Source organism: Hypomesus nipponensis, chromosome 10, assembly GCF_054491055.1.
Source record: "Hypomesus nipponensis isolate SF chromosome 10, ASM5449105v1, whole genome shotgun sequence".
NCBI classification, from domain to species: domain Eukaryota; kingdom Metazoa; phylum Chordata; class Actinopteri; order Osmeriformes; family Osmeridae; genus Hypomesus; species Hypomesus nipponensis.
In genome coordinates this window covers 3,309,219-3,453,397 of record NC_140370.1, presented here as the reverse complement: position 1 = coordinate 3,453,397, position 144,179 = coordinate 3,309,219, and the positions used below count along the sequence as shown (strand labels likewise).

At 46.4% G+C, this 144,179-nt stretch overlaps 1 protein-coding gene across 1 annotated transcript; it reads left to right on the top strand.

Annotated features, from left to right (window-relative positions):
* Positions 1-61,754: 61,754 nt before the first annotated feature.
* LOC146270841 (cadherin-2-like) lies at positions 61,755-118,492 on the top strand. Its single transcript, XM_084706660.1, has 16 exons — positions 61,755-61,969; positions 63,910-64,018; positions 97,031-97,251; positions 100,803-100,988; positions 102,020-102,175; positions 103,034-103,178; positions 104,090-104,262; positions 105,514-105,651; positions 106,106-106,291; positions 106,541-106,794; positions 106,888-107,030; positions 108,216-108,449; positions 109,657-109,890; positions 110,094-110,233; positions 114,000-114,164; positions 116,988-118,492. Exons 1-16 carry the CDS (start codon positions 61,913-61,915, stop codon positions 117,192-117,194), a joined length of 2,748 nt encoding a protein of 915 aa, XP_084562786.1. The 5' UTR covers positions 61,755-61,912; the 3' UTR covers positions 117,195-118,492.
* The last annotated feature ends 25,687 nt before the right edge of the window (positions 118,493-144,179 follow it).

The following is a 144,179-nucleotide window of genomic DNA, read 5'->3' as shown; positions in this document are numbered from 1 at the left end:
TGCAGGTAAAAAATCGGCAAATTACTTTGGATTACAGCATCTGCAAAGTGAACATTCTTACAGTGTTGTTACCAGGCTGTAAGTTATTAACAGTTATCGTGTATGTGTGATTTGAATCTGACAATGCACATACACAGTAATGTTGGCTGTATCTCCAACTGGATTTGTAACTTTGTCTTATTACTGTATGACTAGCGACAATATAAACTGCACTCTGTCACCGACTGTCTACTCACCCTCCACTTCTAGGATGTGTGTGATGTAGGAACTGATGTGAAATCCGACGTGCATTACAGGATAAACCTTCAAGCGCCAGTGTCTTAAATGTCTGTGGTAAAGCGTGAAACCATCTTTAACACAAAGGGATGAGATTTTTCGACTATAACCATCCGCTTGTTATCTTCAGTTGAGACCTTCGATGGTGAAAGAAACATGAAAGTAAAGTGTACCCTCAACAAAGCACAAAGGAGCTTTGCCTCATGTTTGAAAGCCTGGTAAATACAGAACATTGTATTATAACGTGAGTCTTACAAACAAATGTTGAGGATACCATCAATCTTTCCATTAATCTCAGGGTCAACACTATTGATGTTGAACAGACTGCTGGAAGATGGAAGTTGGCAATGCAACTCCATACAATACAGAACAAGCAGAGCAAACCATCTATGATATAGAGCCTTCCTTTTGTGACAAATGCCATTCCTACAGGCTTCACAAGTTTAGCCCTCAGAGATGCATAGTTGGCCTTCAGATCATTAGTTGGCTTGGTACAACTGGATGAATTGATCCAATGGCGTACAGAAGAGATTCAAGTAAAACCTCTAGGATCAGTTTATCAAAGTGCTGATTAAATGGTGGGATGGGGTGGGGGTTTATCACAGGACAGCCGCATGGCAACATTACCACTAGACCAAGAAGGAATTTCTAAAAGATCTTTTAAGTTACAGGTAGACCTATTCATCGCACAAATGTGGTTCCAATCCCTTTATCCAAACAGGTGCCCGACAGTACAAACAAGGGTTGTGTAAAAATAAGTGCGTGAACATGCAGAGATCAAGACAACCTAAACCCAGCCATAAATAAGGTCTGGTTGTCTGCCTCCCTGCCCTACTGCCTCATCCTTGCCTGCCTGTCTGCTTGCCTGCCTTATCTGTCTGTCTGTCTACCCAGGACACACAGGTCTCTTTGACTGAGGTCGATCTGAGACTGACCCCAGTGGTTAATGAGAGTTGAGGGCGAGAGCTGAATCCAAGTGATCTAGCCAGACAACACTCCCTTGGCCCTGGGCCTGCCTGTCACTGTGATTTACCCACAACTATCGCAGCCCAGAACACAGACCAGACTCAATAGACTGGGTGTGAGGGGGTTCGCTTCACAGTTTGCAGTTGTGGGACTCACCTATCGGTTTCATTGAACTGGTTGACTTAATTGAAGCTCAAGCTCAAGCCAAGAAGTTTATAGTATTTTTTGTATCAGCCAGGTTTGATCATTGTTTACCTGCCCTCGCAGACAGAAGTGTGGAGAATATTTGGACTCAGCTGTGACTGATGGAGCTACGCATGTCAACTGGTCTCTAGATGGTGAACTCCCACAGCCTGTGTGCTAGGCTGTATATGCCTTTTCCTGTTTGGGGACCACTCCATCTGTGACACCTGAGGTAAAAGAGATTCTCCCAATTATGCTTCCCCCTTTCCATCTGGAGGAGGAATGGTATTTACATGCCCCCCGCCCTCCTCTCATCTGCAGAAGCCTGCATGGTGCCTGAACCCAGGCTGCAGAACCTGACCCAAATCTGGCAACCCGCTTCTCACTGCTGCAGCAAACAGTGTCTCGTAAACTTAGAAGTCAGACACTCTCGCTGGAGGTATAAAGACCTAGATAACCAAACATTCTTTTTTTCTCTCTCTTTCTCTCTCTTTCTCTCTGTCTTTCCTCTCAATTTATACTCTTTGTTACTCGCTCATTTTAATAGTGTGAAGTGGGTGGGTGGGATGTGTGTGGTGGGGCAGGGAGGTAAATGAGAGAGGAGGAGCTAGTCTCTAAAACCTAATAAGAGAGAGAACCACAAGTTGGCAATCATGGCAATTATGATAATGCTAACTGAAACTTCTGGGAGATCAGCTAAAATGCTCATTTGCATTTATAACAAAGGGCTCAAATATTTACATCCTCTTAGCTCAAATGAACAGCAAATTGTACAGTATTCTCTAGCTCTGACTTGACTGTGTTTAATCGAGCGAAACAACTGTCTAATTGCGCCGTTTGAATTCAGTTAACAGTTGACTGCTCTGCAGTGTGGATGGCTCTGTCGTCATGGGAGCAGTACCTCCACAAGGGTGAACTTTATGTCAATGACAGAACCTCGTGTCCAGTTACTCTGTTTTAGGTGTTTCTAAATCTTTGGTAGATCTTTGTTTTCTGGCTGTGTTTATTAGGACTTCAGACACAGCCCTGTTTGAGAGCATTGCTGGTATGCAACCCCTGTGTCCTTGACGACTATTTGTAAAAGAGAGATACAGAGTAAAGGATGGGGAGGTTTTAAGACCCTGGGGTTGAATTGTAACAGATTCACTTCTCTAAGAGTGACAGTTTGGTTTAAGGGTGGTGAGGGGACAGGGTAAGAACAGATTCATTTATCAACATTAAGTCCAAAAAGGAGAGCGGGGGTCTGGGTGGGGGGTGCGAGGGTTTGTATATGGATGAGTGGGGACTGCAGAGTCTAAATGAAACAACAGAGGATGATGACTCCATCTCTCTCGTCCTCACCGAGTGTGCAGGATTTGCCACTGCGTGCAGGGTGGAAAGGAGAGAAAAGGGAAAATGAGGTTCATCAATTACCCTTGGAAATCTTTTGGGTCACTGCGTTCTTGGTATTTTGGCAGCTTGGCCCATGGTAGCTTAACTCTATCGGCAACCGCATACTGTAAGTGTATCATTATGATTTATGTAAAGAAGAACTGACAGCCAGACTGACAACTGACATGGGATTACCTCCTAAGATTATGAAACTTGTTAAAGTATGCCTTACCCTCTCATCCGCTTCCATTTGTCAACTCATTTCCAACTGTCACCTCGATCCACCTCTCTCTCCCTCTTTCTCTCTCTCTCTCTCTCTCTCTCTCTCTCTCTCTCTCTCTCTCTCTCTCTCTCTCTCTCTCTCTCTCTCTCTCTCTCTCCCTCTTTCTCTCTCTCTCTCTCTCTCTCTCTCTCTCTCTCTCTCTCTCTCTCTCTCTTTCTCTCTCTCTCTCTCTCTCTCTCTCTCGCTCTCGCTCTCTCTCTCTGTCAACACACACATACACTTCACAGTCACACCATGGCAAAGAAGTGCCTGTCATTGATAGCGGCAGTGACAGATTTGCAGGTGGGCGTTGGGCGTGGGCGGGCTGATAGAGTGTGCGGGAGGCCAGGATTCAGCACACCCACTTCAAGTTCACAGCAGTGAGACACGATGGCACTGCCGGCACTGCAAACCTGTCCTCTTGACATCAAGAAACCCAGTCAGAGGAAGGCACGGCACCTAGGCTCAACGTTCACAGGGCTCTCTTATTGTTGACACAGCTGCCCGTGAACACATTCCGAGCACAAAGCAACAGAGAGAAAAGTGTATGCTTTTTCAAGCAGGATGTGTGGAAGGTTATGTCAGACTGGTGTGTTGGTGGTGCGATCACACAGATAGCAGAGCCCCCTCCGTTAGTACTTACCCTGGCAGGTCCCCCCCCCACCCTCCTCCTCCTCCTCCTCCCGACTAGGGTTCATCATGTCTGTGTTTACCCTCAGCCCCTCCACCTCCTCACCCTCCTCGCCCTCCTCGCCCTCAGCCAGACCTCCACTCAGAGGAACCGAGGTAAATCAATCAAGCGCTCCCCATCAAACGCCTCGGGGACAGAGATGGTCTGGCTGGGGGAAGACATGGGGTCAACAGTCAGAGACAAACCACAAACACAGGCTGGTCTACACAGTCCATGCAGTACTGGACATTAGACAATTCTGTATCTTGCTCTGGTTCAAGTGAGCATAATATGTAAAATGTATGTATGTTGGGTTGAGAATGTTGCTGAAAGCTAGCTAAGGAAATATAAATGCTTGGATGGATTGTTTGGAAACGTATTTGGTTTGTTAGTAAATATATTTGGTTTTTGCTTCTTCTGACAGGTATAGAAATACAGTTTATCATTAGGATGAAACAAATGCTGGAGCAAATGCTGCTGTTATTGGGGTTACTATTACATAATGGGATGTTTTGACTTAGCAGTAGCTTGAAAGGTTCCAGAGATAACCACAAATTTCCTGCAGCATTCCAATACTAGCAATTTCCTCTTCTTTTAGTTTCCTACGGTCCAGTCTACGAGGTTTAAGTCAGCTACAAGAACAACAGAACAAACACAAAGAACTAAATGATTTCAGACCAACAGAAAGGCACACGTCCAGTTTTTCAATCCGAGAAAACGTTTCTGCCAGAGGCCTAGTTGAGAGTTGTCGTGAAAATGTAAAGTAAGATGTTCATTTTCTCTCATGTTGCTGAACATAATTAGCAGGTCTGACACCGACCTCCCAGATCAGTATGAGACTGTGGCAGATAATAAACAATCCGTGGGACCCAACTTTCCTGAAAAACACCTTTTCTCAAATCAATATCTGTTTTGTTTTGGTAATGAGAAAAACATGACCCAGAGCAGTGATGTGTTGTCTGGTTATCATCGCGGGTGGACTGGAATCCATTTCCAAACATTAACAAACACAGATCGCAACATCAATTCAAATCACATGGTTGGGATCGGGCGAAGCTTCCAGCACAGAAAGTCATTCCCTAACTGTGACGTCTTTCAGAAGTCATCCTCTCTTAGTTGCATAAACTAAGGGGGATCTGGGAGGCAATAACAAATGGCTTTCACTCCATTTGCATGTTTATTTCATTTAGAATTTGATTAAAGCAAAGTATTTGAAAACATTTGGAGGATGTTACCCAGGATTGGATGTTATTTTTCCAGTTCAGACCAGAATCAGTTCATGTGTATGCCATTTCATATCACAGTAAGAACGATTCATAGAATATACTCTAAGTTGCATGACGAGTAAGACATCATGGGGGATATCTCTGCTTTTTCGCTGGTGTTGCTGTTTGACCTCCTGTCTCTGCTATTCATTCCTCCTCCCCAGAGTCACCCAGTAAATCTCTGTAAATCTAAACACACGCCTCTCCATCCGCTGAAGTGTAGTTTGATCACACGCCATGTTTGTTATCGCTTAGTGAGTTACTGTGGGATTAGAGTCTCTGAAGCAGGCTAACATACTGGCAAGTGGTGTCCTTCTTCATGCAAGGTCGTGTCAAGTGAAATAAACTTGTGTTCATTAAGTGTTCACAAAGCGGTCCATGGCTGTGCTGCATGTCTTTGAGCGTATCGGTGCTATCATGGATAAACGACGCATTGCCGAGCAGAAGAATATTCCGTTTTTTTTTTTCAATTTCTCCATTGAAACCTTCTGTAACCACAAAACCAATTAACACCCAGGGTTGGACTCTTTTTCTGTTCAATAACACTGCCATTTTAATCATTACAAGAGTTGTCACCCACACAACTCAAAGCTTCAAGGCCTTAAACATATTCAATGTCTTTTCCACCGAAGCTCTATTTGAATAGCATTTCCATCCTGTACCTCAACCTCAGAAGAGAACTGAAAGAGATTATAGATATACAATCACCAAATCTACCAAATATAGATTTTTTTTAAGTGCCTGCTGTTTTCCAAACAGTTTCCAAGGACGACTTCCCAGATGGGTATGTGTAACAAACTATCTGACGAGTCAGGTTACGCCAATTTATGCAGTACAATCTATGCATATCCCTGAGAAGTGGATGTCTATAGTAACACTGTTACAAATTACCCCACCGAAAGAAGAAGGGGCCATTCCCCAGCAGGGACCCGCACAGCCAGGGCTTTCTACACACAAGCAGACAGCAATCTGAGACCTTTACACCACCAGACGCCCCCCCCCCCCCCACACACACACACACACTCAGACATGTTCAGTAAACATCTTCTGCTGATCCACCTCACCCAGTGCAAACTAGATGGAATCTCTGTAGGAGGCATCCAAACCACACACACACACATTTGCCCAGATGCCCACTGATTATTAGCCTGGTCCTAACCAGACTCTCTTACATTGCATTTGTACAGAGAGTCTGGGCTCAATCCATTGACAAGCGTTAACTTCCTTGAAGGCGGGTACTCTGTTAAAGTTTACAACTATTGGATCTGCCCAGAGCCACTCTGGATCTGGCATAACCAATCACTAGTGTTCGCCTTAGCTGGAAAATCAAACGAACCCCATGGGGATCAAAGATTGTTCTTGCTCCGGCTTTAACTTCTGAATATTCGGCAGCGTTGCCACAAAGGACCGAATGGCTTTGCTCGCATCTTTCTCCGCCGCCATTACAAAACAACAACTCAAACTAGCGCACGACATCAACGTTATCGTTCACAGCCACTCCCTCTGTTCGCTGATTGGACCGGTAAAATGTTTACCGGAGACATCTGACCAATATACCTCAAGCCCAGACACAGTACAGAAGCACAATGAAAATTGAGCGGAAGTACGTAGGAGGGCAGAGCCAGGCTAACTGATTATGTAAGATGGAAAGGATTTCAGAGGGAGAGAAAGGGACGTGTCGATTTTTCCCTTTTCGCAATGTGTTCTCAATTATTCAATCTTGCTCAGAATAATATCAAGCAGAAGCAGGTCATCTAAGGGGATGTCTGACATGAAAGGAGAGATGTATTCCAGCTGCTCCAGGCTTCTCTCCACAGGACACCCACCTCTGCAAAAAAGTTTTCACTGCGTCTAAGTCTGATTAATACTGGGATACATTTAAAAAAGTAGCCTACAGTATGTGATGATAAAATATACTTAAAAACCTAACTACTTAAAACACCCATGCTTGTACAAATGACTGAGGTACATTTAACATCAGTTACAAATGGAATAGAACTGCTGATTTGATGTCAGATAAACCTTGACGTTTCTCAGGAGGATGATAAAAATGATGTATTGAGCACAGTGTATGAAGACAAGCAGCAGCAGCAGACAGGCAGACAGGTTTTTCTTTGACAGTGCATATTAAGTCTAACATCTGTGTGTGACAGGTGATGTGTCAAATCACTAAGTGACTAAAGCTGTCTCTCAGTCCTTGTTTGCCAAGAAACAAGTTTGCCTGTCACTGTGGAATAGTGGAACCGACTGCTCACACACCAGAGACCTCCAAAACCCGGGAAGAAATAGTCAAGGGGTTGAAACCCTTTTCTTGTAAACAGAACAAAACAAAATCTGCAAAACTGCTTCAATCTGGAAAACGGGGCTAGCATCCAGAACAACCTTGGTTGGGCGAAACCATTAACATAAACATTGATAATGAGTTCTAACAGTGAAAAGGGGCCCCCTCAACATGTTTTCCACAATAGCTACAATATCCAATTATGTGCAGATGTTAACTTCACAGAGCACTGGCTCCATCACATCTGGTGGTTGGGGGAGAGCTCATTAGAACAAGGCAGTCGGAGCCCCCCCATCATCAAACACGACTTGGCACTCACTTTACAACTGTGTGTTGTACATTTATAACAACCATTCCTGACTCCTGTAAACGTCTGGGGGTCTGGGAGTTGATGACAAGGCACGGAACTCCGTGAAGCTTGTCTTCTTCTCTGCCTTTGCGCCGACCCCTCTGAGATCCATGCGGCCCAGTGTGTACTTCCACTGAGATCTTCCCCTAAGAGGCTGGCCTGTGGAGCAGCTTGGTTTGGTGGCATCTTCCAATTAATGGTCAGATTCATTGCTAACATCAGTGGTCACCCATAGGTGACACTTTATCCAAAGTGAAGAAAGTAGGAAGGCAAATATTACCATATGAAATACACCACATGCATAGTGACTGTGGTGATGGGACAACAGCTTCGAAGAACACAATACTTGTTTGTTTACCTCACTGGTTAGTGACTGGTGCCCCAAACCTGGATCGCATCTTGAGATTGGCTGCCTAAAATCTCCCCCCTGTGGAGTTCAGTCCACACTGTGGTATCTCTGTACCCCCCCCCCCCCTTCCTCACCAAAATTACAGAAATTGCAAAGTAGACATTTCAAAGTGTCAAGGACACAGCAGGAGTGTGTGAGAAACCTTCTTTATTCCATTAGGCCATCAGGACATGCGATGTCAAGCGTAGGTCCCATGCTGACAATATAATTGGCTTCTTGTATTGCAGAGTCAGAAGTATGATACCGGGCTCTCCAGGAGAATGATGAACATATTGAGAGGGGGAGTGAAGTAAAGTTTGTTGCCTTGCATATATTGCACATATTGTTCAAAATTCACCACTGTGGCAACTACAGTATGTATCTATCGATAAAGACATGAGGTGACCAGAGGGGTCTGCAGACTGCGCTTCTTTATTCCAAGCCCAATCAATTTGTTGATTCGAGAGACATTCTGAACTACTTCTTCAGTTGCTGAATCTATAAATAGGCCATGTGGGGATTTAGCCACACCACAGTTTTCCCACAGTCCCAGCTTGCGCCGTCAAAACTTGCTGCTCCCAACTTAACAACATTAATCACTCCAGACTTGAATGGCTTTGATGAATTCACACCGTGTGTTGGTAAACCGTGCCCCTCTGTAAGGGTCTTCTGGGCACAGACGCAGCGAAAACATGACCTTTAAAAGCTGCTTTGTCGAGCGTTCCGTTCCTGCACACATTGCAGTACCCTGTCTCCGTGTCCCCCGTAGAATTAGGTTGATTGAGCGTGGCCCAAATTGGATCGGCCGTATCTTGCACGCTTGGAGCCAGACGCCCGTTAAATGGGATGGACCGTGAGGCAAAACAAGCTCTCTGACTAGGCTGGCAGACAGGGCCCGTCTCCCATCAAATGATGAGGCCCTGGATTTGATGTTATTAGGGCATGCTGGGATTGACTGCTGTCGTGATGCTCATTTGGAGGGTCTTTTTGGCCCGTCGTGCCTGAGCGCCGGTATAACAACGGCCGCGGTTCTGCTCGTGCTTCTGCTCAGCATGCACATGTCCTCTCCTGTCTGAGCCCAGCACAACCTATCATCATTTCACGGAACATTGTGAATCAATCACTCGTCGAAGTTTCATGTTAACATGTACATTATCATGAGTGATGGAATATACGCAGTCGAAATTGGCCTTCCATTTCTCACTTTGCTTGCATAGCATGTGCTCCATTTGTCTGTTTGTTGGGTTGTGCACCGTTGGCTGCCAACAGACACATGCATATGTTGTCACAATCTCCGAAGCATCCGTCACAAGCCCTCTCATATCTACCCTGTCTAAGAGAAGTATGTGGGAAAACAAACTTCAAACTCACATTCTCGCTTGATATCGCACTAACAAGTCGGCCATCTTCCCCTGCATGCTTCTGTAAAAGCCTTTCATCCACCCAAATGTCTCCACTGCGGCGGCCATTAGCATCAACCAGATCACAGCGGAGAGAGCTGTTTGAGACAAAATTAGGAGCAAATCAGCCCAGCAAAGTAGAACTGATGTGAGATATTGAGACAGATTTGGAGAGATCTCTGCTTCTCTCTCTCTCTCTCTCTCTCTCTCTCTCTCTCTCTCTCTCTCTCTCTCTCTCTCTCTCTCTTTCTCTCTCTCTCTCTCTCTTCTCTCTCTCTCTCTCTCTCTCTCTCTCTCTCTTTCTCTCTCTCTCTTTCTTCACTCTATCTCTGCGAGGAAGGGGGAAGGGGCTGGGATGGAGCTGGGATGGAGCTGGGATGGAGCTGGGATGGGGCTGGGATGGGGCTGGGGCTGGGATGGGGCTGGGATGGGGCTGGGGCTGGGGCTGGGGCTGGGGCTGGGGCTGGGGCTGGGGCTGGGGCTGGGGCTGGGGCTGGGGCTGGGATGGGGCTGGGATGGGCGGTAAGAACATGAATCGGTTTAGGAACAGGGCTTGGAAATGGGGACACGGCTGCTGGGTGAAGGGTCTGGGCATAGGACCGGTAGGACTAGGGACAAAGCAGTTTGATAGCTCATGAAGGGGGCTAAAGTTTGAGGGAGAAGAAAGGAAAGGAGCTTGGAATGAGGATGGTGTTCTGCCAGGCTGGGGCGGGGGGCCGGCAGACAGTTTACACAGCTGGGCTCTAATGCAGAGAAGGACGTGTGACTGGTCCACAGATGGAGATGTGCCAGGGGACATTCATTTGGAGCACAGTCACAAGGCTCCCAGGGTTTTAATTACGCCCCTCAAAACGATGGAGAGGGGGAAAAAAAGGACGAAATCGAAAGAAAAAAAAAGCTAAGACAAGGCTGAACCACTCTCACATAAATCATTTATGACTGAGAGCAGGGAGCTTTTCCAGACAAGGGACTGTCTGCCGTGTCACTGTACGGACTTTATTAGACTTGGGGGGGGGGGGGGGTCGGGTGTGTCTCGGGACATATGGGAGGACGGCGGGGTGCTGGGGAGTCTCCACGAGGGGTAGGGGGGGGGATGATGAGGGGAAAGGGCGGGGGGGGGGGGGTGCAGGACTTCATGATTTGTGATCAGTGATGGATTTCGACAGGGGGGACGATGTGGTGAGAGGCTGGTGTGGGCGTGGGATACGGCCCTGGCAGAGGACCCTCATTGATTAGCGAGAGGGATTTATCTCAGGAGCTCTTGGCTGCCATGGCGATGTTGTGAGCAGCCATGTCCACGCTCCAGCTTTTAAAGAGCCAGCAGAACATAATCATTATGCACATACGAATTCAACTGTTATGTTTTAATGAATCATCAATGAAAGAATCATGATGCAAAACTGCAATTTGTGCATTTAGAAAGCATTTGCCTGAGTTATCACATAATTATATAAGAAACCTTTTAGGCTCACCCTATATTTGCCCTGATGATTTTACACTTTTAATCGTTTTTGCATAGACTGTATAGTCATTATATAGATAGATACAAATAGCAGAATAGTGTCTTAGAATGCATGGTGCAAACAATACAAAACAAATTCTCATTATTGAGAATGTGCATAATCTTCATCCCCATTGTGGATTCCCGTTTTGAGAACGCTTTCTGAAAAGTATGGCCCAATTTAACAATATAACACATAACAATCCCACGTGGGTAAAAGCATAAACAGCAGCTTTGTTGTACATTAGTAATTTATGACTCTTGAAAAAAAAGCTTTCAAGTACAAATGAGCTCATTTATTTTCCCCAAGAAGAATCAACAGTTTTGTTTGCAGTCAACAGTCAGTGAAACAGCTCCATCTTAAATACAGGCTGCTTTCTGTCAGACTGGCTGATGTGTTTCAGTCAAATATGTTTCATCTTGTAAATTGCCAATAACGATTACCCTGATTATCTTAATAATCTGGGAATCTGTCTACATCTTGTCTTGACATGTCGGATTGAAGATGAAGGGGGTTAATCGCTTTTCCAGCCTTCATCGTGTTTCTAAAGGGCCATCACTGTAATCATTCAAAAACGGCTGGGGAACAAATCGCCAATTAATGAGACAAAAAATCGATGTGTGAGAAATGCTAATACAAACAGAATGAAAGAAATGTTCACCCACGTGCTCAAGCATCCGCTTCCTCCCCCCCCCCCCCCACACACACACACACTCCAAAACCCCTCCCTTTGCCGGACAAGCAGGTCATCCAGCCCCACACATCCAGCATTGGTGTGACATGCACACTGACTATGCCTAACAAAGAGCAGCTGTTTGCCTGACTCATGCGGTTACACATCCCTGCCTGAAGGGGGCGTCCATTGTCCTCCACTGTGAAAGGAGGGCGACGCATGGGATGTTAAACTCAGGTCAGAAAACAGCTCGCCTAGTCATGGCCTTGGTTTATGTCTGACAGGATCTGAAACAGAACGTGAGGGGGTTTAGATTTGACTCACTGTGTATCTAGGATTTAGCAAACATCTCAATCATGTGTTGTTCATGTCTCTGTCAGACACCTTGGAGAATTCAGAGATCTCGGGAGTGGATGATCTGAACAAACGGTTTTCTACACTTCAGAATATCAATTTAAGGTTATCTCCTTGGTTGTGAGAAAATCCTTAAAATAGCACCTGTCTGGTACCGGCTAAAAGGGCTTGTGGTGGCAGCTGGAAGCGAAACAGATTTTCCAGAAAGTTCTCCAACATGGATGTTGTTTCTGAGAGCGGATCAGTAAGGTGACACCACCCTCCAGTGCTCTACCTCTAAAATGCCATTCATCCATGAGGAGCATCTGCCCTGAAGAACCATGACAACGCTCTGTGAAAGCCCATGGGAACCCACAGTCTGTCTGCACCAGCGATGGAGCTCTCGTGACCCATCCGTCCCAATGACCTTTGGAAGCCCTCTGGTCTCAGCCCACCAACACCTAAACTAACTAGCCTGCGAACAGCAACCCCCCCCCATAACCATGAGCGCCCTCCTAGCCTCGTGGGCCCACTAGCCTTCTGGCTCCCTGGCAGCTGAACCCAGGTTGATGGAGAGAACCATTACTCAGCCTGATTTGAACCCAGGACCAGGGGGACAACTGCAGAGCAGAGGAGCCACGAGCCGGGGAGAGCCCGGGAGAGTGACTGGATTGATAGAGTGCAGGGAGGCTGGGACAGGATCAAAGCCTACAGGCTGAGATGGAGTCTGTCGGTCAGAGGCTGAAGCTATATGGTCGCTGACAGCCGTTAGGAACACTGTGGAATAGACCAGAGGGAGAAGAAAGCACAAGGGATCTTTTGTGTATGAATTATCTATTGAGCGGCTGAAATTTTCATGCAGGTCTTCATCCTCCGAATAGGGTTGAGACATGGAGGGATGGAAACTGATAGGTTAGCTCGTTGGGGCGATGAAATCAAGTCCGAGCGAATGGGCTCTGTTGATTGGGGGATGTGAGAGCTGATTGGCTAAAAGGATTAAATGGCCAAGGGAGCTGATTGGTCCGGGGCTGTGGCAACCATTGTCAGCCGTGATGGAGCGTTGTGTTCACTGCGATGGGGCGATGTGTCACCTGCCTCTGGCTTCAGTCGCCACAGGGGGAAGCCATTACTATGATCGATCCCTTCCCTGGTAGGGCTCCTGGTGTCTCCAGGGTGGAGGAGGAGGAGGAGGGAGGTATACTGCTGTCTGTTAAACAGGGGCCTGGCAGGAGAGCGCTCTTTAGCATAGAATGGAGCCAGAGGATCATTTGTCAAAGGGAGAGTCATTGTATTACCCTTTCTCTGTCATCGGCACCATCGCTGGTGCCATCACCGCCGCATCTTCCGCCATCAACCACACTGATACCATCACCATCAAGGTCATTGTCAATGCCGTTACCGTCATTGTGGCCATTGTCGTTTACGAGCTTTCCGAACGCAATGGAATGATGATGTTTTCACTGATGTCAATCTGATAACCATGTACAGAACAGTGAATGTAGGTGGGAAGGCTCAAGGACTGGTATAACTTGTGACCGAGATTAGAGTCTTTAGCCTCAGCCTTTGGAGATGACACTTTGGAGCTCACAGGAAAGTCAGAGAAAACTCATAATAAAAGCCAAAGAGAAAAAGGACAAAGGTGGAGAAAGAAAAATAAAGGAAAGAAAACTAAAATCAATAACAGTAGAGGAGAACTTACAGTAGGATCGACAAACTCCCACTGCAACAGCGCCTTCATATATTTCCTGTAATATCACAGTGAAGGACAGCACACATCATAGCCTGGAGTAAACACGAGGAAGAACATCGTCTCTATTGAAAGGCTAAGGTAAAAGTGAAACCAGAACAGTTTTTTGTTGGCCTCTCAGAAAACATTAATATGCTGCATTAGAATTTACCAGGGGAAAAATATACAGATTGACTGTACTCAGATATACAGAACAATAGTCTGTGTACTTTCACAAATACATCCTGTGATGTCTGTTTTGTGAATTTGGCCTTGCAGAGCACCCAAATCCTACGTGCCACCTGAATACAGGTTCTTTTCAAGAACTACGTCAACACATATTTGGCTCTTCATATCCTGCTGCCATTGTTCCACAATGCCTCAAACGGTATCAAATTAAATTAATTTAGATGGTGGGCTTGACTTGTTGTCGCTCCCCTCTCCTGCAGCATGCATGGGAGCATCAAACGAGACGTGCGGGGAGCTCTCCCAGCAGACCCAGAGGAGAGCCAGCTCAACTCCCTGCGTCTGGGCTCCGTGGCACGATAGGCCAGTCACAATCCACCCTCTCCACCCCATACCACCTGGGTCTCTGCCGAGTGGGAAAAAGCAATCTGTGCAAGAAGCCTGGAGCCTTCAGTACATGGGGTTTGAACAATACGCTGCACCACACCTTTCTCTCTCTCTCTCTCTCTCTCTCTCTCTCTCTCTCTCTCTCTCTCTCTCTCTCTCTCTCTCTCTCTCTCTCTCTCCTCTCCCTGCCCCCCCTTTCCCCCCACCCACCCCCCTCCATACCCCACTCCACCGAGTGCCAGTAGAAAAAACATGATGTGTACAGCCCCAATAGCTGCAGAAATTCCCTTGAAACAGGGACTTGTGCAAGGAGGTTGTAGAACCTTTGAGTGGATGTGAGTGTGTGTCTGCCTTGGTGCGTGTGTGTGCATGGGTGTGTGTGTGTGAGAGAGAGAGATGTGCTGACGTTAATTCCCTGCGTTAAGGATACATTGCTTCCGTTTCTCTGCATTTGGTGAACGTGCATGAAAGAGTGGGACATGCGTGCGTGTGGCTTGTGTACAACATTTGTCTCCAGGATGTCTCCCACTGTCTTGGTGGGCAGGCAGATATTCTACGCCCTGTGTAGGTATGTGTGTGTGTGTGTGTTCACATGCTTCAAGAACAGCATGCAAATTCCTGTGGCCCCCAACGTTTTATTTTCCTTGGATGAAAACACAGGTTTGCTGTTTATCCGGGCTATCAGCATCTGGCACCTATTACAGAGGAATGAGAACGCAAGCTTGGATTATTAGGATTACTGGAGGATTGGTGGGGAAAGGATCCATAGCCTGCTTAGTATAGCAAAACCTCCCCTTACCCAGCAAACAGGAGACAGACAAAAAGCTGCAGGCCATTCCTACACAATAACAGTTGGATTCTACCCCCTTTCCTGTAGAACGGTACATGAGAAAAAATCCCCTCAGCAATCCCCTCCCAAGCGGCTTTTACCGATTCCCCAAGCACACAAATACACGCACGCACGCACCCAGACGCACACACACAACACAAGGGAGAGCAAGAGCGAGAGGGAGGAAGAGAGACTGATAGGGGGAGAGAGGGAGATAGAGGAAAATAAATGCAGGGAGAAAATGAGAAATAGAGAAAGAAAGACAGACACACAAAGAAACACAATAAACTTCACATAATCGGATTTGGAGCGGACTGTAAACATCATCTCTTCTAAGGAATATCGGATGATTCATGTGAAACATAATTACTGTTTTATAAAAGATGTTCCTATACTAAGACATCGTCTCTTCTAACACTGGCCTTGAGATTTTGTTTAACATCTTGTTATGATGGGGGTTTTTTTTACGTGCTTGCCATCGAAATGCTGATGGAATTATCTTTGGAACAATCTGAATAATCCGTCAAAGACATTTCCTTGAGGAAAAGCTACTATTGTGAGATTTTGAATGAAACACAACAAAACATAGATTTAGTTGCATTTTTTTCTTCTTCTTCTCTTTCTAAATACTGTTTACTCCTACCGGTTTGAGAGAGTGTGTTTGCAGGCACATGCCTGTCTGTCTGTGTGTGTGTGTGTGTGTGTGAGTGAGAGAGAGTTTGTTTGCAGGCACATGTCTGTGTGTGTACGTCTTTGCTCAAAGCAGACCAATAATTTAAACTGACAGAAAAATAAACACAAGATCTGATCTAATTCATCCCGCACAATATCATTCAATTACAGTTGCTGACTACCTAGAACTACACACACACACACACGCGCGCACACACACACAGCAGGGAAGAGAGTCTGCCATGCTGCTTTGTGACAGAGAACATGGCAGCTCTTCACCAGCAGCATCTTCTCTCCCCAGCGGTGTGGGGCTCCACATGGTGTCAGAGGACAGGAATGTAGTTGGGGTTGGGTGGGGACAAAATGCTCCATGCTGGTGGGGCTCTGCTGGTTGGTATGTAGTAGAGGAGGAGGCCAGCTGTGGATACAGATACTGGATGACCCAGATTGACAGCCTGTGTGTGTGTGTGTAGTCTGTGTGTAGTGTGTGTGTGTGTAGTCTCTGTGTGAAGTGTGTGTGTAGTCTGTGTGTAGTCTGTGTGTAGTGTGTGTGTGTGTAGTCTCTGTGTGTAGTCTGTGTGTGTGGACTGTGTGTGTGTGGACTGTGTGTGTAGACTGTGTGTGTAGTCTGTGTGTGTGTAGTCTGTGTGTGTGTAGTCTGTGTGTGTGGACTGTGTGTGTGTAGACTGTGTGTAGACTGTGTGTAGACTGTGTGTGTGTAGACTGTGTGTAGACTGTCTGTAGACTGTGCGTGTAGACTGTGTATGTGTAGTCTGTGTGTGTGTAGACTGTGTGTGTAGACTGTGTGCTGCCGGGCTGTGATCAGGAACAGGCCGGCTCTTCCTCTCAGCATGGAGATCTTGTCCATGCCGTTGTGACAGCTAGCGCCTGCAGGCCTCTCATTGGCTACAGGGCTGGTGGTAGACTGTTCATTGGAGCCTGCGGAGGGTCCTGGAGGGGTAGCAACAACTTCCCTGGTCATCTCATCCTCATCGACTGGACCAAATGAGTGTGTGTGTGTGTGTGTGTCTGTGTAGTATGTGAGTGTATTTGCGTGATTGTTGAACACAAACAGAGGGCGGGGGGAGGGGGGGTCTGAAACTTGCCTGCACCAGGAATGCCGCCCAACATTCCCCCCCTGTCACAAGGAAGGAGGTGGATGTTGAGGGAGGGATCTTGTTCAGGCCTGGTCGGATAAACTGGTTCTGGGACTCGGAACCCAGAAGCCTCCAGCTAGCTTCTGCTCCTTTTCTCACGTTACCCTTTCAAGCAAATGTTAGTTTTAGGAGAAGCTAGTTTGATAAGGCAACATGAGAGAGGGACATGGAGGAGCTGGTTTGATGTATGGTGCCAGATGCCCAGTGCCAGATGTTCTAGGAATTGACGTGTGGCTTTGGCGTGCCGCTTGGCTTCAGAGCCGGCCATGAACTAATTAATCTACCCCCTCCCTACTTCCCCAGAAGGTCACTGCTCAAATATGTGGTGCTGGTCTGAAAAAATCAGAGTAGGTGTGACTGTGCGTGTGTGTGTGTGGGAGGGCGGGGGGGGGGGGGCATGTGTATGTGTATAGTTAGCGTGAGAGTGTATTTTTACACGGCCCCTTCTATAGCAGCGTGCGTGTTTCTCAGGTTCATGTGTGTGTGTTGTATCTTCTCCTTTGCGGGAGTATATTAAGCCAAGAGAACTATTTGAAGAGGAGTGTTGTCCTGGTTACGAGGTAAATGAACACAAGATGTTCTGGCCCCACGCTCCTTTGAAGGTGTTCCACATCATACCTTGGAATCTGCGAGAGGGCTTGAGCACCTCCATAAAAGGCCTGGCTGTTTACCTTAACCTGCCTGGGTCTGCTGGCCAGATGTTCCACCGTTTTCCTTTCATCTCCCTCTCAAATGTTATTTTTTATTTTTACAGCAAGGTTGGTTATTTTAGAATTTTGTGCTGATGGGGGGAAAAAAGAAAAGTCAACCTTTTTTTTGGTTCGTCCTCGAGGGGAGTAAGGAGGGAGAACGGGGGGTAGGACAGGTCGACTCAAATTGAACATTGTTTTATTTGCTTTGGATAGCTTGCGGAGATTGAGGGGATTCTGGAGGTGGGGGGGGGGGGCATGGGGTGTGTGTGTGTGGGGAGGGGGGGGGGGTCTGCAGTGAGCTGGTGCTGCCAGGCATCCAGGCAGACATTGATACCGTGTGGAGACCAGTGCCTGGAGCCCACAAACCTGGCCTCCATTATGTCCTCAGCTTCCACAACCCTGTCTGCTCAGGTCAGACTTTCTCTCAGCAAGCAGATCACAAGAGACTCTTTCAGAGTGCTTGTCCTGCTGTAGACAACTGGGTGTTGAAAAGGTGTCACAATTCAAAAGAGGTAAAGACACAAATTAAAACTTGAATATCACATAAGTGGCTCATTTTCTGATCACCGGGGGTGATCTTGTAAAATTTGCAGTTACATCCAGGAAACAAAAAGTAAAGCAACTGGAATCAAACAATGTGCCATATGATCAAAAGTGATCAAATACAAACAATGATATCCACAGAATGACTTGTTATTGTACTGTTGTATTTATGTTGTCAGTATCTCTTTCTTTCTAAAGTTAGTTTCTCTCTAACGTAGATGATCTATCTTCCAAGTACTGCTGAATAAAAAGAGCATTGTGGGCGAAAGACATAGCACACATGTGCATTCACGAGGAGAATGGAGAATTTGACCTTTGCCTTCACAATGAGATATTGTAGTCCGACTCCGAGACTTATGGGTAATGAAGGGGGGGTTGCCCTGGCGACCCAGCCCCCTGCCAAGGGACTTGGGGTCATCACATGTTGGAGAAAGGACTAGAACAGGAAGACAACATGCTGCCCCCTGCTTCACCCTTTGTCCACCCTCGTACCAGCTCTGCTTCTCAGAAACTCTCCCCTTGCTTGTTGACATGAATGACTTGTACAAATGGAGAATGTTGTTCGCTTTATCTTCTACTGCTGGGAAACAAAATCAAGTACATGAACATAAATACAACATGTTTTATAGTAAACTTAACCGGATAGAGCATTACACAATCTGTACCCCCCACACACACACACAGACAAACACACGCACGCATACCACAGCCACACTCCAAAAGCAAGTCAAACAAAAGCATGTTTTTTAGAGTCAAAATATAAAAGGATATACACCTACACATCCGGTATAAAGGATGTGCACTACAAGAACAAAAACAAGCTTCGGGAAAGATTGGACGGGAAAAATGTATTCTATCCTTTTTGACTTTTCATTAATCAGTTCCCCATTTCAGACTGAAAGCATTACAAGGTTTTAAGGAAATGGAAGGACTCAATGAGACCATTTAAAAGCGTGATGTTTTGAAACAAAATCCTTTGACTAAGAAGTTGCTTTTAAGTTGTCGAGAGAGCTGCCGAGAGGCTATTGGACAGCTTTTCAAAGCTGTTTTGATCGCCGTTGATTGCGCCGAGCATGTTTAGAGAACTCTCGAGGTAATGAAAATGAGTTTGGAGAGGAGGCCACCGATGGGGGGGGGGGGGGGAAGGTGGGGGGGGGGCATTAGATGAGAGCCGTGATGGCGATGATGAGCCCTTTTTTCAGCAACAGCCCTTCTCTTTCGTGTTTCATCTCCAGGTGAAAGAGACTGTAGCCGTGTACGACACAGATACATATCCTTCGCGGTCTCCGGTGCCGCAGTAATGCTCTTTTCCAAGTGATGTTGCCTGTGAAGCTTTAGATGAGGCCTTAAACATCAAAACAACAGCTGGGCCTACAGCACATCTCTCCTTGTTGGCCGCCGAGCTTCATTAGCGTACATGTATCTGATCATCTGCACGAGTAGATGAAAAGCCAAGGAAATGACCCCTCAGCACTGCTCAGAATCCAACCTGTATATTAGTCAGCCCTTCAGACCGCTCAGAGGATAACAATTATCATCTTGACCGCACTTCTCGCTGGAGTGTACTTAATCTACAGAGGGAGAGAGAGAGAGGTCACCGTGGAGAGCATCTCCAGGGGGAGCTAGTTGATGCATATACCGATGTACCGTGGCACGGAGAATCTCAGCACACATCCGGTGGAAAAGTTGAACAAAGACCTACAGTTGGGTAGTTTGGCTTGGCTGAGTTTTTTGTTATTGTGATAACGTTCATACAGACACTCAAATATCCAAGAAATGGAGAGTTTGTCATTTGTTTGCGCAACACGCGCTGCGCGTGGCCGACACAAATAACACCTGTCAGCTCCAGTGAAGAAAACAAAGAAAAAATGATAACAAAACCTTCTTTTCCATTATTTCAGACCACTACCCCCCCCCCCCCCCACACCATGACACGCACACCCTCTCTGCCTGGATGAAAGTAACCCATGGTTTTAAGAAGGCTGTCTGATTAGGGAGAGAGACGTCCGGGGATGGGCCTACGGCTGCTATCTTGCTTCTCTCCGCTCCGCTGCCTCTGCTGGTGAGATTGATCCTGTTTGTTTTGGTACACCAGCACCGTGTTTTCTACCTCCAAACTGATACGCACCTTCACTCCCTCGACAGAAAAAATAACATTTTCACAGAGAGTAGAGAGGCAGGTTTACGCTCACACACCGCATAAAAAACACACATACACATTTGGCCTCCAGGTACGATTTTAAGTGGGCTGAGACATGTTCTTTGGTGTTCCCTCCTTGTGCCGTGCTGTCCTTTGAAGAAATGTACACAGCAACATCTGGTGGAGACGGATTCATACTGTACATGGGATTATACAGCGTGAGCACAAACACCTTGAAACGATCTGTGATCATCTTGCATGGTTGTGGATTGCTGTGTGTGCTTTGTGGCTGAAACACAACCGTTGCGCCATCCTAGTCAGTGTGCACCTCTAGATTCCAGCCATTTCATTAAGCAGAAAGTACAGATGGACTTAACTAATGGAGACAGACAATCGGGGGGAGACTGGCAGTGAGCAGTTGATTGGCGCCCTCAGGGAACCAGCAACACGACACAGCATCCCATAATCACCAGCCCCCCAATCCCCTTTTGGAGGCCTAAATCTATAAATCACAAATGGATAGACAGATACCGGCTTTAATCAGCCGATAGAAAAACAGCGGAACTTCGACTACAATTTTGTCGTTACCTTACAGTCAGAGGGGCTGTTGAGAAAGGAAATGCATTATTTCAGGTAGATGGTCTTCACTGGTGACAGCTGCATCCTAATAGGGAATCCCTCCAGAGAGACCATCTGCCCAGCTCTCTCCCTGACTCTCCTAATAATCATGACGGTGGTGGGAGTCCAGCGCCGTGGCCAGTTAAAGCACTTCTCTGTGATTCACATCACACACACGGCCACTAGTCCTCATCAGAGGTGGCCCGGTGTCACCGAGGTAGTGCTGGCCAGGGTCACCTGGGGGCCACTGCCTGTCTTTTCTCCACAGGGGGGGTCAACAAGCCATTTGGACTGAGGGTGGTGGGAGCTGGTGTGTGTGTGTGTGTGTGCGCGTTGGCGGAGGCAGTCATTCCCCTTTCCGTGCAAGGTTGAAGACCAATGAATGACTTAGGTGTCTGGACCTTTGAGTGGTTGGTATCAATGGATGGCGAATGACGTTTGTCTGTGTCCTCCTGTACGTATGAGTGTATTTACTTTGCACAACAGAGCAGGCAGATATGGAAATAGGACAAGCAGAAGGGACAGGGATGCCTTATTCTCTGGGTGTTTGATATCAGGAGCTGACAGGCCGTGTCCATGGCGTGTTGAGTTGCCGCGGCGCAGAAAGCACAACATCTGCTCAACGCTAATTGTAGGCCCCAGGTGAGCTGGCAGTTGACGTCGTTACCTGAGCAGTGTGCTTCTATCAGACCCGGAAACAGACTCCTCTCAAATGAAACAATCTGTCGCTCGGAGGAATGAGAGCGAAGCTGCACTATTGTGGTATTGTAAATAACATCAGGGAGGACCTTGTGAATGACCTTGGAGGTGTGTGTGAAGTTCGTGTGGAATCCGTGTCACACATGCACACAAAAGCACACACACAGACAGACAACCAGTAGAGTGACCGTTTCGTCGAACAGATTTTTGCAGGCCCCCCAAAAAATTGAATACGACAGGGCTGTGTGCGTGGCATGCAGACATGGATCATTGCAAATTTTTTTCAAATGACATCAAGTCAAATAAATGGCGCGCACTAAGGTCCTTAATAGCTTTCTGATCAAGTTGAACCTCTTTTCGCTCGTGTGTGTGCATGTGTGTGTGTGTGCGCGCGCGTGTGTGTTTGTGAGTGCGTATGTGTGCGCGTGTGTGTTTGTGAGTGCGTATGTGTGCGCGTGTGTGTTTGTGTGTGAGAGGGAGTACAGGGATTCTGTATCCGCCGCCCCTGTAGCCCTGTGGCACTGACAGGGTGTGCCGGACTGTCTCCATTAGAAGGCACTGACCTAATGTAATAACCATCCAGGGTTGATTCTTGCCAGACTGTCGGTGCTTTATCACAGATGATAAAACCCGCTTCGCTGCAACAGAGAGGGAGGAGAGGAAAGAGAGGGAGCGGATGGAGAGAGGAGGCCAGGTTAGAGAGAGCGGGGTCACGTCGGAGAAGCTCGACGGTCTGGCGCAACTCTTCAACAGCCCCCTGACTCCTTTTTTTTCCCTCCGTCTGTAAATTCAGCTTCGCCTGTCAGGAAAATTGGCAGGCAGTGGGGGAGAGAGGAGAAAGTAGAGCGAGAGAGCTCCCAACTCACAGGCCCGACGCAGGCAGCAAGCAGAGGCCTTCCCCCACCGAGCAAAAGAGGAGAGGCCAGAAGAAGAGGGGGAACGAAAATAACAATAGAATCAAATCAAAGACTGCTCTTTTTTCCGAGGACCAAAAAAGGGCTAGACGACCTGTGACATGACCTGTGACATGTATGAAAGGTGATTGTGAGCAACGTTCATTTGCAGGATCTGCGACTGAGATGTCAAGGTGAAACAACCCCGGGAACGAAAGGATGCAGACACGAGTTATCTCGCCGTAACAAGTTCGAAGTCTTTTTAACACTCAGATAGGAAGGAGTTCCTCTAAAGCGGTTGAACAGTGGGTGATGAGCTGCCTGAACCATCCCAGAGGCTATTCAATCTCTAAGTTACAAGTCGCTCGCAGGAATGCCAAATGGGCTGTTAAATACATTCCCCCTCCTCATCTTTCCTGAGTGGGAGTTCTCACTTGGACAGCAGGAAAGATGCAAAGTGTGTTCGGTGTCAGGAAGTGTAGCATTTATCTTCCCAGGGATTCTGCTGTGAGGCCCGGAGACAAAGAAAGAGACATGTCTGGAAGAACAAGCACAAAAAACAAAGCGCACACAAAAGCACACACATACGGTATGCACACGTTCACGCTCGTTAAACACACACGGTAGCGGAGTAGTGTTGTTTTACAAGGGGCCTAACTTTTTGCTCCTCCTTTTCAAGGTAAGCAGGAGGGCTCAGTAACAGCAACAAGGGCTCTGGGACTCTGTGGTTCAGTACAGCTAGGGAAACCTGGAGCTATGGGGATTCATCTACCTCCCACAGTGGCTACTCGTTTATCAAGGAACACAGGAGAACCGTGAGAAGCGCTTACCGTGGGTCAGGAACCGACCTCCCACGACTGTGTACTCACTCCCTCTCTCTCTCTCTCTTTCTCTCTCTCTTTCTTTAAATGAATCGATCCACAAAGAGGCGCTTGTAGAATTTCTTGAGGTGTGGAGTCTGTGGTTGAAGGCAAACAATTTATCCTCCTGGTTTTAAGTTCATTGATCTTGAATGGTTTTTTTTCTGTTTTGAGAACAGTACCTTTGAAAACATGACAGTGGAAATCCTTTACTTGGTTTTTACAAATAAGAAGTCTAAAGTCCTGAGAACATGTAAAGATGGTTAAACAGACGACAACCACTGATCCACTGTACATCTGCTATGTATTAGACCCTTGAATGGTGGACATGGGTTGATGTGAAACAAAACATGTAGAAATATGAAAACACATGACATGGTTCGACAAGATGTTATAAATCCCTCAAACGAGGACCAGATATTCTGACTTTGACCTGAGGCTGGATTTTACCGCTCTCGTCTCCTCCCAGAACATCGAATGATGAAGAACAAAACACAGGGTGGTTCCTTATTCTATTCAGACTCCTACAGTTCTGGTATGACTTGAAAAGAAACCAGTGCGGTTTATGCCAGGTGATTCATTAGGTTAAATCCATTAGGGGGAGTCATTGATATCTAATTGTCTGATAGGGGTCCGTGCCTCCTGCAGGTTTTGAACCCTAATGGGATTGGCTAGGTTGGCAGAGAGAGCGCTAAATCCCTCCTCCTCCTCTGCTGCCAGGCCGGCTAAACATAGACACCACCGGCCCGCCCACCGCCACGCTCACTTCCTGTCGGCGTGGCTGGAGGGGTGCTGTAATTCAGTTTGATTGATTTAGAGGGAGAAACCGGAGAGAGAAAAAATGACTGTTTGGGTTTGCTGTGTCTATATGTGTGTGTGTCTTGGTGTGAATAACTGAGTGAACTGATGCGTTCTTGTTTGCTTGTCGGCCCAAAGATGACCCATCCTTTGCCAGACACTCACTATGTGTGAGTGTATGTGTGTGTGCGCGAGTGTGCTGCTCTGTTTGTGAGTATTGTGTGTGTGTGGGGGGGTGTAAGTGTGCATGTGAAGTGTGCGTCTGTGTGTGTGCGTGTTTGTGTGTGCGAGTGTGGTGCTGGGTGAGAGAGTATTGTGTTGTGTGGGGTGAGTGTGTGTGTGCGTGTGTGTGTGTGCAGACCTTGAATTATCAGAGTCCCTGAGGGGAATATGCAAGGCAGAATGCTAATCAGTGATTAAAAACTGTCCTTTGAAAATGTGTTTACGTACATGCATTTAAAGGGATGACAAAGAATTTCTCAGTTTTATCTACAGAAGTGCCCAAGCCCAAATAATAAAGGCTTATGCTGTATTCTCTCTCAGCCTATCATTGTTTTATCATGAAAAAGACTGCACTGCTTATTGAATCGGAGATAAGTAAACTCCCACAGATTACACCAGCAGGTCCTAATCAATGGACTTCATTATACCATAACAATTCAACAAAAAAAAAGAAAGAAAAAATTGCCACAAGGTCAATACGGTTTGGCTAGCTGCAAACAAACCTCCCTGAAACAGATTGTAAAGATGAACAGAACCTTGCGTACATGAAAGTAAATCAGCTTTCATGTGAATTTGACAATGTTCTTTCACAGACACAGAGAAAACGTTGTTGAGTACTGTATGACTCAAACCAGGATTTACAGTGCCTACACAAGATTCAACACACAATTCTCCCAGGAGCTGGCCTGATCTTGAGAGGAGAGCTGGAGCTTGCTGTGATTGCAGTGGCTCTTCCCCTGAACAGAGTGCAGACAGGGTGTCTGTTGCCTGCTGCTAGATGTGCATTTCCATACATCTCCTGACAAATCCTGGGGGATCCAGGTCGTTAAGGACCTGAGCTAAATGTACTATACATGAATGCTAAATGAGCTGTTAAATAAAATCACCCTGCTCATCTTTCCTGAGCAGGGAACTCTGCATGCTAACTGCTGGAGATTTCTTGCTAAGATGTGTGTGCGTGTGTGTGTGAACAGGAAGCATATGTCTGTATTGTTAGTTGAGACTAAATGGCTTTGGAACTGCTTTTTCTGGTATCTTTCTTGCTAAGGCAGAATAACTAAATAAGTCTTATGAGTTCTGAGCGCTCACCATACCATAAAACATATGCTCATCAGCATACTGGCTGAGAAAGACATGTTTCTCATGTAATATCATGCCATACCTATTAGTCTTTGGAACATGTTTTGTACATTGTACTTGTTTTGCATTCATTACCAATGATGCCCCCAGGCAATGGATTTAAAAGTGCTTTGCCAATTCTCCCTCCCTCCACCTGACTTGAAGTTCTGTTCTCATCAAAGAGTGGGAGTTCACTAACCTGACTCCCAGATGGTTTGTTACATATATCCATCTGGGAAGTCATTCTTGGAAAGTGTTTGGAAAGGGTCAGGCACTTTCAAAAGTACTTGGCAGGTGATTGGATGAACCATCTGTCTATCACCGTCTATCACGGTCTAACTTCAACCATTGCCGTAGCTGCCAGTAGTTCCTCACTGGACACTGATTGGTCGGAGCTGATAAGAGGGAGCTCAGCAAGATGGATTTTTAGGTTTTTCGAGATCTCTCTAATCTAGTTGTCTCGCAAAGTTAGGGGCTCAGAACACATCTACGCTAAATCTGAGTACAGGGTTTGACACAGGACCTGTGGTTTCCTAAAGGTCATTGTAAAATGCTATTTGGAATAAAAACCATGTCCAGCATGGTCAAATATCTGCAGTTCAGATATCCATATGCATGAATCTAAATGGAAACAAGTGATAGCCTACTGTACAGTCCCCTTAAAGAGCACTTTAGGAGGAGATGAGGTGGACGGCTAGCTACTGTAGCATGGAGATAACAAATAAGATACAGGCACTCTCTGTGGTTTCTAATCTGGACCCCATTTAAGGGCTAGCTTTGGCTGTTGCTCAATGCCACAAAATCAGTCTCGTGATTGAAGGAGGATCAAACGAGGTGAGCGGTTATGCAGATGACATGTCTTGATTAAAAGTGCACAGCAGAGATCTCCATTTCTCTGTCAGGCGATTCAATGAGGCAAAAGGCCTCACCTTCGAAATACTTCAACACAGCAGTGTCTGTCAGCCTGCCTCTCGGTCTCTTTCTCTTTGGAATGTTCTAAACTTCACATCTTATCTGTTTTCCCCTGGATGTCCACGCGGACCTCACTGCAAATCGAGGATGAACGAGGACGCTGGATGGAGAGAGCGAGAGACTTCAGAGACACATAACATTTCCCATCGACGTAGGTGTTCGCAATTGAAAGAATAATAACGACTCACTCTGACTTAAAAGCAAAGCTTGATATCTTGTGAAAAGAAAAAATGATGAAAGGTATGCTGGGTATTTTGTTAGTCCGGATCTGACGTTGTGATCATAGAAAACCCATCCTAACATTGTCTGGTCGGATGGATTTTCTTGTAACAGAACAGCATAATTAGCTCAACTGAACTTCCTTTGAACACGTACTCTGTGGAGTTTTTTTCTACTACTGACTTTTGGAAGAAACACATGATTCACTCATACTAGATCGTGGAAAAACATGTTGGGTCACCTTTGTCTTCATGTTTTTCCCCTTAAATGACAGATAATTTATCTCTGGTAGGCAAAACACCTTCGAGCTCCACATTTAACAACTAGCAACATGATCATCATCACACTATCCCATTAAAACCTATACATATACAGATAACATTGTAAGCTATAATGAACATAATATACCTTGTAATAGGCAAACAGTGTAATCATTAATTTAAAATGTGTATTGTTATAATTATCTTGACATGGAGAGAAAAGAAACATGAGGAGGAAACAAGGGATACGAGGGAGGTTTCACATTCTGGTGTTGTGAGCCTGCGGGCAAGCATTATTTTCTCTAAATCTCTCATTAATTGAGCTCTAGAGCTTAACAGGGGTTTCTGATGAAAGTAGCTACACATACACAGGCCATGCTAGAGAGACATCTCATCTCCTTTTGTGTTTAAACATCCGTCTGGCTCAACGTTAGGAAGAGACGGCATTCTCTTTCAATTTCACTCTTCGAATATGGTGTTATGAGTAGATCGTTGTGTGTGTTATGCTGTCGGTAAGTACTCTTGGTTTTCCGAGTAGTGCTCTTTCTGTTTGGAAAAATCCTTCCCTTTTTTTTACAAGTCTAATCCAAGTAGAGATGCTCTCACACTTCAAATCAACGAGTGTGGGGAAAAGCTCTGTGTCTGAAGGGTTCTAAATGATCTCTCTCAGAACACAATATTTATTATATGAGAAGGAAAAATAGGCTAAAGGCTGATATTGACTGGGCTGGTAGGCTTCAAAATGGGTGAACTGAATAAGGCAAATTGGCAAGTGACTCCTGTATCATTCATTCTCTGCATTCTCTGCGACATTTTATGAAGTGTGATAGCTGAGTACGCTCACAAGATCTCCGTTTCCTGATGTTCTCATCTTACACTAAACGAAGACAGGCGGTTTCGTTTATTTGCATAAGTTAGTTTTCTATCTTAATTTGATATTCATAGATTACCAGGAATTGGCAGGCCTCTTCCCCCCTTCTACATCCTCTCCAGATATCAACCCTGAGAGCCAGAGTGCTACAGATGCATTTTGCTTCTCTGAAGTGACACACTTTATGTTTTTTTATCGGTGTGTGTGTTTGTGTGTGAAGACTGCCCAGCTTGCCAATCCACATCCTCCACACTGACAGACTTTTCCTAACACACTGCATCTGAAGACTATTGAAAAAGGGGCTCCAGGCTATTGTGCCCCACCACTCAGGAAAGGTTATTGTAAGTGGTGGCAGTGGCCTCATGGACGTCTAAGGTCACTGAGGCCATGGTGATCACAGTGAGAGATCTGAGACCATGGTGATCACAGTGGGAGATCTGAGACCATGGTGATCACAGTGGGAGATCTGAGACCATGGTGATCACAGTGGGAGATCTGAGGCCATGGTGATCACAGTGGGAGATCTGAGGCCATGGTGATCACAGTGGGAGATTTGTGGCTATGGTGATCACAGTGAGAGATCTGAGACCATGGTGATCACAGTGGGAGATCTGAGACCATGGTGATCACAGTGGGAGATCTGAGGCCATGGTGATCACAGTGGGAGATCTCAGGCCATAGTGATCACAGTGGGAGATCTGAGGCCATGGTGATCACAGTGGGAGATCTGTGGCTATGGTGATCACAGTGGGAGATCTCAGGCCATAGTGATAACAGTGGGAGATTTGTGGCTATGGTGATCACAGTGGGAGATCTGTGGCTATGGTGATCACAGTGGGAGATCTGTGGCTATGGTGATAACAGTGGGAGATCTGAGGCCATGGTGATAACAGTGGGAGATCTCAGGCCATGGTGATCACAGTGAGAGATCTGAGACCATGGTGATCAAAGTGGGAGATCTCAGGCCATAGTGATCACAGTGGGAGATCTGAGGCCATGGTGATCACAGTGGGAGATATGTGGCTATGGTGATCACAGTGGGAGATCTCAGGCCATAGTGATAACAGTGGGAGATTTGTGGCTATGGTGATCACATTGGGAGATCTGTGGCTATGGTGATCACAGTGGGAGATCTGTGGCTATGGTGATAACAGTGGGAGTTCTGAGGCCATGGTGATAACAGTGGGAGATCTGAGGCCATAGTGATCACAGTGGGAGATCTGAGGCCATGGTGATAACAGTGGGAGATTTGATGGTCACAAACCAACACCAGGGGAAAGGAGCTTACAGCACATCTCTGTGACACCCTGTAATTTTGGAGGTTGAAACTACATCAGGTAAATGATAGCTTTCAGAGAAATATATAATTAGATGAGAGATGTGCCCTGTGTGACTCAGCTCCACATCCCTCCCCTCCTCTACCCAGGGTAACAACCCCCCCCCCCCCCGTGAAGCCATGAGTCATATAACATCGCTCCTGGTTATGTTTACAGAAAACAAATTAGCTTTAGTCACTGGCCTTTAGGACAAATAAAGCACTTCTTTACAAAATAGTTTGCTTTGCAATCTTCATGCATATACCTTCACATCTTTTGTAATGTTGGAGATGGGGCTTGAATTTATAAAGATCTGAAAGAGATATCAAGAATTGATTGGATATCAAAGAGAATTTCAAAATTCACTTGAAAAAAGCCAGACACACACACACACACACACACACCCTTCATCAAATCAAGCCAAGTCTCCATGGAAACTAGAGCCAGCCGAAGACGGCAGGGAAGCCTAATCACTTGCTAAGTACTACTGCTAACTCTCCGGCCAGGGCAAATACATCCAACTCTGAATCTCATATCAATATCCAGCACCAGGGTAGGTGAAAGTTTCCCTACCAATGAGGCCCCATGAAGCCACATGGTTCATGTCTAGATAGCTCTCCAAGAGTTTCTTTTACAGTAATTAAAAGCATTGTCAAGTGTATACAGTATCTCTAATTCAACTGTCAGGAAATCCTATTGATGTATTCAATATCAAACTACTGCTCCAGTATGAGTTTTGAAGATGAGCACAAATAGAAACCATCATTCTCCAGTTGATGTCAGCAGGGCGTATTGCCAGGTATTAGAATGGCCAATTAAGCACACTTTATAATCATGTTCCATCAATATATATTTTTATTTAATTTGTTTTTAATTAGTTTTCGTTTTTCTTTTGATGTAAATATTCAAATATGCCAAAAAAGTTTAGTCTCACTCTGGAAAACTAAAATATCCAACCTACCCAGAGATGTGGTAATGTGAAGGAGCTGTGGTACGAGTGATGGATCCCCTGTTCCCAGGCATCCCTCTTCAACTCCATGGGGACTTGAGGCTTCTAGCTGTGCACCACTGGGCTGCACACACCCACGCGTACACACATTTGTTGTGTACATCTATGCTTGTGGGAACTCAGAATTCAGTCCCATTCAAAATCGTGTTTTCCTAATCTCCTAAACCTATCCCCAGCTTTAACCTTAACCCAAAAACCTAACCAGAACCCTAAGCGTAACCCTTGCTCGTAACCCTAAACAGAACCTATCCGCAACAGTTATCACAAACAAAACCACAATATGAAAAACAATAAACCACCCTGGGTTTTTTTCCTTAGAATTAGGTTAAGGTGCGTTCACACTGCAGCGGGGTGGGCAGAGAGGGGCGTTGGCTTCCCATTCATTTTCAATGAAACCAGGCGATGACACCCGCGTAGGGCATTGTGGGAAGGCGAGCGGGGCGTCGCCGCTCGCGTAGGGCATTGTGGGAAGGCGAGCGGGCGGCGAAAGTTGGATTTTCTCAACGTTATGTAAATGAGGAGCGTGAAAACGCCAGCGATGGCCAATCGGGTTGGTTTCTTGTTTCTTGTAACGTAGCAACTGTTGATCATGGTAAACATTTCTAGGTTTGACAATTTCAAGATGGAAGATCAACTCATCGTATGTGTGTCTTCATACCCAGTATAGTATGATACGTCTATGTTCAATTACAGAGATGTAAACAAAAAAAATTATGCCTGGCGCAGGGTTGCTGAGGTTGTCGGCGTCCCTGGTGTGTTGTATTTTGTACTTTAATTCAGTTTTTCACATTACGTATCTTTCTTCTGTGCTAGCTGCATAGTCTAGCTAGCTCACCCGGCACACGATTGACATTCAACGCTGAAATGCTGGCTGGCAGCCACTCGCTATCCATACAGTGAATGTGTAGTGGCAAGTCATAATATAGCGATTGATTTGCAGAGATTTCGAGTAATATAATAACAGGTTACACATGTCAACGTTTATGTCTGATGCATCTTTTTTCCAGCCTGAACAAGACCCGTTACTGTACATAGACTTGAGTGCGGGTGGCATTTAATCTTTCACTCGGCCTAAAAAAAGTGTGGAAAAAGATAACCTATTGTGTGCTGTAGATAAGATCATGTCAGATCCAGAATGCGTATCGGATTTTTGCTTAATGTGTGTAAAAGTTGTATTTTGTCTGCACATTTGCCATGACATTATACGAACTACAACAGTGATTTAAGAGAACTACAGCTCTGAATGAATCTGTCTGACACGCCCCCAAGCGTGGTGCACTGTGGGAAGGCTGGCAGTGCAGAGCGGTAAACAATTCTGCAGTGTGAACACACCGAGTTCGGTTGTTAGCAAGCTTGCTATGGTGGCGCGCTTAACGTTAGAGCTCGTAAAAGATTAATTGTTTACTTTGCAGTCAATCCACGTCTCACAAAAACGTCAACACAAACCCGCTCTAGTTGCCGACGACAGTCCGGTCTCGCCAACTCCCGTCCACTGAAAGATGCCACCGAAAAGAATAGGTCACCGATGCTCCAACACCAGGCTGCCGCGCCGTAAACCTAGCCAACCTCCAACAACGTGGTTCTGTCTCCTTGACAACCAAACAAAGTCCTTCACTCGCCCTTCTCTTCCGGGTCATTCTCTGAACTCAACAATATATATAACTGTAAATCTTAACATCAAATTACATTTCCAAAAGAACAACATATTTCAAATTTAAGAATTAAAAACCAAAAATTAAAATAACTGATGGAGATCTGAGGCCTGTTCCATAAAGCGAGTTTACCGAATAAGCCAGACTTATGTCAGTTAGTCGGACTCATTTCTTGTTCATTCGGTTCCATAAAGCTAGCTCAATGTAGTTCGAACTCGGTTACTATGGCAACTTAGGCTGTGGATGAGGGAGCTGTCATTGTACACAATTTAAAGGGGACGTTCTTTCTGGAAGAAGTCATGTGGCCGTGTGCATTGCTTTTGCCGTGGTGGATTGTATGATCCATGTTTTACCTCTCGGGCTGTTAAAAAATAGGGTGCACGCGCAATTAGCTTGACTACGTAAATCTGACTTGAATTAGTAGGACTGCGTGAGCTGGAATTGTCCTTTAAGGAACCGCTTAAGCCCCGCTTGACTAATTAAACGTATTCAAGTCTGGTTTAGGACTTTAAGTCTAGCTTTTTTGAGCGGCCTTTATGGAATAGGCCCCAAGTTATTACATAAATATTTCTTAGATGCCTGATATAAACATGGGCAATAAAATGAAGCCACACACACATACGTACAGTACACACATGGATGCACACATTATGTACCCCCCTCCTCCATTTATCTTGCTGTAAGGGGGATGGGAGACAAGGCCTGTTGGACAGTTTTTCTCCCAAGAGCTGTATGGATTATGACATACATTAGAACAGTGGTCTTCAAAAATGGTCCTCAGTGTTCACTGTCCTGTATGTTATAGATGTTTCCCTGCTCCAGCACACCTGATTCAGATGAGCGTTCGTTATCAGGTTTCTGCTGAACTTCATAATGACCCATTCATTTGAATCAGGTGTGCTGTAGATGGGAAACATTTAAAACATACAGTACAATGAGCTTTGAGGACCAGGATTGAAGGTCACTGCTCTAAAAGACTCATAGTGCTTTGTGAGAATGTGTATTTAAAGCATTATTGTCCATTTTGATGTAAATGTGCACCTCTCTGCTAGGTTGGAATGCTGTATCCATGGTAACAAAGCCTAGACAAGATGAACTGGTCTAAAACTGAAAAGTATCACAGAGACCTAAAACCCACTCACAAGCTGAGCCATAGCTCACTCACAATGAACCTCAAAGTGCTGTGCCAATTACGTCTCATTTTGACTTTCATTTTAAGATGACTGGATGTCTGGCTGAAATGGCCAGCCAATGGTTGCTGATAGAACCAGTGTGACTCACATCCAACCAAGCCTCACTGAGTGATTACAGATTCAAACAGAATTTGACTCAGAGCTGCCCCAGGCCAAAGTACGATGCCTTCAAAGCTACTGTAGATGAAGTTGCAAAACCCTTTTTACTTCAGAATAACAGAGAAAAATGCAATCGTGAGAATGTGTCCAGAGGCCAATTCCGGGCAAACAATTGATATGCTCATTGATAAATCATAAATGTTGTATTCCTTCACCATGCCGATCAGTCACAGTGTAGGTAAGGGTAGGTAAGGTTTGGGAATAAAGAAAGCAACATCACAACAATTTGTTCACCACCCGTACTCACACATCAAACAAAGTCAATGACTCACTTAATATTTCTTTTGTCTTTCTTTTTCTCTAACCCTGATCACAACACATACGCGCGCACACACACACACACACACACACTCATAAACACCTCTACAAATGACGTCAGATCAAAATGAAACTTGCGACAGTACAATGGATATCTTAAAACAAAGTCAAGGACTCATAAGCCAAAAATCTCTCTCTCTTTCTCTCTCACACGCACACACACACACACAGACACACACACACATACATACACACATACACACAAAAGCCTGGCTGGATAGACAGAGAAAGAAAGAGGGTTTGGGGGCTGCCTGGGGAGATACAGAATTGGCTTGATCCTAATTACACAGCCCTGCTGGGGAGAGAGAGTACATCATTATAGCCATTAGTTGTAATCATGGACGATTACGTAAGGCCAGAGCAAGCATGACCATGGGCTAGGCTATGCTAAGTAGGGCCCACTGACAAACCAATGCATTCTACCATGTGTCATGTACGACGACGATTTTACCAAATGGAAGGTGCACAGATCAAAGAGTCGTATTAGCGGGAGTAATGCTATTGTCACAACATAGTCCAAAATGAACACATACTGTTATACATCGGACCACAGCAGCTCTGATATGACAGTGTCTTAGAATAATGTTGCGTCACCCGACACAAAAAAAAAGTTGTCCTGTGTCCTGGGTGATGACTTGGTAAAAATGGATCGCAACCAATTAACGTCGGCGAGAGAGCGTCGGTAATTCCCAAATCCCACTCAATATGGCAGTGATCTCACAGTCCTGAGGCATAAACAGTGTTTCTGTTCACCAAGCTCAGGTGAGATGGTTCTGTATGCAAAGTGTTGTTTAGGAGAACAGTTCCAGAAGTGCAGCTGAGCCCCAAAGCCATCTGCCTGCTGCTGCCCCCCCCCATCCCTGTTTAACAGCTCAATCTCGGTAGATGTGTTTCGTGTGACAGCGCCGAAGCCACAGAGGTCGGCCACAGTTCACAGTCCAATTAACAGCTCGCAATTAAAGATAGTTGATAGTGGAATGTGCCGGGATGAAATCAGCAGCACACTCTGGGGTTTTAGAGGACGCAAGGGTCGACTCACTTTCCCTCGCAGTTTGGTGGTTCAGGTACCAAACTGGGTTTCATTAGTATGCCATTAATGCTATCTACCCTGAAGCCTTGGGTAAACATGGATTTCAAACAATTGGATAACGAAATAATTAGCGTATGGTTGTATAGTATTGTTGTAATGGCTAGGGACCTTGGAGAATTATGCGTCTAGGTTGCCATTTCGTGAACCTTGACCCCCATGTAAATTAACATTCCCTTGAGGCGTCAGCTACTGCACTCAGCTTGTATTGCCTGTGGAATAGTGCTGTTTGTGTAAGCAGTGGAGGTCAAAGGGCAAGGTCAGTGAGAGACATCAGGGATCTCTGGGTTGGAAGGTAGATGGACCAGCAGCAGGAAGAAGAATGGGATGAGAAATGGCCTGTCACACCAGGTCTGGGCTCCAACAGAAGGCATTACAATCCCTTGTTTCCACTGGATGGAGGACCATGAAACCACCACTATCCCTTTACAATTAGCCCAAGGTCTAACCCTCCTTTAGCAGATAAAGAAAGGACACTGCAGACTAATTTAGACAGAAAATAGTTTGCACCCCATGAACTGTTTAATAAATGACATGGAAGAAACTAATCACACAAAATCCAGGGGCCACAAAGAGAAAGAATGTGGATGACACTGTAATTAGTTTGGTTCCTGCCGGGATCTGAATACTGAGCATTCGGGGCATGCTAGGCATGCAAGTATAATACAGAGAGATTTAGCCTGTGATAATAGCTCGTGGCTAGCAGCTAGCAGGGTTCTGAGATGTTTTGAGTTTTGTGGGATGAGGAGGCAGAGAGACAACCATTAAGAATAGAGACACACTCTCTCCACAAACAGCAAAGGACAGCTTTGTTTTGCCATCAGATGTTTGTTGTAAATCAGTAAAACAGTAAGAGAAACATGGAGAGTGAGAGATTGAAAGTGAAAGCATGTATCTGCTCTGTTTTATGTTGAAGCCTAGTGCGATTCAATGGGGGGAAACACAAGCCATGAGCTGTAACTGGTGCCAGGATGAACCAGTTGGCCTGTCAGCAGTCCCTAATCGCCAGTGACAGTCCTTATTAAAGGGACTGCTACAAAGACACGGCCGAGAATGTCCAGCCCTCACCGGATCTTCTCTCTAAGAGGGAATTATCACTCCCCCTGTGTTAAATAATGAGGATACACACTCCTAAAGAGACAGTTGTGCTCTTTCTCTGTGTCTTCTAGTGGCTTACAGATCATTAGCCTGTTCCCCTTGAAGAGACCTTTTCGTCACCCAGCAGTTGATGCCCTTCATTTTTTGTTTCCTGATATGTAGTGAGGGGCCTCACTGGCTTGTCTTGAGGAACAAGGTTAAAGCAAAATATTCTGCTGCAAGGAAAAATATAGGGGAAAACGTATATTAGGAATTGATTTTTCTTTTCAATTGAGAGATAACCTCCGCATTTGATATTTTCCCTTTGCTAAATACTAAACATGGTAGCAAACAATTACATTTTGTTTTGAGAAAATGTCACCTGGAGCTCACATAACAATAAGTAAGCAGGCAGATTTGAAAGGCCTAATCTGATTTGGAGAAGGTCAAATGTGTTTTGCAGGTTCATTGCCTAGAAAGGCATTTTCTCAAATGTTGAAGGTTCAGACAGCAGCCATTAATCATTATATTTAGTGTGTTGTTTTCTCTTCAGTTTAGAAACAGAATTTATTTCAGATTAAAAATGAATTAAGGAACTCGTCTCGGTCTCTCCTTGCTCAATCACGATAGCTGTCATGAGGATTTTACTCTCAGAAGAGGCTGAGGGTTTTTCAGACTTTGTGATTATCAAAGCTTTTTAAGCGTTCTGCATGGATAACAAAGGACAGCTGACACCAGAAATACTGATCAGATCTATTGTCTGAAAGTGTCGATCTCTGTTTACTCAGTCAATAAATGTTCACATTACATTTAGTCATTTAGCAGACGCTCTTATCCAGAGTGACTTACAGTAAGTACTAGGACATTTCCCCAAGTAGGGTGAAGTGCCTTGCCCAAGGACACAACATCATTTTGCACTGCCAGGAATCAAACCGGCAACCTTCTAATTAACTAATGAATTAACACCTGTGACATGTTGCTGGGGTGGGATTACCTGTTGTTTGTTCAAATCCAAATAATGTTACTGAGTCTATAACATCCATCAATCAGCTCACAATGTGCCCTACAATCATCCTTAGCAGCCTGTCGTGAGGCGCCAGAAAGATGGAGAGATAAATCTGTTTCTTTGACTCCTAATACCTTCCCCCAACCACTGGCAGTTTTGGCATGGTGTGTCGGTGCCGGTTTGTGTGGGCTACAGCTGGGACTTAGAGAACTGGCAGCCGGCCACTCTCTCTCTCGGCTCATCTCCCCATCCTTCATCTGTACTGCTCACCATACAGCCCTGGACAATCAAGTCCCCAACACCCTCCTTCAGGAAATCTACCATTACACTAGTAGGACTTGGACTGAAGTGATATCCGGAAACTAACCCTTGCTTGATGAGAAAAACCCATACAGTTGATAAAAGTAAATACCTTGGGAAATCCCATTGAGGCGGAGTGCTCAAGGAAGCATATTGGAGGCATATTTCTCGGCATCTGTGCAGACTGTGAACTGTGGGGGAGTTGAAAGAAGCATTTCCACACCACTGCCCGATGAGCTCACATTGTGCCTTGCCATTAAAGTCTACGTGACCTCGTTATAATGGCAGCATGGCCAGGTTCTAGAAGATACCGAGGCCACATATTTAAATAATGAGTTGTGAATGTGAAGTGGACTGTGACCTTGTGGACTAAGTAGTACCATAATGTACTGCAAACAAATCTTGAATCTTAGAGTAAAGGTCTAATCCTTTTTTCCATTTTAGTCTTTACCTTTTTCCTTTCTTTAGTATCTTTAGCATTCAGAGTATTTTTAGTACAGGTTCATATGTTTGGTCTACAGTCAGAGCTGAGTTGGTTGCATGTAAGTGGAATTAGTTGTACCGATGACCAATCTCTCAACCTCTCACACAAACATGTCTCATGACAGAGACAGCTGGAGCAGACCACCTGTCAACTTAAGACCCATTAAAACACAGAAAGCAAGGAGAGATGGACAGCAAATATTGGCTTGCACTAGACCCCAGGGATGGGGCTGGGGAGGGAAGAGAGGAACGCCGTTGAAATATGAGTAGTGGAGACATGGTGTGTTTTTCCACCATATTACCTCAGTGGTTGTTCAACAAGGCTTTCCAATTAAAAATAGTAGCAACAGAGAGTAAGGTTTCCCATGAGACAAACAATATATGTATTGTTTTGTATTGGGTTTGCATGTCAGATTATTTCCAACCATACAGAATTTGAAATTACAGTATTACACAAGCTGTGACCACTCGCGACGATGCCTTCACTGGAATACAGCTTAGCCTGCTGTCAGCATCACTTCAACAGCTACATCGCTATAGCAGTTGTACTACATCAGCTACTGTAACTGGACCACATCTGTAGCTGTACTGCTTCACTACAGTAGCTCTAACACATTACTACAGTATCTCTAACACATCACTACACTAGCTCTACCAGAGCACAACAGTAGCTATATTACATTAACCCTACACTAGATGTACTACATCACTACTGTGGCTGTACTACATCACTACTGTAACTATACTCCATCACTACTGTAACTATACTACATCACTATTGTAACTATACATCACTACTGTGGCTGTACTACATCACTACTGTTACTACACTACATAACTACTGTAACTATACTACATCACTACTGTAACTATACTACATCACTACTGTGGCTGCACTACATCACTACTGTAACTATACTACATCACTATAGTAGGTTCAAGTATAGATTATCTGATAATCCAAAAATTAATATACAAGTAAATGGTCAAAATATACAGCAAGTAAAACATGTGAAGCTTCTTGGACTTTGCCTGGATTCAACGTTGTCATGGTCTGATCACGTCAACAAAGTTGTTGCTAAAATGGGTAGAGCTGTTGCAGTAACGCGTAAATGTGCACAATTTCTAAATTCACGGTTGTTCAGTCGTGTTGTTTGTACATTGGCTTTGTGTCATTTGGATTACTGTTCTGTCGTATGGTCTGCTGCATCAAGTAGTCACTTAAAAAAATTACAAGTGGCCCAAAATAAGGCTGCAAGGCTGGTTCTTGGTTGTTCTTTGAGGACTAGTGTTGCAGAAATGCATGACCGTCTTGCTTGGCTGGAGGTCAAGAATAGACTATCTGCTAACATGTTAGTATATTTTCATGAAAATTATTAACACCCGCACTCCTAAATTTCTTTATGACAATATAATTTACTATTCAGATATGCATTCACATTACACAAGAGGGGCGAATAGTCATCAGATTTCTTTACCCCTACCAAAATCAGACTCTTTGAAGAAGACAGTGTTTTATAGGTCAATTGTGCTTTGGAACAATCTTCGAGGTGGGGTTCGTGAAATCAAGGGAAAAACTGGTTTAAAAAAAAGATTAAGACTGTATTTGCTTTCATTATAAAATCGTCTGGAATGGTTGAGCATGATTGTATTGTGACAGGTTGTCTTGAATTAATTTGATTACTTTTATCAGTACTTTCCGAATTTTTACTTTTTCTTGTTCTTTGGTGTGTATTCATATACGATATTTGTAAGTAATTGTGATTGTGATGACTGTTTTTTTAATGTACTTTTTGGACCCCAGGAAGACTAGCTATCGTTTCAGCGTCAGCTAATGGGGATCCTTTCTAATAAACAAATAAACAAAACTACAGTGGCCGTACTACATCACTACTGTAACTATACTCCTTCACTACTGTAACTATACTACATCACTACTGTAACTATACTACATCACTACTGTGGCTGTACTACATCACTACTGTAACTATACTACATCACTACTGTGGCTGTACAGTAGCTTCTACTGTAGCTTCTCACACACCCACTCCACTCGCTCAGAGCTCCTTAGATCCTTTTCAGAATGAGCAACAATTTAGAAGGACAAAAAGGGCATCCTGTTCTTATTCCTAGAAGCTCCAAACTTTTAATTAGGACAAACTACAAAACAACAACAACAATCACATTAACAATAGAACACAAAACAATAAAAGGGTAATTATCGTGCAGTCATACCCTCGCTGCCAAGAACTCACATAAAACTAATTACCAAAGTCTGACAGATGGTTGGGGGTGGCTAGTATTGGTTGGGATGTATGAGTGTACGTCTGTGTTCGTGCATGTGCGTGTATGTGTTTTGGTGTTTGTGTGCGCGTGCATGTGTGTGGTGTCTGTGTTCGTTTATGGCCGTATATAGGGATATCGTCAATTGATTTCAAACCAAGTGTTGTCTCCACACTATGTTATGGGGTGTTGAGGGTTCTGCATGCTACACTGTAATCCACCATGTGACAGCTCTAACAGTAGATCGATAGATACATTTGACATATTCAGGACATTTGCACAAGCATGAAGACGTACCATCAAGAAGGTTGCAATATCCCACAAAAGGTCTCCCACTTTGAACTGTGAAGTTTGAATCATGTCTATTCATTTCCATCTATACCAAGCAGAATAGAGGACAAATAACAGAATTGAGAAATTTGCCAAATTTGCACCTGCAGGGGAGTACTATGTGTTCCATGGTGCCTTAAATACTGATTGAGCCCATCATGGGAGTCTGGAGGCTTTTGTCCTGTTCATGAATCCCCCAAAAATATGAAGATCATTTACATATTCCACCCGTCACAGGTTTCCTTTTGAATATGGCACTATTTGCACTTGAAAGCAGGAAAAGCGACCCTGTTACCTGGATTCGCTTGGCTGAGAGTGTCTTTGCACTTCAATGTCCTGGCGGGGCATGTTGGATCCTACAAGGGAGGAACACCAAAGATAAATATTCTGGAGAAGAAGTGAATCTTTATGCCGAAACGGTGTGGACTAAAGAAGCAAAGTAAGTTATTGAAGGTCATATTTATTATCTACAGATGTTGTGCTGGGAGTTTATTTTGGAGGAGTTTATGTAGTTAGATATTCAAAGGCAAGGTTCATTTGACGTTTCAGTTGAATGCAACAGAAGGAAGGCGGCTCAGTTATCATAACCCCGTTGTCAATTATGGAGACATAGAGTAAGTTAAATGTCTTCTGGGGAACATAAACATCCCCAGAAAGATTTAGACTCCACAGGAACCACTGCAGGATACATTAAACCATTACACCCAGCATTGCCAACTGCAGCACGTCAAAGCCAATCATTTAGTTGAGGTCCATATTTGTTCATGTTGCTGCAAACTGACAATGCTGACATGTCAGCCGCCATGTTGTTGACTCAGCCTGTGTTTGACTCAGCCTAATGCTGTAGATAATATCTGTCCAGACTTTTAGCTTGCCCATATGTCTGTGTTCCACACATGGCCCCATGCCTCACTGGGAGAGATTGGAACATGCTTCTGCTTATTGAGTTTCAGGACTGATCGCTCAGGCCCATTTAAAGGCTGAACCTGGAGCATGTTGAGGACACCACTTTATATTCCTGAAAGCACCGTGGCTGCTTTCCAAAAGCACTGGGATAAATGTAATTAACAATTATGGTCCGCCCTGCTTGACATCTCATTATTTGAGCTTTCCTGATGTCCTCCCGCCCTCCCTCTCTCCACCCCTCCGTCTCTCTCTCTCCCTCTCTCTCTCTCTCTCTCTCTCTCTCTCTCTCTCTCTCTCTCTCTCTCTCTCTCTCTCTCCCTCTCCCTCTCTCTCTCTCTCTCTCTCTGTACTGCGGAAATGTATTACACAGTCAAAACACACAAACTCACAATGACAGTGGAGGAGGAGGGGTTGGGGTTGAGGGTGGGAGGGGGGTGAGAGACAGTCAGGCGTCTAAGGGAAGGCTCGCGTTTAAGTAAATTTTTGGCCAAGGCTTCAAAAAAGAAAAAAAGAAGAAACAAAAAAGAAAAAAAGACGAAAAAAAGGGTGGAGTTGAAAGAACTCCCTGCAAACAAGTGGATTAGAAAATCCATTTGCAAGCCCTGACACTGCTCTGCTCGCTGATATTCTAACATCAAAAGCCCAGGCAGGTATCCTGTGGCATGCTCACATCAAACACACACAGTCAAACTCGACTGTCTGAGGGAGGCCATTAGGACCAGGTGAAGGAGCTGATGGATGATATCTCTGTCTGTCTCCGATTATTCACGTCCTGGCTCAGGCACGTTGCGTGACTGGACAAGGTTTTCTCAAAGAACTTCTAAAAGTCAGAGAGTTCCTGACAGTTCTAACCATCGCGCTGGATATGTTAATTTCCTAAGGCATTTGAGTTGTGTCGTGAACTTGTGACACTCGCTCCAAATGGAACCAGTAGCTGGATCACTAGTGCGATTCAATCATCTTGCGCTGCATATCAAGTAGACCAGCATCAAAGACAAATTATGCAAGGGTGATGAAACATTCTATAACTAAATTCTGGGCAATGATTGTACAAGAGGACAGAAAATAGCTTGCTCTTTTAACATGGAGGAAAAAAGAATAACACAGATCAAGTTCAGTCTTTGATTGTGTGCTTTCACCCTTATCAAATTAAATGATTCAGTCTTTGCTTTGGAAACGGCCCATCTAAAAACCTTGTTGAAAACCAGTTATTTAAAAGATGACTCATGCCATTGTCAACATGGTGATTTGTGAAGGATTTAATATAAATATATATATATATATATATATATATATATATATATATATATATATATATATATATATAATTATCTGTTCCATAAGTTGGTAAAAAGAGCCACCTCAGGGAGGTTGTCAGGAGTGCAGCGCAGAATTAGTGAAATTCATTTGTATTGTGTCCATTCTCTTACCTCCTATCACTCACTGCCCCGTGGTCCTTATCAGCATTGAGTTTCCTTAATCCGACACAAGAACGAGGACTCATCACTGGACTCCTATGGGTGATTCAATAAGACTTTGGAGCACATATTTTATCATTTTTTTCCAAAACATATTTGAGTGCTCTTCAAGCGTACGGCCATGTTTTCTGCATTTCAGTGCCTGATTAAAATGAACTGTGAGGCATTTTGAACAAAATCTCATTTTAAAAGTGTACCGACGGTACCGACCATTGCAAAATGTAATGCTGGAATGAAAAACTAGCAGTTCAGTCAATGGTAACACACATATAAATCATTATAAAGCTTCTCTATATTTGTTGTAGCTGCATGCAGCTGTTTAGATCAATGACTTCCCCGGATAATCTGAATGTTATTAGCTTGTTTTGCACTGAAGATAGTGAACAAAATATGTGATCCTGATCTCAGACTGAAGATGTCTGAAGATCAGGGGAATTCAGCCAGACTGCTGGAATGACTGCACAAGAACACTTCTCTGAGAGAGAAAAAGAGGCTTTACCAAGATCAATACCAGGCACGACCAAAGCAAAATGGACCATGCTTCTGACCTGTAGCACTTGCTGGAACAAGCGTGAGTGTTCCATCAAAGCACTTGCTCAAGACGAACACAGTAAGAGAGTGAGCGGTCAGCTTATAGATCTTCAGAAGTTGCAGAACTTGGATTCTGATGAAATGTTGCTTCCAGCTAATTGTGGCAGCCGTCCTTCTGTATCTTTCGCATCCACATGCAGAACGGCGAGACGTGATCGAGGAATGTCTTTTAATACTTCAGCTAAAGCAAGAAGGAGAGGGAAAAATCCACTCTCAATGCTCTGCTGCAGATGGACTGAATGATGTGCTATTCTGCTTTAGGTGATTGTACTTTCCCTGTTATATTAATTCCTAACATCTCTGCTCGGCTATCACACGCCGCCGTAATTGTCTCCTAATTGATTTGATAGAGACTTTTCATGTACCTTTATTAAACATCCTTTTTGTGGCGAGTCAATGGCCGTTTCCCCTGCTCAGTTGCCACCAGAAATCATTCAGGAGGGACCAGCCTATAATTAAGAACCTGCCCAAATGCATTAAAGTACTGAGTGTCTTGGCTCAGTCATCCCCAGTTTAGTCTGTGCAGCCTCCAATAGTCCATTACTTTGATCTACAGGTCACAGAGGAACAAAACTCAATACAGGGGCTTTGACGGCGTTATGATCCATATCAAGATGAGTCGGGTGTCGGGCGCAAAACCATGACTTTTCCACATCGACTCTAATTTTTCAATACGATGGTGAGAGGAGATAAAATAGCTTAAGACTGTCACAGCACATCAATTCAGTAATACTGCTGAGCAGCATGGCGATGGAATGCATAACTAGGAAAGCCCAACTCCGCACAGCTCCATCTAAATCCCCCATAAAAAGATAACAGCATTCCTTCACATTTGAATTTCACTGGGGTACTTGCTGATGGGGTGTCATGCTTTAGATAAATAAATCATGGGCTCTGCATTATCATGCCAACCTGGTATATTTTGTATTAGATTCATATGGATCCTGGTCAGACACACATGAATTGGTTATTTCCAGGGCACTTAAAGACACGTTTAATCCTTGAAAATGTGTGGAAATGTTGAACGTTGATATTTCCTGTGTGACTGTAGGGAACAGTAGAGTTCATTATTTACTCAGAGAATATAGAGATATATCTGTAAATTGCGTGTGTCTGGGTGCTCTTCTGCTGCTTCATAGATTGGTTCAGTCTTCCACTTGAAATTCAATATGAGCCTGTTCAGGTGATTTGTTTCTGTGGTCACTTTATCACTTTATTTCGAAGCCAGTCCTAAAAAAAAACGTGCCCTAATACCAAGAGCAATGTCTCATTCATGTCTGTCCTCCACCGAGGTTGGTGGAAAATGGCACCAGATTCTTTGGCGTGCTCCCCTGCAGAGAAAACTCTCAGTGCTGCAGTCTATGCATTGACAATTTACAAGCTAATTAGCTTCCCTCTCTGGGTAATGTGTGGCTTTCTCGTTCTTATTAAGATTAAATGTGTCTTGAATGCATTTGCCTTAATGGTACAGTTCCTGTCATGCTTAAATACAATCTATTTTTCCATGTGACGTTTTACATGTGTTTATGTAAATTTCCAGGTTTCCTCAGATTGTACTTTGTTCAATTGTTACAGCCACTGGCACACTGCATCATGGGTAAGTTTGATTTTACATGGCAGAACACATCAAGGTTGATGGGGGGCGCATTGCGAGAAACACGTCTTAGCATGAAGTGGCGACAGAAATGTAACAGTGCCTTTCTTTTGTTTAGAGGTTGTTATACCTCTCTTTTCGTTTTAGAGGAAAACAACGGGACGTCTCTGTCATTGTATTCCTGTATTCCTCTAAAATGTCCACGGTATTGAGCAATGACAATGGGGTGAGGAAATTCTTACCTAACAGAACCACACTCTCATGTCTATGTACACACACAGACACACTCATTCACACACATGCACACACACACACACACACATACACACACACCATCACACAAACAATACTGCATTGTGAAACAAGGCACAATTTGTAATCTCTGATACACTTTAACTTAATTGATTCAATTGGTATTGGTGCTGAAATCTTGCTTCCCAATGCCCCTTAAAATCATATGCTTACTTGCGAGCCCATTACAAATACAGCCCTCTAATTGTGAAGGAGCATAATCACATAAACCACAAGAGATCTGCCGCGTTGGATGGGAGGAATATCAGTTTGGTGAGCTCTGTCTAGTTTGCAGCTGTCATCACCTGTGACAACAGCCCCTGCCTCAGCTGATGTTCTGTTGGAAAACAGATTCTTTGTAACACCTTTATCAGCAGCACTCTGACAGTTTGACATCCAAAGATATCGTGTTCCTCTTTCTAACAAGTGCCTCCTTCCCACTGGCATTCTGGACTTGTTTCCCACCTGTCAAAGTGGCTTTGATGGTAATCCGGCACAACTAAATTTAGGCATCTGCAGAATGTTTTAGCTCCCTTTGAATATGATAAATGCGCTCATTATTTGCTAAAAACATTTGTTTGTGAGTATCTCCCTTCACGAGGGATGTCCGCTCGATTCTTAGGTGTGCAATCTGTCCTCGGCTACTGTGATGTATTTTCAAACAAAATCAAGTCTATGTGTTACATCTGTTGTTTTGTTTACTGTGTACTCAAATAAATGGAATGGAATGGTGTGATATCCTCTGATGTTTTACATAACGATAGCAAAATCAAAACTAGGCAGAAAGCACATAATAATGTATACATGTTCAGTAATTCTTATACTTTACACCCCCCTGTCCCTCTCTCTAAAATATGCAATTTTTCTTGCAATATTTCTTGCGTGGGACATTGTGCATAAACCACCAATATAACTACAGCATATTAAACACAAAAGCTGAATGACTGCAACACAGCCTTAAATCTTCCTTGACTTGTTTTGCTTGTGCCTCAGGCACATTTGAGCAATGTGATGCCTCGATGGCTCGATTAGAATAGTAATAGGGAAAGTAATAGTTTAATTGATGTCTAAAGTTCACTTTTTTTCAAATGCTGCTGAAATAAGAAATGAGTCCAAAATCCTGTTCCTCAGGACGTACATTTAACTCTCTGGTGCGAACAAAGTTGGACAAACTAACGATGTACATGTGTCTCATCTGCAACAACCACTTCACTATATTTGGTTCAGCATTCTCTTGATAGTGTGTACAGTTCAGGATTGTATTATAGGTCTGTATCTTTAACTGTTGCCTGGCCCCTTGACTGCTCTGGTGAAGTCAAACATTGCTGACTGATTAAGGCAGTGCAGCCAGACAAAAGGCCCTGCGTCACCACAGTCCTGAGCCAAAACCTGTATCCAACTCCCCTCCTGTGAGCCCCAGACGTCACAGCCCAACCATCCGGGCAGAGCCCGACCGGGAGAGTCTCGGGGTGGGACGGGACCTGATAGGGGCAGGGGCGGATGTTGGCACTGGGGCGATGGCGATGGTGAGGTCATGTGTCACCGAGCAGTTTGGGTGTGAACAGCAGAACCTCAGCAGGAGCCCTGGCTGGAGCCAGAGAGGGGTGCTGGATGTCCAACTGGGAGGACAGAGTATTTATTCAGCTTATCTGGCTGGGATGACTTCAGGGCTCTTGGTTTCATTCTTCTGGAAAGTCCCTCAATTCCGTGTAGAGCAGCGGACTGAAACCATGCATTAGAATGGACTGTTGAACGGAGTGACTCACAGAAACAATCGAGCCACTTCAAAACAGCTTTGGCTGTGCGCTGATTATTATTTTTCCGACCCCCAACAAGAGTAATGCTCGTAGGCATGGACTCCTTATTCATCCCTTCAGAATAAAAGGCAAGACGTGCCGGATTGGTTGCCAAGTTACAGAGGAGTCCAATTCTGGGAGGCATAGGCCGAGCTCCATTTTGTAACTGTCACTACATGTTGACCAATCGAAAACACAGCAAGACTCACTGTCTCTCGCTGCTCTACTCCCCGCTTAAGTCAACATAGCAGGGGATGAGATTAACGCTTGAGTCAAAAGCCCTTGTGTGAACCTCAGGAATGTGTTTGAATGATACTACCCATCTCCCCTCAAGACTGTTTAGGAGTAGAGCCAGTGCCTCCTTTTCCCAGTAGCACCAGAGGCTAAAAGGGGCTAAAGGAGGGTCAGAGAACAGGTCAGCCTAGCCTTCCCTCCAAGGCAATAGAATGATTCACCAGGAAGACTTGCTGACATTTCACATAGCGAGCTGGTTTGAAAGAGGGAGTCTAAGCTGCACTTAAGACTTGATTTCCCACTCTTCTTTTGTTTCAAGGAATACAAAAGAAAGTTAAAAACAGTGAACATTTAGTGTGCCAGATGACCAATTGTCCTGCTGCCATTGTCCTCAATCAAGGCTATGAAGCCCCTGTAAATTGGGGTTTCATTAGCCAGTCAAAGGTGATGATTGAAGGCAATGATGTTAGCCAGCACAGCGGTGTGGACAGGTACAAGCTGATTTGTGTGCGCCCTGGCTATCAGTGACATCCCATTGAACAATCCAATAAGAAACCAACCTATATCATGTGGAGCAATAGTCCCATCAAAACCATGAAAAGTCTCCGGAAAGAGAAAGATGGCTTCAAGGTTCCCAAGGAGTGATGGATATACTACAATGGGTTTAAGATATCCCAAAATGCTGGTCCACTACTACACTTTGTACTGTTTCCTGTTATGCTTACAGAAAATATAACACGTCACACATAATGCTGTATACATTTCATTGCTTACCTAATATAAAAATATGACCCATACAGAAACATTACTATATTTACTTACTATGAAGTGATTTTATCAAATGTTATTTTAATATGATCTGCTGGCCTGTCTGCAAATGTTTCATTATATTAGTTGGAACCTTTTGAGTTTTCTCCATTTCGATTGCATACAATCATAGTCCACTATCCCAACACCACCGCCTTCACACCCTTCCCACCTCTAATCAAAGCAAAGTAACCAATATAAACCGCAGTTTCAACATTGCTTTCACACACCTGCAGCATAGCAGGTGCCGGATTTTACCTTCTCCGTAGATAGCGTTCTCACACAAAGGAACTAAGCAGGATTCAGTTCAGGGTCGTCGGGAGGCTGAGATGCGGCGTCGGGGTTGAGACAAGGACTTCCAGAAGAAGAGCGTGAATCAATACGCTGACAATTGATCGTCCCCATTTACCTGATGCATCTTGACACCCCGCATTGCTCCTCTCGGTTAGCATTGCCCTGGTTAGGAGGCTGTTCCATAGATAGGTTTATATGTCTAAATAATTCCATAATCGTAGAAGTCGGTAGGCTATTCGATTTTAGTGTCAGTCAGTTGAAATAGCAAGAATGAGCTGGAAACGGCGGCTTATAGTATGAATATGTGTTCTGTCCCACAGGACACAAGACCAGAGAAATACTGATAATATGATACAGACAATGTAGAGAAGAGTATAACAATTCTGAAAGCATTACTGTCATATTTCTCGCACCACAACGTTGTACAATTTTCTCCATTGGATGTTTCATCTTCAGTCGAAGCTATAGGGAGAGTTCAATTATAAATGTAAGTTCCAAGTAGGCCTACATCTTTTTAGTCTGTCTCTATGGCTTTGGAATGTGATGTCTGCTTGTGATGTCTATCTTTTTGAAGCTATCCTGTAAAGTGATGCATTTGTTGAAGAGTTCACCCAATGCTTTGACGTAAAAAAAACTAAATCCTAACCAGAATATTTCAAGTAACCGACCAGTAGGCTACATTGTAAAACAATGTTATAACAACTGCCAATACATGCAGTACAAGATGTCTACTCTGTTACCGTGATGAATGGTGTTAATATAGTATAATAATGTTTCATGAAGGACGCTGGGAGGTGAAGTCTGTTAAATATGCCAGTGTTCACATTTGGAATCTAATTAGCCATTATATGATAAGACTCTTTGCATGTTAGAGATATCCATGTGTTTGATTGTTCTGTCAAATCCTCACTCAGAGACGAATATTGAATTAACATTGTGATATTACTGCAGATGTATTTATTTTTTGCTATCCATTAATAGTGTTCATTATTTTCTCCATGTGACGGCTTACTAATGCCTTCGATGGAACTCCATTCCGATGTTTGATGTGTTTCGTAAACAGAGCAGACTGCAGTACACAACAAGAGCGTGTCATGTAAAGGAGCAATGTCTTCTGGCAACCCATGTGAGCATGTTACAAATCTTCAGCCGCATTTTCGGTCTAATTTGATCAAAACTCACAGTGAAGGTTGGTGAAGGACAATAAGAGCGCCCAGCTGGTTGGCTCGCTGCTCTGGCAGGCTCTCGACACTGACAGGCCGCGCCAGAGAGTCGCCTCCCTGTGTGTCTGTCCGAGGAACGCATGCACGCCATCACAACATTTCTGCAGCAAATCATAGGAAAGGCACTTAATATTACTCAAGGGAATCTTTGTGTCAACAAAATGACCGGGGCTTGCTAGTGATGCGATCCTGAATACATATAAAGAATGGTAAGGTGCAGTAGTGTACTTTGGGAGGATATTACAGTATACTATGTGACAAGCAGATGCCCTGGGGAAGGCAAGGGAGGGGTGGTTGGGCGGCAGGTGTCAAAAGTTTGTTCCAAGTTAACGGTGGGGAGTCCTTGGCTTTAAAGCGCTGAAGAGCTTAAGGCTTTGATCTCATTGTTGTTGCATGATGTGGCAGCACATGCACTCTGGTGTAGTCCTTAAATCAAATGTTGGGGAACGTCGAAATAAACAGGCAACATCAAGCGGCTAGTGTCAGGCGTTCTGGCACGTCTGTTGTGTGTACAGTTGGAGTACGCAGATGACGAGCCATATTGACTCACTCTCCTTCGGGAAACAAAGTCTCACATTCACAAAACAATCCTCAATAGATGCCTCACTCTGAGGAAACAATAAGTGACTTCACAAGGTCTCCCCTTGCCCAAAAATGTTCCGCCCAAAACCTTCTTGATGCTGGAGGTAAACAATTCAAATCTTTGCTATTCCTTCAAATGATGCAAACAACCTTAGATACAACGACTGCTCCAACTGATGTGAGGTTATCTATGTAATGTGAGATTTCTGGAGACCTAACTCTTCACATGTACATATCAGCCACTTTGCACTCATCGTGTCCGTCTCTACTCCAGACTAATGTGAGACGACACTGTCACCGGAGTCTTAAACGCACCTCATAGTACAGTCTGTCATCATGGTTAGGAGACTGTGACATCCACGAGAGCCTTGCTGTCACTTTCCATTGCATCTATGCTTTCAGGGGTTCGAGGTGTTTTTAACATTATTTGTTACTTGTCATCATCCCGAGGGCTTTTTATCCTTCTTACTTGGCTTTGCCCAATTAGAGTGAAGCCGAGCTCCGCCTCTAAAACTATAAATGTTTGTTGTGAAGACACCCTTCTGTTTGACTCAACCAGGGAAATTGTGGAAATAGAACTGGTGGTGAGATATTTGCAATGAATAATGTTCTTGTCCGTGTTTTTGTTGTGGTGTCCCTTTTGAAGACCCATGTCTGGTTTGAGTGCAGACTCTGTGAAGACACAGAGGCCTGGTTTTGGTGATTTGAGTTATTTTAGCTTGGTGGTCTGGGGTTATTTTTGGAGTTGACATTGGGTAGTGTCACCATTTTCAGGTTCTCATTTTCTCATGGATTGTGCCTGAAGTTGAACCTCTGCAGCACAGGTTTATTTAAACAACAAAGTAACCTTAGGAGGCAAGCATCACCAGCTGCATAAGGAAATGGGAAAACGAAGTCTCTCCAGACCTTTATGCAAACGAGGCTTTGTGTGTATTCAAATTAATGCTGTTACTATTTTTAACCAGATGGCTGGATTGACATTGTATTAAAATGTGACTATGCAGAATATTGCTCATAACTGCTCACCATCAAGGGGATGTCTTTAGGCTTGACCCCTGGAGGCAGACCTTGAATGAGGACCTAATGATCCATTTATGAGAGGTAATTTCGACTCTCAAGAAAAGTGAGTTAATTAGAAACAGGGGCATTAACATTTTGGCTCTTGACCCTCCCCTCCCTCTAGCGGTTACTGGTGCTTTGTGTACCAGGTCAAAATCAAATGGATAAATAAAGCTGGAGAGGCATTCACTAAAGGTTGATTCAACCTTTACATGCAAGGTTATATAATCAGTCTTAATGTAGGCTGGCCTGTGCTCTGTTAACCTACTCAGGTTGGATCATGTCTCATTTTCCTGCTTTTGCAATCCGCCCGCAGTGGATAGAGAAAAAAAGTGGTAATGAAGTGAATGAAGAACCTAATTAAAAGTTCACTTTGTATCTGTATGTCATGAGGTCACCAATCTGTCTCACTGTACAGAAGGCCTTATGAAATTAACCTTGTCAAGTTGGATTAGGCAATTCATTACCGACATCCAGCCAACCTGCACAAAATGAAGCCAAACCACCGGTAATATCGATGTGGCTTTTTTGTAGATGGATAAATGGCTAAGTTGTGACCCTCTGTGAGTTCCCAGAGCATGGCATGGTGGCTTGATTAATTTTTCTATTTTGGGGACATTTTCCCCAATTTACTTTGGTATTTCTTTCTTTCTTTTTCTAATGGAGATGGCAGACAGCAATACTGCCAACTGAAATACTTTGTCAGCAACCTGATTGCATTTACATGGTAGAGTGGATCCAAAGCTGGCGCAGATGAAAGGGGGCCTCAGCCACAGGCTCTGCAGGAGCGACTCAGGCTGTTCAGAGAAACACGGTGAGCGTTCAAGAGCCCCACCTCCTTCATGTCGTTATCAAACATGCCCCAAAATGAATTCCACTGACCTTGATTGTTCCACGGGGGCCCTCTTATTTTTTTTCTCCCCTCCTCTCTCTCTCAATCCTAAATATAGAAGCCGATGGGAAGACCGGATGTACTGTAGGAGGACAGCAGCAGGAACAGATGTTAAGTGTTAGGTTTTCCCAGAGAGGAGAGGGCCTTGACAACCTGCTGAAGCTTCAGCAGTCTGGAGCCACTAGCTCGTACAACCCTAGACCATGACAACACTCCCACGTCAGATAGTTCCCTTATCAAATGAGTGAGAATGCTTCAATTCAGATCCATCATTTCAGTATCTGTTCACATCCCGTTTTTATGTGGGAAAATGTACAATGTGATTGTTAATTTCTAAAACCCTTATCTTGCTTTCAGTTTAGTTCCATTTTAGTCATTTTAAATGCTGGAAATAGCTATCAGTCTGCAACATGACCATGGGTTGAATTGTATATCACATTTTATCAAGCAATGTACAATCCATGGAACAAGTCACATATCTGATCTTAACTGATACAAGTTCATTGAGAACACACCCAACAGTTGCAGGGAGTGGATCCGCACAGGAAGATAACTTCCCTCTCTCTCTGGCCCCATGTGTCCCGCTGACACAGCAGCTGTGAGTGTGTGTGTGTGTGAGTGTGTGTGTGTGTGTGTGTGTGAGTGTGTGCATGTCTACACAGGTGGTAGGAGGGAGGGGTGGCAAAGCTTGTGAGCGGAATAACAAATCTGGCACATTGCACACCTGAGGAGTTGTCACTGTCATCAGTCGTTTATAATGCATGAGAGAGAGGGAGAGACGGAGGGGAAAGGAAGAAACGAGGACACAGGCACAGAATCAAAGCTCACAATTCTATATATACATACTTCCATTATATTTTCCTATTTCCCGGCAACTGTATATGTGTGCCTCTGTCCGTGTGATTTCCTAACGCCCCAACCCCCCTCCCCCTTCCTCCAAGCTTTCATCTCCTTCGGTTTTATTACCGATCTCCCTCTCTCTCGACCCCAAAGTCACACTTGTCACTTCTGTGGAGCTCTCTCCCCCTCCTTCCCTCCCTCCCTCCCTCCCTCCCTCGCTCCCTCTTCATGGCCCGTCTATCCCAGCGGGTGTGAGTTCCGGACACCACCTCCTGAGTGCTCAAGGTGACACACATACGCCGAGGCGCAGATGAGTGGCCATGTCCCCGGGCCCAGCCGGACCCAATCCACGGGGCCCCGGGGCCGTCTGCAGGTAGACCCAAACTAGAGTCCAAACACCCCCCCTCCCCTTCCCCCCTCCCGCACGAACAGAAGGCACAAACAACTGAACGGGGTGGGGGCACGAAACAGCACACCCAAAAGCCTTTTGTCCTTTCACAGAGACGCTAATCTAGCGTTGGGCTGTGGGCTCCTGACGGGCGGCAAGTTGACTCGGTGCCAGCACCCTGACACAATCATTCACGGCTCATTGTATAGCGAGTGTTTGGGGAGCGCCGGGGCAGGAAGAGTGCTGTTAGACGGCCCGGTAGATGTTTTTCTGCAGGGTCAGCAGAGGCTGGGCCAAGCCCGCGTCATGCCGGATAAATCAATGAAACCCAATTAGACACAGAGAAAAGCCAAGGTGAGAGGGAAATTGAACAGCCCGAAAAAGTACCGGGCTAAGAAGCCATCCACAACCTTTTTTCATTCGGTAGAAACTTTAGTGATAATACCAAGACTGAATTGAACTTTTCTGGTTCACTAACACTATCCATGACCTAGCGCTCCAAGAGCAGTCAATACCTGTAAATTGAGATATAGTGCTATAAAAAGCTCACCAAGGCTTTGATGCTGAAGAACTGCATTGCCCTCGACAAAGTGTTGGACAGCAAGTGTGATGCTCGATGCTCTGTGCTTTGTGCCTGAGGTGATTTGTAGTTCTTTATCTCATTTGTATGAATCAGCTCAAATCATTGCAGATTTACCTTTACTCAAATCAAGGACATATTTGTCATGTTCGATGACATATGATTTTAAGGCAAAAAGCCAGCAATTGTAAGTGCGTTCAAGGGATTATATTCTCTTCAGGAAAGAATAACCAAGCTGGAGTCAAAACTTAATGATTCTCAATGGTCATCGGAGGTTATGACCTTGTGTTATTTCCCTTGGAACGCATGCGGTTCTGTAGTAATATTGAAGCCAGAAGTAAAGCCAATGAGCCTCTTGATCACCCTCTTGAGTCAGCCAACTGAGGACACCTCCGCTCCAAGCAACCTGTCACTAACATCTGCTACTTTATCCACAAACTGCCTTTCTTTCTCCTCCATCAATTAGCTGAGACCACCTTCTCTTTCCTTTCCACCTCCTAATAAAAGAAAATGAGCACTTTCTGAAGATTCACATTGTTCTTCTGACTGTTTTTGACTGTGCTGCGATCTAATCGACCTTGATTTTGTAATTCTGAGGCCTAAGTTGTTCTGATTAGAACTATGTGGGGGATTTATGATTCTTTAAAACAGTGACTCCATACCTTGGTGAACTTCAAGATAACTAAAAACAGAAACACTTTGCCCCACACATATGGATCTTCAGATAATTACCCAACCATTTTCTCTCAGCACAACTGTAAATCAAGCGGAAAATATGGCTGCATCCTGAATGAATGAATTAACGTATGAAAGGAAAACAGCCTCTTAAGCATATGTGCTAAACTGCTGTGTATTCATGAGGTATTCAGATCAGGTTTATGTGTTCTGCTGAAAAGTGTCAATTTTTTATGCTGAAAAGCAAAAAAGCAAATCCTGGAAATTAGATTGCATTGGAGATGGAGGTTTACTAATTTATCAACTTTGACTGAATGTAGCATGATTCAACTTTTGCCTGATGCCTGAATATGGGATTTCCCCATTGATCTCCACAAGTCTTAATGAAAATTGAACATGTCCAACTTTTTATGAAATAAATCGCCTGCCGAACACAAACCTCAAATTTAGGTAACTTCTAATCCCATTGCCTCTGATTAAAATGCAAAAGTGTCCCGTTCCCTGAGCACCGCCCCAACGAAGTCTCTGTGAGAGAAAGCCCAGAGAGAGACAGATGCAGGCGGACATCTTGGAACATCCCAGAGCCTGCTGTGTAAATCCATGGCAGGTCCATGTGTTCCGACAGGCTGATGGTCCAGTCTTAAATCAGAGAAGCTGGACTGTCAAGGGCTGACAGCTCGTCTTCAGGCAGATCAATACCGATAAGGGGGAAATTGATTTCAAGGCGCAACTATTAGAGATAGGGAGGATGACTCCGGCTATGTAAAGGTCCGTAAGAGCGCATATTTGAAAGGCAGAGGGAAATATTGCACACATGGATGATGATGACTTGGTCAACCTCATTGACTTCAGGGAAAGTGGGATGGGAGCAGGTGGCACATAAAAGCAGACGATGGATGGCTACTTGAAAATGGACAAAGTCCAGTTCTCTCTCAATGCAAATGTTGTAAATGGAAATTGATATTTTGGTAACACTTTACTATAGGGTGCATGAATTATCATTCATTAATGCATTAACTAATGAATGAATCATCATCAGTTAATACATAACTCAGAAAGTACTTAATGATGCACTGTTCATGAACACATCATTTGGTAGGCTAATAGGGAGTCACATCTGGAATCATGTATCAATTCCTATTGACAGTAACACATTAACTGATAGGTGAGTTAACTACTTTAGTTAATCGTGCCAACTATGAATGTTAGTTAACTGTGTGAACCAAAACCCTGAGTTAACAGGGTAATTCATGTGTTAATTTCTACAATGGCGGTATCCATTTTTTTGAGACGGTAATTAATCATTTGTTAATAGTAATGTGCCTCCTCAAGTAAAGTCATAACATGAGTTACATTCATAAATCATTAACTAATTATTCACTCGACAAATACTGTCTTTTCAGAAAGACAACTTTTAAATAAACTCTATTATGAGTTGGAATCCTGCATTACAGTCAAAATAACTTTTTGACAAATGGATGACTACCATGCCGTTTGCAAAAGTTTCATTTCATTCGAACAACACATGCAAGGCCACCTTTCTAAGAAGAAGTCCACTCGAAGTATCGATCAGATCTTCCAAATGCCTGGCTGCAACAGATCCTTGATTCTGGACCGATTCATGACAGTGAACTCCTATGTTAACTTCCCATCAGTGGCAATTTCTTTAAGACTGAAAAAGAAGCTCTGCTTCCCCTAAAATATCAAAAAAATGTATGGTAAAATATTTACTATAGCGTTAACATTTTAAATGTGTTAGAACACGTTCACCTCGAAGACAGATTAGTTCAAAATCAGCTGCGTATAGTAGCAGGTCGATTAACTAATTTCCTTCTCATACATTCCCGTAGCGTCACAGTGCATTTAACTGTTGAAGCCCAGCTTCAATGGACATCATGAAGCTTCTCTGAAGAGATTTTTCAGTGTTTCAAAACTATACGCTCATTGGATAAATGCTGCGATTATGTCCCGCCATCATTGAGTTGCCCGCTATGGACGCTCAGCGTCTCTGGAGGTGAATAGAGGAGTGGGCTGGCCTGGACGCTGGGCTTCTGCGTGATGATTGGGGGGGTGTCGAAAGACTGCATCTCCTTTTGATTGACAGCTATTTTGTAATATAAAAAAGTCGCCGAACCAAGGAAGGGTTAAATTCAGTCCCATCGCGGATTTTAAACTGTAGTAGAGACAAACTGCTGCAACCTATTTCTGTTTTTTTGTTTGGCGAAATTGCTAACCACATTCATTTTAGTATACTGTTTTTGATCATTTCGATCATCACCTCAGCGTCTCTAAATAGATAGGTTAGAGCCTGTCAGCTGGCTGACTAGCTAGCTAGTCTAGGTCTAACTATAATGGGTAAAAAAGCATTGTTGAGTTTGTATGAGTGAGGTCAGTCAGCTCCACGTAGTTTGCCTTTACCATTCAAATGCTTAATTACTCTCTGTTAGCTTTCACCCTTTTCAAGTTGATGTATAATGCTGAGTTTAGGGGATAGTGGAAAGTTAACATTCGAAGATAGACGTTCACTGTCATGAATCGGTCCAGAATCCAGGATCTGTTGCAGACAGACATTTTCTACGGAAGATATAGTCGATATTTCGAGTGGACTTCTTCTTAGAAAGGTGGCTTTGCATGTGTTGTTCGAGTGAAATAAAACGTTTCGCAAGCGGCATGGGCAACGGTCATCCATTCGTCAAAGTTATTTTGACTGTAATGCAGGATTCCAACTCATAATAGAGTTTATTTAAAAGTTGTCTTTCTGAAAAAACAGTAAGTATTTGTCGAGTGAATAATTAGTTGATGATTAGTGAATGTAACTCATGTTGTGACTTCACTTGAGGAGGCACATTACTATTAACAAGTGATTAATTACCGTCTCAATCCATGGATACCGCCATTGTAGAAATTAACACATGAATTACCCTGTTAATTCAGGGTTTTGGTTCACACAGTTAACTAACAGTCATAGTTTGCACAATTAACTAAAGTAGTTAACTCACCTATCAGTTAATGTGTTGATGTCAATAGGAATTGATACATGATTCCAGATTGAATTAATAGTAAATCATATGTGACTCCCTATTACCAAATGATGTGTTCATGATCAGTGCATCATTAAGTACTTTCTGAGTTATGTATTAACTGATGATGATTCATGCATTAGTTAATGCATTAATGAATGATCATTCATGCACCCTTATTGTAAAGTGTTACCGATATTTTATCTGGTCCTCATGGACCTTTGTGTTTAAACCAGTTTGAAACCTTTATGGCTCTTATGAAGAGGTAAGTTGGGATGTTGGGAAATACTAATCGCAAAACTGCATCGATGGATGCCAACCCAACTCAAAGTGTCTGTTATACAAGTTCATTGATAGCTTATTTGTCATTTGTAGCAAGTACAGTTAGAAGTACATTTCCCTGGCCCTGCTCCTCGCAGTGTTGATGTGATTCAGTTAAGAATCTTATCATTATGACATTGCAATTGCAAAAACTATTAGGATCATTTAATTGAATTTTGTTGGATATACAGTGTGACCTTATGTCAAGTAGAGTTAACACAGAAGAAAGACTTTCGGCACTCACTCTCAAACCTCAGAAGTCCTGGAGCCATTCATCATTTTCTCATTTGGAGTTGAAGGAGAGAGAAATAGAAACTTGTTCAGATACTTTCCACCGCTCATGTCCTCCACTGCAGAGCACTGAGTCAAAATAATCTGTTCGCACAAACTCTTTCAGACAGAAAAGACCAGATTGGATTCTTGTAGGATACATTGCTCATGTACTGGAATGACTGGTTTATTACACTGGTCCTGTACCACAGATAATTCTTTTCTAAATCAACTGTCATTTTAATGTTATTTGTGAATGAAAGAGAAAATGGATTCTTGGAAAAGTATAAAATAGGATTACTTGAACGGGGAATACTTTATCCAAATTCCACAGTGACGATTGAAGCACAGAGAAAACAGTCAACAAAACCCTTTTTGCCAGCTGAGCCATTAAAAATCAATAGCCAAGATGTTATTTCAACTCTGAAGGATGAGTATGGCTCGCCTCTCTCTCTTCTTAGATCTCCGTGAGTCCCCGAGTTTAATCAGCTAATCAATTGCTATTACATTGCAGTGTCACACATACACAGCAGCCATATGTGGCCCCTAGCTAAACTTCAATTAGGCTTCAGTCAAGGCCTGCAAGTTACTATAAGGAGGAAGTTAAAGCCTGCAGAGTAACTCTCCTCTCCATTTTGTTTGAAGACAAGACTGTAGTGTTGAGCTATTCTGTCAATACTGTATATATTTTATGAAGAGCTGCCATGAAACACACTCAATTGAAGTGTGGTATGATGTACAACAGATGACGATTGGGCAATATGGTTTAGTTTGGTGTGGAATTGTGACGTTACCTAGTGTTATCAAAATCCTCCGGCACACCAGTTAACATAATTGGCTTCAGATGACAAAAACATTTTTGGTATATTTGTCTTTTTTTTATTTATCTGTCTACAGTATATAAATCTGGAACACATGCATACGTTACTTCGCGCATCAAGACAGATTTGCAGCGCAGCAATGTTGCTGGGAAATGTTGAAAGCCACAGAAAATATGTGCTATAGAGATCAGACACACATGCACAACTCTATTTGGCTCTTTTGTTCGTATGGCATAAAAGACTGAATGAGCCGATTTGGCATGAGATGAAAATAATCACAGCATTACCGCAGTCCTTAGAGAGCCTCTATTGAGTGCATAACAATGAAGCTTGATTGCAATTGATAAGAGCTTTGAGAGATAGGATGCTCCTCTTCTCTGACTCATTTGTTGCATCGGAACCTTTGACACGTTAGGCATCGCTAATGGATAACGATGTAATTAGCCAAAGGCAGGAAGAGGTCAGAGCACATGTTCCGACCAGGAGGCAAGGAGTTTTGTCACGATTGGTGAGATGTTAAACATCTGGAGTGAATGATGAGGGACTGTCAGATAGATATCTGTTACCATCAGTTCGGCGACAATGGTCTCAGACACTGAACGTTCACTTGTCACACTCATGCCTACTCTACCTCATTCATTGCAGGCGTCCATTGAAGTATATTCATAAGTGCATACTTGTGCTTGCTTGTAGCAACATACTGTCAGCGTGAAGTAATGGATGAGAGGGCTGGCGATGCAAGACGCTGCTGACCTCGCCATTTTCTGCCAGCGCCACCAAGGCCGCCAGTGTTCTGTGCTTCTCCACGGCAGGCAGGCAGGTAGCCCAGCCAGGCAGCGCTGTGCAGAGTAATGGCACTGGAGTCAAGGGCTCCCCCGGGCCACCAGCCCCTCGGACACCTGCACTTACCAGAGTCAATCGCAGTGTCAGCAACTAGGGCCGCATGCATCACACAAGCAGCCTCACAGGCAGATGAGGCCAGCTCTGCACTGCAGGAGTTCTGTATACACAGAGGCTGCCCACCCCAGCCCACCCCCCGCTGAGCTACACATCGGGGGTGCTGCCTACATTTGTGAAACTGCGATATAGCCAGATCCTTCGACGGCGTGGAGTTTTGACGTCACACTCTTTTCCATATATATATTTATTTTGAATACAGGCTCGCAGCCCAAGAGAAATAAACTGCACACGCAGTTCTCATGGGCTCAGGATGGCTTTATGAAATATGAAATGTGATATTGCTTGATTGAATGCTCCGATTCATAATTGGATTCCCCCACGCTTACCCCTCCCTGCCTAGACGAGTACAGACAGAAGATAACGGCGACAGCGCTAATCAAAGGGAGACTGCGTTTTGATCCCACTCCCAATTAGATTAGATTACATAAACTGAGCAATTTGTACAAAATACGATATGAATTATCCACAGGTCATTCAGCTTGATCTCTCACCAAATTTGGGCAGCCACAGCAAACAATATAAAGAAGAAACAAACGACATAATATGAATTTTATTGATACTGGATGCTAATGAAAACAAATTTCCTATCAAGTTGCTTCACTTTGGTTGATTGTATTTAAGTCAATATCATCAATTGAATTAAAATTGTATTATCCTATTACAAAGCAACAGCTACTGCAGGCTAATTGGAATATAATCTTTACAGGTGAGAGAATAAAATATTTCAAGTGTCTCTATATTCCAGTTACTTGCTTGTCATGTTCTATGTAGCTACTTGACTCACAATAATCATTGGAGTGGATACTACATATCCACTCAAACATCTATAATACATATAGATGCATTGCTTGGGTGTGATGGAATGGTAAATGGACGATTATGACCAATTGACAGAACAGTTAGCTTGTGAGCCCCTTTAAAAAACAAATATGCAGCCTACTCTCCTCTAAAGCACACTTAACTCAGAGTCATCATGTATCGTACCACCTGTTTGTTCATGATTAGGCTTGGGTGGCAGTGGCACCCTAATTTAGTGTTTAATCTCAAATCACTGATAGCAAGGTGAACAATGCAATTCCTGACAGCCTGCATCATATAAGAATATCTTGACTTTCTTCCACCATGGCATATTTATGACTTGAAAGCACAGCATGACTGACATGACTTGTGTTGACATTGAAATGAAAACTTTTTGAGGTTGATGTTGTTTAATTGTAACTTGTTTAACTACATGCTCTTATGTTTCTTCCCATTGGCACTTATTTGCTTTTCACAATGTATGCTTCATGTTTTGGCTACCCACATGTTTTTGGGGCTATCTCATTCGTGATCATCGACCTATGCACTTTTTGTAAAGCTCTCTCTTGGAAGTCGCTTTGGATAAAAGTGTCTGCTAAATGAATACATGTAATGTAAAAGTAAATGTAAGATGAGGTGGGAGAATTGCAAACAACTTGTGATAAAAAAAGTATTCTGTTGAAAATAAACTGATTTTGTTGCCTGCATTGGGGTGTTAGATACTATCTTAGTGAAATTTAGATATCATTATCACCAACAGTAACAGAGATTTCGGTAAAAGGAGAAATTACATATATGATTATCATTTGCATGAGGATGAAAGGTGTTATACATCACAAACAGTAGACTGATCTATTTAACACTTGCAGGTTGAAGGATGTTTAATTAAGAAATTCGAATTATTCTGAAAGAACAACTTTCACTGTAATCAGTCAGTGTTAACTAAGGTACGCCTTCAGCACTGGGAAACATTTGGGGGAGGATTTTTTTAAATTCAGGCTTCCATCATAGTAAGCAGCCAGAGCTGGCATTAAGCCAGATAGGCAGTAGGCAAAAACACATCTCCTTTATTTACGGTTCCATAAAGATCTGACTCTTAATACTAAGCAGACTATGAACATATGGTCTTGCCAGGCCACCCGTGCAAAACCAGAATTAGATTGTTGTTGAAAGGAGGGGAGTCGGACAAGCACAAGGAAAGGGCAACGCGTTTAGTTTCAACTCGCAGTGAATTTGGCACTTTGACCAGTAGAGAGAGACAGTGAGATTCCGGAACGGCTCTTTGTATTGGACTGCATGGGAGGGGGTGGGAGTAGCAGCCTCAGTACCAGGCGGTGAATTCAGAACAGAGCAGAGAGTGGATAGGGGAGGCTGCTACACGCTGCTGCCGCTGCTGCCTTTGTCGTAAAGGGAACGCTCGAGCCATCTAAGCTGCTGCAGACATACGGATATTTATCACGGACTTCAAGAGGAAATAAACAGCGAAAAATCACATCCATGTACTTACAAAAGGGCGGGGGGTTGCCTCTGTTGGCGCTCTTTGCAGTTTTGCAGGTAGGTTTATGTTTCTGAAGCGATTGTGTTGAGTAACCCAGGACTGGGCAGTTCAAGAGCTTGCTTTTAGTGACGATGCTAATGTTCCGCGGGATAGGATACATGGCCACTGTTGACCGTTGGCTTGCATGTCCTCAAAAATTGGTTGAATCAAAGATAACCTACTAGCAATACTTGTCTACAAATTTGCTCTTATGCTATGTCCACTGTTACAGATAGTGTTACTTCAAGAGATGGTATTGTTGTCATTCCAAAAAAATAACATTTTAAAATGCCGGTTGTTGTAGGCTAGGGTGTTGTAGGCTATTTTGTGTGAAGGCTGAACTATCAGGGTCAGTTTTCACAATGGAATTTCATCATGTAAAATGTGTGTAGCCTACGTTTTTAACGCAACATAGTTACAATGTTGTGTTTAGAATACATGGTGGCTATTTCAAATTATCCGGCAATTGTTATCTCGGTCTTGTAAGGCAGTGAGGTGGTAATCAACAGCCATTCAAATCCACTTTACAGAATGGGGGGGGGGGGGGGGGGGGGGTAATACACAAAGTATTTAAGGGAACAGTTAGAGTAGCCTAATGTTTCTACCCCCATACCCAAATTAAGGTGCAAAACTGCATAGCAATGAATAATCAATTGTGTCAAATGGATGCATGTGTGTTTTCTTCAGAGACGATGGATTTACTTGCTCACTGACAAAACAAACGAACCCCGAACATTCTATATCTTCAGTGCATCAGTTCATCTTTTCAAACTCTATAAACATAGGCTAACCGTTAAGAGAATGCGTTGTGATAACCTACAGTCATAAATTGTTTTGTTTATTTTGAACGCTAAGAATCCTAAATTTAAAGTGATTTTATATGAAATAGTTGTACTTTTTAAAACATCGAGATGTTGTTTTTGATGGGTTGCAAGACTTAACGCAGAACTACGCATCGACCATTTTCGATTTAAATTCCGCTGATTAAGAAGTGGCATGGTTACCCTCAATGTTCTTTTTCTATGGGACTCTTCTCCTTTCAAATTCTTTTGAGGGTCCCTCCAAAGGAATAGGATTAAACGTATTTGGGAGGTGGGTCACGAGTGGATGCCCATCCTGTATGGCTGATAAGATTTGCATGCTTATACAAAATGTGTGAATCTTTTGCCACTCAAAGATGTTTTTGCTAATTCATTTTAGTTGGGGCTTACTTTTCATTCAACGTTATAAATGTGTCACTAATCACCCTGCATTAAAAAGTAAAGGAAAACCCTTTGTATAAAGTGTAAACTTGCTTGAATATCAGTTTTGCTGTTTTAGCAGATTATTTTGGTTCGTCTTTGGTTGAAGATTAAACAGATTCTAAAAAGAGAAATGTTAATAGATGATAACCTATTTATAAAACCCTGATTATGACAACAATGAACACCAACTAGAGAGAACGAGAGACAATTTGATTTTGTGAGGTGGTCAGGAGCTCATGTATAGGTGCCCAAAGAAACGTTACCGTGATGTATGTTTTGAAAGAAATCAATAGGATCACATTTTAGTAGACAGACATTCATACACTGGAAAAGGTCCCATCTGTACAACATTAGCCTGTTAGTTTCTGTTTTACTGTTCCGTCTTTGCTCTTCAAATTGGTCTGTTTTGTCCAGAGCTGCGTGCTGATCAGAGTGGCTGGCAGAGAGCTATAGCGACTCTAACCATGGACCTGGACCTCTCCCCTCCTGAGCACAAATAGAGCTTGTTCTTGCCTAGCCAAGCTTTTTGCCTAATGCTTAACCCTTTTGGCCTCATTATCCTAATTGCGGCCCCAACTATAAAAACAACAGATGCTTTTGTGCGACTGCGAGGACTTGAGAACGTGACCAGGAGTTTCAGAGGTAGTCAGAGTGCATTTTGGAGGGGTGATTTATGACTCATTCTTCTCTCTCCCCCCCCCCCCCCCCTCCAGATTGCTGTGGAGGGCAGGGGCACCCCAGCATGCAGGCCGGGCTTCTCTGAAGATGTGTACAATGCTGCTGTGCCAGGAACTTCAGAGAAGGGACAGCCCCTCTTCAACGGTGAGTTTGTGATGAATTTTCCCGTTGTTACGTAGATGTTAGCGTATGTGTCCCTGTTTGTGTTTTGCTTCTTTTTTTTGGTGTGTGATTTTGTGTGCTTCACTCCATACGTGCTTCAAACACATGTTTTAACAATTATTTTGGCGGTAATGTGGGCTTTGAATCACGTTGTTTGGCTCGTAAAGTCATAAAACCTCAATCAGAATTTTTTAATCCTGTGTTGGATAATTTAAGCAGTACTTTGGAGAACATGATTAAATCAATGGTATCTGATTGATGAAATGTTAGTGCTTTAACGACAGAACAACAATAAACAAGCTAGCTTATTGGGTAATTACGTTTTTAGTACACTGAATTACATTTGAAACCAAAATATCTATAGTAAGCAATGTAAAGTTATTAAGCAGCATTTTGTGTACACCTGTATGAATACTGACTGAATACAATTGAGAATTATCAAGGAATTAATGGTTACATGTTCCTCAACCCACATCGTATAACTTAATTTTGCATGTCTCTCCACTCTCATCTCACAAAAGGCATACAGCTAGCAACAAATGGATACTGATTTTTTGTGTGGTGTGTGCATGCACAATTGAAATCCACTGTTGTGATGTCAACATAAGTCGTTTTACATTTGCACAGGAGCAAAGTCATGATTTTTGTCATATTATTTTGGATCAGACATTATATCACAGACAACATAACCAACATAACTCTGTACACTGTTGGTATTAGGAAAGGGTTAAGTGGCAGACACGAAGGCAACTTGAAACACTGCTGACACTCACAGATGGTAATAAAACAGGAATATGTCACCAAAGTGCCATCTGAACGGTTGGAGCCTTGAGGTCATTTGGACCAGAAAACATGACCACTTGCGTTGGATTTCACAGTGTGTGTCTAAAAGTCACAGTCACCCGAGTGTGACTCAGAGAGAAATGGAGGGGGAGCGAGAAAGAGCAATAGGAAGAGAGAGAGAGAGAGAGAGATATAGACAGAGAAAAAAAGGAAAGGGTGGAACAGAAATGGGGGTGCTTTCACTAGGCCTTACCTGCTGCCCAGACCCTGTTTGATCCTCTATGTGATGGATTTCCCCTCTCTGCTGGCTCGTGGATGAGCCGTGACCAGGGGTAATCAGGTTCCCTTTTGTCTGCCCCCCTCACTCACCCCCCCCCCCCTCACCCCCCTCCCCAACTCCTCTTTTCTTCACCCCCCCCACCCCCGGCCCTCTATGGAGCCCTTCTCTGGACAGAGAAGTAGGCTACTCCTGTGTCATTGTCATTCGCTGGGGCTCAGCAGCGTGGGATGACGTTAATGAAACTCCATTTCCCTAATGAAAGGCTCCCGTGGCATGTTTTGAAAGACAAAGCTCTCACAGGGTGCGGAAAGTGTAAGCCCCCCTGTTTGTGTGTGCGTGCGTGCGTGGGTTCCTTTTTTGGGGGTTGCAAATTCACTCACAGATGTGCTGCTCAGTGGTAATGTTTTTGACCAGGAGCGGGGGTCTGCTTTCAAGGCTCTCCAAGCCACATGAGGCGCTGACTAATGCCACCATCGTTTCACCATGAGAATGCCTGCTTGCATTTCATTACATTTCTTAATTGCACCCTAAGGCCTTAAATAATGAATGAAAAGGCATCGAATGAATCTTGCCTCAGTTGCTCCCCTCAACATACCTGAGTGTTCCTGCTCATTGTAACAGAAAATCCCTCCTTGTTATGTCAGAAATAATCAAGCAGCCTCATTGTCGTATGCATGAACCTGTCCTCATTTAGAAAGCTATTAGGGAAGAAGTTAAACCTGGGTCTCTCAGTAGAGCTGGGCTGGTTTGCTCTAGTTTGAAAAATATCGGTTTGGAATATGATTGTGACGCTAGCAGAAGGCAGTATTAGATAACAGTCAAATGATCCCATCACATTCTGGGCTCCAACCCCATAGAGACTGTGGAAGGTGTTCTGGCTAGGGCTGTCTCACCCTACTTGAGCTCATGTTGATTCCAGTAATAGATGAGCAGAATACACAAGGCGAAGGGAAGAAAGACAAAGACACATTCATTTGCTGAACAGAAGCTAAAGCACTGCCTCTGCCGCAGTAGCAAATGCACCTTTTACATATCAATGCCTCCACAGTTAGCCAAAGTAATAATTGGAAAAATGAAATGGAGTGACTTTTCGAGGGGCGCCCAGTGAAATGATCGGCTGGCCCGGTGAACGCGCCGCCGATTTTCAGCGGAATCGTTCAGGTGGGTCCCCAAGACGTCGCTTAGCAGTGCAGCGGAGAGGAAAAGAAGGCTGTCTGTGAACTGTAAACCACGTCAGACTGAGGACGTTCTCCCACCGTCTACTCTTTGGGGCCCCAAATGACTCTCAAAGCTGGTCATATTTACTGAGGAGGGAGAAAAGACCAAACATGGGCTTCCCTCTTCCTAGTCAACACCATTACACGTCACCGGAATGCGATAAGAGGAATTTGATGCCGTTGTTTCCCATTTGCTTTGGTTTTACTGTTAGTTGAAAGTGACTCATTGTGTGTTTCGCCGTCGAAAGGCTGAAACCTATTATTGTGATGAGCATGGGCTAATATATTACTGGCTATAGAAAGCTGACAAACACATCTCTGTGTAGCAGACAAAGCCTTTTTAAGCAGGGTGGTAAAGTGAGTCAGTCAGAGCATTATTCAGCAGAGAGGCTTCCCTCTCCAAAACTAGGTTAATGAAAAGCCCAAAAGCATAATTGAACTTAATACACTCTCTTATGCAGCCACCCTGCCAACCTTAACCTCCCCCCCATCCCTCGTATCCTACTTTCATTTCCCCCCCCCCCACCCCTCCACCCCCTGACTAGCCCTTCTTAGATGTTTTTGCCAATTAAGCGTGCTCTGGCAATGAAAGACCACTGTGTTTATATTCTCCTTCCAACCTCGGTTAAAGTGCTTTTAACGGCAGTTCACTGACCGTGTCCACGGTACTCTGTGCTTGGCTGGGGGGGTTGTCGACTTCTGAGGTTGGGGAGACACAGTTGACCGATTTCACAATGTGGTTTAAACAAGCAGTGTCAAGATTAGCGGTGAAAGAGTGTGCTCACGTTTTGCCGTAGTGAAACGTCGACTGAACAGATCGCTTGGGCTTACAGTAAGAAATCACATGGCTTCTCATTACCTGCTCGTTAAAAGTATAATGACCTTGCAATGCTCTGTGTGAATAAGTCAACAATTTGATACCAATGTTTGCCTCTCATTTCGATGACAAACAACACTGGGTGAAAACAAAAGGATGTTTCTATTTTGACTGAGTCCATTTGGGCATGTTGTTCTGGCTCCTTGCGTTGACCGTGTCAGGATTCTGGTAACAGACTCTACAGCTGGGACTGTTCTCTGAAGAGGTGAAGCGGAGAGAGAGAGAGAGGCCCTCATGTTTGGTCAGACATGACCCCGTTCAACCCTGTCCTGTAAATTGGGCAGTGGTGCTCAGCAAACAGACATAACCGGGGGTCGAGTGGGTAAGAGGGCGGGGGAGGAGGAGCCCTGGCTAGCGCCAGCTGAATGGAAGACCAGCCAAGCGGGGTCACGACCCTCACCAGGGGAGGCTGCAGATGCTCAGCACCTCTCACTGTGTTTTCCTGACCTATGTCGAGGAACATCTATCATGAGGAGAGAAGGGTATGGCTGAAACACTCAGACCCTGACCAGGACTGGGAGCTGTGTTGGGTGTCGTCCCCCCACCCCCGAACTCGGCCAAGCAGAATGAGACAGGGAGGCGTTCACCGTATTCCTTTTCATGATGCTATGTCTGAAATAATACTGCAGAAAAGTATTAACCGGGATTATACTCCCTAATTTGGCTCCAGGTGGAAGTGAATAAAGAGAGACGCGATCAGAGAATCAACAGATATTGTTTCCCTTTTGTGTGTCTCTCTGGGTTCAGCCTATGACATTGGCGAGCACACGGTCGCTCGAATGCGGAATATGTGTTGGAGAATTATGCTATTAGGTGCATGAGGTGAGCGCTGATGTCTGAGCCAAGCCCTGAATAATTCAGTAGTCCAACAAGGCTTCCATGATAGTCAGATCCCTAGTGGACCTGGGATGAGATCCATACCGCGAGCTCAGAGGAGCTGTCATCCAGAAGAGGAGAGCCCAGAGGTGCAGCGGGACACACCTTCCCTATTCTTCTCCATCGCTGGACGGCCGCCCTGTAACACGAGCCCTCTCATCTCTCTGTCGTCGTCGGACATCAACTGCAACCCCGCGACCGCGCGTCACTGTCTGATGGGTGCTCCAAATCCTTCTCTTTCGCCCCTCCCTTGTTTTAAGCCGAGCCAGCGTTTCCAGTGGGATTCTGCCCGCTGGACCAGTCCATTGCTCTTCTCATTCCGTCTCCCCTTTTTTTTTTTTTTTTTTCAGGAAGCGGATCAATAAATCCAGGGTCTTTGTTTGGACTGATCAATACGTTGTAATGAAAGCTGCGCTCCAATTCCCAGCAAAAGCATCGCCGGCAGCATTGGGAGGAATCGGCTTTATTCTTTATTGTTATGAGACCCTATCCATTTTCATCGGGCCGTCACTGTTGGTTTTTCCCGAGCACGCCACCATGGCCTAGATAACCACCACATATCGTGCCAGCTGATTGGATCTCTGTGGTATATGACTTCAATACCCGACCTTAGACACAGTTCTTTTCTACCGATACAAGACAGGCGTCAGTACGCTGGCAAACAGACACCACAGTGATCTGTCACGTGATCCAAGACTCCGTACCTGTCCCCAGGCTCTATCATAACAATAAAAAAGTAATGGCGTTAACATATTAAAGCAAGTGCACCCATCTGTGGCTAATTTGCCCGAATGGGCTGGGGGATGGGGAGGGGAGATGTGTGTGTGTGGGGGGGGGGGGGGGGAGGAGGAGGTGTAGATAGGTCCTTTTTAGGGCCGACTCAGTATTGTGACAGGAGAGGGCATATTTTATTTACGTCTGACCTTTTTCGCCTGCGCCTCCTTATCAAACAGGTCGTCTGCACATCGTCTCCTGACGTTTGGAAGCAGACAGGAACTCGAAAATGAAATTCCTGAATGCAGATAAAAGTATTTTGCGGAGGGCTGACATTGCGGGCCGGCTTTTCATCGCCCCTGCTCATATCGTTCATATCAGCCCCCGGCTCCGGCCGTTGCTATCGGCGCTCCAGAGTGTGTGACACTGACGTTGGCCAGCAGTTAAGGTCTCTCTATATTATGCCTGTGAGTGTGTGTGGGTGTTTGTCCTTGGCATATAATTAGCCTGTTCAACCTACACGTCCCCTCTGTGCTGGTGGGGTGCTTGGCCGGCAGAGGGTTCTGGAAGTTACTGCTGTTTTTAAGGGCCATGCCTCTATATCGTGCACTGTATGACCAGTTGACTAAAACATTTATCGTTTATATACATTGTAAAAAAAATGTTTTTTGATCTGTTTCGAATTTGGCCTTCCACTGTGTCTAATAGTATAATATAGAACTATTCTTCATTATCAATGATTTGCTTTATTCATGAGGGCAATGGATTCAGAGGGGAATGGATTCAAAGAGAGGGCTCACTCCGTGTTCTCTAGGCTAGTGGTTCCCCAGTCATATGAAGGTTATGCCCTTTTATTGGTTATTTGGATCTGAACCACACCTGGGCCCCTCAAGCCTTAAACCAGCACTGCTCGCCTTTCCAAACGGACGTGTGCGCTTCAATCTGAAAAACTGTCAGAAGAAAAAAGATTAATTTCGTTTTCTAAAACAATCCTTCCCTGTAAGTAGTCTGTCACAAGGTGAGGGGAGGCTGAAATCCTTCTTGTTGATTGTTCTCTGTCTGCTCCGGGGGACCTTGCACTCTAATTCGGAAGTGTGAGTTTTATTTAACATAAAACACATCCGGAAAGTGTATAACATGACCCCACTATGTAATGAGGTCAGGTATAAATAGCCTTATTGACCCGGCTTTCCGCACATATGCTTCCATAAATGTAGCTGGGCCAGTGTTATTTTTCACTAGTGAAATTCCAGACGGCGGTGAGGGTAAAATACGCCAGCTTGCACTTGGCAGACAATAGATCAACACTGTGGAGTGAAATGTTTATTTTACCAAAGGACCGGCCTGTGGACTTTAGTGCTCTGCTTTTTTCTCTTGTGTGGAGGGCAGGCGACTTTGGGCAGCTCAGTGAACAAGCCCATATCTCTGGTCTAGATCCTTACAAAGACAGCCCTGTTTGCAGTGTTGGCCCGGTAGTCGATTGAGCAGTATTCAAACCCCCCTTTTATTGTTCCCTCCTCCCATGCACTCCCCACAGTTGGACTTTTCTCTCTCTTCATTATGCTAGCTAGCCGTGTGTGTAGTTGCCAGCCCTTACATTTTCCATTGCCTCCTCAACTCAGGCGCCGCTAAGCATTAAATAAAATAAAAACAAACAGAGAACAAATGCTTACTGTTTGCGAGCACTCGGCTTTCTCTCCATCACGATTATTCTGTTTGTGTTAGAACACTCTGAATCCCCAAACCACCTTCTTGAAAGCTTTGGACTGGGGTGTGGCCGATGGCGGCACAAGTGTTTGATCCTGTAGCCCTTACTGTCTGGAACATCTGTGAATCCCTCGTAGGCGTGTGTAAAGAAGTGTTTGCCGGAGGTGCCGCAGTAGGACCTACTCTTGTCCACAGGAGTGAAATAAATACTTGAATTCATGTACTTATGAGGCAGCATTTGCAAATTGAGAGTGGATCTTTACACTTGAACCAGAGCAGAGACCCCACCTCATTTGAAGTGCTTTAGTCCTGATGTGAAGCTGAGGGGTTTTTAAGACCCCGTGCTGAGTTCTGGAGAGGCTACAAGAATTGACACGCCATTATTCCCACTGACAACAAAAGGGAAATTTGAGGCAGGGAGACATTAATTGACCCAGATACTGTAACAGCGTTCACAAAGGCCAATATCCTGCCTGGGAAGAGACGACTCCCTCCCGCGGGGCCACGCCAACTATTGTGTTCCAGTGGGAGGGCGGGGAGGGCGGGGCGCTGGGGGGAGGCGGGTTCTATTTCAACACACCAGCGCTTCTCTGGACACTGGCCTCTGATGGGTCTCCAGGTCCTATGCTGTGACATCCTCAACACATCTCTCCCCCTCCCCATCCCTCTGTCTCTCTATCCACCCATCCCCCTCCCTCTCCTCCCTCCAGCCCTCCCACCCCTTCCCTCCCTGTTCCACGCAAACATTCGCCCGGAGATGGATGAGAGAGCCCGGCCCTACATGGGGTGATTGATGTGCTTTAATTGAGTAACGCGATGACACTAGTGAAGCGTTTTGCTTTACATTACGTGCCAAAGCAGTGCGGTCGGCTTCTTGCGGCGACCTTGGCAACCTTATGAGCCCAGTCATGAGAGCGAAGCGCCGTTAGAATAGCCAGGGTAATATTTTTGACGAACGACTCCGGGGATGTTTTGCGGAGCTCGTGTTTTTGATATTTCCCAGAGGCCTGTTGTTTCAGCTGAGGAGGGCCCTGTGTGTCTGGAAGCACGACAGCCGAAGACAGGATATGAGGAACGCTGACGACTCACTGATCACACCGAAAAGCCACCCCCCCCCCCCCCCCCCCCGCGCGCGCGAGGACCGGTTATTGATATCCGGTGAAAAATAAAACTAATTAGTTTGATTCGTATCGGTTTCATCTCGGGCATCGTCGTGATTGGTAACAATCACCACCATTGGAACATGTATCCCCCCCCCCCCTCCCCCCCTCCACATCCCAAACTGTTTGCTCCTCAGATGCTCGGACATGCCCTGTCGGTATTACTGTCCCTCTTAAAGTGATCTAGCGCTATGGGGTCTTGCTGACACGGGCACGTTCGCCGCCACCCGGCGGACGTTGTGACAGCGCTGCAGAGTGATTCTCAGTCAGCGTCAAGGCATGTGCTGAGGCACACAGAGATTTTAGGCTGGCTGGCCGGCCGGCCGGCTGGTGGAGCGCTCCCTGGGTTTATATTATCTCAGCCAACGTCGATATTTACAGGGGCATTAAAGATTGTGCGCCGTGTCGCCGGGATATTTGATGTAATGTTGCGGACTCAGCAGGAGAGTCTGAAGGGAGCTGCCGCTGAAAGATATACGCGTCAGGCCCGTCCTGGAACCGAACCCAGATGAGGTGGACCGGGTAGGATCCTAAAATGAAGGATGTGCCGACAAAACGACCCACCTCAAAATGAAATCTAAAGTCTTCCTGTCCTCCTTCCGTCGAGTCCTCCGTCCCCCCCCCCCCCTTCCCAGCAACAGTAGCTAGGAAATATGAGGGGTTTGTTTCTTGTAACTCATTCAATCATTAAATCAACATCACTGTTGAAAATGTAATGTCAACACGAAACCAGAAGATAACATTATGGGAATACCTGAATGCCCAAAACCCATGGTTACTTTGTCATTGTTCCTTTTTGCGTGTGAATGGACCTTCAGTTTTCTCCAGCTGGCTAGTGCATGACTCTTGTGTGCCGTGTTTCCTCTGCCACACTGTCTCCTACTGGAGAGAGAAGCACGCTCCATCTCGTATAGATTCTGTGCCACTCCTTCACCCTCACACTAAGTGTTCTAAGCATCGCGACCTTTGTAGGAGATAAGCATCCTTCGACTGACTTGAAGAGTTTGGAATATCCGCCTCGGTCATTAATTTATGGCATTGCTAACCATATGCAGGCTATGAGCCAAGGTTATTGACCTTTCATGCCTGTCAGTAGTGATAGAGGATAGTGGCCTCCATGAGAAAATGAATTGGGCTTATTAAGGAAGCCGGGGGGTCAGAGTCAGACCTGGAGGCCGGCTTCATCCTCCACTTCTCCCTTCCAGTGGGAATTCAAATGACTAGTTTTCCACTATTTGGCCCATTCTTTTCTGCCGGAGTAGATATTGATGGGGCCCGCAGACGGGATTTCACCGAGCCACAAAGCCTCGTTCTTCACACGTACAGCGCCCGAGAGAGGTCAGGGGTGAAATGCGTGAACTGATCACAGGATTAACACTGGCTGTTGCCTACACTCGCGCGGCGTCTCTTGAGCACATCATTGCCATCGGTCATAGATGAAGGCTTTGCTCGGGATTGTGAATATGGGGATTTTACGCAAAGGGGATTTAATTGTTGCTTTGACGTTTTTTTGCTTTGTTTGTTTCAATCACAGATCTTTGATCTTCTCGCAGGCTCTTGATGCGTGATTGGTTTCTGAGCGCGCCGTCTGGAAACGCGCAGAGTCGGAGACAGATGAACTGTGTTGTGAATGTTGACCGGACAGGGGAGCGATGTCTAAGGCTGTGGGCAGAGAAGACTGATCCAACGGGCCTTCCATCACAGCCCTCCCTCAAAGCTCCCAGTATGAACAGGCTAGTGGGAGGCACAATCTCCCACAGCAAGCATTTTCTACTGGGGCAAACATTCTCATATTCCATTTGTCCGGCCTCACGAACCACACAATGTTTTCAATCGGGCCTTGTTCCCAGAGGATTCCGCTTAAACCATTTTTATTGACTCTGTAGAGGCTTATCCGGGTCTGAGCCATTGTTTTGGTTCATAGACGTACGCATTAAGACAGGGACACTGCCCCATCCCTCTGGAAATAGACAAGAAAGATGAGTCCGGAAACAGGACGGCAGCACCATATCTGTGTTTGTTCTGTTATTAGAAGCGGTCCCCAGTGGCCGCGGCTGAGGCCCATCTCTAATAACAGTGGCGAGGGTTTATCACAATCCGCTCCTTCGTCCAGTGATTCTTGCACCGTCGGCCTACACACACACAAACTCCAAGCCCTGCGTGGCGCGGAGAGGGAGGAAGAGGGCAAGGAGAATGGACCGACGCCGGCCCGGCCACTGTGGTCATCAGACGGGCGTGTGGGATTTTTCGGGCGATTTGTTCATTTGCTCCTCCGCCGGATGAGGTAAAGCGGCAAACGACGTACGGGGACGGTTCCGCGTCTGTGTGCGTCACACCAGCACCCAACAGTGCGCGCGCGCACCAGAGGATCTCTGGACGACGAATAAATGATCCGGAAGATCGACCGTTTTTAGCGGATCGCGGATTTGTGCGTGGGCACAGGGGACAGGGGTGGGTTATTTTGGGCCGCCCGTTCTCCGAATCTCAAAGTCCCTCACTCTTAGCAGGAGGTAGGGGATAGGGGGTGGCAGTTGACAGGGGTAACATAAACAGAGATAAGTCCCCCCCTCCTGCCTCCTAGTGCCTGAAACATCAAGCACCTCCCTGACACAACTGGACTATTTCCGTCTCAACTGTTTGTTTTAGACCATTTATTTGGGATGATGGGAGAGGGGGGGGGGGTCTGTCCAGTCCTTCAAATTGTTCTGTATTGGATGAGCAGTAGAGTGACGATGGTGCAGGAGAAGGCCATTTGAATGCGAAAAGCCTCGTTTTCTCTCAGAGTCCAAAAGAGAACGCGTTGTCTGGGAGTGCGAAGGTCAAAATGACACAAACAAGGCATTGTGTGGGGAAATGGCAGTGCATTCATCCTGTGGTTTATGCTTTGCCTTTCTGCCAGCCGACACTAGCCATTGTCAGTGTTTTCTGAAGGCTGTATGTTCACTGAATGATGGACACTTTCGAATACAATACGGATGACTGTGATGTTAGTGCATGCATACGAATGCGTGTCCCATTTATGTGTGATTTGCGGTAAATGGATAAGTGATTTGCTTTTCATACTTTAAAAAACAGATGAGAATGAACTCAAATCCATTTCTCTATTTGTGTTTGCAATTTAACTTCCCCACATATGAAAATTGGTGGTGCTTTAATACGGAGGGGGATTATAAGGAGTAGATAATAATAATGAATGCTTGAATAAAGTAGGATGCAGAAATAGACTGTATATAGAAAATCAGACATGTCTTGCGCATTGTCATGCCTGCAGCTGTGCACACGATTCATGGCATTGAGTCACACAAACGGACTGTTGGCTCTGCTGGTGCTAGCTCGGGGGGAAGAGGGCGCGGGGATGGGGGGGAGGGTTGGGGCGGAACTTTCCGGTAGATAAATCTGGAGGAGTCAGAAGTACACCTCACCATGACTGGTCTGTGTCCATACCCGCCTGTTACCAGAGCGCTATCTGGAGAACGTCCTAGGCTAACAAGCCAGCCTGCTGGGGATCATAAAGGGGTGCCGTGTTGGGGGGTATTAGGTATTGGCCACTGTTGACAGCTGGAGCAGCATTCCATGCCACTTGTCCATGTCTGCCCCCCCCCCCCCCCTCTTTGCAAAATGTGATTGCAGCACAATTGATTTGTGTTCATTTGAAATAAGATGGGCCAGACGCAGGATGCAATCTGTAGTCTCAGTCTTCTTTCTGATCTCTCTCTATCTCTCTCTCTCAAACCCCCCTCTTCTCACACACTATCTCACCCTCTCTCTCTCAGCCTATCTCTTTCCATCACCCTCTGTCCCTCTTTCTCTATCTATCTCTCTCCCTCCCCTCCCCCTCTCTCACAGCGTTTATCTTTCTCACCTTCTTTCTCTTTGTCTAACCCGCTCTCCCTGCCTCCCTCCCTCCCTCCCTCCCTCTCTCCGTCTCTGGATGAAGGGGGACAGTGGTTGCTTCTTAGCATGTTCCTCAGGTCCCAGTGTGGTCTAAGCATGTGTGTGTGGGAGCAGCTGTGCGCCAACGTTAAACGTCATTCTGTGGGGGATAAGTGGGGATTGGCGTGTGCCTCTCTCGCCAGAGAGTGTTTCATCTGCTCACAAAATCATGGCAGCTGGGCAGAGCTTTGGGCTTCGCCAACTCCTCCGCTCTTGTCTCGTGGCTGGAAAGAGAGAGAGAGAGAGAGAGAGATAGAAAGAGATAGGGTGAGAGAGAGAGGGAGAGAAAGATAGTGTCTGAAACCAAGAGAGAAGAGGGGGGTTTGAGAGAGAGAGAGAGAGAGAGAGAGAGAGGGAGAGGGGGGCCACACTTCCCCGGCGACAGCCACAAGCTCGGCAAAACTGCTGTCGCATGTGCTAAGAATTAGCACTGGCATAACTGTGTTACTTGGCCTAACACTTTAAAGATGTGCGGTCAGCCCCTTAACGCCACCCCCCACCCCTTCCACTCTGGTCGAATTGCACGCCGTAATAGGAGGAAGTAGAAGAGGAATAAGAGTAATTTATGTGCGGAGGAGCAGCCTGGGATGAGGTTGCCCCTGGGGATTAATGGGAGTCTGTGTCTCTGTTCACAGGAAATATGAAAGGCTCTTTGTTGGTGGAGAGTTTTTTTTTTTTTGTGCTGCCAGCAAATAACCACCCCTGTCATACAGAAATCCCCCAGCCTCTAAATTCATTGCCTCCTCTACCTCATCCTTCAACCTTCTTTTTTCCCCTTAAGCCTATGTGTTTTCTGTTGGGTCGCTCACTTACGATTCTGCGGTGAGGGCCCGGGGCATCATGGTCTCCGGGTGGAAGGCGTGGCGCGCGTGGCATTGGTATTGGCGGTCACTTCCACGGTTGGGGCCTCGCAGAGTAACGGCTGACAAGCTCCGTGAAATAGAAGAACACAGGTGGTGATTCATGCGCTCACCTGTGATTTTGTGTCGTTATTATCTGCCTGCCTTGATCTATTCTATCTATCGGGTCTATCTACTTTAGTCTGTAGCCTCTCTGTACAGCCACACAACAGCTCTAGCGATTGCCTGCCTGTAAATGGTCCTTTAAAACGACGGCAGCAATCCACCCATTTCGCTGCCGCTGCTACGACAAAGCGACGTACAGAACGTCATTGTTAGACCGGCTGTCACGGTTCGTTTTGTAGTGCTGGACCTGCTGTCTGGTGGTGCTGAGGGGTGAGAGGTGGGACTGACCTTCCCCAGGGCCTGGCCGACCCTCCCCAGGCAGGAAACCAACGCTTGACACCTCTCCGGCGGCACGTCTTTCATCTGGTCGCGCCTCAAGCCCCTCACACCTGCGGCGGCTCAGGACAGGAAGGTGAAAGGCGAGCGAGAGGCGCTAATTGTTTGAAGTCACTCGTTAGATAGCCGAGGCTAAAGCAGAGGTGCTGAAGACAAAGGAATGGTTCCCACCGGAAACCTCTGCTGCACCCTCCAAGCTCTTCGTGGTCAAACGTGTAATTGTTTTACAATGCCTGGAAGACTGAATTATTTCCTCTGTTTTCTTGACTTTAAGGGGTTAGGATTAGAATGCGCCAGATGCTATTGTTTTGTTCGCCTGCAACGCATTGGAATTTGCTCGAACGCTCAGTCTGTTAAGCACTTCAATACAGTACGCAGATTAAGGTGTTTATACAAAATCCTCTTTTCGGGGCTTCTGAGCTTAGCAGGACTACTCAAAAGAGTTCTTACTCTTTCTCTTTCTCTCTGCGACCAACGTTTTTTCTCTCAGACACTGAGGCTCTGGGCATTGGCACGTCCATACATACCACGGCTTTATGTTTTCAGGAAGAACTCAAGAGCAGTATACCAGGAAGTAAACACGTCACCTGAGACACTGAGAGTCTGAGTATCAAAACAAAACTCGATGCTCCGAATTGAATCACCCTCAAAAGAGCAACGGCCATGTTTCGAAAATAAATGAATCGTGTTCTCCATGTGCTAGTAAAGGTAAAGCGTAGATCATGGCAGAGAAAAATAAATACACCTTTGCTGTGCTGTAATTTTAATAGTTTGGCTTGAGTTTTGCCACTCTCTGAAGCCCTGTTCTGAACCGGACAATAGCTCTGCTTTCCTTCTACCTCTGAACAGTTCCACAGAGGAGGGAGAGAATCTATTGGCTCCATATTGACTTCCCGGGGCCATCTCCAATGGATTGGACACGGATAACACTGTTGTGTTTGTAATGAAAGGGGGAGGGGGAACCTCATAAAGCAAGGGACCTCCAGCTGAAAGAGAAGAAGAAGAGAAGTAAAAGAGAGTGAAGTCCAGAGAAGAGGGCTTAAATGGGCTAAAACTACGGGTTGCCAGGGACAACCGGAATCGCTCTCCCAACCTGCCTTTCTTTCTTCCTGTCCTAGCAGAGAGCTCTGCTGGGGCGGGGGGGGGCAGAGTCCAAGCTAAATTGAAAGGCTTGAAACTAACCACTGGCAGGCACTCATTTGATGCCATACAAACCGTATAAATGCTTTATGAGGTAGTTGGCCCAAGTCGGCCCTGTCACTGTCTGGGCCTCAGTCTTGTTTTAATGAGCGTCGTTGTTTTATGTTTTTATTTAATTGTAATATCGAGAAAGCTATTCGTTTGTTTTAATTCACCGGTACTTGATGGCTGGGGTGGCATGGTTTAATAGTTGTCCTCTGGAGAAGATGAGGCTGATTTGTTCGGATAGGCCTCCCTCTCATATAACCTAATGCTGGACTGATGAACTGAGGCTTTCTGGGTCGGAATACATATAGGAACTCTGAATCGGAGCCATGGCCCCGGAGGTTGTAATTGGCCATTAAGGTCTGCGTTTGGAGATGGAGCAGCCAGATGTCCCTGATGCGGCCGGGGGTCCACAGTGGTCTGGGGGAGGGGAGAGAAGAGGGGGGGGTTGTAGCTGGACACTGTCCCTCATTAAAATGACCCAGGGCTGAGCTCGCAGGCCCATAAATAAAAAGCCAGTTTAATGTTCTTACCAGAGGAGCTCCCACAGTTTGCCCGCAGTTCTGCCGTCGTAAAGAGATGGGGCCCAAATTCCCCAAGATTGTCTCCTGTCATGGCTCCCTGCGCCAGCTGTCCATCCCTGTTTAAATCTAGCACGTGGGCGTCCGTCCGTCCGTCCGTCCATCCCTCCCACCCCCCCACCCCACCCCCGGTTTACGGTGCGTGCCATGTGCAACATTGATCCGGAACGGACAGCTCCCACCGGCCTCTTCACGCTGCCTCTTCCCCAGGCTGATTGACTGGGACACATGCAAGGACAACATTAAGGATTCCAGCATTCGGCGTAATACTATATGACCCTGGTTCATATTAGAGGGATTGATTTATGTCACCGATGGGGCTTCTCTCGTTACCTCTTTGTGTCTCCTGCCCCTTACTCTTCCATACGCGATGAAACCCAGCCCGTTAGATATTCATTCGAATGCCGAAACGTCCCCCCTCTTTAAAAAGAGAGGTTCAAATGATGCAGTGGAGTGTCGCGTAGACGTGACAGTGTCCCCCCCATCCCCTGTTTATCTAGGAGCCGTAAAGCCCCCCACACAGCTGCTTGTCTGGGGTGGGGCTTTTGGGGAGGGTGGGAGGGGGGGGGGGGTCAAAGGGAATGACGATGACCTCCTAATGTAGATTCCAGCGATGCAACAAAAACAAATGTTTGTGGTCCCAGGTCCCTCCTGGTATCTTGGGTCACCACAGCTGTCACCCCCCCGCCCACTCCCGGACCCCCAGGATACAACTAACAGTTTCCGCTGGCAGCTGCACGTGCTCCCAAGACTGTTCATATTCTGAGTGAAGGTTTCTAATAGTTAGGGCTTCCGGCACAATGGCCTTCTCTGAGACTCAAGTCCCAGCCGAGAAAACAACCACAACTGTAGCTGTCGTTTTTCCAGTAAGTGGGGAGAATCTGATGTAGCAGTTGTTTAACTCAGCATGGCATCCTCTCTGGCTGGTAATAAATGAACTCGCCGTGAACCAAACACATCCAGACACATTTGTAATTAAAATGCTTCTGGGATCAGGTGGCCTCACCACTCCGTTGCCCTCGGTTACGGCACCAAAAATCTACCCCTCCCAACTCTTCTTTTTGGAGTGCATTGTCCCCCCCCCCCCCCCCTCCTTATCCTGTGGAATGTTCTGGACTTCTTTGTCTGCGGTCGAAGTGGGCGCCAGTGGAAGCAGTATTTTCACCGGGGCCGTTTTAGGGGACTTTGGCCACAGTTGTGGAAAACCTCTCTGTTCATGCCCAGGGTGTACTGTCAGGCCCCAGTATCTGACGGATGAGTCTCTTTTAACGGGGCATCTGAATGAATCCCCATGACCCACCCCCCCGCCCTGCCCCCATCACCCTCACCCCCCATCGTGATGTTACAGAAAGGCCAGAGCTTTTAAGCTCTTTCACCCCCCTTCTTCCTGCTCTTTGTTTCAGATTTTGTTTTATCTTTCTCCCATTTTTACCCTCACTCTCTTTCTCTGCCCATGTCTCTCCCCCTCCTGTCTCCCTCTCTCACTCACTCACTCACTCACTCACTCTCTCTCTCTCTCTCTCTCTCTCTCTCTCTCTCTCTCTCTCTCTCTCTCTCTCTCTCTCTCTCCTCCCTCCCTCGTTCCCTCTCTCCCTCTCTCCCTCTCTCCCTCTCTCCCTCCCTCCCTCCCTCCCTCCCTCCCTCCCTCCCTCCCTCCCTCCCTCCCTCCCTCCCTCCCTCCCTCCCTCCCTCCCTCCCTCCCTCCCTCCCTCCCTCCCTCCCTCCCTCCCTCCCTCCCTCCCTCCTGAAAGCGGATATCCAAAAGAGCGCTTCGGGTTACAGTGCAAGCTCGCCGATACTTTTCAAAAGGTACACAGAGAATAATGCGATATGTCAGAGAGGTGGGCGGGGGGTGAACAGGGAGCAGAGCGGCCGGAGCTGGCCAGCCCTGGCGGCGGTCATTGTGATTCCTCTTTCAAAGGGATCCCTTTGCGATGGGGACGACCTTTGGCCCCCACCACGCCCACATTATGGAAATGACTGCAACCACGCGGGACGATCCCATCTCTCTCATTGCAAATGTTGGGGTAGCTGGCGCGTACGTGTTTGGTTTTCCCGTGTGTGCGCGTGCGCGTGCGCGCGCGTGTGTGTGTGCGCGCAGGCAGGCATGCCAGTGCGTCCAACAGCTTCCCTCCCTGAGGCGTCAAACAACATGCTGCACAGAACTGGTGGTCATGAAACCGACCCAGCACTGTGTGTTGTTTTGGCCATGGTGGAGAGAGTAACTAGAGCTCCCCCTCCGGGCCCCCCACCCCCACCCCCACCCCCACCCCCCAATGCTGTCATTGTCCCTGCTTCATAAAGGATGGGGGGGGGGGACAAGTAACAGAAGAGGGGACATGGTGTTGAGGTGGCAGCGGACAACGCCTCTTCCCCGAGCCTCTCTTGAGGTTAGAGATCATCTAGTGTTCGCTGAGCAACTTGATAGCTCTCCACCGCCCCAGTCAAAACCAGGTAACAGTCGCTCCCTTTACCCAACACCCTGGGAAGGCACATAGGTAGACTTAATGGCTGTCTGTATTCAGATATGTCTTTTGTGCCTGTTCTCTGTACTCAGCTTTGATGTGGTTTGAGGAGGTGCAGCTGGTACAATGCTGCCGTTTACATGCGAGGACACATCTGAAAGCGCGCCTGCTTACAAGACGACTTTGCTTAAAGCTTGACTTCGAATGTTGTTTATTACAAGGTTTGGGTCCTTGTGTGTGTTTGTGTGTTTGTTTGTGTGCATGCGATTGCGAGCAAATATCCCTTCGAGTTGAAGAGAAGGAAATCGCTATTAGTTGGTTTGTAGCTGCAGTTGATAGCTGCGCGGCCACAGGAATGGGCTGTGATTGCTTGTTGGACCTCATCCGCTTGACGTCTCCATCACGTTCTCTCCTTAAAAATCATTTGAGGCGTCGAGCGAAATTGCTCGGTGTAAATCAATTTCCCGTCTGATTTTAAATGCACTGCGCCCTGCAGTTGTCAAGGGCCTCATTTCTAGACGTCAATCAGACATCTGCTAAAAGTCAACGGGTGAGAAAAAAATGATATAAAAAACTATTTACATGTATAATAACTCAGCTGATGGGTTACTCAGCACAACAGCCCTGCATCCTTGATTCGAACCCCCCCTCTTCCTTCCTGTACCATCTGTTTTTCTGACAGAGTGGGCCACGTAAGTCAATAAGTAGGTCAGTCAGTGTATGATAGTTCCAAAGCCTGCTATGTAATACATTATTCAATTTATGCAATGGGATACTGTGGCTTGGGTCATACTGTACATAAGGCCAATCTCCTCTCTTGGACCCAGGACGGAACCAGAGCACATGACGATTTCACCCAGCTGTTGACAGGCTTTGCTTTTCTGTAGCATCAACAGACAGGCCTGGGCTCTGACCCTGAGACCTGCCTGGGCCAAAAGCCACACTGAGAAAGAGGCTGTGTTTTCAAACACCCAGAGCCCATGAGTCACATGGTCGAAGGAACAACCTTCGGGAACCATCAGTGTCATATTTTCCGGGGGGGGGGGGGGGGGGGGGGGGGGGGGGGGGGGGGGGATAGTGTAATGGGGGTTTAGGGTTCCACGCCGTACAATGCTGACATCATAGACACTAGACAGTAAAAGTGTTGGGCCGAGTGCCATATATCTCAGAGCTTGGCCTGCGTGCGAGGAACCCAACTTCCCCGTGAGGTAGCCGTGGGTGGGGCTACATGGAGATATACTGCCCAGTGTGGCCAGGAGGAGGCCAGGAGGAGGCCAGGAGGAGGCCAGGAGGAGGCCATGGGCCCTGAGTTACTGCCTCCTGGCTCCTAGCATTGAAGATCAGGGCTTCTCACACAGTAGGGTATTAAAGTTTGTTATACTACCCCCGTCAACAGCCATCCAGAGCTATAGGCATGTGTTATTGAATTCATATAATGTGTTATTAGGCTGTACATCTTCGCTGTCCATGTTTTTTTGTTGTTATTTTTTTCATTACAGAGTCTGTCTGTGGTGGTCTCAAAGGAAATAGCGGTGGTATTGAGGGTCTTTTTTCTTTGGCAGTTGGAGAATGTAACACAAACTTCCCCACACATACATGTCCACATAAAATAAGTCTTTGAAACGAGTAAATACAAAATAAAAATAAACATTGTTCGATGTTAACACACTCAAACTACGCGTCCTTCCCATGCAAGCACAGGGCCCAGACCAAAGGCCGAGCAAATCAGTGCTTAAAATGGTCGCACTATCAGATGACTTTTTTTTTGCGCAGCATGACTTTTAGCATCCAATAAAAGCAATGAGCTTAAGACGAGTGAAATGGCCAAGCCCGGGCATTTCCCATGAAGCAGATGAGAGAGTCTGTGCCCCTCTAACCAAGCTCCAGGGCCCCCTAATCTGGGTACCAAGACCAGCCACCGTCTAGCTACCGCACGCTCCCACATCCCCCCCTCCGCCTTCTCTGGCGGATGGGATCCGTCGCAGTCTCCACAGCTATTCTCATACCTGGAGGCCCAGTGAGGGACTTTTGAAGAAAAATGGGACGCCACCTGGCACAATTTAATCCTCGGACTATTTCCTCCCCGGAAGCGAAGCGCGGCAGTACCCGCTTGATGCCTGAGCCGCCCGAGGGCCAGACGTTTCCAACTTTAGATTCCCCTCCGCCCGGAGTCTCACCTTGAGAACGGAGACCGCCGAGTCGCTAGCCGACTCAATTGTAGCGAACACGTCTTTCCTAGGTTAGCAGAACACTCGCAGAAAGCACAACGAGATTTTGAGGATCCGTCAAACGTGATTTATCTTCCTAACTGTATGGATCCCCAACTGGGGATGAAGGCGCATCTTGTCAAAAAGACGACTAACAAGGGTACAGAGTCCCAAATTCACGAGTTATATATTTCCACAAAACCAGTTATTGAGGGGGTGACAAAACAGTGAGACGGAGCTCTACCACACAAGGAGTTGGGATTAGACTGCGCCGGTGTGGTTTCGATGTTGAAACACTCATCGTGTGCGAGCGTTTGAGAGAGGGGAAGAGAGGACTCTCTGTCAACACGGCGGGACGTCCTCCTGGTGAGCCCCTCCGCCCGGCCGCCACACGCCAGGAGCCCACCTCTCAGTTTGCTCGCGGAGAGAGCGGCGAAGGCCGGGCGACGAGACAGGGGTAGACTAAACATGGCCCTCCTTCGCCCCACCCTCCCTCCCTCCCTCTCTTTCCAGCCCTCCACCTTCTCAGTCTCGTTTCACACCCTTTTCCCTTTGTCCTCCTCTCCTTTTTCCCTTGCGGTGTTTCGCTTGATCTCTTTCCTTCCATTTTTCCTTTTTTCTCTCTCTCTCTCTCTCTCTCTCTCTCTCTCTCTCTCTCTCTCTCTCTCTCTCTCTCTCTCTCTCTCTCTCTCTGCTCTCTCTCTCTCTCTCTCTCTCTCTCTCTCTCTCTCTCTCTCTCTCTCTCTCTCTCTTGCTCTCTCTCTCTCTCTCTCTCTCTCTCTCTCTCTCTCTCTCTCTCTCTCTCTCTCTGTCTGTATTTGTTTCACATCTTCTTTCTCTCCTCTCTTTCTATCCCTCCATTTCTCCCGGGGTCTGTCAGAGAGCTACTCAGGTGGAGGCATCACGCTTGCTTGCACCCCCGAAGCTTGAAAGCCCTTTTAACAGCTGGATAAATGCACCACCAGACCTGGGCTAAAAGCACTGTCTAATTGTACAATTATCTCCCTTATTCATACTTAATTGTCAGATTGTTGGGCATTGGAGACTCCCCCCTAAAAAAAACGAAACATATTTTCACCTGGATGATCTACAGTGAGACATCGGTTTGTGTGAATATATGTGTGTGTGTTTGTGTGTGAGACTGAGTTGTAATGTTCTGGCTATCATCACCAGTGTGATGAATTATACCGTATAAAAACAGCCTGGTTGAAACCTGGGGGGGGGGGGGGCAATGTCTCGGGGTGAGGTTAGGGGAACATTCACAGTGGTAACACAGTAAGAACACAGTAGTAACACCGTTGCCCCCCCACGCTGAACACTGTCACCGCCGGGCAACTATGTTTTTCCCACGAGGCTGTGCGGTACAAGGCAGCGTCTGGGAGAAAAACATTTTCGCCGACACAGATTTGTACACAGCCGCTACTTTGCGGTTCGGAGCTTTGGCCAGACTCAAACCGGGGACAGATGTGCTTGGTAGCTACCCCCGCCCCCTCCTACACCCCCCCACCCCCTGCCCCTAATCTGGGACTCATTGTATCTGTAATACAGCACAGCTGCACTTCTCCTCGTACCCACAAACCCTTGCAGTTCAGATGATTAGGCGGGGACGGGGGGGGTGGGGGGATGAGGGGGGAGGTTTAGGGGGGAATCTTCCTCCCTCAGTGTATGGATCTGAGCCACACAGCTGTACATACCCATGCAGGCTGATACATATATGGCCAGACCCACCGCTAGCTGGAGCCTTGGCCTCCTCACTCTGCAAACAGGCTCCCTGCCAACCCCCTCCAGCCCTGCTACAGCCAGAGACGTCCTTCATACCGTACCACCGGCAATTCTCAAGTTATACCATATGGATACTGCGGGTGTTGCAACACATTCCTGTAAAAACAAAATAAGACACGATATAGAAGCCGCTCGTGTAAGCACATTTCCCCACTCTTCGTATTTGCTCTTAATATGTCTGAGGAAGACGTGCGGCGCTCTTGTAAATAACACATTTGGTTTCCGAGCAGCCTTCGTGAAAAAGATCAAATGTGACCTACTTCACCGCCTCGAGGATGCACGGCCATTAGAAATGATCAAATTGTGCATTTCCATGACCAATAGCTTCCGCCGCATTGGCTTTGGGTGGGCCCTGCCCTCACCGCCGACGTGGCGCGTCAATTTGCAGGTTGGAACGTGTCAAATTGTTTCTGCTCGTCTCCGAATACGAACCCATGCATATGAAAGCTAGCGGCCTTAATGGAGAGGTGTCCGTCTCTCTCTCCCAAATTGCTGTTATGCGACAGCCAGGCTGCAGGTGTAGAAGGGGCCTCTATAACCCCAGCAGACTCTACCTGCGATTTGTATGTTCATCTTCAGTGACCTGTGGTGCTTTTGTACTTACTAGGACTCTCTCTCTCTCTCTCTGTGTTTTTGTCTGTCTCTCTCACTCCATCGTTCTCTCGCCCCGCTCGACCAACTGGGGCACTATCTGGAACAGCTTAGGCAGAGGATTTCGTTCTTTGTTTAATTCTTTTCTCTTTTTTTTGCCTGACCATCACTGCAATTACCGAAAGTCTGAGCCGTCAGTTCCAGAAGACGGCGTTTTCAACCGGCCCTGCAGATACAGTCATTAATTGCTCTTTCAGATGGATGATTCAATCCCACAGTACCGCCCTACGCAGTCCTCCCCCCTCCCACCGCCCCCTCTCTCTTTTTCATCGCTCCCAGTTGATCTCCGAGCACTGACTTTGCATGGGGAGGGGAAGGAGGGGCGTGGAAAGGGGGCGTGTATGTGTGTCTCCCCTAGTGGTGGCGCGATGTCTTCAGGAAACCATGTGCAGCATCGAGCGGTTAGTTGGGTCGACACACACCGAGAAGGTGTTTTGCCGTTCCCCCTCTCCTTGGATGCATCCTCAGTATTTCGGTCGAGCGATTCCCGTGACACGCTGTCATTTGTCTGAAGAGCTTGGTATCTGTCACGTTTAAAAACCGTCCGAGAAGCCCGCCTTTAATCCTCCCTGTGCTTATTTTTTCCTCTTTTTTTTTAAACCTTTTTTAGAGGCGACTAATTGTGTTTCAAGTGAAATATGACATGTATTGATTCAAATGTGCGGTGGCAAACACGCTCGCGGCCCGTGTATTGGCAGCAACTCTAATCCCTCTCTTTGAAGACTCGCCTCGTTCCTAGGCCTCATTGTTTCTGAGGAACGTTTCCCCCCCCCCCCCCCCCCCTCCCTTTCCTTCGCTCTTTCTCCTCTTTAACCAAGCAGGCTTTTTCAGCAGCTCGGCCTTGAGGGTTTTATTTTCCCCACACGTTGATTTGTTTGTATTGAGGTCGTGTTTTCGACTGGGGCTTTCTCGCGCGAGGGGGGGAGTGGTGCGTGAGAGAGGAAGATGAAGCGTTGCAGGTGGGAGGGCGGGACGGTATTTGTACAGTAGGTGGGTGTATTGCGGGATTGCCTGTGACCTGCTGGCGTCAGTTAATACAAACGCCTTGTTTGTCAGAGTACTGCTCCGTTTGTTTTGTACAACAGGAAAGCACATGCAGCATAATATCACCGCATGACATTTTCCGAGTTCACTATGTGTAACTTTCGCGTGAGAACTACAGCGATGTCCGTCTGTGAGGGTTTTTCATGCAGAGAAAGCAGCAAAATAAGCAGCATGCGTGCCGCCATCTTCTATGTGTGTGTGTGTGTGTGTGTGTGTGAGTGTGAGGAGGAGCAGAGCAGGGCGGGTGGCTGTGCTGGTCTCTTGCCTGCAGTGTAATGGTCTTCTCCAGAGACCGCCAGCCTCACCTTCCTTTGTCTCTTGCCTCATCTCCCACCCTAAGAGGATTCAGGAGCAGGCTTGTCTCAACCACCCCCCTTTACCACACGCTTTCCCAAGTTAGAGCAGTAAGCAGGCATTGCATTTACTTTCTCCCAAGTCGCCCCTGGCTTGCCTGCCCGGATAAACACACACAAATACATGCAACCGCGCACACACACACACAACCTTGGCTTAATGCTTTGCGACATCATTGCACGAAGAGTATCTTCACATCCCTTTTATTGACGGATCATCATGTAAACAGGAAACACATTCTTAATTGTGCTTTTTTTATTGACTGTTACGCGTCCCTTTACACTATTTATCCACTAATACATGTAAACTACGAAAGGCCTTCACACGTTTTGCCTCGCGTCCATATGAGACAAGACCTAGGGTGATTCTCGTGACTGAATGTGTAGATGTGAGAGTATGCTACCGAGACTGCGTGGGTGGCTCAGTATGATTGTGTTTGTGTGCGCGGTTAACTTTGTAATTGGATGCAGTGGACCATTTCAGTCTTTACCTGAGCTCGTCATTTGCATGGCCTTGATCGACAGGAGGACTATGCAAAGCAGGCGCGAGTGTCATCTCTGGAGTGAGCACCGAGTAAAGCAGCCTTCTTCATTAGCCACGTCCTCCTGCTATGTTAGTCTGACGAACGAATGCAAATCGAACAGCTGATCTGGAGATTTTCAAATGACAGTGCAAAATGTATGATTAAAGAGCACACGCTGTGATGTGATCATATTTTGGAATGGTTGGCTATTTGTACTTGTCTATATCTTCAGGGTGTTTCACCACTAAACTCCCAGTGTAGCAGGCGGGCCACACCTCCAGACGCTGGCCATGGAGGAGCAGCAATAGAACACGTGACTCGGAATGTTCCGACTGTTCCGTCACAGTTCACTGGACAAGTATGATTACGGGTGACGAGCCACTATGGGTCTCTGAGAAAGCAGCAACTGACATTCGATTAGGGGCGGGGACAAACTAACTAAATTCAATAAAATGAGATACCATTTATTTACCAGTATTATGACCAGACATTTGAGAGAGTGGAAGATTGACTTCAGTAGCATGAGGGTCTGCGAAAAGCACATATGTTGGGGGCATGTTACATGCGCATGATTGCACGGCAGCTTCACATGGTCCCTATGTGACACATGGTGGTTCTTATGTGTGGTGGCTCCAAGCAGTGTAATGAACTGTGTGTCGAGCTGAAGTGCGGGAGGTTAGACAATTTGTCTGAATTTAATCATGCCCCACTGTACTGCGGTGTTAATTTTTGATCAAAATTGATCATGTACAAATGGCTTCCTGGCTGTTTCAGCTCCTGGGAAATATATTTGTCTTCCTACCTTACAATTTCGAACTAGCTAGGATTTAGCTGTGTAGTTTTTCTCTGTGTAAGATCGAAGGACCTAATATCAAGGAAATGATGATAAAGCACTGATGGTCTCAAACAATCGCATGGTCCAACCTTGTTCTGTGGTTGTAAAGGCTAAAGAGACGTGCTTTTTAAACTCAGTAATAATATCAGTCTGTAGAACTGCAACTTAAATTCTTGAAAGCCCTAACTTGACTGCTCACCAGGTATCGAAGCAAATATGGCTTCACAAACAATTTACAGCGTCTAAAAGCTGTACAGATTTCATTGTTAGATGAACATCAACTACTCACTGGTCATAAGCAGCTGAATAAAAACCGTGCGTGAACTTGGCAACAGGCAGCGCCCACTCTTCTACTAGCTGTGTTTGTCTGGATCTAGTGAACGGGGTGATTTATTTTATATAAATCCCCCCCCACAATACTATTAGTCTCCCCCAGCAAACTGCCAAGGGGTCATTTAAATGGACAGCGATGCAAATCGTGCCTGGTAGCATTTGCCTCTGCTCTCCTTCCTTCTTCTTTCGGCATAGCTAGACGCAGACCCGCTTCAGAGAGTGCTGCACCCTTTCCCCCCGCACATTTCACTTTAATTGATGCCAACGTTACCTCCCCGATACAGAGACTCAGGCCTTTCAGCCTGCAGACATATTGATCTGACCTGATCTCAGCCACAAGCTGTCAATAGCCAATCCAAACAGCGGAATGAAGCGTTTGTTTGAACGCTTAGATTAGCATGGCGGAGGGACATTGATTGTTGGTTGAATGCGTTCCAGAGTGCTCTTAATAAACAGATATTGGACTCTTTATATTCTAATGAGGTGCAGGAGCTACGACAGGGCCCTCAGAACTGCCATGTGAATCGCTCCTCCGGCGCGGATTGATGAAGGATGTTTCCTAAAGCGGCAGACGCTGAGGGAGAGAGCACGAGCAGGCCCTGTGTTACCCCCCTGTCAACAGGAGTGACCCAGAGAGGGGAGGCGTGAGACACTGTCATGGCTGCCGCGTTCACACGTCCTGTTTCCGGCCTGAGCCCTCCAGGATAAGGACCCCCGTGTGCCTGATGGGTAAAGCAGGAAGGGATCGTCTGGTGCAGTGGGAGAGCATCTTATGCTGTTGTTGGGTCTCTCGAGCTGAAACGAACACAGACACAGAAAACCAGTCAGTCAGGCCTGCTGTAAGGAAGTACCTGATGACCGGCGGCGATGACAAGCCCCGGCCAGTACCAGCCCTGTGGTTCCCCCGTCGGTCACGGTCTTTCTCTGGCTCCATGTGCCAAAAAAAAACAACATATTTTATTATGTCTTTCTGACAGATATGATCAAGGCGCCAAAAAGATTGACTTTGAAGCTGTGGTTCTCTGATCAAAAGACCTGGCTAATGCCCCATTACAGGCTGCACTCAGGCAATTCAGTGCCCAGCCCTCGTGATCCAGACAGCAGCCTCAAATAAATGGCGTGTCCTGCCCGGCTTTGTGGGGCCAAGGGATCTAAATGATCACCTGACGATGGCAAGGTTAACCACTTTTTTCTTCTTCCATGGCTGGCTTTTTTTCTCCCACGGAATTCCTTTCTTGGAGCCTGTGAGAGGAGCTCTACTGTGTTTGCACTCTGAAAGCGATGGGCTTTGTTAAGGTAGGTTTGGAGTCCACGAGGGGTGTACGCCATATCCTTCGAGCCCAGTGAAAACCCCCTGAACTTATACAACTGTCGTTACACGTAATGTCACTGCAGATTTCCAAATAATACAGGCCGTGCACTTCACTTTCACGCTCCAGAAATGTTGATTTCAATGGTGCCCGTGCAGTTCCAAACTTGGTCCAGGTTTCCTTTTTTTACCTGCCCGCGTTTCTAAGGTTTTTATGTTGTTGTGTGTCAGATTTGAAGTGCCGGGGGTAATGGCTTCAAACAGGACCGTGGCACAGTTGGAATGGATGCAGAAGGCGGTGTAACATTCGCCAAATGCGTTTTGCTGCACAATGTGGTCACTGGCAAAATGGGCCAGCCTGTGCATTGTGTAGCAAACCGCTTTGACTCTGGGCACACGTCGAGGAATGGCTTGTTATTCACATTCACAATCTGATTCTAAAAAGGCTGTCTCTGGATCCTTCACCCCCTCCTGGCCCTCTCCACCTCACACAGATTGCTTTCTCATCCCTCCCTCCCTCCGTCATGACAGGCAGTGCAGATTGGACCGAGTAAGCAACGCCAGCCGTTTTAAAAATGAACGAGGGGAGCCATAGCAATTAAAACCGCTGTGACCTTTATGGAGAGACTCAGCAGGGTTAAAAGAGGGCCCACACAAAGCTCAATGCCTCACTTTCTAATAGCGTTGATTTAAATGGGAAGGGCTCAGACTGTTGGGCAGTGGCCCCGGGAGCAATACACAGGGAGGTGGAGAAGTTCCAGAGGTTTTCTATGAACGTGCTCGACCACTCACTTAGCCCATCAGCTTTGATGGTACAAAATGACCACTTAAATTCTTCAAAGAAATACATATCAATTATCCTTTCTTTGATCTCACAGAGAAGGGAACGTGAAACTCATTATCGCTAGTGGCGGTTACTGCTGAAGTTATTAGCTTCAGCGGTTGAGATGAACGAGGGTCAGGTGGCTGTGATGCACTCCCGTTCTCTCACCTGTCTCTGTTTGGAGGAGGTAGCCATTACAAAGAGTTTGAGACTATGTGACACCTTAGTAATGTGGTCAGTTTAATACCCCACTAAAGCCTCTGTATCAAGCTAAGCTGCCTTCTTGATAGCTCGCAGAACAAAATCCTACTAGCCATGTGCTGATAAGTGCAGAAGGATGTAGCTTAGCCTTATCAGCCCTTGGCTCCAATGACACAGTAATCCACACAATGCTAGGCTGTCATGGCAAAGGGAAAAACACACAAGAATCATGTCATTGAAGCCAACAAAGACCGCTGACGAAACCCGATATCTTTGTTTGCCCCTCTAATAGTCACCCATTGCTAAATTGGTACCCAGCTACTAGTCAGTAGTAGGTATTGTGTCCAGACAGAAGTTCTCTACACAGATAACGAGAGGCCCGCACTCCACAGTAGTCCAAAGGAGACAGTCCTCAGCTAATTGCTATTTGGTTGTTAAGTCAGGGCACAGCAGGTAACAGGCTTGCGGTCTGTGTACTGACAAAGCCCGCCAGCCTCCAGAGTGAGATCCCCACGATAACCCTGAGCAGAAGACCAAGGCTAATTTCTCAGCCAGCGGCCAGTGTTCTCAGTCAGAGCACAGTGTCTTTGTACGCTAATGGGAAAGAGCTTTGGTTCTCCCAAGGTAGCGGAGGTGACTGTGGGTCATGGCGGGGAGTCGATCTGCTTACCTTGTTATTGTCCTGGCAGAACACAATGACTGCCAGACAGGCCAGCTGCCCCCAGGGAGAGCAAATGGTCGAGCGATGTGAGAGAAATGCTAAGTGTAAAAAGAAAGGAAGAGGAACAGGGGAAAATCTCATTTTCTGTCAGGAGGCTGTGTTTCCTCCCTCTAGGGGCGAGTTTAGCATATCAGGAGCCTATAGGAGGAGATCCAGTATCTGAGGTAGAGCGTGCCACGGCACATACGGCCTCTGTGCTGCCGGTGATTCTCTCCGTAGGTTTTTTGCCCGCATGGGCTTCCATGATAAGGAACGGTTGCCTCAGTGCAATTTGTCGCTGTGTGTTCATTCTCATTAAATGAAACAGCGGCGAGGAGATGGTTCCGGTGACATGCATAAACCGCACGGCAAAGCTTCATCGCCATCCAACCAGGAAAATAAGACAGTGGCCTGTTTACATGGAACGCCGATTGTGTTTGTCTCACTCCCAAGTTATGGTAGGAAACAGTGGTATAAAAACAGCACGTTTCTCTCGTGCAAATCCCATATTTTTGACACTTTCTCAAAAGCATGGCTTTTTTTTTGGGGGGGTGGGGGACTTTTGAAGTGCCTTGCATGAGTAAAATACCTTCAAGGCGCCCAGCCCAGCAAAGCTTAGCCTCATCACCAGCCCTAGATATAGACTTGGAACTGTAAACAGTTTACTTTTTCTGAAGAGATTCTCCTTGACTGAACACAGGGATGTAACTGCCAAAGCGTCCTCTTGACAGCGCGAATGAGTCAACAAGCAGTGAAATGGCAGTTCTACACTATTACCCTGGAGGCTGCAGCTGATGAGTTCAGACTAAAAGCTTAAGCACCACCTGAAGGGAAAATAAAATACACGCATGCATAATTGTAACTGGTATCCAGCTATGATTCTTTACATGCATTAGCGTGACCCGCTTTTAGCCTTTCATGTAGTAAGTGGGAAATTATGGAACAGAAAGGTTATTCGGAAGGATATGTCTGTGGGTAAATGGAATGTAGCGGAGCAATGTCATTTATAATTCACATTAAACAGTTGTTGGTATTCCCTGATTTTTGACTCTGGCCATGCAAAGTGCACTCCTGTTTTTGATGAATGTTTCAAATGAGGCTTCTGCCAAGGCTCGCAAACCTCAGGATTCACATGGGCGCATCACTGGCCCCTTCAATTTGGAAACTCCACTCCACATTGTATTGTCTCATAGTCAATTCAGGCCACGGTGCAGTGTGAACTAGATTCAGTCATCTGTGTTTTTGAATAATGCATTTAGTCAGGGGCGTCCTGGCATTCGCCCGATGGGCTCGCCTCTGGGGCTTTTGCTGGGGTGTGAATTTCTGCCAGGCTACTGATGAAACACCTATGCGAAGTATTTCACGCCTGTCAGTGACATCACTTCCCAGCGATGAGCGATGGCAATGCCAGGTAGATACCACATGGCCTGGCCTCGTCACATCGCCAGCACATTGGGAGGAGCTTTACCCCCTTACAGCCAGCGCGTCGGCAGACTGGAATGACAAACCAAGACCTCCGAACGAGTGCTGCACCACCGCAGGCCTACTGTTCCTGCAGTGAGTGGGCAGAAGTGTGCAAAATGTGTTCTTGGTCATTCAAGAGCTGCTTTTGTGATTCGGGTTGGGGCGGTTGCAAATTAAGCAAATGAACCCTCCCCCCCCCCCCTTCTTTCTCTTTCTCTCTCTCTCTCTCTCTCTCTCTCTCTCTCTCTCTCTCTCTCTCTCACTCTCTATCTCTCTCTCTCTCTCTCTCTCTCTCTCTCTCTCTCTCACTGTCTCACTGTCACCACGTGGTCAAGCAGACAATAGAGTAGCACTTTGGGGAGGTCAGGGGGGTGGGGGGGGGGGGGGGGTCTAAGCTGTGAATGGGGCCGTTGAATCGGAGGTAATTTTGGGCCCCGGCACAGGGCATTAGTTGGCTCGGCCTTTCTGCTGATCTGTCCTGTTTTTCTCCCTTTTTTTCTTCTTTTTCTTTTTTTGCTGCCCCCCCCCCCCCCCTCCCCCCGCTGCTGCATCGGCGTTTCTGTCAAAACCAAAGGCCTTTATCTCTGTGTCCATGACGACATGTCTGATAGGGCGTGGCAGTGAAGATCTCTTTTAGCCCCTTACCTTGGGGAGCCCGTACGTCTAGATAACTCTAGGCAGCCGGATCTAAGCTGTGAGAGCCGCTGGAGAGACTGTGTGAGAAATGAACGGGCACACGCCGGACATCCCCCATCCGTTATCATTGGCTGTTGGGAATGTGTGCAGCGATTGCCACGACGGCTGGCTGTTGAAGAGCTTCCCAGTGGTGCAGCTCCAGCCAGACCCCAGGCAGGCACGGCGGCGCTCTGGAGGTGGAGCTCAACTCAACAAGCGGCCCATGCCACGATGGCGCCCCGGGAATAAACGCTACAGTCGAGGCGGCGTCGAAACACACACAGACACACACACACACACACAGAGACACTCTGCTGCTCCTCGGCACTTAACAGCACTGACATTGTAGAGGGTTTTGTTTTTTTTGCTCTGTAAATTAACTTGCGAATTGGGAAGCCATTGTGTAGCCAAGCCCAGCTCCTTGCCAATCCCACTTTTCAAAAATCAAATCATCACTAATCATATTCTAACCAAACCCACAGGCTCTCTGTTTAAATCCCACCATCAGTAACATGCTTATCACCTTCAAAAGTCCCATCGAAGCCCCCGTGTTGGGTATCCACCCAACACAATCTGACCTAAACACCCAGACCTCAACTAGGGGCCACAGCGATCAAAGACACTCAGCACATCCATGTACCTCATTAAGGAGAGGATCAAATCAGATGTCCTCCCCGCCTGTGTGAGACAGGACGCTGTCTGTGTTCCCCCGGCAGACCCTGAGCAGCTGTCACGGGGAGCTGAGTCACGTTGACACCTGGCTCTGTCTCCTGCCTCAGTGTGGCAGTGGCTGTGTCACCAGTGAGGTGATTGGCTGAGGTCTTTGATTTTACTGGCCATCGCCTCGACAGAAACACCTTCAGCTAGAGAAGGTCACAACGATCTCTGACGTTGGCTTTGCCGGGTCAAATGAACAATATTTTTTTTATGATATGCGTGTATTTTAGCGGTGGGAATATTTTGGTACCTCATGATTTGATTCAGCAGTGTGCATAGCTGGTCAAGTGTGTTCCAGCACATTGGCAGCGAAGCTTGAAGTGCTAAGTCCTGTCTATCTTCTTTATAGAAAGTGTTTGCTCGTTTTCCATGTACATCCACTCTACTTGTCCGAGACCCTCGTGTGCCCCCTTTTCATCAATATTAGATGAATGACTGTCCTCCAGTCAAACCATGTTCTCCAGAGCACTGCCTTTGTTTGGAGATTAAACCAGAAACAGACCTCTCTGGAGATGGTCTCCTCTCACCTCAATCGCTTCTGATCAAGTAGCGAGCACGCACGCCCGCCTCTCTCTCTCTCTCGCTGGAGAACAGTGACTCGTGGGCTTACATTGGGCTTCAGCTCGCTCTCTCCTTCATTGATTATCACTCTTCTTCTTTTCCTCAGTCGGTTTCCTCTTCTTTTTTTTTTCGGCCTTTTGTTCTACCCGATGTGAGAAGTTGGGCTGTGCTGTACTGTTGCTTCAGTACCCAGGCTACGCTAACAGCTTTTGCCACCCGGTTGGCTGTCTCTATGTTCAAGTCTTTGCTACACACGGTGCTGCGTTAACTTTAGCTCTTTATGTTCCACAATGAAGACAACGGGTATGTATCCTTGCATAGATCATGTTTGGATGCAAACCAGCAGAAAGCTCCATCCGGCTTTGTGAAAGCAGTTTGTTCTTGCCTTCATAATGTTATTACTAGGTCATAAAGTATTCCATCACGCGCGAATATGTAGGTGTGTGTGTGTGTGTGTGTGTGTGTGTCTCCTCCTTTTATTCTATTCCTGTACACTGCTTTGCTCAGCATCGAGTAAATCAGGCCTGGGGTTTTTTCTTTGAGTTCCTGTTGAGAGCCGAGCCTATCGTCCCCAGACCCACAGGTGCTCTGAGGCGCTCTGCAGTCACAGAGCCTCCTCTTCCTATTCCTCCTCCTCCTCCTCTAGGGTTACAAGAGACGGGAGGATTAGATGCCCCTGCTTCAAGGCCTCGGTTAAGTCGCCCCGCGTCTGCTTTAATCATTCAGTGGCGTCGCCTCCGCAGACACGATGGATCTCAGCGTGTGATCTCCTCAGCTCAGAGGAGCTCCCCCATCCTCCCGTGTGCCACTTTGGGTTTCATGGCGTCCCGGGGGTGCGAGGGGCCCTGCCAGGGGAACATGGCCATCGAGGACGCTCACCAGCAGAGGGTGGAGGTTTTGGAGGTGTGTGCGCCCCGTGCCACGGATGCCCTGTCGCTCACCTGCAACGTGAGCCGACGGCGTGCGGCTGCTTGTGAAGCACACAGGGACTGTGAACTGGAGCCTCCATGAGCGACCTGTCTGAGGCGACGTGTGAGCCATAGTGTGTGTGTGTGTGTGTGTGTGTGTGTGTCCACACAGTTATGAAATAAACATCACATACTTCTGCCTCTGGGGGTGTGAATTGGTAGCCATCCACAGAAAGCATGTGTGTTGTCATTGGAGACTAGGGTCTAGCTCGCATCGACTTTTGGAGTACAAAGAAGATAGTTGTCAGAAGAAAAAAGGAGCTTCCATTCAATTTTTTTTTTTTTACTGATGTTTCTGCACTGCCAGACTCACAGTGCATTTACCTTCAGACTAATTGGCACATTATCTTTCAAATGCAATGTTTTGGTGTTTTTCTGGTTTCTTGGTTGGGATTCAGCAAGTGCCCTTCAGCAGAGAACAACAAAAATGTTTCCTTCTTTCTCTCCCTCCCTCCCTCCCACCCTCTCTCTTTCTTTCTATCTCTTGCACACACACACACACACACACATATGCTCTCTTTCTCTCTTCTCTACCAGCGCACCTGTTTGGAGCAATACCTTTGGGGCGCAGCTTGCAATAAATTATGTATGAGTTGAGGAGGAATTGGAGAACCTTTATGGACTGTACCATACAGCCTGTGACTGCTGTCCATCTGTCTGTCAGTCATGTCCCTGACGGCCTCATTTAAAACCTCCCCTCCTGTCTCTCTCCCTCTCTCTCTCTCCCTCTCTCCCTCTCTCTCCCTCCCTCTCTCTCTCCCCCTGCAGTGCAATTCGTGGACTGTGGCCTCGGTGGCCCGGTGACGCTGGAGTGCAGCAGCCCCTCCGACTTCCGGATAGAGGCCGACGGGGTGGTGTACGCCGCCAGGAGCCTGGGCCCCTCCGAGCTGGGGGCCAGGACGCTGGAGGTCACGGCCAGGGAGGCCGCCACCCCGCAGCTGTGGCAGACGCAAGTGAGGCTGACGCCCCACACAGGCCGCGGCCAGCCGGTACGTCTGCTTCCTCCAGGCCCAGAAACCACACACACACACGCCAGTCTCAGCTCATCCTCATCCATTGCCGTGAACCGAGGAATACTCGGATCCTTCGGCCCTGCCCCACCCCTCGGTTCAAATACTGTCGCTTATTAGCCACGGCGTATTCACCGATGACTCACTCCCTAAATGGAAGCAGGTGTTCCGGGAGACCGGATGGATGCTCGCTAATTGAAACTTAATGTGTCAATTTAGCAGGAACGCAAACATGCACTCGGCACGACCAGTGGGTAGCCGGGAACAGATGCAGCGTAGCTCCTCATAAAACTGATTTCAATCAGCCTCCTCGTGGCGAATAGGTTATCGCCTCGTCATCGTGTGGGGATGAAGTTGTGTGTGTGTGTGTGGGGGGGGGTCCACTCCCTCCTAGCGGTGATTTGGAGGACAGGAAGCATCTGTTTGGTGGCCGCAGAGTGGAGCGACGGACATTGCGCTGGACGCGAGCCGCGGTGCTCTGCCGTCATCAGCGGGGACGTGATTGGCCCATGACGCGCCGTGATGGCGCGTGCCCTCGTCAGTTAGACTCCCGCCACTGTGGACGTGGTGGTCTTGCTCACTAGCGGTCGATTGTCGGTTGGCTCAACGCAACAGCCGCCCTGACTCGCTGTCTACCTCTCTCCTGTCAGTACCTTTCTCCCTCTCTCTATCTGTCTCTCTCTTTCTCTCTCTTTCTCTCTGTCTTTCTCTCTGTTTGTCTGCATGAGTCTATAGAGTGGACGTGTTCTGTATAGATATATATTTCTGTCTCTTTTTTTTCTATTTTCTATCTCTCCTTCTCCTTTGCGGTTTTCTATCTGTCTCCATCTCTCTGTTCAGCTCTCCCTCTGCCTGGTCAGCCTGTCCTATTTGGATGACCGTGAGGGATTGTTTAATGCAGACATTTTATAAACCGTCGTTCGGGGATTATGTACTAAGGCACGGATAGATGAGACTTACTCTCTCTCCACGCTGCCAAGGAACCTTCCAGAATTCCAGACACAAGCGTCCGCCTCCCTAGCTCATCCCTCCCCCAACACCCTCATTATGAGGCGGAGTCTTCCTTTATACGGCGCTCCAAATGAAACGTTGACATTGACGTCTAGCGAGCGTGGAGGCTGGGTCCCGGCCATCCGGTGGTTCGCGCGAAGCTTCTCTGGGAATGATTTAGCGCAGCGTGCGAGCGCAGCATCGTTAGCCGCGGCGCTCATTTACCACAGTGACTCCTGCAGGTATGTGATTTTAACGACCCCATTAGTCACTGTTGTCCTTCCGTTAAAGAGAAACGCACATGCGCTCACGACTGGCCCTGCTCGGTTTATGAAAGTATCGGTGTCTCGTAAGTTATAGTCACAGTGACAGTGTTCTCAGAGTGGCTACAGCTGGCCATAGTGGCAGAGCTGTGAATGTGCTGGCTAGGTATGGCTTGAGTAGAGATACAGCAGTAATTCAATCTCCCATCGATTTGAATCCTCCCATAACACCGGTTTATGAGATCCTTCAAGGCCATCTCTGCCTGCACAATCATTGTCGTGAATCAGGCGTCCCATAATTAGATCGGCAGATCAGTTGCTTTGTCAGCGTGGTGAATGCCTGCACAACCGAGGCAAAACCCTTTTTTCATCCAGGAGGAATAACAGTCTCCTTGTTGCAGTCAAAGTGACCCGACCAATCGACTGCAGCAAGCGGTGAAGCGGCCAACCCTCAAGCACATCACTGAGGCTCCCAGTTCGCCTTCAGAACGCTCACTGGAAAACCCCTGGGAGGTCTTCAGGGAGGAGGGCGTTTACCCAAGGAACACACACACACACACACTCTGCATCCGTCAGACTATCAGTCACCGACACACTCCCAGTTAGACTGGAGTAGTGATGGAGGGTTCGAGGCGCGATGATGAGGAGCCCCGTCTTCAGGAGACAGATGCATGTTGGGGCTGAGCAAAGCCACCACACCATTCATCATTCCAGACACTAGTCGCAAATAATTACTGCTCTCACCCCGGCCCATGTTAATAGGGTAATAGATATTTCTGAAGCACGCTCATTCACTATCTGCCCAGCTCGCCTCTCTGCATTTCAAATGTGTGAAAGCAGCATAATCGGATTTCAAACATGATTAGTGGAAGCGCTCCGACAGCTCCTCACATCGGAGGGGAGGGGAGGGGGGAGCGCGGAATGCAGGTCGTGTTGTAAGGTGGCAAAACGGTCATTAATTTCCGTGTTCGTTAGTGGAACTTTCTGGTTGTTTTTCTGGGGCGGGCGTAACAAATAACGAACAGCCAGTCCGTAACTTGTAGAAAGGATGAAATGACAGCCATTCCACGAGCTTTGACGATGAGCATGACGACCACTCTGCCGGAGTTTCTTTCGTTTCGTTCGGGGGGGGGGGGGGGGGGGGGGGGGTAGTTTACGACTGTGTTCAAGGTCATCGCAACTTTGCTGGCGCCACAGCAGTTTCACCAGACTCTGGGAGACCGCACAAGCGATGGGAGCCATCTGGGTGTTTAGTATCTGGCTAGCAGGTAGCTCCCCCCTTTGTCTCCAATCACATTCATTACAGCCAAGGGAGGATGGCAGATCCATTATGGGAGCCCGCGTGGGTGGGAGTGTGTGTGTGCGTGCGTGCGTGTGTGTGGGCGCGTTTTATCAGGACATAAGAGGAGCTGCAGTGTTGAAAACGAACCAAGGGACTGCGGCAGTCTTCTCACAAGAGCAGCAGCCTTATCATCACATGGAGATACCACTGCAATTTTTTAAGCCCCCCGCAAATGTGCAAAGAGACCAAATGTGAAGAGAGACCAAATGTGCAGGGAGACCCGAATGAATAACACCGACCGCAAGAGCGGCCGCTTGTTCCATGACATGTCGTCATCAGGATGCTTTATCAGCTCACGTCGTTAGCTTCATTTGGGTGTCAGGAATACAATAGCGGTTGTTGACGTGTGTCAGAAACATTAATCTATCTAGCATTGCACAGCCAGTCGGTGAACAAGTTTAAGAAAGCTTTCATTCTTGCGGCCGGCCCACAAGGAGACAAAAACATCACACGCCATTGTGCTACATTGTGTTTGTCTGCTAGCATGTTGCGCTAGCTAGCTATTTAAGCAGCCCCACTCTTTACAGTCATTGGTTAAGACAAAGGCATGCAAATGTTCCATGGCTCTTCTTCATTGGCTCCTTGCGTTGACCTGGCGCTCCTGTGTGCGTGTTTGAGTGTGTGCGTGCGTGTTTGAGTGTATGCGTGTACACTCCTTGACCCCTGTCGGCTTGACCATATGATTCACCCAACACAGACATGGCCAGACATCTTTTATGGCCTCTCCAGTAAGAGAGAGTGGTCAGCCCAGGTCACCTTGTTTACGTGTGCCTCGTGTTGCCCAAAGTTCAGATTTGGGGGTATGCCTCTCTCTACACACAAGGAATGCTGAACACAGAGTCATTCTTATACAGGATAACAGTTACACCTTTTTTCCAACAACACGGCAACCGGATAGGATAGCCAGTAAACTGACGTCATGTTCCTCACCACAGATTCAGGCAGTACCGGCCCCTGCCCCACCTGCCACGGCCCAGGGGGTGCAGGAGATCGTGTTTCCGCGGCGACACGCGGACAACAGCGCCGGAGGGCTGCTGAAGCGTATGAAGAGGGACTGGGTCATCCCCCCGATCAACGTCCCGGAGAACTCCAGAGGGCCCTTCCCACAGGAGCTCGTCAGGGTGAGCTCCCTCTCCCTCCCTCACACACACACACACACACACACACACTCACACGCACACGCACACTCTCACACACACACACTGTCTCACACACTAACGGCTAGATAGATTGATATTTCTGACACACGTCAACAGCCGATATTGCATTCCTGACACCCAAATGAAGCTAACACACACACTCTCACATACACACACACACACGCACACCCTCTCAGACACTCACACACACACTCTCACACACACAAATGCAGTCGATACCACAAGCCCACAGCTCCACTGAACGCATGCTTTTGTCTGAACACTTCACCCATTTCCAACACCGAGCAGTATATCATTAGAACACAAAAGAAAATCAGGTCAAGCACTTGTGGGGCGCATTCAGTTTCCCTCCCCTCGTGCGTACAGTGGGACTTAACCGGGTTGTACAGAGCGTCAGGGAAACATCCGGAGAGCTCTCTCCAGTGGGCTCCTCCTCTGCCTGCCTGGTGAGACGTTATCCTGCCTTCATCGTGGCTCAAGGACACCCTCAGCCCCCCCCCCCCCCCCCCCCCCCTCCCCGTTAGGAAGCACACGGGCCAGGACAGAGCCTGACACCTTCTCATGTCAGTTAAGACCCAGATCCTTCTATCGCCGTAAGCTGACTTATGACTTCCTGACTGAGTGTTAAGCCCCCCCCCTCCCTCCCCCTTTCTCCCGCCTCTCCAAAAGCTGATGTATGTATTATATTTAATCCAGGGGTGTTAGGGTCGCTTTCATGGAGGACACTCGTGTGAGTAATAGTCTGTTTGTGCTTCGAGGGTCGCATAGGGGGATCTGGTTTCTAGACCAGGGGAGGTAAAGACGGAAATGTGCTGAGCTCACCGACGCACGTTAACAGTCAGCGAACGCACGAGGAGACAAACCCACGTTCATAGACACTTCTGTCTACGCACGTGTGGCGTGGGTCTACGGTCATGGCAGGGAGTCCCCGGGATCCTCTGCAGTGCCGTCGCGTGTTTGCTTGTCATTGACCGAGCGCTTGCCCTCCACAGATCCGATCGGACCACGACAAGAGGAGCTCCCTGAGGTACAGCGTGACTGGGCCAGGTGCGGACCAACCCCCCACAGGCATCTTCATCATCAACCCCATCTCCGGAGAGCTGTCCGTCAACAAGCCCCTGGACAGAGAGCACATATCCAACTTCCACGTGAGTAACGCACGAAAAAAACTTTGGACTTGAGTCATGAGTGGGTATGTGGCTGGTATGGCCATTCCAGTTTACTGGCATGACCTCCAGAATAGCGCGTAGCTCAAACATGCCTCTGAAGTTTACACAGACAGCCATTCAGGACGTGGCTGACTGATTTGTCTGAGAATGTCGGGTTGCACTGGAACCCTTTAACCTTAACACTTTGAACCCCAAACACAGACATGATGTCAATATTGAAGTGCTTTGGTCGTTTCTGGACGTTTCTGCATGCAAATACGCAAATAAATGCAACTTATACTCTTAGCAACCAAGTGATCATGTTTTTGGAGGACATATGGTGGGTTGATTCTAACCTTTTACACAATAGATTTTTCGGTCCCTTTAAAAATGACTTAATTGACTAAATAACATGGCGAGATGACTATGCAAATTATTGCATTTTGTCTGCGTATTTGATTTTGCATTCAGTGTTGTTTGCTCAGATACAAGATGACACAGAGAACGGAATCTTGGCCAGGCAAATAAAAACCGAATAATCTAACCGCTAATTAAAAGTATTGTGACGGTACTCTAATGGGTCAGCTATTCAGTATCAAGAGCTGTCAAATGAAGAGGATAGAAGGATAGAAAGAGCTGTTCATGAGAGAAGTGACCTTCTCTGTGTGGAGGACACATAATAGCAAATGAAAAGCAAGAGGATGTGGACACAAGTCATCTCTTCAAGGCTCCGTCGAAACAGGGAGGCTTGGGGATGTCTTGATGTTTGTTTGGACTCTGGTGTGTGTGTGTGTACTTGTAGAGATGACTCATCCCTGTGTGTTTGTGTGATGACACCCCCCCCCCCCCCCCCCACAGCTGAGGGCCCACGCGGTGGACCTGAACGGTAACCAGGTGGAGAACCCCATCGACATTGTGATCAACGTGATCGACATGAACGACAACCGGCCAGAGTTCGTCCATCAGATCTGGAACGGCTCAGTTCCGGAGGGTTCTAAACCAGGTAGAGACCCTTCCCAGTCAGGCTCCTCCCAGTCAGGCTCCTCCCAGTCAGGCTCCTCCCAGTCAGGCCTCCTCCCAGTCAGGCTCCTCCCAGTCAGGCTCCTCCCAGTCAGGCTCCTCCCAGTCAGGCTCCTCCCAGTCAGGCTCCTCCCAGTCAGGCCTCCTCCCAGTCAGGCTCCTCCCAGTCAGGCCTCCTCCCAGTCAGGCTCCTCCCAGTCAGGCTCCTCCCAGTCAGGCTCCTCCCAGTCAGGCCTCCTCCCAGTCAGGCCTCCTCCCAGTCAGGCTCCTCCCAGTCAGGCTCCTCCCAGTCAGGCTCCTCCCAGTCAGGCCTCCTCCCAGTCAGGCCTCCTCCCAGTCAGGCTCCTCCCAGTCAGGGTCCTCCCAGTCAGGCCTCCTCCCAGTCAGGCTCCTCCCAGTCAGGCCTCCTCCCAGTCAGGCTCCTCCCAGTCAGGCCTCCTCCCAGTCAGGCTCCTCCCAGTCAGGCCCCTCCCAGTCAGGCCCCTCCCAGTCAGGCTCCTCCCAGTCAGGCTCCTCCCAGTCAGGCTCCTCCCAGTCAGGCCCCCTCCCAGTCAGGCTCCTCCCAGTCAGGCTCCTCCCAGTCAGGCCTCCTCCCAGTCAGGCCTCCTCTATTGGCAGATCGAACAGCAACAATGGGTCCTCCAGGGGCCGTCGCCACCGTGACCCGGCCTGCCATTCATCATTGATCTTGGTGTTTAAAACATACCTTGCAAAGCTTGGACACATCAGGGATTCGCTGTGAATCCTGAGACTCAAGCTCATCACTGTTGCTGTGACAGAAAGGAATTACGAAAAAACATACATACATACGCCATGTAAAACGTTATTTCACCCGATTTGATGGGGGGTTTTTTGTCTCTTTTTTCATGTTGTCTCTGTCTTTGCAAACTACAGGGACGTTTGTTATGACAGTCACATCTGTCGACAAAGACGACCCCAAAACACAAAATGGAATGCTGCGTTACAAGATTCTGTCCCAGAACCCCGAGAGCCCTAACTCCAACATGTTCACCATCAACAACCAGACGGGAGGCATTGTTACCGTGGCAGCGGGCCTGGACAGAGAGGTACGCCAAAACAGTCCTTCCTCTCTCTCTCTCTCTCTCTCTCTCTCTCTCTCTCTCTCTCTCTCCCTCTCTCTCTCTCTCCCTCTCTCTCTCTCTCTCTCTCTCTCTCTCTCTCTCTCTCACCTCCAACTTCCTTTCAGCACACTAGATATGTTTGTGAATCCTTGCAGTCTCATTAAAAGCACATTCTCGTTAACATAGGCATATTGCAGCTAAATTCATTTTGCGATCTCCTTCGCCGTGCTGCATACTTATTGTACTTCATCAAGATACGCTAGCCTTTGTTTACCCAGATGAGTTGTGGATTGTGCCGATAGGAAGAGAAGCAGAACGTGGGTTTGTTTGGATCCTCGTATTGCCTGATATCTGCTGCGTCTTCAAACTAATGAGGCAAACTGAACGTCGCGGATTACCATCTCTCAATCGAGAACCCCAAAATGGACTTGCACGCTTCGTAGTTATTTACCCTGACGTGGAGGCAACATGCATCATTGAGTAGCTAAATGTTGTCTTTTCTTCCCCACCCTCTTTCTTCCGTTCGGTGCTATAAACGGTAGCACTCTCCTTTAATTGGACGGCCTTGCTTACCAGAAAATAAAGGATGCAAATAAATATATAACGCCTAATGCCTAAGCCAGTTGGTGCTAGTCTGGAGAGGGCAATCTGGCTAGCTGGCTGCTCAATCCATTCTGCCCCAGGGCCCCCGTTATGTGTATGCTGGTCGCCACCGTGAAAGTAATTTACCCGGCTCTCATTACCTAGCAACTGGTCCGTCACCTGAGTGGCTTTTAATGTGAAGGGAGTCATTTGTTACCTGCAGGATCCCCCACCATGCCTCATGATGGTCTGAACTGAGAGGAGAGCACCTCTCTCTCTCTCTCTCTCTCTCTCTCTCTCTCTCTCTCTCTCTCTCTCTCTCTCTCTCTCTCTCTCTCACTCTCTCTCTCTCTCTCTCTCTCTCTCTCTCTCTCTCTTTCTCTCTCTCCCCGTTCTCTCTCTGCCTCCTCTGTCTCTCGATCTCTTTTCCTCTCTCCCTCCCTCATCGACCATCCATGGGGAGCTGGTAAAGACCAGAGGGGGGTAGCCCTTGCAATTAGGAGAATAGACTGGTCTGATTTAAAAGCTGTCGAGTCGCCGAGGGGAAATTGAATCGCAAAGTGATTTTAGAAAACAGGCTCAAAACAATCTCTGGAGCCGTGTTTTGATTTTTAGCCTCTCGTTCACTTTTCTGCCCTTCCTGTTCTGCTGCAGAAAGTCCCTCAGTACACCTTGATCATCCAGGCCACCGACATGGAAGGCAACCCCATGTACGGCCTGTCTAACACCGCCACAGCCGTCATCAGAGTCACGGACATCAACGACAACCCGCCGGAGTTCACCTCAGACACGGTAAGCAAGAACACCGAGCTTCACAAAGCCCCGCCCGGCCAAATCCCCGTTACACAGCAGGCCTGTCGCCACCACCCACCCACAGCCGTCACACTTCCTTTGGACCGGCTTTATAGATGTTCCAAACACACTCGCGTCCCGCCGTGCCCCCCTGCTTGCCGTGTCAGATCAAATCCAGAATATCTCCCTGCCCACGGAACCAACCCTGCCGATATTTGTCGCTGTTTCAAAGCTAGCGTGTAGAAGCTTTCCGGGCGGTCCCTAACAGTTCATCGGGGCCGGGCTCCTTGTTTGCCGTGTTTGTTAAGGACCTTAAAGTCTGACCACGTCACAGTGACTGGAACTTTGGCTCCAGACTTGTATTCAACAGGGATGGTTGCTCGCTCAGGCATGTTGTTTTTGGTCCTCCTGTAACTCAGTATCCACTAACCGCTACGATGTTTTATTAATGCAGTTTTACGGAGAGGTGCCTGAGAATCGGGTGAATGTCATCGTTGCCAACCTGACGGTGACTGACAAAGACCAGCCCAACACGGCTGCCTGGAACGCCATCTACAAAATCACCGGGGGCGACCCCACCGGCAGGTTCTCCATCCCCACGGATCCCACCACTAACGAGGGCCTGGTTACCGTCGTCAAGGTGAGAACGCGCCTCCCAGCCCCTCCGATCCGCACACCGCCTCATCCCCACATCCCCTGAGAGATACTTATTCCGAAAAGCAGAAAATCCAGCTCTAAGAATGTCTGTTTGTAAGTCATCTCTAGTATGTGTCGGGCAACGCAAGGGAGCAAATGTGTTTGTTAACTCAGTACTCGAGGTCAGTTCTGACCGAGCAGCTAGCATCAACTGGGCATTTCCAACCTCCTGCCGTGTCCCCCCTCTCCCCAGCCAATCGACTACGAGGTGAGCAGGTCGTACGTCCTGACGGTGGTGGCTGTGAACGACATACCCCTGGCCCGGGGCATCCACTCCCCCCGCCAGTCCACCGCCACTGTCACCATCACCGTCATCGACGTCAACGAGAGCCCTTACTTTGACCCCAACCCCAAACTGATGAGGCTGGAGGAGGGCCTACCGCCAGAGTCCATCCTGACCACCTTCACTGCTCAGGACCCCGACCGGTTCATGCAGCAGAGCATCAGGTCGGGAGGCCAAACCACGAATCTCCCATGGACAGGCTTTCAAACCGACCACTTGTATGTCTTCTGAAACCTTCTCGTCTCGTCCTGCCTCAGGTACTCCAAGTTCTACGACCCGGCCAACTGGCTGAGGATCGACCCCAACACGGGCCGCATCACCACGACCGCAGTCCTGGACCGCGAGTCCCCCTACGTCAAGAACAACATGTACAACGCCACCTTCCTGGCTGCCGACAACGGTACGCCCTCTATCGCTGCTGCCACTTTCACCCCTCCTCCTCACGCACACGCACGCCACAAACGCGCCTCTGCAGCGTTGTTTTAGATTGCCAGAGCAATCTTCCCGAATGAATTTTCCTACGCGCCTGGCTGTCGACAGGATACGTTTTAAACAGGCACTTTTACAGACACCCCTCTCAAAGCTATTACCGTTGTCTGCAGACTTCAGCACAGGCCACGCTGTTGCACGGCTGCAAACGTTTCCTGGGCAGACACAAACGGTACCGTTTTGAAGATTTAGAGCAAGGGAGTGTAATTGGACACTGGGTGCCAGTTAAAAGTGAATTATGTACCAGGCACCGAATAGAGCCTGAAAAGGGAAGGAAACAATGGAGCCAGGCACCACACTGTTCTTTATCTTCAGCTTTTGTTTCCGACAGGAATAACAGAATTCACTCAGCTGAAGGTCAAAGCAGGTACCAGGCACCAGGCGTGCTACCTTGGTGGAAGGTTAATGTTCTCGCGATCCCCAGAACTAGCGAGCGTGTGGACGCGCTCAACCTCTGTCCCACGCTGGCAGAAAGCAGCTTTGTCTAGGTGTACCGTGTTCCACAGTGCATAGCCTGGGCCAAGGGGCTTAAAAAACTCCCCCCACAGAGAGGTTTCTTGGCATTAATGGGTCAGGATTGGATGACTAGCTCCTCTGAGCGTGTCCCGAATGGTAAAGAGCCTCTTAGCCGTGTGAATACAGAGGACCAGGGGAAAGTGACAGTGGGCTCTGTCTGTCAGCGTTAGTATGCTCACCCAGAGGCCCTCATTACAAAGATGCAAGCCACGGAGAGTCGTCCCCCACTCACACACACACACACACATACACACACAAGTACACACACCGACGTGTGACCACGGACACACACACACACACACGTTCACTTTTTCCCCCCACTACCTAAAATGCTGTGATATCTCCCTGGTTCCCCCGTTTAATCAGTATGCGGTTTGCCTGGAGAGAGTCTATTGGCTCACGGGGCCTGTTTTACCATGAGAATGCGTGATGCACAGTGTGGGAAGCACAAAACAGGAAAATGAGGGCGATCACTTCAAATGGAATTCCATGTCCTTATCTCGATGGAGATTGTCCTTATGAAATCCATATTATCATGCATACAATTACGTGTGTGTGTGTGCGTGTATGTGTGTCCTAGGCGTTCCCCCAGCGAGCGGCACAGGTACCCTGGAGATCTTCCTGATTGACATCAACGACAACGCGCCGTACGTGTACCCTCCGGAGGTGGAGATGTGCGAGAAGCCCGATCCCAACTTCATCAACATCACGGCCGTGGACGGCGACATGAACCCCAACGCCGGCCCCTTCGCCTTCGAGCTGGCCAGGAAACCTGCCGACGTCCAGAGGAACTGGACCGTCACGCGCCTCAGCGGTAAGGCGGAGCCACCGCACCCCGCGCGATGTCACTTCCTGTCCGGAATCCCGACGCGTTTCACGTCTGGGGGAGAGGAGGACCCTGCGACTCCCCCCGGTCGTGTTTGAATGAAGTCGAACGGAAAAAACCCAATGATTGCTGGAGAGTTTAGTTAGTATAGGCTTGGGCTAGTATTACTTCACTGGTGGTTTGAACTTTATCCCTGATTAGCCCCAGCTAAAAGGTCAAGTGCGGCCGTGCCGTTTTGATAACAGAGCAGCTCTTTAGGTAGCGTGCTTCACATGGTGGGTTTTGAGGAGGCTGTATAAATGAGATTAATAACGGGCCTTTGGAACAGCAAACAGCCTTTAATTGATTATGCTAATTATGAACACAGAAAAGGCAAAGGAATGAGTCATTTGTTGTGTGCGAGCGATTAGATGTTGGGAGCCTTAACGCAATGAATAAATATCTTAATAGGATAACAGCCATATGGATTATGGGTACTGCTGGATTTTCGCCTAAGCGGAGTTATCAAAAGGTCTTCCGTTTGGTTTATAAACTGGAAACCTAAATCCTGACCATATTTTGGCTTAGATACTCAGATGCTACTTCCAGGTAGGAAATGGTGCTGTGTATTTCTGTCCAACAGCATTAAGGTCCTAATCGCATTTCTACACAGATGGCACATTTGGAGTTGGACTTAATCCTATTTTTTATGAAAAAAGTTGCACTCTGAGCTGTTGGACTAAAGGAACATGGATGTTTTGTGTTATTGAGTGATAAGCAGCTAAGTGGAATCTCTCTCTCTCTCTCTCTCTCTCTCTCTCTCTCTCTCTCTCTCTCTCTGTGCACGCCCTCTCTCTCTTTGCCATCTCTCTCTCTCTCTCTCTCTGTGCATGCCCTCTCTCTCTGCCATCTCTGTCCTTTCTCTTGCCTCTTGCCTTTACCCTGCCTCTCTCTCTCCCTCTGCCCTATACCTCTACCCTGCCTCTCTCTCTCCCTCTGCCCTATACCTTTACCCTGCCTCTCTCTCTCCCTCTGCCCTATACCTCTACCCTGCCTCTCTCTCCCTCTGCCTTTACCTCTACCCTGCCTCTCTCTCTCCCTCTGCCCTACATCTTTACCCCTTCTCTCGCTCTGCCCTCTATCCCTCTCCTATCTCCCTCTCCTCTCTCCCTCTCCCCTCTCTCTCTCCCTTCCCCCCTTCCCGGCCCTGTCCCAGGCGAATACGCCCAGATCAGCCTGAGGATTGGCTTCCTGGAGAGCGGCATCTACGACATCCCCCTCATCATCACCGACTCGGGCAACCTGCCCATGTCCAACACCACCTATCTGCGCGTCAAGGTGTGCCAGTGCGACATCAACGGAGACTGCACCGACCAGCAGCTCATCATGGCCGCCGGCCTGGGCACGGGCGCCATCATCGCCATCCTGCTCTGCATCATCATCCTCCTCAGTGAGTAGGAGGAGCCAAAGCCAGTCAGGGTTCGATTGGTCTGGCCTGACGCCCAAAGATAGTCCCGGTCGGGACGCTTTCCAAGCTCCCAGTTCTGGATTGGATGACACGTGTGTGAAAAATGTGGAAGGTATCACGCTCTGTAATGTGGGATCTCCCATCTCTCTCCCCCCGCCCCTCTCTGTTCCTCCCTGCGTGTGCAGTCCTGGTGCTGCTGTTCGTAGTGTGGGTGAAGAGGCGCGATAAGGAACGGCAGGCGAAGCAGCTCCTGATCGACCCCGAGGACGACGTGAGGGACAACATCCTCAAGTACGACGAGGAGGGCGGAGGAGAGGAGGACCAGGTGGGCTGCTGCTGCACACACACTGCTGCTGCTACACACACACTGCTGCTGCTACACACACACTGCTGCTACACACACACTGCTGCTGCTACACACACACTGCTGCTACACACACACTGCTGCTGCTACACACACACTGCTACTACACACACACACTGCTGCTGCTACTACACACACACTACTGCTGTTATACACACATACTGCTGCTACACACACACTGCTGCTACACACACACTGCTGCTGCTACACACACACTGCTGCTACACACACACTACTGCTGCACACACACTGCTGCTGCTGCACACACACTAGTGCTGCACACACACCACTGCTGCTACACACTGCTGTACACACACACACACACACTGCTGTACACACACACACACACACTGCTGTACACACAAGCAAACTGGAAGTGTGATGCATATAAGTTAAAAACGACAAAGCGCAGTGTTAAGCACAAGTCCATTGATTTGAATCCAAAAATGGTTCAAAGGAACAGTAAGACAAAGTCAGGATGTTGGAGGGTGTTCTGGTGTTCCCTCCGCTCATACCCGGGCACCGTCCTTCTATGAATGGAGGCACAGCACAATTCAATTCACAGAAACAATCTCTGTGCGGAAGTTGTGCCCTCACACGTCCTCACGCCGGTTTGGCACGCCGCATCTTCTCCTGGTGATCCTAGAGGTCCAGCTCAGGAGCTGCTCTGACGGCTCCTGGCTGCAGGCGTGAGGAAGCGAGACGTCGCTCCCGTCTGCCAGGGGCCTCTGCTGCTGGGGCTGGTTCAGCCTGAGTCTTACCTCCAAACCTCCTCCCACAGCCAGCCCCTCTCCGTGTCTCCCTGCTCCCACACCACGCCAGCGCTCACTGCTCATTCAGTACTCTAAAGCTCAGAGTCGGATGGCTGAGCGGTGAGGGAGTCGGGCTAGTAATCAGACGGTTACCTGATCGATTCCCAGCCGTGGCAAGTGACGTTGTGTCCTTGGGTAAGGCACTTCACCCTACTTGCCTTGGGGGGAATGTCCCTGTACTTACTGTAAGTCGCTCTGGATAAGAAATGTAAATCCCTCATTAATAAACGATGCATACAGTTAGCGCAAGGGAACTGTCCCATGAGCAGATGGCATTATTACAAATGGTACTGTACACTGTCACCAGTGGCAGGAGGACTGTGCTAGGAGGGGGTGGTACTGGGTCTGGTCTTAAATGAGCCTTCCCTGATGGGTAATTGGTGGTGAAATGTAATTCAGAGACAGACATCTGCCAGGCTATAATTATGACACTTACATGGAAGGTAACAATTTAACTAGGAAGCCATTACACATCTGCCAGTGTAAGAGAGAGAGAGAGAGAGAGAGAGAGAGAGAGAGGGAGAAGGATGGAGTGCAAAGGACGCCCACAGACACACAGAGTCAAACTCAAACTCATTCCCTCACACACAAACGCACACATGCACACACACTGATTGTGTTACAAGAAGAACTCCATGATGTAAGACGACTAGAAATGCTGGTGGGGGCAGAGGACAGATTTATAGAGAGAACATGAGCCTCCATTTTGAACGGCGGAGGATGGCTGGACACCAGAGGGAAATGGGCTTGTCTCCAGACGGTGGATTCACTGTCGGGGTGAAAAATCAAACGAAGGCGTCCCCGGCCACGTGGACTTTCTACCGTGCGCCGCTGTTCTCCCTATCTCCCCGCTGGGGAGGAAATTGAAGTGTCAACAGCCTTGGCTGGTCTCAGGATTTGATTTTAGTCGCCACCGTCATTGGTTTTTATTGGTCCAGAAGGTCCACATTTTACCAGAGCGAGCGGCCGTTCAGACCACAGACCGCGCGCTTCTTTGGGACGGGGCCGAAATAAAACTTCCGGCTGAAAGATCATCCGATCCGGGAAACGCCGTTATGAGGTGACGAAGAGCGCTAAATGAGTTTGATAGAATGGCCTGTTTCCCCCCCCCCTCGTCAGCAAAGATAAGGACGTGGGAGATGTGTTCAGCTTTTGCCCATACCCGCTGTGCTTAGAGATCAGGAAAGTCGAAGCGCTGGAAGGTGACAGAATCATGTTGAACCACACCGGAATGCATATTGCAAAGAGGATCCTTTGCTTAGCAAGAATTCATTTTCGTACTCGGAGAAAGTGTTGAGATTACGGTTCCCTTGTTTCTTTTCTTCTCCTGACAGCTCTGTTTATGCAGAAGCAGCGGGTATCTGTTTTTCCCTTGCTCGGTTGTCAAGAACGTGAGAAAGGGGTGAGAGAAAAGAATTGCCTGTTGCCTGCTGACTACTCTGTTACATGTTGACTTTTAGAGGAGGGTGCACACAGCTTGTTGACAGACACAAACCGTTTCTTGTGAAATTGCGACTTTGGCGTCGACACCCCCAAAATGTTTCGAGTGAAAACGTGACCCCACACACACACACACACACAATCCGTTCCTCCGTCCCCACACACAATTCCGCCCCCCCCCCTCCCCCCCCCTCTAACCCTCATAAGGAGGAATGTGCCATGGCACTTTGCTGTACAGTGGATTCGAAGGGACCAGAACTGGCCGAAAGGGGAAAGTGCACGTCAGCAGCTTGAGGACGGGCGTTCCCAGAGGGCAGCGCACGTCGTCATTAGACCTCCTCTGTCCTCCTCGCTGGCAGACGGCTGTGGAGTCTGTCACCGACGTCCTGACCCCAGGGCAGACCCTGTGGAAGGTCCCAGTTGGGTCAGAGGGAAATGGGCCTGGGGATATGGCCGTCCGGCCTGCCTGCTCCGTAGGGACCATTGTTGTCCTCCGGCCAGCACTCTGGCACTCTGGTGATTCCCCAACACGTGCACGCGTCTGTTTGGTTTGCTGTTTCATGTCCGTGGGTGTGTCTGTGTGGTTGTGTGCAAGTTTGAGTGTCATGTGTTTGTGTGTGTCCACACACTGGAACGCCAGTGCAAGCAAGCAAGGACAATTTTGAAGAGGGATATTAGAGATGGATGGAAAAAAAAAACTCCTAAAGAGGGAAGATCCATCATCCACGCTTATTAAGCACACCCTCTGATGGTGTTCTGCCTGCCATACCTTCTCTGTCTGTCCCCATCCAGGCCTGCTGCACGCAGAACCCAAGGCAAACTCACAGCTGCTTTTCAAATATGTATCCCTCCCTCTCTCTCTGTCTCTTCCTCCATCACTGTCTCTGACTCATCTTTCCTCACCTCTCACTTCCTCCTCCCCTCCCCTCCCCTCCCTCCCTGCATCCCTCTCCTCCCTCCCTCCCTCTCTCCCTCGGCCTGTGACTCTGCACAAATCGAGAGGCGGCCAGGTTGCCTTGGCAATGTTAATAGGATTAGTAATGGCTTATGCATACCAGCCATTCCGTGTCTGGGGCCTGGATAAAGCAGAACAGTCGCCTCGCAGCCTTACAGCAGCACAGAGTGCCTCTGGAGAAGACCACTGGCCCGGCGACTTATCATCTCCTTATCTCCAGCCCACCCACTGGTCGACCTGCTAGCCGTGTCCCTGCTAGCTGTTGTCCTTCAGCGGGGGGGGAAAAAAACCACAGTCTCATGTCAGGCTGTTCTTTATGCACTTCACATCGAGGCTCTTTGACACTCGCTCGGGTCGGCATCTTACCCGGGCGACCGTGCTCGGTTGTGTATGTGTGGGGTGATTCGGGTGTGTCACGCGTGTGATGGGGAGGGTCGGGTCAGCGCGGGTGTGTGTGCGCGTGTGTGTGTGTGGCTCCATACTGACTCCCATCTGTCCCCTCTGTCCCCCGTCCCCCCAGGATTACGACCTGAGCCAGCTCCAGCAGCCGGACACGATAGAGCCTGACGCCATCAAGCCTGTGGGGATCCGCCGGATGGACGAGAGACCCCTCCACCCGGAGCCCCAGTACCCTATGAGGTCAGCCGCCCCCCACCCCGGGGACATTGGAGACTTCATCAACGAGGTAAGTACACGCGCACACACACACACACACGCACACACACACACACACACACACACACGTGTAGGTGGTTAGATACACACCGGCTACCCACCGGCGCAGCGTACACACACGCTCATCAGGACTGCCACTTGGATAAATGTGCACACACACACAGAACGCACTCATCACCACCCACCTGCGTGTGGAATGTCACTTGTTGTAGGAGCTGCACGTGCTGGAGGACACACGCTGCTAAACGTTATTGTGGTGATTCATCGTCAGACCCCACAGTTGGATATCATCTGCCTGCGCCTTGGGTAGAACCTGAGCCTGCGAAAGACCATTTTCAATTTGCGGGAGATAAAAATCTGAAATTAGATTTCTGACGTAGCATTATTAATGTCCTCGTGTTAGTGGTCTATGAAATAGACGTCTTAGTTTGCCAATAAAACAAACCGATTTACAGCACTGTATTAGGCGACGTGAATAATTCGAATTCGACATATTCAAAGGCGGCAGGCCCTTTATTTCTACCGACCCCAAAACCGAAGCTGTTCGACGAAGCTCTGTTCGCCTGGGGCCACCGTTGACTGGAACGTAGCACAGAGAGAGAACGTGAAATGAAAAGGACAGTCATGTATTTTTCACCAGCTCCAACAGACAAGACTTTCACTGTATTACAAATGGAGCTTTCTGCCAGCCTTTTTTTGGATTCCTCCCAAGTTTTTTCGATTAGCGCTTGCCCTTTCCACGAGCCTCCCACTATATCTTCCCCCACTGGCCGTTCCCTTCCCCTGTCGCTCGCAGGAAGTGTCTCACACCCTGGCTTCTCTGGTCAGGAGATATTGCCCGTGTGGGACAGTTTGTCCCCTGTTCTATACAAATGATCCCTGGCAGTCAGACAGGCCTTTCTGAGAGACTCGTGCGTCAGGCATCCGGTGTGTTCTTTGTTCTCGAGGACATCGTTGTCCGTCCCGAGAACCGCGACCCCCCCCCCCAGGTCCACATGCCCGGTCCGGATACTGCTGATACTAGTCCGCCAGGCCGTGTTAGATCCCCTGCCCCACCCCCACCCCAACTCACCCAGGCACTGGAATCTAACCTGACCAGTGAAGGCTGGCTGCCAGAAGGTGGGGGGGAGGGGGGGTCAAGAGTGTGCACACAGCCCCCATGCCCACTGAGCCCTTGGCACTTAATTAAAAAAGGGAGGGAGGGAAAATTGAGGCCTAGGTCTCAAATCCGCCCAAGAATTTAACCTCGCGGCAGGGGCCAACAATGGCCTTTTCATTCGGCCTCCTGTGTCTGGTCCGGGCGAACGGGGTTGTTGTTGGGGAACACAGCCTCACCTCACAGGCCCCTCGTAGGAGCCGGGCACATGGACGGTGCACTCGGCTCCACGCGACCACGACTCGGGACCGGTTCGCTTATTGAAAGATGAACTCCGACGTTAACGCGATGAGCGGGGGGAAACAGGATGTTATTGAGCTACTGATTCCACCATTGTTCCTCTGCAGAGCCGAGTTGAAGGATGAGCGGAAGAATGGCAAGTGAGGACAGAGGATTGTTTTCCCTCAGACAGAGACGATTGTCTCCCTCGCTCAGGATGACTCTGTTATAATGGAATAAAGAGGGAGCGCTCTGTGATTGGCTAACCTCGTAACGCCAGGCGCTGCGGGGGCGTTGGTCCGGGAGGTGGGGGTTCCAACCAGCGGAGCAGTGATGGCTGTAATTGCAATGAATGATCCATCTGTCATATTTCCCACCAAATTATCAGCGCGCGGAGCCTTGAGCAAACATTTAACGAAGGCTAACAAGTGGAAAATAATCGCTAAGCGCCCGCGCACTTGCATCCAATCCATCTTTTTCGTTTTGAGACTGTCGCTGCAGTGGCAGGATGGAGGGCCCTATAAATCTCTGCCATGTTTCCAATGAGCTTGTGGTTCATTCCTCCTTGTTGTCGCTCCATTTCCTTTTAATTCAGTTATTATTTGTTGGATGTCGCCACGGCAGCGATAAGATGGAGGGGGGATGAGGTCCGGGTCCAATGAGGTTCATGGCCAGAGCACATCTCCAGCTCCAAGATTAGCAATCCATCAAGTCTCACACGTCCTGTTAAGGAATGGGCTTGGAGATCAATAGCCATCCATAAGGACCTCTCACGACGCCACAAGGGCTTCTGGGAATGTTGGGCGCAATCGTCCAAATGAAGAACGCCCCCCGCCCCCACCACCACCTTCTCTCGCCATGGGAACGTATTGAGTGGTGCTAAAACATCTTAGCATGTCCTCACCCATTTTGCAGCACTCTCGAAACCTAGTTGAGGGGCCAGCCACCGAATACGGATCAAAGTGGGAGGGAGTATCCCAGGCTGCGTTGGCAGTCCCAGAGATGGCACGGTGGAAGACTGGAGTATCCACGCCTCACCCCGGATCAGCGCCCCAGTGCCGAGCCTGTTGACAGGGAGGGCCATTCAATTGTTTTCAGGAGGAAGAATTTGAGAGAGAGGACGCTGTCGTCCATGCTCAATCTCAGTTTGGGATCAAGTGCTGGATAATCTGGCATCCCAGACACAAATCTTAGCCCCCGCCCCCCCCCCCCCCCCCAAAAAAAAATGCTGTAAACACACAACTAAATATTAGACATGAACTAATCCTGACAGAGACCTGATTTCCTGAACACTATATACCCTGAGTCGGGTATATATTAAGGGAACTCTTCCTGTTTTAGCTGACATAGGAGAAAAACGGCTGGTTTGAGGGGCCATTCCTGTAGAACACTGTGTCGGTAAACAGTCTGGCCTTAATCTTCTCATCTAAATGTTGTTTTTTTTTTTCTTCCTCACAGGGACTTAAGGCCGCAGACAACGACCCCACTGCCCCACCCTACGACTCCCTGCTGGTGTTTGACTACGAGGGCAGCGGCTCCACGGCTGGCTCCTTAAGCTCCCTCAACTCCTCCAGCAGTGGGGGGGACCAGGACTACGATTACCTCAACGACTGGGGGCCCCGCTTCCGAAAACTGGCAGACATGTATGGCGGGAGCGACGACTAGGCCCCACGCCCAACAACGGAGAAGACCGGAGAGTGATGGAAAGGGGTGATCTTTTTGTTCCCTGTTGATGGACGTGGACAGCTTCTGATTACTGATATCCCCCGAGAGAGTGACGGGACAATGACAGAAAAGTACAAAAATTTACATAATTCCGAAAATGTTAAAAAACAACCAACCTTGGCTTATTGTTGTAGTCTACGCATACATATGCTTGTTGAAGGCTTAGGCATAGGCTGCGGTCCAGTTTTGGAGAAGGGGAGGGAACATTGGTGAGCTGTCACTGTTTGGATCGTTGGTATTGAGCGCGCTCAGTTACACTTGAATTTCACAGTACAGAAGCACTGGGATATAATGTGCCTTTTTGTACATTTTTTGGATCTGAATGATTAGTTTTATGTTCAAGGCTTTAATGGTACTGACTTTTGGAGTGATTTCAAAACATAGGAAAGTATGTTACACTATGGTATGCTTCTACGTGCTTTTTGGTTACACAATACTGCTGTTTGTTGAAAATGATTATTTAAATAAAGCTGAAGAAATGATGAAGGATCCTTTGTTAGCTTGGATGGGACAAAACAATTAAGAACAGCACTGTACAGTACGCTAGACTTTTAGACTTTTTCACTAAAAGATTAAACTTATGCAGCTGGTTGCAAATAAAGGGAGTCATACATCATACTTTTGTAGCGGAATATTATTTTCCTTGATTTCTGAAGTGGTGTAGTGTTTTACAAAAAAAAACTGTTTATTTTGTTCTAATCCATGTACACTTCATTTGCCTTAGTCATCATCTGGTACTTTCAACTTTTACTTCACTGTAAAAAGATGTGTGTACATAATGTTTTTCTTTTTTTTTCTTTTGATGTAGTCTTTGAAGAACTGCAAAAAGTTCCAAACTTGTAAATGTATGATTTGGACTACAAATTGAAGTTTTGCATGTTTTTATCTTTTCACAACAACAAAAATTAAAAATAATGTTATTTCCGAAATTTATTTACAAGCGAGAAAATAAAAACTGGGTGACATTAATTGTGTAGAAGTTAAGAAAGTCTTTTGTATAAAATGAAGGAAAAAAAAACTAAGAAACAAAAAAGAAAAATCGTAATCTTGTCAGCACAACTGTTTGAATTTGTACCAAAAAGGGGGGTGTGGTGTTCTGACCACGTTGGCACTAATTACTGAATCAGCTTTAAGACTGGGAAAGGTTTTGTCTAAAGCCTTGTGGATAATCGTCTGTACTGGAAAACAAATTATACTGACCCCAACCATCCGAATAAAACGCTAATTTTGGAGCTAGAGACTGTCTCTTTTTTCCATTTGCTTTTTCCTCAAACTCAGCATTGTTCATGCAATTGGATTACACATTGTGCAATTTATTGAAAAGGACAGCAGCGGAAAAAAATAAAATAAGATTGTCTTTTGTGCCCCAAAAATGTGTATTTTTTGCCCAGTTTTGATTAGTTGTTTAGGTTTGTATCAATATGAAATAGGAATCAGGTGCTTGGTCTACATAAACTGTCTATCCAGTAGATGGAGAGTATCCTGGAGGGTAAAACGGTAACATATTCAGCTCACTCCTTCTCAGTTTCCACTAGAGCATGTTCAAGGTTAAAAGGTGATAGAGACCAAATCGATCTTTCACCCAACCGTTCCTCGCCTGCGTGTGGATGTATAGCCATCCCAGCTGACCTGAACGGAAGGACACACAGACAGTCTTGGCTCTGCCCTCAGGGACTGTGCATGTATCTCAACTCCTGGGACAAAGGGAGTGTAGAAACGAGAGTGAGAGAAAAGGAGAGCGCTGTCCTGGCTATCACGCACACATAGCTGGGTGCTGACTGGCATGGAAACGTCAGTCTCACAGCCTTCCCTCAGGGAGACCAGTAATGAACAACAAAACAGTGGACATGCCTTATTAATTTGGACTAATTAGTCAGAGTTGGCTTTTAAGTCCTGTTACACTATATGGAAAGTAATAAAAGGACGCTCTAAATGGTGCTTGTTGAACCTTAGTTGGCTTTTGTTTGCTCCCTCTTGTAATTTGGGTGTGCTCAAGCCTTCGGCAAAAGAGCAACCTTTGTTCTCCCTCATACATATTATTATTATTTTTATTGTTATTTATTTTCCCAACCCTAAGGATTCCTCAATATTTGGACTACATAGACACCGTTGGTGTCAAAAGGTTCTGCTTTTACTGTACAACCCTGCAGTCACTTATTGGATTTTTGCCAACTGAATTATTTTGTTGCTGCTTCCTCCTCTACTGTCTAAGAGAGCTATACTATGCTGCTAACCTACCAGACAACCTCCTAACCTTTAGATGATCATTTTTGATCTGATTTTTCAAACAACATGGTGCATATCACATATCTGCAAATATGCTTATGCTCTCATATTTGTAGCAGCGGGAAGCATGTTATTTCCCTTTATCGGTTTTGTTGAACCAAGCACTCAGATCGTCAGAGGGCTTTATTTTCTGCAGAGTCAGATCTGGTTCCCTGAAGGTTACTCCCTTAACACTGAGCCTTTTCAATCCAGACACCACTGTTTTCATGTGGTTCCTCTTTGTTGAAAGTAGGATATTCAGCTCTGTGGTATGCCAGCTCAGAGCTCCATTCCCTGACCGCTACACTACACAAGTCTGGCCGGCCTCCGACAGGCACGGATGTGGTTTTGTGACTCACAGGCCCACTTTAAAGATCTCTCCCATTCCCACAGTTCAACTGTTTTAATGCCCGAAAGGGGCTTTTTAATATACTAGCCATTCTAGAGGTTCTCAGGTCATTCTTAAGGAAATGTCTCCTTGATCAAGTAACATCAAAAGCTAAGAGAAATATATAAGCGTTAACGGTTGTGGCTCCGCAGGTCAAGCTACAATAAATGATCCAGTCATGTGCTACTCCCCTTCCCCTTTGGAAATGTATTTTCATAAAGCTTCTCTCGTACTGACACACTGTCCTCCTCGTCTTCAGATTGCTTCAATAGATGGGTTCATATCCGCAGAGCACTTAAGTCCTGTTTCATTTTTTAACCCCAGGGAAGAAGGAAGAAAAAAAGAGGAATTGATATTCCGGCACCGCACTTCAATTTCCCAAACAGGGATTATCCCCAGAGGAATGTTGGCAATCCAAGGAAGCCCAAAACATGTGATGGCTGTTGTAAGTGCTCACCAGCCAGCACACCAGCCACAACACTGGAACAGAACAGGCACAGCAGGGCCCTCTAGTTTGCCAAATACTCAGTGGACACTCTAAACTGATGTTGAGTTGGAATGAGAAACGCATAATGGTAAATAATATCATTGTCATTTTTGTTTTACATTAAACAATTGTATTCGGTTAGTCCGACGTTTACTTTGTCATGTTTTTTTTACCATATGTTGCCGGAGTGATGAGCGAATTCACTTCTTTAACCTAATCTTATTTGCACATTTCTGCTGACACTCAATGGATTAAAATAGTTATACAATGGCATTTACATATGCAAACAATTACTTGCAAAACTAATTATTACTAACATCATGGTAAACTGGGTGACACTGACAGCCGGTTTATCTCCCAGTTACTTTGGATGCTTTGCTCGTGTTGAATGTTGATCAGACTTGATTACCAACACTTTATCCCCCAAAATGCATATGTAATCAGTGTTTAGCTTTTCCCAGCATTTGTATTTTTACCAGAGATTTAAATGTGACAGGAAATGTGTTTACATAAATAGTTCATATCTCTCTGAAATCCAGTTTTACCTCAGCCCTTTGAAAGGTGTGAGCCTAAATCAGTGTCAAAGAAGTGTTTAAAATTTGGTGATGAGGAAAAAAATTCTATCAGGAGACACACGGGAAATGAACTCAACTCAAATGCCTTCTACAGTATGGAGACCTTCATACAGAACCCCTCAGCCACACCACACAGCTATAGATACAGCCTTTTCCTGTCCCTGCTTTACTAGAGAGGCTGAGCCTCTGGATTGCTCGACAAGCCTCCCCCAGCCACAGTCGGACATAAAGTGACCCATCCACAGCGGGAAGAGTGTAGCGTGCAGCCTACATAAGGAATCAGATGCAAACCAGCTGCTCAACTATGCAGCTCCTGACCTTTGGTGGACCCGAGGACGACGAATGCTACCCAGACTATCAACATAAAATTCCAGCACCGCAGCAGCGAATAGAGAGCGGTGAACGCATGTCTTTTTTTTGCGGCCCGCCTGTGCCTCATCCCTCTTGGAATGAATAAGCAAGTGAGCTGAATGCTTCAATGCTAACATGGAGGCTCACACATCCTTTAAAGAATCCCTGCATCTCCACACGTACGAGGTGTCAATCAACCGGCAGCACGGACTGGCCGCTTTCTCTGCGGCATAATAGGACAAATAGCCTAACCCAGAATGCTCCACCCATGAAGCGGACTAAACCTAGCGGTTCAATTACAATTTGGAGGAGCTGTGATCAAACCGAGACCCAGACTTGATCTACAGCCTCCTCTGTTCTCATTGCTTCCAAACAGATTTCTTCAAAAAGCCCTGCCCTCTGTTGCAGCTGAATCATTCTCCTGTGGTAGCTGGGTGTGATGCTGATTTATCAGCTCTCAGTTATCAGGCCCCATCCCAGAATTATTCTCACTTTACTCACAAGTGTGACACGGTGGTCACGGATTGGAGGACACACTGAGATGGAAATGATGAACGATATTTCTTTCCTAAAATGCATATCAGCTGAGCATGTGATATCCTGCATGCACACGAACATCCAAAGTCCCTTTCTGCTTTCCGCTCAGTGTGGGAGTGTGAGCGTGTGGGTGTGTGGATGTGTAAGAGAGAAAGAGAGAGAGAGAGACAGAGATTTCTCATCCCAGTGTGGGTTTTCTTGCATGAGCGGTCGACATGTTTCAAACAGGACATGTAATCATAGAGCTCTTGCACTGACACACAGAGCAGACACACCCCGGCGCTATTGTGGCACCTGGGTTATCACTTTCTTACTTTGGTGGTTAGAAAAATGCCAAGTAGAATAGCAAATGTAATGAATATCAATGGCAGGAAAACAAACCCAATGAATCTATTATTTCATCTCTTCTTTCTCTGTGCAGACAAAGGAGTTCAAGTCTTTTATTTGTCAGGTACACAGAACAACAGAAGGTCAGACTGGGCACTGAAATTCTTAAGACAAGACAACGCAAGCACCTGGCATAACATAATATATAAGTATACAGAACATAATTTACATCTATGTTAAGCTTAAAAAAGTGAAACTTTCTAGATATGCAGATAGCAATAAATAATCGACTATACTAACCCTAATACTAAACCTTCATAAATTACAGATAACAATAAATCATACACTATACTAACCTTAAATGCACATAAAATATATTTCAACCCTATAACCTATTCTAACCTAAGTGGAGTACAGTACAATAGTACAAATTTGCAGATGACCATACAGGAGCCTGGTGGCGAGGTACAGTGAGGTACAGTAGTGCAATGCTACTGATAGTGCAACCAGTAGCTGAAAGTGACAGTGTATAAGTGACTAGTGTGCAGTAAATCAATATCAATATCAGTGTCCATTCAGAAACCCGATGGCCCTTAGGTAGAAACTGTTGTCCAGTCTGCGTGTGCGCGACCGGAAGGAGGAGTTGTGTGTTGGCAACATACACCCTGGATAGATGAATAGATATGTCGTTTTAAATACGGCAGTTTGAACTATGTTTGTGACAGTGAAAGGGAGATAGAAAGGAAATCAAACAGATTCCATGGAGGGTGCCCTTGAATATTTGTCTTTAAACAAGTAAACACTTGACATTCCATCAGCATCACTTAATCACACCAGTGTCACTCAGGCTACAAAAGGACACAATAGAGAAAATGTCTTTTCATAGGAAAATGAATAAATATGATATTTACAATATATATAAACCTTGTCAACATTTTGTTACAGTCCCAGCACTGTCAAGTGTGAGTATTTATGCTGGAAGGCTAATAAATGTGTTTGAGGCTAGACGGCCATGGATCAATGTGCTGCTGATTATACAAAGGGATGGTTGTATTATTGTCTATGCGGGGAGAAAGAGGCCACTGGGTCGTCTTTCCTGTCTACTGACTCCATTGTGATCAGCTATTCATATGGATGGCTGTGGGGTAAAGTGCCATTCTGACATGCACGCAGAGGAACAAAACACATACAGCAGGCCACATCTCATTGAAACGTGGTCTTTGGACGGCAAATGTGAATTCTAGCAAAGAATGCACACTGTTGCACTACTTTCAATGAGGATAACAAGCATGGCTGGACCTCAGGTCATAGACAACATCACATAAATAAAGAATGCAGCCGACACACTAGAAATGGTGCAGAAAATGCTCGGAGCCGGAAGCCACTGAAACACAACAGTCTGTGTACAGCCTCGTTCACACCGTTGGTGATCAAAAACGTAATTGGTCATTTTAGTCCCCTGAGTTAAGAAAATATTGTGAACTGGTATTTCCTGTTGATCCGATGCAATCACCAGAGATGTGAAACTGGTTGCCATGGCGAGTGACTGAGGGTAAATGAGTTGTCACCTTTGGATGACAAATCTCTGGATAGGCAAATTCAAATTCAACTGACCCTTTACCCCAAATTCAAGTGCAGAACAGCTTCAAAGGTGATCTTGAGAAGAGTCGACACACACACTGTACATGATTGACTTCACAAATTACATCCCTTTGAAGTTGAATTTTTTCGCGAATAAAAACGGTCAAACGTTTTTTCTGAGGTGCAGTTACACTGGTGTTATTCTGGGGATGGTCTCCAAGTGCTCTGTTAACGTGTCTGAAACCAACCTTCACAGCATTTTTATCATTCAACTCCTGTCTAGAATTATTAGTCTTCTTTATTTCTCAACAATAAAGATACATCACTCTTGTGGAGAATCTGAGGAAATGCAACATGCATTTCTGGAAACTATCCGTGCATTACTGTTTCAAGGACACTGTACAAGGAACAGTCTGCTATGCAGGATTTATTTCTTCATAACTCACTGGATATGGTGCTTGTAATGCTAACGTGAAAATATACGTTCGAAATAAGTTTGTAATAGTACAAGGTGCACAACATTTGATTTCAGAAGTTTTTTAAGAGCTCAATGCAAATGTGTTAATACCCAAGCAGCAAGGGACTGAAACATCAATATTGCACACAACGCCAGTAGATCGATAATTCATTTGATACAACACGGCACAGCTTGAAATTATTACTACCCCATTAGTGCTGTAATCAGAACACATTGAGCCATCATTAATATGTGCTGGCCTTGGACACACCAAACCCCAAGAAAACATAAATGCTTCAAATATAAGGGTTTGGCTCAACTCGGTTTATACTAGCTACCTACTACCTACCTACTACCTGAACATGGCACGTTATACTATTAAACCCTCAGTACTGAGTTCTCACCCCATAATATGAAAGAGTTGGTGAATGATGGTGACATTAATGTTGAGGATGCACACAAGCAGGTGCTCATTCTTGGTTTGGAAATGTAATGAGCTTCTTCTGAATGTGAAGCCCCATGGGGTGAGACAAGTAACAGGCCAGGTTCCGTTTGCCTCGTTATCCAGATATCTCGGAATGAGATTCAACACTGCCAGTGACACAATGTTGTGATCAAACACACCTTATAATGAGAAAGATGAACAATCCCCTTCTCTCTCTCTGTTTTAGACATCATGTCTTTATTTCTTTCCACATCATGTTCCTGGCTGGTGGTTTGAGGTTCTGATACTGGGGTGTGTAGAGGATGTGCATCTCTTCATCCTTGCCTCACCATGCTATGCTGGCTCATTAGAGCCCAGTGGGCGTCATTTGAATCCCAGTTACATCACATGTCACCCGCGGGTCATAGAAGTTTGGAATGAGTGAGTGTGGGTGGAAGGTTCCATGCCAACAAGTGATGGATTTCAAAGCGGACTAAGGAAGAGAACTTTGGGTCATCTTAATAAATGTAAAGTTATTGTGTGTAATAACATACTCAAATATCAGTAATGGGAATGCTATGCAGCTGAGTATGCAGTGCAGTTCCTCAACAACCTTCCATGTACAGTACTTACTGTAGCAAGAACACAGTCAGGTAAACTGTACAGGTGACCTCTTGTAAGCATGCATTGTGCTGTGGGATCACAACCTTAGCTATCTCTAACTTGCAAATGTTTACAATCTTTACAAGTTTAAGGATAGTGCAAGTTATAGCTAAAGCGTCAGTTAACACTAAAAAGGGATCTTGACTGAGGCAATGACCTTGGTTTACAGTAGCTCTAGCCAACTGTGAAAAACAGTTGTGCTGTTTACGTGAATGTTGTGGAAAAAAACAGAATGTTTGCACAGAAACATGACCATAAAATGGCCCATAATAAAGTATTCTACAAAAAAACCACGCTGAAATCTTTCATATCCAAGCATATGAAAGTAATTTGACATTTAATGAAGATCTATATTGCATGGTTGGTAATGCAAGTGACTAAACATTTTTGGTGAGTGCCGTGTCTACTGTGCTGTGTCTACTTTGCTGTGTGTGCTGTGTCTACTGTGCTGTCTATTGTGCTGTGTGTGCTGTGTCTATTGTACTATGTCTACTGTGCTGTGTGTGCTGTGTCTGCTGTGCTGTGTGTGCTGTGTCTGCTGTGCTGTGTGTGCTGTGTCTGCTGTGCTGTGTGTGCTGTGTCTACTGTGCTGTCTATTGTGCTGTGTGTGCTGTGTCTATTGTACTATGTCTACTGTGCTGTGTGTGCTGTGTCTACTGTGCTGTGTGTGCTGTGTCTGCTGTACTATGTCTACTGTGCTGTGTGTGCTGTGTCTGCTGTGCTGTGTGTGCTGTGTGTGCTGTGTCTGCTGTGTCTGCTGTGCTGTGTGTGCTGTGTGTGCTGTGTCTACTGTACTATGTCTACTGTGCTGTGTGTGCTGTGTCTGCTGTGCTGTGTGTGCTGTGTCTGCTGTGCTGTGTGTGCTGTGTGTGCTGTGTCTGCTGTGCTGTGTGTGCTGTGCTGTGTGTGCTGTGTCTACTGTGCTGTCTACTGTGCTGTGTGTGCTGTGTCTGCTGTGCTGTGCTGTGTGTGCTGTGTGTGCTGTGCTGTGTGTACTGTGTCTACTGTGCTGTCTACTGTGCTGTGTGTGCTGTGTCTGCTGTGCTGTGTGTGCTGTGTCTACTGTGCTGTCTGCTGTGCTGTGTGTGCTGTGTCTGCTGTGCTGTGTCTACTGTGCTGTGTGTGCTGTGCTATGTGTGCTGTGTCTACTGTGCTGTGTGTGCTGTGCTGTGTGTACTGTGTCTACTGTGCTGTCTACTGTGCTGTGTGTGCTGTGTCTGCTGTGCTGTGTGTGCTGTGTCTGCTGTGCTGTGTGTGCTGTGTGTGCTGTGTCTGCTGTGTCTGCTGTGCTGTGTGTGCTGTGTCTGCTGTGCTGTGTGTGCTGTGTGTGCTGTGTCTGCTGTGCTGTGTCTACTGTATAAACCGAATTGGTCGGAAGGCAGATCATTTATCAACATTGGTGAATGCTGACTATACCTTTATCTAGGCCAACGTCCATATATACAGCCATTACCACTGCTGAATGAGACCATCTGATTTGACTGTCTCAGGGATGCAGCACAATATTGTCCTCAGACAAGAAATGGTACTGTGCAATAACAAAGAAAAGCATATATGAAACCACATGTTTGGAATTTGCTGAAAATACAATGCTCTTGAGATACTAGCAAAATAATGGACTAAGACCATTTGCAATCTATTATACATTTGATCTTTGTAAATAGTGTGACCATTTCTGTGCTAAATAGGCACGTAAACTTGGCTGGCCGTTTTTGTGGCATAGACAGGCAAGATCCAAGAACTTGATTAGAGTGGATCTCTGAGGACTCATCAACCATACGGAGGAGAAGAGCGGCTGCTTTGAAAATCCATCTTCCTGTTTGGAGCCGGCTCTGCAGCCTGCATCGGTACCCCGACTCTGGCACGCTCGGAGCATCGAGAGACAACAGCGAGGTAGAGTCAATGCTTTGAGCCCTTGTTGATGTGTCCGCTGCCAGGATTTGTGGGGCCTCTCTTGGTGGTGATTGGCTGGGACACAGTGATGATGGGGGGGGGGGGAGGGGGGAGGTGGGCGAAGAAAGGCAAGCTCACCACATGCGAGAGAACACCCCAGGACTCTGTCGGGAGTTGGTTTTGAGGCGAACCCACCACTTTGGAGAGCACAAAGTCGGAGAACGAGGAAGAGAAGACTCGACGAGGGAATGAGTCTATGGGAATTCATTGGCTGGGATTAATAATTCTGCTGCTTAGTGCTGGCAGTAATTCAGGCCTCATTTCAGAGCTGTGGGCAGGCGGCCCTACAGGCATATTAGAGGGACACCTGTACCTGCAGGGCAACAAAGAAAGGGATATAGTTCTGAATATAAAGGTTTCTACAACAACAAAAAATACCAGGAAAATAGGATCATTAACACTGCAGTGCAATAGTACCCCTAAAAAGGTACTCTTTTTTTTCTTCAAGTTATACTGTCTTTGCATAGCCTGACCGATACTGCATGTATCAGATTGAATAAAATGGGCAAAAATACACATAGGCCTACATGCAATGGGTGATTTAAATATACACAGTATGTGTTCTGTTCTGTGCGATGTATCATCAGTTGAACAGAACAGGGCACAGCAGCCATTAGGCTGGGTCTTGACTGTGTGTCTGCAGGTTTATACTGTCTGTAAACCAGGTTTACAATCATACAGGAACCAATTACCCAGCCTAATGACTATAGGGGACTTCCTACGCTGTAGCAAAACATAAACCCATATTTATGATCAGCGTTTACAGCAGAGCAGACCATCCCTGGTTTATGGAGGCATTCATATTGCAGGTGTCTGGGTAACAACTAAACCCACTGCTGTTACATGCAGAGAGCGCAGAGGTGAGGAGGTCTTGGTTCAACCCAGACACCAGAAATAATGAAATCCTTCTAGGAGCCTCTACCAGCATGGCCATCGTTCCTACCCAGCACTGTCCATGTGTATATATTATTCATGTGGATATTATCACTGCTCCGGATGTGGAGATTAACATCAATATTTTTGACGGAGGGACTGTCTTGAGAATCGGTCGGCCAATTTGTGCTCTTCTGAAACACTTTTGTGGAAAGGACTAAAGACAAGAGCCGGGTGATTTGTTCGGCGTCGTTGGCCTCTGGTTTTGGTAACAAATGAGTAATGCTCTGTGTCACCCCACCCCCACCCCCCACCTCCACCACCCCTATCCCACCCACGAAGTGGTACGAGCGATTAGAGCGCCATTAGCCGAGCACAAGGGATGTTCAGTGCTGGACCGCACCAGATTTATGACGACAGGGGCCCACGCACCAGTGACCCTCTTCAAGCTGGCTCCATTGTGAGCTTGCAGCATAGATACAGTTAATGGACGTGCACAATGAGCCTCGATGGGGCTGCGATGATGGATCTGGGGCATTGTGAAAAGCTCTTCAGATACTTCAGACGCCTGTCAACCCAACTTAGAGCTAGAGAGCAATGCAGGGCTGGGACATTGTTCTGGAAAAATAAAGGGGTTGGCTAAGGGGGGGGGATAATTGGAGGCCGGTACAGTTGTTACGCATTCCTGGGCGGCACTTTAATTGAACATGAAGGGACGAAGGGAAGTAATTTAGTTTTAATCCAGCGGCGGAACCGACCCAGAATTATACACTGAATATTGTTATATGACCCACTCGCATAGAGACACACACACTCCAGCATTTTCGTTTTCGCAATCTTCTAACTCTGTTCACAAACACAACAAACTTGTATGAGTGAACAAGATGGGTTCTGTCTGCAATAAACACACATAACAAAACAATGTTCTGCACGCTGTAATGAACTACTGTGACACTGTATGTAACGGACCAAAGCCATTGTTGAGTGGACTTCTGGCACCATTCTGGAGATGATTTAGGGAGTTCTGTAATCATTCGTGGTTGAGCTCCAGATAATGATACAGAATCAATTAGGGTTGAAAAAGGAAATGCCATTATGCATTTTTCTTCCTTTCCCTGACATTCTCACATTTGAAACACTTGCCGCTTTGTTACTGCATCTGTTTCAACCCTCCCCTCCTGCCCCCTTCTCTTCCCTTCCCTTCCCCACCCCCCACACCCCCCACACCCCCCCCCCCCCACACACACACACACACACACACACATGCACACACATAAACTCCCCTCCTCTCTGTCCCCTCATCCCTATTAAAAACCATTACGCCAAACACAGAGCTGATCTCATGAACTTTGCCTCCACTCCCGGTCTAATGACTGTGCTTGGTGAGTGAGGGTGTCACAGAGCCTCTCTCTCCCTCTCTCCCTCTTTCCCTCTCTCCCTCTCTCTCTCTTTCTCTGTCTCCCCCTCTCTCTATCTCTCTCACCATTACTCCACGAGACAGAGAAGAAAATGTCATGTGGTAATTATGTAAGTAGCCAGATTGCCCCTTTGAATATGATACAGAAAGGAGGTTGTTAACTTGTCAGTTTGATTACAGTGCAGCATGACATGCATGCACCTGACAATTAATAGCACCAGCTCATCTGCATTCATTATTATACCTGACCTCCATGTTGTTTATGGCACTCCACTGGTAAATAAAAAATGACATAATATGGCTTACAGTTCACAACAGTGCAAGGACTTTTAAAGCCTGTGACAAACAGTGAAACTATCCAAAGCACAACTTTGTGACTTGGGTGCTGCTGCTAAGACAACGATAAATTGAGCTCACCCACAGGTGTTGTATATCGCCACACAGAACTCAGTGTCAAATGTCTTTGGTATTACGTAACAAGAGCATTGACAGAAACATCCGGCATGAGTTCAAACATTGTTGTCATCCCCCCCCACCAACACCCCCACCCCCCTTCCCGCCCCCCCCACCCACCACACACACACACAGACACACGCACACCGCTTCCAAACGCCAGGCAAGCATTGAGCTTGAGAACTCTTCCAGTCTGTCCCGTTGCGCCATGTCCAGACAGTCCTCTCCGCTCGGGCACCTTTGATCATGCTTTGTGTGTTTGCTCATGCCTGTCTTCTTTCATTCTTGTCTCATCCCTTACCTCTTTGTTCTGACAGCGTTTTGCCGAGCGGTGGTGCTTAGTGACTAGCTCGACGTGCCAGGACATTGACAACGGATGCAATAATTCATAGTCGGGGACCAACTCAAATGTGGGTATTGTCTTAGTTGGAAGGCAAAGAAACTCCAATGAAAGCGTCATCCATAGAATCGAGTTTTGTCCGAATATCTCACCCTCATATGGCAAACAGGAATACAGGAATGCAGGAATGTTTATGCAATCAAGACAGAGTTTGTTTTGACACCTTTCACTGTGAGCAAACAGTCTGGAGCCTGGTTCTTCCGGACGAAGGCGCCACGTCAAATAAACACCTTCCTCCTATCGGGTTCATCTTTGTTTGTTCTCCCTCGGTGATGGTAGACCGTGCCAGGGAGCTGTCTTGACCTCCCCTCTGCTGGGTCACGGTCATCCAGGATGCAGGCTCTCAGGAGCGGGCTGGCTGAGCTGGGAGCGCCCTGAGGGGAGTGATGGACAGGGGTCACATTCATGCTTGCCACTAATCTTCAGCCTCTCCACTCAAGAGGAAATGAGAATGGAAAAATGAGCTCCTTCAAAATACATTAGCACCATAAATAAAAATCGGCTGACATGTCTCACATTCTACAGTTCCAATACCATGGCAACCTCCTCGAGGCAGCCTCCCTTGCATCCCCGTGTTGTAATCTCTCGATTAGCCGTGAGCTGGAGTCGGATGAGTCTGCCGCAGGTGGCAGCATGGGGGAGGTTGCTCATTACTCTTCAAGCACACCTGATCAGGGGACCAGAGAATGTATACTTAGAGGAATCCTTTGGTGCAGCTGCCTTCAGGGAGAATCATGTGGTGGACACGGGATGAATGATCTCAAGCACAGGCCCTTTGTCCCTATAGGACGACTGAGAACCCTGAGACCAGGGGGGTGCATGGGGACGTGCACTTTAGAATGAGTCATGACTTATGATGGGACTTTGAATATTTGGGGCATTTTGGGAAGATCAATAGTTTATGTTTGGGGACATAAATATTAGATAGTACTTCAAAACAAAATTATTCTTAGTATTTTAATCCAATGAATTGACAGCATATTTGACAGATTTAGCTTGAGTTACACCCATACTGTGACCAGCGCTGTTTTGTTAGACTAGGTAGATTGTTCCATTGCACATACGATTATTTCAAGGTTGAGAGAACAACGTTTCTCTGTCTTTGTTGGCTCTTATTAACACTCTCTGTTTGTGTCAGTGTGCGTGTGTGGATCTGTGTGGATATATCTGCCACGAAACATTGTGTGTGTGCAATTTTACATATTCATGTTTCCTGCTTAGCGAAGTCTGACTGATGTTCTCACCCTCCATTGTTATTGTGTGTCATGATCAGCCACAATTAACACTGACATTTCAGCAGGGGGACTTTGTGCCATTACTAACAAGTGTTACTGTCAACGTTTTCGCCATCACTTTTCCTTCAGTTATAGCAGGCCGCTGACACAAAGGGATTGTGAGTGCATACACACACACACACTCACGCATGGCAATCAATTTTTGGTGTTTTGAATGTGTGAAGTGCCCAACAATATTCATTAGTTCAAAGACAACAAATGAATCTCTTTCGAAATTGTATTTGAAGGAAAATAAATAGCCAAAGAGCAAAGACATGGGAGTGACAGCATGACGGTATTTCTAGTGGTCTACTGACGTGCCTTTGCTGCATGTTGAGAGTAGCCAATGGGAATCTGGTGTGTCAGTGATTAGCTGATGGTCATCAGGTGTGTGGTTATGGTGGTTGATATGAGATGCGTGGTCTTCTCCCCCAACCTAGCATCTCAAAAAACTGAAGAACTGTCATACTGTAGAATGCAGTCGGATATACAAGGACATTGAGGTATTTTTGCTGTACTTCCTTAAACATACCATACATTGGGACATACTGAATATTCCTCTGACATACTGGACATACTGACAGCATGGAAACATGTTACTGGGACACAGCCACAGTTGTATCTAACTCCATTTAGACACATCCACACCTGCATGCAGAGAGGCATTCTCTCTGTTTTTCCTTGTCTGTTACGCACACTCTCTCTCTCTCTCTCTCTCTCTCTCTCTCTCTCTCTCTCTCTCTCTCTCTCTCTCTCTCTCTCTCTCTCTCTCTCTCTCTCTCACATACACACACACGCACACACACTCATGCCAACTGTCACACACACATACATATACACACACACACACACACACACACCTACTCTCTCACACACACACACACACACACACACACTCTCACATACATACACACAAACAAACAAACAGCAAACAGTGACGTGTCTTATGGGCTGTGCAGTGCTGAGGTGCTGTGGTCATCCATCTATCTCTGTCTCAGTTTAGCTGCAACGTTGTGCTGACCTGATACTTCTCTTTGCCGCATAAAGAGCCTGCAGAAAGAAACAGCCAGTCCCTCCCAGTTCACTGGGCCCTTACTTAGATTAAACAGCTAATGTTTAATAGAACTCAATAGCATCTGTGCCCAGCAGGGATTTAGGAGAGCTGTACCCCCAAGCCTCAGAAACACATCCCTGTCAGAGTCGGAGTGTTGCTCTGATTGATTTCCACGTCAGACAGACAAGGCTACTGGCTTCTGTCCAGACTCACTTGCACTCTATTTGAACGTGTATGTTTGTCTGTGTGTTTGGCATCTCCCTGCGCGTGCATGCGTGTGCATTCACATGAACAGCATATGTAAGCGTTTGAGTGTGTTTGTGTGTGTGTGTGTGTGTGTGTGTGTGTGTGTGTGTGTGGGGGGGGGGGGGGTTAATGCGTATACTTGTGTACTTTGTGTACCAAGCAGGGAGTCTTTCCAGATACAGTACACTACATCAGTATTTGGCACTATGACTCGGAAATGAAGATGGATAATGTGTATTTGTTTGATACCAAGTCAAGACCATGAGAAATTACACCGACAGTATCTGAATTCCATTTATTCCTCTGTTGGTAGTGAGACTTTGCCAAACGGTTATGAATGTACTGTACTAGCAGTGCCAAAAGCCCCCAGCTCTTTATACGTTGGATGTTAGTAATGAACTATCTCGCTCTCCTCTCTGACTCTGAGCAGGGCCATGCTCCCAAAATATTATTTCATGTAGAGAAATTAAATTAAAAGGTTAGATTTATATTGTTTTGAATCAATATCAAAAGATATATTTGATATATAGACTTATACACATGAAAACACACACAATTGTGTATCATAGTAGATGAGCTAATCAGACTAAGGACTGATCAGACACCATTAGCTGCTTAAGTGCTTCAGTGAAAGGGTTGCTAGGCATGTGAAATTGCAAATGAATGCACACAAGAAGTATCATTCCAAAGAGCGCTACCTTTTGTGGGATGGCTTTTGATGTGTGTGCAACTGAGATTTCATCTTCCAGCACCTTAGCAAAAAGTCTATAGTACGTGTCTGTATAGGCAAGTGTGCACTTGCGGCTTGAGACCACAGCATACTGATGCTGTAATCCTCTAAGACTGCCCAGTCTCTCTCCCTCTCTCTTACTCTATCTCTATCTCATTTTCCATCTCTTTTCCACTTCTCTCATTGCTTTTCTCTCGTCATTCTCTCTTTACAACTGCTTTTGCTCTCCTCTACTTTGTCTCTCTCCCTACCCACTCTTTCTCTCTTCCCTCCCTCGCTCAGTAGAGATCAGTGGAGCATCACAGGGGAAATAAACAGGCCCAGCTCAGAAGGAAGGTCCTAATTAAACACCCAGCCTTACCACTGTAGCCCTGCTGCAGACCAGTCACTCTACAGACCAGTCACTCTACAGACCAGTCACACTACTGACCAGTCACACCACAGACCAGTCACCCTCCAGACCAGTCACCCTCCAGACCAGACACTCTAAAGACCAGTCACTCTACAGACCAGTCACTCTAAAGACCAGTCACCCTACAGACTAGTCAAACTACAGACCAGCCACTCTACAAACCAGTCACCCTACAGACCAGTCACCCTACAGACCAGTCACACTACTGACCAGTCACACTACTGACCAATCACACCATGTCTGTATAAGGTTTAACATTCTTGTCAATTGATTATTGTTGGATGTAGTAGAATTATTTCAGAACATTTACTTTATTTGTCTTCAGGTACAAATGTGGTGAACGCTTGTTTCATTTGCTTCGAGGCATGTCGTGCAAGGTTAAAAGTTGATGATAAGTAGCCTTCATCTTGGAGATAGCACGAATAAGGGTAGTAACAAAGGATAGTAATAAAGTAGTAACAGAACATACTGCGGCTGTGATGGAGACGTCAGTGGCAGATTCATCTCAGCAGTCGATGCTGCGAGTGTTAGACACAAGTGAATTACCTTGATGTAGACTCCAGTAGAAGTTGCTAGCCAGAGGTATACCTTCGATGTGGGCTCTCTCAGGAAATCAAGAAAGGCTGTGTGTACACTTGTGTGTTTGTGTGTGTTTCCGTGTGTGCATTTGCTGTACTTGAAGAGGTGTGGATTAGCTTGGGGATGGACAAGTCTCGACATGATGCATTACTGACTTTTATTGACTCTTTGTCAATTATTTTCCCCTGTAGAGAACGTCAAAAGGAACAGACATTTTAAACAACATTTTGACATCTAGTTTTTAAAATGTTTTGAAGTATTTCCAGTCGTCTCAACATTGTATATTTACTTTAACTCCTCGGAGCACTTTAAAGATTCCATTCCAAACTCACTATGCTTAAACCACTTATAGTGAGAACAGAAAACCATTCCCAGTGTGATGCCTATCTCACATTTTCCACTGGCCTGTAACTAAGTGTGCGCGACCGGTACATGCTGGTGGGGACAGAGCTTTCTTCCAGGAACAGACTGTGAGCACCGCTTATTGTAGAACGCTCCAGGGCTTGGGCTCGAACAACCATCAGAGATTACTTTACAGTACAGTCTTCCAGGATAAGACTGACGACTCACACACATTGATCTTGCATGTGTGTGTGTCTTGAGTGGGCATCCGTGGGTATTTTGAGTGTGTGTTTGTGTGTACATGCTGTGGAGTCAGTATATGTGTGTCTGTCGTAAGAGCTTCCCGTCATAGCTCAGAATTATGTGCTATCCTTCCAAATCCTGACCCACAACTGGACTGGTTCAGAATACTTATTCAGTTCCATCAAATGACTGTCTTCCTCCAAACATTTAATATATCTAAAATGTGAGGTAAAGTCTCGAGACAGACTCCTTACTGAAACGCTTATGATAGGTTGGCATATCTTGTGATAGCAGAAAGTCTATCATGACTGTACTGTTTGTCATCAATGTGTCACAGTTGTGAAAAAGTACATTATCTTACACTGTTGAAAGAGACAGTTGTAAAATATGTGTGGCTAACTAGCTTATACTGTATTTTAAGATTCTGATATCATCCGATATGTATTTTCTCTTTTTTAAACACACTTGAACATACACTTAATAAATTTTATTGGGTTAGCCTGCAACATTTTTGCTAGGATATTTTTGTTCATTATTTTCAGTCAATGAACAACGGCCCTTTGCCTGGATCTACAACAATGGTGATTGATTGAAACTATGACTTTGAAACGGATCGTCCACAACAATAGAACTGCAGCAATAGTGGCAGCAGTAATATTAGCAGCAGTAGTAACAGCAGTAGCAGCAGTAGTAGTAGCAGTAGTAGTAGTAGTAGCAGCAGTAGTAGTAGTAGCAGCAGTAGCAGCAATAGCAGTAGTAGTAGTAGTAGTCGCAGAAGTAGTAGTAGTAATCGTAGTAGTAGCAACAGCAGCAGTTGCAGCAGTTGCAGTAGTAGTAGTAGTAGTAGCAGCAGTAGCAGTAGTAGTAGTAGTAGCAGTAGTAGCAGTAGTATTAGTAGAAGTAGTAATAGTAGGAGTAGTATCAGTTGCTGCAGTAGCAGTAGTAGTAGTAGCAGTTGTAGCAGTAGCAGTAACAGTAGCATTATTAGTAGTACTAGTAGTAGTTGTAACAGTATTAGCAGTTGTAACTATCAGAAGCAGCAGTGGTAGTAGCAGTACCAGTAGTAATAGTAGTTGTAGTAGTAGTAGTAATGTTGTTGTATTTCCAATTTTTCTGCTGCTTTTGATGTTTTTATATACCTCTGTACGGTGTCCTTGAGTACCGAGAAAGGCGCCTTGGAAAATAAAATGAAATGTATTATTATTATTAGGAGTAGGAGTAGTAGTAGTAGTAGTAATAGTAGGAGTAGGAGTATTAGTGGTAACAGTAATAGCAGCAGTAGTAGTAGCACTATTAGCAGTAGTAACAGTAGTAGCTGTAGTAACATTATCAGAAGCAGCAGTAGTAGTAGTAGCAGTAGTAGTAGTAGCAGTAGAATTAGTAGTAACAGAATATTGTCTTTGTTTCAGATGCAGCTGTTCATCAGTCTAATAACCAGCTGCAGACTAACAGGTGTGGGTGGCATCTACATGTTCCACAAAGATGCTTGATTGATTACCATCGATGTCAGGGTGCATCTGCTCTGCTGCACATTCATCTCCCATTTTAGTGGATAAGTTACTGTGTGCTGTGCTGTAAAAGTTACTCTGAAGATCAATTTTCTCATGTACAAGGTTGTCCAGTTCAGTATTTTCACACCGTTTCCAGATGTTTATTCTCTGAGATGCTATTTAATCATTCAGAAGTTCAAGATGGGAGCAACCGTTCCGCATGACCAACTTTTGAAGCATTTGCAATGTACAGATTCTGTCTGAACTGTGAGCATTCTATCATGGGATTCTTCTAGAATGTGTATTTTCTGTCAGTGGCATGTGTCGAGAGGTTATCTTTCTCATTAAGATGTCTGGTTGCCCTGACGACAGGCCAAGACAACAACAGTTAGACCTTTTTGTGAATAAGTTTCATTTTTGTTTTTGTTATTTAATGGGCCCCACATTTCTGGAGCAAAATGGATCATCAAAGTGAAGCAAGGTTTACCATCAATACTCACATTCTGCAGTGAAATTATTGTATTGATCTAAAGAAAAACACACTGTATCATGATTCCCCTGAAGAGGAGATAATCAGTTCATTGGTGCAATGGAAAAACTGAAGAATCATCAATGATTCAGTTTTTGGGAGCTTTCTCATTTTTCTAAACTATACATTTTTGTTAAGGATTTAGCTCATTGCTTGGCACCAGCTAATTCGGGCCCATTAGTACCTGGTCTGAGGGGATAACAATGACTTTAATATTCACAGTCAGTGGGTTACATTTTTCCTTTATTATCTGATATAATATTATATGACATCAGATTTTATTTAACATAATCCTGATCCAAGCCCTCTGCCTTTTAATGACATTTTAATTTAAATAATCTTAACTTTATCAATTTCCTGATGTGTTGCCGACATGCTGGCTATCTTTAAACTTCCCTTTGGTTTATTAAAATCCCGCTTTTAGAATTAGTGGGTTCATAAATGTCTCAGGCTTGCTTGATGTGTCCTTAAATGTGACTGTGTAGTGGTTTGACTGTGTAGCCAATAGATCACGTATTCACCCCTCCTCACTGGCATGTGGAGTTTACCTGTTCAGAGGATTGAAGGACTGGGAAAATGGCCGGAGAGCATTTTTTTTTACCTGTTAGGGTACCAGACTGAATGAAGACACAGCGAAGGCCAGCTGGTTCGTGGCTGTGACCTGCGAGAAGACGAGGCGCCCAAAGCTTCCTGTTGTTGCGTTGGGGTGATGTCACCATGTCATCCATGTCTTTGCTGTGAGTGTTCCTAGTTCCGTGCTACACTGGGTGGTTGTATCAGAGAGATCCAAAGGGCCCTCTGACGACAAAGCCTTCAAAGAATTTGGCTTACTGTCTCTATGCCCACTGTACCAGGAAACACATGAAAGCTCAATTGAACAGGCAAAACCATAGTAATCTGATAGCTTTTTGCAGTCCTTGCTCTCTAAAATTTTACTTTGAGGTCTTCATCATTTCTTCATCATTTTAATTCGAGACCATCTGAAACGAACATTTGGGCCCCTTCTTCTGTTTCAAGACTTTCACTGTTTTCATGATTTACGTCAATTTGAAGCAAGTTCTACAAGACTGACGGCTTCAAAGCAATATGTTCTGTAACAGGAATACCAGAATTCCAAGATTCACGGTTGCCAGTTTTGACCAACCTTGTTGCCATCTTTGGCAACCCTGTGAAAGGATAATCTCTTTCAGCATGCATACAAATGTTTAGAGATCTTTAAGAACATTCAATGTTCAATTCTTTAACACCCTTGTTCTCTTTCTGGCTCTGTGTTGCCTGCCTTGTTTCTGCAATCCCTAGGGCTATTTTTCCTTCACTTGTCAGAGCTGATAGATGAATGTTTGTTGTACTTTGTGGAAATGAAACGTTTTTTGATGGGGTTGCAAACATTTTGACGGCCTGACATTATTTTCAGAGTTTTCACTTGTTTCATTACATCTTCTGAACTTCCACGGCTTTTGTGAAGTTAATTTTCAACTGAGGACTGTCACAACAATAACCAGATATCATATTTGGTGTTGCAGTGTGTCACCCCACACACAAGACATGCTGTACTGAAATGTATGTAGCCTACTGTATGTTTAGTATCAGACATCACACCAAGTCAAACACAGCTTATTAATTTGAAATAATTTTTTACTTAACCATGGCAGTCACTCTCAACTACTGGTTCTGGAAACATTTATGAGGATACCCATATTGAAAGCAAAGAGGAGATTTTTTGTAAAAGTTATATTCACTCATACATTGAGATACGGACCATCAGAACAACTTACTCAAAGATTGTCTTCTTCTACAGATCTTCAAGCTTGTTGTTTCACTTCAACCATCACTCAACAATACAGTGCTTGACGTTGTCTACCTTCTGTACCACATCTGTCATATCAGATATGATAACCTTCACTGAATTGTTTTTTTTTTCTCTTTAATTGCAGTTTGTATTTGGGATTCATCCAACAACAATGCAACATCGTCAAGGACATGAGCATAACATGTTATAAATTGATTCATTCATCAGAAAAACAGATTCAGATACTCACCTACTTTGTGTATTTCTGTTTTCCAGCTGTGCATAACTAAATATTACATATAATTCAGTTCAACCACCATTATCATCCATCCATCAACGTTGGACAATACGTTTGACTTCCACCAAGACAGCCCTTGGTGTAAACTTCTCGAGCTGTGGGGATTGTTTGAGTCGAGCGTGGCCTCACTCATTGTTCCTTACCGTTGTCTGATCTTGGTTGTTTGCTTTGGAGGAAATCACAGCAGCACAAATGATGTGATATGATCAAAAACACCCAGCCCCCTGGGGCAATCTTCAGTCATGCAGTGTTGACGGAGGATGGGGCTTTTTCTTTGTCTGTTTGTGCAAACTGTAATCCCATAGGCAGCTCCACCATCTACAGAGACAGGGAGGAGATATCATGCTTAATGAGGATGACACTGACACAGGTTCAGGCCAAAATGACAATCCCAGGACATGACATGATAAGATAGGTCTGGTCTGACATTAGTCACTGTCCTTCATCTCATAGACAGTTTCTCCCTGACCCAACACTCAAAGTCATAGCTCTCTTTATTTTAGATTGAGGTTGGAGAGATGCTATTTTCTATAGAGTTAAACTGTACTCCTTGAGCAAAAAAGATAACCTTAAGAGCTGGGCCAATCGTTATCACTCTATGGACCCCACTATTGTTCCTAATAAAAACCATGGCTCTATTAAACCTGGCAACTTTTCAGAGAGGGGAGGTTTTCCACTTCCGTTTCCGCAGGGAAGGTAAGATGGAGGCAAACATTCTGTACATGGGGTAATTGATCTCTTCAGGAATTGTGCTCTGACCTCGCCATGTAAGCTTAAAATGGCCACTATCAGAGAACTCTCAATGGCCCTTGTTTGGGATAATCTTCACATACTGTAGAAAGCATTCACACTCAGTGAAGCCGGTGCAGTTGTGTATGGTATGCCCTGAGAAACACAATGCTTGGATAAAAGAGACTACGGCTGAAAAGTTTTGGTTCTGACTTTTGCAACTGTCGGCCAATTTTAAGACTCACCACTGAGAGCTTATGTCTTTTTTAAACTTAAGTCTAAAACTTTCTGCATGGGAGTTCTCATGAGGGAGAGTCGCGACAAAGCAGGGACTTTCTTCTTATCCATTCTGTTTGATTTCCTACGTTAGTTTTGTGTGTTTCAGGGGGGATCAGATAAAACACTCGGAAGATTGGTGAGCATCAGGCATCTTCACAGGGGAGGGTGAATAACTTTTTTTGAGCTGTTTTGCTCACATATGCTCTTCAAACCTCTGGACTTGGACTTGATGACAGCTGTAGGATCTCTGAAGGATTGGAATTCTTTATTTTTAAATATACTCAGGCTCTGTACTACACATGACCATCGTACTGTTCATTTTAAGCTCATTTACATAGACATCTCTACCATCTTTAGGGTGTGGAGTACAGTTACAGCACTTTATATGTGAGCCTGAGCACATGGGCTGGTGGACAAGTGATAATTCGCAAGATGGACCTCTGTTGACTTGTTATGCTAATTTGGCCCTTAATGTGAGCGTGATGACCATGTGGTGGACAACTGATTCATGATAACTCCACAGAGATGCAAATTACATGGATAGAAGTATTCAATTATATAATCTCAAGGTCTCATCATAACTGTCAGATGAAGTGGGGTAAAGAGAAACTGTAACAATCTGATGGGTTTGTAAAATTCATGAGGGGCATTTTAAAATGATGTGAATCTCACCTGAATATTTAAACAATGGCAAGAGTCAAATGTTAAGTTAAGCTGTCTTCGGAATGGGCTTTTTCACCTGTGGAAAGTCATTCAAAACGATGTGAGTTTAAGAAGTTGAAAAGAATAGCTTGGGGGTACATTTTGGATTTTGCCCCTCATAGTTATATCTCCCCATAGTTATTTTTGCTTCCATGTCACCTAATTGAATAGAACACGTTTGTGAATAGAATATGGACCCTTGTTGTGGAAGGCCATGTTATTCTCTCGATAGCAGGCTACTGAGCAGAAATCTCCAGAGAACCATGAGTCCGAGCTCTCCAACGTTAGCTTCACATAGCACTCACAGCAGCTGATGTGTCATGACGCGAATGATTGATGAAACCTTTGTCATATGGGTCCATCATAGTTCATGACAGCTAGCACAGGAATTTATCACCGCATATGTATCCTCAACATCCCAAAAGACCAATCTGCTCTGCTGTTGATCATTTGTTGCCAGTGGCATGGGGACTGAAAGAGCCAGACTCCGACCTATCCCACAAGGCCAGGCCAAGTCAACCCACCTCCCTAAGCCCCTGTCCAATAAAAGAAAGATGCATCCTATGCACTCTTCGTATGACTCCTTCGTTCCTAGCTGACCAACTGTGAGGATAAGGTCTTTGGTTACGTGCCTGGTGTCTTGTTGAACAATGGGCTCGGTGCAGTATCGGTGCAGCCTTTTCCCTCGGCTCACCTGAGTGGATTCATTACAGGAGTGGTCAATCTCCTTCCCAGGAGATCGGCTCTGACTGGATTAACCTAGCTGCCCACTGATGTGGTAAATATGGAACACATCATTGCCGACTCACCATTTAATTAAAAGACATTGGAGGTGTTCTGATTGCGTGAAGATTAGACAGGTGTATGTGTGTGGGGGAGGAGTTTTGTGTGTGTGTGTGTGTGTGTGTGTGGGGGGGGGGCTCTGCAGTAACACATCAGCATTCGTATTATCCTCAGTGGGGCATCCATTGACAACACAGCATCCATAAACGTTCAGTCACATTCATTTCTTGCAAAAACATCTAGCAGCTTTTGAGTGCTATCAGAGAGCTCTGCAAAAGGCTGGCTCACTGCCCAACCTTTCAGAAACAGGCTGGTGGTGGCATAGCCATGGCATGAAGGGCCATGGGCTGTCTTATGCCCTGCAAGTTTGTGTGAGTAAAGGCTCCAGCAGGTTATGGTGTTTTAATCACCCTGTCAAAGACAGCGCGCCCACTTTCAAGAGCTTAGTGAAAGATGATGAGTGATGGGGAGCCAAGTGCAACATCCAGGCTTGGCCCGCACGATTGCTTTGATACCTCAGTGGAAAGGGCCGATTAGTGGCATCTGGGAAAATGATTAATTGATGAAAACACATTTCCATTTAACGACTGTTCACTCAATTATTCAAGTGCAGTTGCATCGCCGCAACCCCCACAGTCACACAGATGCAAATACTCTCATTTGATCAATTCTTCAATTAATTAATTTCTGCTCTGCCCTGGTCCATTTTCTCACTCCTCACCTAGCTATTTTTTTCACACAGTACTAATTCAAACTACGAGACAGAAACGATAACCTGAACTAAGATTGAGACAGGGTTAGGATTAGCTGTGTGCTTTCCCTTTTCAGGACCAAAATCATGGTTTGCCGTTTCCACATATCCTACAGTATGGGTTTCCTTCAAAGGAGACTCTTTCTCACACATTCTCATGAAATGCACTCAATTACCCGATCTCAGGCCAGCCATTTCCTATTCTACCGTGGAAGCTGGGTGTTGGAGGGGAGATTTCTCAGAGGACTTGAAGGTGAGAATATGCTCCTGAACCTACTTTCTTTCTGTGAGTTGTTGTACTTGTCCTTCTATACAAAGGCTACAGGACAACAGGTCATTTGATAGCCTTGTCGATGGCTACCTTTGAAAAGTAATTTACAACAATTGACGAATCGATGGTTACGAATATTAATGAGCTTCAATATTTGGCTAAACATTTGGATACAGTATGTGCTCCCACTTCAAATGAAAAGCTAATGCTGAAAACAATAAAACACCGTTTAATCAAAAATGTAATTCCAACTACTGATTAAGCCCTGAGTTTGGTTTAATGATCTATTGATCAGGCATTAGTCATCATTTTCACACACGAAAACAAGACGCACATCTCTGAAATGGTAAAGTTCAGCTACACTGGGGAGCTTTCTCTGAGAAACACATTGCTGTTGGGCATGCGTGTGTGTGATCCTGATGCCTAAATAAACACTGCACTGCACATTAGGGCATCTTTTGAAAGCCATTTCCGTGAAAGGGCCAACGATGCCTTCCATATCATTTTATTGCAGTCATCCTTCCTTTTATCGCTGTGTTTACTCCCAGGGAAATGCTGTCTACACTCCTCCCCCACTTTCTGTCTCCGACATAAATTATTCATTAAGGAGACGAGGATAACAAGGGCATAAAGAAAAATATATGTATTGCTGGTGATCTGGGAGAGGGGCCAACGGATCCATCAGATGCAATTATAGGAAAAGTGGCGTGCTCCAACCGTGCTCTGCAGAGGGCCATGCCAGCCTGTCTGCCTGTCTGTCTGCCTGCCTGTCTGTCTGCCTGTCTGTCTGCCTGTCTGTCTGTCTGTCTGCCTGTCTGCGCCATTAATACACTCAGGTGGACTGATAGCAGGTGAAAGTGACCCTCAGTGCTCCCAGTGCGCCACGATTACCACGGAGACTGTAGCTGAGCGCTCCTAATTGCTCTGTGAACCTGGGTGAGTCGTGAGACCAGCCAGCTCCTCTGTCTCCCCCCTCAGAGTATATTACAAGGACTGTGTCCACCTAATCACCCCCTATAGTCCGATCTCGCCTGTTGTGTTTGTCCAGCAGCAGACCAGGCACAGGTGACGGCACCTTCGCTTCCCTGCCTGCTCCTCTGAAAACACTCCACTTTGGTCTGAAACACAAGACAGCCAACTCCCAGTTAAGTGGAGGGTGACCTTTGAAGGCCAAGAAACAAACACTTAATTGCAGATAAAATGCTTGGCAGGAAGTGAAACACCCCGCTGCACCTCATGTCTCATTACTGGTGACATACGTCAGAGCCACCAT

What these genes read in the sequence shown, in the direction of transcription:
- LOC146270841 (XM_084706660.1), top strand. Translation starts at nt 61,913, where the DNA reads ATGTACTTACAAAAGGGCGGGGGGTTGCCTCTGTTGGCGCTCTTTGCA. An exon ending in TTCATGCAGCAGAGCATCAG is followed by an intron (nt 106,795 to 106,887) that starts GTCGGGAGGCCA and finishes GTCCTGCCTCAG; the next exon opens with GTACTCCAAGTTCTACGACC. An exon ending in GCGGAGGAGAGGAGGACCAG is followed by an intron (nt 110,234 to 113,999) that starts GTGGGCTGCTGC and finishes CCGTCCCCCCAG; the next exon opens with GATTACGACCTGAGCCAGCT.